This window comes from Ischnura elegans, chromosome 8 (assembly GCF_921293095.1).
Source record: "Ischnura elegans chromosome 8, ioIscEleg1.1, whole genome shotgun sequence".
Lineage (NCBI taxonomy): Eukaryota > Metazoa > Arthropoda > Insecta > Odonata > Coenagrionidae > Ischnura > Ischnura elegans.
Window position 1 is genome coordinate 32,448,197 of NC_060253.1, and position 110,714 is coordinate 32,558,910.

Sequence of the window (110,714 nt, forward strand, 5' to 3'; positions counted from 1 at the left end):
GCATGTTCCTATAGTTACGCCACTGGTGGGTTGATAATTGAAAAAATTCGCTATGACTTAACATGGATCTCTACTCCACTAGTCTTCTTTTTTTAAGTTATTTTCTTTGTTCTTTGGAACAGCAAGCAATGAGAGATTATTTTCAGAGAGAGGGAGTGAGGAAAACGCGGGCTCCACTGAGATTTCCATTGATTTTCACAAGGCAAGCATTCACCAAAAAGTCAGTTTATCAATCAGTTTAGTCTGTTCTGAGGTTGTAATGAAGTTCTTTGATAAAAATTTACCGTGATATTTAGAGAAACTTTGTAGATATAAAAAATCTGACGCTCTTTATTGTTTGATGGGACATAGAATTGCTGAAAATAACAGTAAATCATTAGTAAAAATGAAGAAAAGTAATGATTTGATGAGTTAGCGGTTCACACAGATTGCGCCACTTCAGTGGACTCAGTGATGAAAATCGTCACAGAATTCATCACCAGCTTACATTTGAGAACACATACGAGACGGTAATTATGGCTTTGCTGATTTTTTAGTGACATAAATCGTAATATATAAGTCTCATCGTATCCAAGGGTATTATGATCATTTCGTAATACAATTGGAAACAACATGGCGCTTCATTGTTATTCTCGATGACACTCATGTGCTTTCGACCTATCTTTTTGTTTTCGACCAGGCCAGTGAAGACCGCTGGCCGCTGGCGCGACTGGCGCCATCCATTTTGACGCATGCGCGCAGGTAAATTGTGTGGAGTCGTTTGGCAGTCATGACCCACATGAAAACAGTGTTTACAAACAAAATTTCTGGTTAAATATTGTAAATAAAGCGAAAAAAGTTTCGATTTAAAGTTAGTCATGTCGGAATATTCGTGAAGATAGTGCAAAGGACCCCACAATCATGAAATTCAAGCCACTTTTAAAGTGACGCTAGTAGAACATTGGTATTGGAACCCAGTATGAAGGAAATGGTAGGAGGCTGTTGTGTTTGTTCGGATGAAAGAGGATGGACAGAGAACCCTTTAGTGTATTGTGATGGTGCAGGCTGTACAGTCGCTGTTCATCAAGGTGAGTTGAAAGGGGTTCAAGAGCTATCGTTGTCAGCACACGTTTGCTGTGTGGATTCCAAGGACCGCGAGTGTGATTTTTGTGATTTAAATGGTTTTATGTGATATTTTTTCTGCATAGTGCTACAATTTTTGTCAAAACACTATCCTCAATGTTATTTATATTCGTCGAATGAGTTTAGTGTTGTGATTAATGGATTAATGAGGAGTTTTTTTACAGCTTGCTATGGCATAGTCACCGTTCCCACAGGACCGTGGTACTGCCGAAAGTGTGAGTCTCAGGAGAGGGCAGCACGAGTGGTGAGTTTGTGATAGTTTTTCTAGCATTTAACGTGGTTTAATTAATAATTGGATGTAGTCATTTTAAGGGACTTGGCACATTTTTGCTATTTCCATGTGTTATTGTATTTTACATGCATATTTTCCATTTCGTTATTCACCAAATTTGGACCCCCTCTGAGAATGGTCATTACAGGCACTAGATATCTGTTTCTTGTTAATTGTTTGAGTGGTTTCACTGTGTACATGGGTTATCAGTTGGATTTTAACACAGAAAGTCCTGTTATCTGAGATATTTCTGCATTTTTGTGTGCTCTCTACTTCAAATGTCAACTTTTCTGTCGTACTTATAAGTCGTGAAAATGCATGTAAGCTCATCCCTTTAGACTCTTTGCTACTACATTTTCTGATACCCCTTAAAATTATTTTTGTGGTAGTGGTAGTTATCATATTTTTTGTTTTGTATGTTTTACTGATTTGGTAGTATCTTTTACAACCACTCCACGGTGAACTTATTCATTCATATGAGTTTTATTTGTTGTATTGTGAACCAATATTTATTTCTATCTGCCTAAGATGATAATTGAGTCGCTTAAATGATATTCTTGTTCCCATTCGTGAATATTCTTTTAAGCCAAGTATGAATATTTAGTTTTTTATGAATTTGCATTGAAAATGATGTTGCTGTTTATTGAAGAACTTAGTGTCAATTATTTCTTGTGGGAGTTGTTGTGTGACTTGAAGTAGCTAATGCATTTTTTCTCTTTCCTCTTGTTTCCCTTTTGCCCTTATGAACGATTGCCCAGCAGCGATGTGAGCTTTGTCCAAGTAAGGACGGAGCCCTCAAGCGCACTGACAATAGTGGTTGGGCTCATGTAGTTTGTGCTTTATATATACCAGAAGTTCGATTTGGAAATGTTACTACAATGGAACCTATTCTTCTGCAGCATGTCCCCAACGAGAGATTCAACAAGGTATGAATAAACTATTTAGTGTACTCAATTCAGTCATTACATATTGTTGTTGAGCCTTAGTAAGAGTGGGCTTGTCTGTATGCATTTGCGACCAGTGCATACCAATTTAACTGTTCAAAATGGAAGCTGTAGAAGGTTTGCAAGTTCAAGCAAAAGAATAAGTTTCAGCAATCCGTGCTGATGGTGGTGTATGGATTGGCATTTAGTATTAAAGCTCTTCAGATTGTTTCTTCTTTGCAACTCTGCTTTAAAGTTGTGGATCAGTAGCATTAAATTTTTATCTTTTAGTACTTGCATATTCCATCTCGATATAAATTTGATACATATGAGGACCAGTGGAACAGCTTTCTTGATGTTTAAACATCCTAGTCTCTGGAAACCAGTTTTCCAAAATAAATCCATGTATAATTTGTTTTGGTGTATGAAATAATAAGAATGTAATTATTGGTTCATTTGCACCCTTTGTTACTAGCCTTTCTCCTAATACTTCAAAACAGAAATATATAACGTGCTGCTTCAAAACTCATATTCATCAACGTAATTTATAAGTGTCATATTCCTCTGCATTCTCAGGAATATACTATCAAGGCTATTCTGTATCTTGAGGGTGTAATATTATGCCGCCGCTATTTCCCTTTTTCAAATAGCATCAATTTTGATTCTGCATTTAGTGCTGATTTTTGATGGTGTATTAATAGTCAGCGTGAAAATTGTTCTGTGGCCAATGATCCAAGTCAAGTAATTCAGAAAGTTATTTGTAAATATGTAATTATTAGATATAATAATAACTAAAATAAATTTTACAATTCTTTTATCCTTACAAAGAGGGCATAGTAAGATACAAATTGACGATTGAAAACAGTTCCGTGCATTGCAAGCGACAAAAATCAAACTCATACTTTTATATACAAACGCAAACACATATGATCAATCTTATCGAACATAAAGATATATATAAAACGGCGAATAAGAGTTAAGGGTACACAATGGAAAGGTTTGTTATCAAACATTGACTAAGGCATTAATTTCACTGCGGCATTTATGCTTAAATATGAATGCGTGCACATGCAATTATTAATTGCATATGGGAAAAATTATAGCAACAAAGTAAGGCCGTTTTAGATGTCGCAGATGCAGACTGCAATTATGGTCAACTGTATGAATGACCATTGGTACTTCGCCCTTGGCAAGTTTGAAAGAATTGAAGGGTATACGGGAAGAGCCGACCATCAAAAATGCTGGGAAGAGTTAGCCAGTATTCTTGCCCTCCACGAACCTCCTAAAAATTTGGAACAGTGGGAAAAGGTTCAATCCCTAATCCATCTGTTGAATTTGATGATTTATATTCGATGTAATTGATCTAATGTAATAGTATTTAGGCAAGGAAGGACCTTCATGGGAAGGCAAGGTAGAAGAATGCTCGTATATGTGCTGATAGGGTGACCACGAGGAATGAAGAAGTCAGAATCGTGTATAACTATGAAAAAAGTGATAAATGTTCTCCGATTGTAATTATAATCTGATTTATATGTTTTCAGACAATCTTATATTACCTAATTGGGTGTGTGTTTTTAAGCCACTTTGACTTCTCTTTGGCAATGCTAGGTCTAGTTGTTGGTACAAGTATCTCCATATTTCCTTAGTTGCTCGAAAAAATCTAATAAAATCTTCTTCTCTGACTTCAAAGGCATTTGAGCCTTCCCAAGCAGAGCAATTGCTTTTCTCTGAAGTTAATTTGCGCACGCTGTTTAACCATAGTAATGGAAGGGTGATATTTTTCGATTTCTATGTCTCCTTCGATTCTCCACCTTGAGTGCGATGACCCGTGCGTTAAAATATGCCTCAGTATGGGGTCCAATCCGAATGCCTGCCAAAAGCTGGCATTATTTTCGATGCTAAAGCGACCCCAAATTCATCTTGTGGGCCACTATTTGAGATAGGGAATCGGGGGGGAGGGGAGGGGCAAAACATTGCATCCAAATAGCATCTTCATTATAATTGTGCAGCTGCTATCTTTTACAGAATATCCCCGTATGAATGTGTAGCCTTTCACACATGTTAATTGTTTAACTGAAATTATTTAGGTTTAGATCTCTATGTCAAGGCAAATTTTTCGGCACTACCAGCACCTTGTCTTCTCTATTTTTTGGGTTACACCCTTTCCAGCTTTGTTGTTGACTACAGGTTTGCTGGTGATCCTCCTGGCATCTTCAGGTTGAAGGTGCTTTTCCGCACTTTCATCTGTCTTTTATTTCTCTAGTCCTTCCTTACTGACTTCGTTGTATAACGACCCTCTGATTTGTAGCCTCTCAAGTGGTCCCTTCCATGATTGTTGGAGAGGATTCTCCTCCTGTTGTTTTGTGTTTTATTATTCGGTTTGTTTTGTTTTGAATTTTAGCAATCTCGATAGCTTCTTGTATCAACCTCAACCTTGGGTAAAAGCATAAAATTTCGTGGCTGGGTGCACTCCAAGCACACTCAACAATCATGGAGAGGTTGAACTGATTTTTCTCACATGGGGAGTGTCACAATACTGGCTCTCAGTTTTCAATCAAACTTAGGAGCGCTGTAGTCCAATGGGAGCTGTCTACAAATCACCCTCCGTATGAGGTTATATAGCCAATAGTTTAAACAAAAAATGCAACTAAACATTTACTGGTCTTTTATATTCCCCTTAGAAATGTGTTCTTATCAACTAGAAGCGGTAGCTCTGTGGTTACGGCATTCAACTCCTACCCAGATGTCGTAGGTTCGATTCATGGATGCTGCACTATGTTCATAATTTGTTTCTACCTTTCATTTTGCAAGAGCCTACTGTTCATTATTTCCTTGATTTTCGATGAAAATTTTATTTTTCTTACAAAAGTAATGTAAATGAAACTAATAAAATTTTCATTGAAAATCATTCTGCATGGAAATCTTATTCTGTAATGTGGAAGCATCAGATGTTTTTCCATTTTTTTTACACGGAAGCCTAGTTTCATTTACGTTACTTTCGTAAAAAAATATTTTAGTAAAACAGCCATTAATCATGATGACCACAGTCTTGATGATGAAAGGTATTATGGTGTATACTTCGGACTTGTTGTCATCATGATTAATGGCTGTTTACTGAGCTGTGTGTTGTCTGTCTTCTGCTTTAGCCTGTTTCTGCAAAAGTTTGTCTCCTTATTCATTGCGTTGTAAGGTTTCTTTTAAATGTTTCTTCTCTGCAGTTAAGGACTCTCTGTCTGAGATGTTGTTGGCCCTGTGAACGAAAGTCACTACTGGTGAAGCTCTCTGAGCAGGGTTGTGCATGAGCCGGCATTGAAATATCGATTTTTTAAATCTATTGAGACAAACTGTTGCAGAAATGGGTGGAAGTGAAAGAAAGACAACACACGGCCATGGCTTGATTGCTGCCACTACGCCACCATCATCTTTTGTGTTCCTTCATAATTCTTGAGACATTTTTTTGGTTGTTCTTCCTTTTCATTTCTTATGGAAGGAATATTTTTCAAGAAAAGGTTTTCGTAATCATGATTTTTTTATCATAAACTATTAATATTAATGTCATACCTACTGGATATTTTTGGTATTTACTGAATAACTTTTTGTCTAGAATTTCATATCAGCACCTTCAATTCACTACCATGTTAGCACTGTTGAATTACTTTGACAAGTTATTAAAAAGAAGATAGGTGCAGTGAAGACCACCTCTAACTTGCCCCACTAAACCATGGTTTCAGATATACCATGAACTCAGTTGTCCTGAATCATGATTTTGATCAGTAACTTTTGGTGAAATCCATCCTTATGCATGCCGATTGATTGCACAACTTCAAGCTACTGGTTGGTGACATAATCATAAAATTTTAAGTATATTTAGCCTCTTGTCCCCTGATGTTCCTAAAAATTATTATTCCATTCATTATTTTCATCGTGATGATCACTCATGAGAAATTTAAATCCGCATGTGTCGTAATGGCACTACTTGAAGCAAGCATAATGCTGTGTAAGCTATCATCGAGGTCACGGTTATGCATTTGGTAGGTTTGTGTACATTATTTAATATGCGAGTAAGCAAACAGTGACAATGTAGGCCAGCATTTTTTTACAATGAAACTTTCAACTCACTAGAAATCGGTCATCATATCTTTTGAACTGGAGCTGAAAATCAGAAAAGTGAGATATATACAGTAGAACTTGTTTAGTACGTTTTTGAAGGAACCACAAAAAATGAACGTGGTATCCAGGAAAACGTGCTTACTAGGGAATTAAATAATAGAAATGGTGGTTATTAAAATCTGTAGAAAAGTCATAACTACAATTACTGTCTAAAGTTCTTGTAGGACCGCCTTCCTGAACTCTTTTCACATTCAAAATCAAGAAAATTAGCACTAAACTGCCAAAGAAAACCATGTGAACGAAAATCACAATATTTTCATAGATTTCCCAGAGACAATTACATAAAAACGTCATCATTCTCCCCGTGATTTGTTGTATATGTTTTAAGAAGACAAGTTTAGCTAGGTCATTTCTTCTTTCTCAGAGATTACTCATGGAAAATGATGATAACCCTGAGTGTATCAATTGGTTGTAAAAAAAAATCATAAAAATTGTCTTACATTTTCTTTACCATTAATCCCGGCAACAGCCGTACACATTCGTGCTCAGAATGAACCCATATTGATTGATATATTGATATGACGATTAATAAGACGTTTAGAGATTATTATAAGTGGATTTTTATATTCTACATTTGAAATTCTCTTTAAAAAATTTATCAATGTAGTCTTTCTATTTCTTGCACCTAGATCGAGTATTTTTCCGTTAAGTTTCGTGTGGTAATCCAAAGCATTGTCTGCTCCCGCAAAACTTGTCAAGTAATGACGTGCATACTCTTGGCATTGAGAAATGCATTTGAATGCATCACGGTCATAGAAAGATGGATGAGGGATGAATGTAAGAAGGTCAATGGTTGATAATAATTAGGTAACTAATGAATTCGTGAGTTTACACACTTGGAAAATACTAGGAAACGACTTGTAGGTTACTTCGTGGCAAATAATTGAGTGTATTACCCAGGAAAGCGCCACTATTTCAAGCGTTCTAACCAAATAGTTTTACCTGTATTTCGCTTGGATGGTACTGGGACTGGGAGAAATCGTCGTGCTAAGGAGGAACGTACTAACCAAGTTCCACTGTATATGTACCCTCAGTGTAGACCCAGTCAGGAATTTCCAAGTTCTCACCACCATGGCTAGGCAAGTACCTCTATATTTCTGTCTGATTCAGGGATGATTTTTATGTTCATGGTAAAAGAGATGAGTGGAGCTTCAAATGTATTTGATGAAGAACTGATTGTGATTGATTTGGTGACCAGGGTGCTTGACCATTTAGGAACTCCTGTGTGCAAACAAGAATAATGAGGAAATAGTTGCTGCAGTTCAGAGCTGCAGAACTGTGGTATCATGGGAAGGTGAGAGCAAGAATAAATATTTTTAGGTGGCCCGAGCCCTCTCAAAAATTCGTTACGGGTGTGAGGAAAAAATGTGTCAGGCTTGTCGATTTTCCCTGGAAGAACTGTCTTGAGAAACAGTGGTTGTAGTCATCCTTATCTTCTGCATTTGCAATTAAAATAACCTATTTTGCACGGAAACAGTAACAACTGTTAGGGCAAAAGTAAATATCAGATTATTTTGATAACTCCTGTTGAAAGAGATTGGGTACGATAGTTTAAACCATAAAATAAAATTGTTATATTGTATTGCCCTGATAAATTTGTGGTAGAATTGAACTTATGAGGTTTTTTTTCCGTTTCTTGGGAAGAGGATTACAGATAATCCAGGTACCTCCATTCCAGAGACCTGTGTTATGATCGGGGTTTTCTGTGTTTTTATGATCATGTAAATCGGAAATTATAAATTTATGTGATATTATATTTTTTTAAATAATTTTTTCATTTCAAAGCGAGCCTATGATGTTCAACGTCGATCGATCGGTCTCCATGATTCCACAGAATTGAAACTTATTATATGATGCTGCGTGGACAGTAAAGTATATACTACAGATGATAGAACCATAATTAGTGGTCTTGAGCACAGTGCACGAAGAGAATATGAGTGTAGCACAATGCTTATGACATACGTCTTTCTATTTAATTGGCTTTGTACACGTGAAGCCATAATATTTCCCCTGTGGTACTTTTCCACTATACTGCTTAAGGCCGTATCACACTAGCGACTGCGACCGCCGCTGCGACCGCGACTGCGGCTGCGGCTGCGACTACACCCCATCACACATTGCGGCCGACGCCACGATCGCGCATGCGCACGTATGAACGTTTCTGCTTGTGGCTTGTTTGTTTACGAAAGCCCAACGAATAGATAGAGAGTAGCAATTGTTGAAAATGTTCCTAAAATATGTTAAAACGTACTTCATTTTCATTCACCTGTGTACTCGGGTGCAATATCCAATATACTGGGCTTCCATCTTCACTTTAAAAATCCGAAATTATCTCAGCGTTATCTTATAACCTTCTTGAACTTCCCTCGCTACGGTAACCAAAACAAACAAACATGTCTGCCGCAAGCGCGCGAGATTGAAATGGAGCTCTCTGATTGGCTGCGACTGCGACTCACAAGGAACATTAACGGAGTGTAACGCCCACTTTTGCTTCAAACTTTGCACATTTGTAGATTAATGCAAAAAAATGAAATGTGTGAAATTTTCCGTGCCCTCGTGACCTGTGAGTCGAGATATCAGCGATCAAAGATGCCCGATTCGTCAATTCGCCGCCCGTCAGGGGGAAGGCATGCCGGCAATTGGCCCACTCCTCGCGGGGCTCGACCCAGCCGCCCGGTGAGCGGCCAGCGATGCGATGCGAGCTATATTTCGTCTACGGCGGAGTCTCACGCCCCGGCGAATCGCTCTTTTGTTTTCTGTTAGTCTTTCTGTATTTCCGATTTTACCTAATACTTATGGAGCATCGGATTGATGGGAAAATTGCTCTGCATTTAGTTATAATATATAGCAACACTTTGAAACGCGGAAACTTCGGAATGATACTATAACCCGGAGTAATTCGCGATAAGAATTTATGCTTCATCTTTCTGCCCGTAAATGCGCAAAGGAAACGAGATAGGGGGCATGTTTCTTTCAAACTTTTAAGAGGAAACCCAAAATAAGCAACACATGAAATACGTCAACAGCCTAGGCCTCTCGGAGACGAGACGGGAAAAACCCCATCCGTATGAATGGACGGGGTTCCTTGCCCTTTGGTGGGAGGTCGGCAAATCTATTGCATGGGGAATGGACCACCAAAACTCACCTAATTGACTGATACGTTCAGACTAATGACTATGCATTCCGGTGCACCGAGCTCCTCATGGAATATCCTCGGGACGGTCAAGGCCCTAGAGAGTTCCAATGGCCGTAACGTGAGAGGATTATAGATTTACGAATTTTTTTGATTGTTCAGTTCAGTTCAAACATGTTTATTTCTATACTGTTAATTTTCACAAAGATATATACATAGTAATAATTCATTCATAAATACATATAATTACATATTCATACATAAATTCATTACGTATTGCTGGGGAAAGAACCTGCCCGAAATACTCTTCCATCAAAATGTTTTTGGTTAACAATCCTGAAGTTGATGCAACGCAATGAACATTGGCGGCTTGAAAAATGTCCGCGCGTGCGGGGAATTTGCCATCCTTCTCTTGCAAGCAGATAAGTAGAGTGGAGAGGAGCTCACCATCCATTGAAATAGTCGGTTGAATAGTGTAAGAATGAGTGGTTGCATGTAAACTATGGGCCACTGATTCCACCACTTTCACCCCTCGAAATTCCAGAGTGCGCCCGGAATGCATTTCCTTTTTAAAACCACTCTGGTCAGTATTTAAAACTTGCACACTACCATTTGCAATATTACTAATTAAATCCTTAACCCTCCGTCACGAACTCTCTGGCCTTTTCTGAAACACTCTGTTGTTCCAAGGAATGCTTCTTGGAAACAACTCGCGTAACCTTGCGAGAAACAATGTTGTTATGCTTCTTCCACTTCCAAAGCCACGGAGGAGTGCATTTAAAGTTTGTGATTGGGGTATCCAGTTGACTATTTTCCTCAATTGCCCACCTCCGCAAATCTCGGTCATTTATATTATTCTCTTTGGCGGTCTTGAAGCGGGTGAGAAGAGCTTCCCGGATAGATTTATACTTTTCATTTAAGGCTCCGCTTTCTATTATCTGCCTCTCATATCGATGAAGTTGAGTTCGGCTAGTTACGAAGCGGAAGTTGTGCCGAACTGTCTCTAGTCGCAAGTTGCCCTTTTTCCCTGACTTCCAAAAGTCAACTGCCATTTTTTTTGGAGCATTGATGGTTCTGATCTCGGTTTCTTCATAGGGGAAACATCATATGATGTTGAAGAAGAAGGAGACGTTGGAGAAATATCCTCATCCCTCTCCGAATCACTGCTACTTTCTTCAAACCCCTCCACAGTTTCCTCATTCCTCTCATTGTCATCGTCAAATACAAGATCATCTTCGACCTCCCAATCGTATTCACCATCTTCTGCACAGGATTTCAATATCGCTGCAACACATATATCATAACATATTTTTACTACACAATATAATTATAAATAAATTAGAGAAGCAAGTAACTGACTGTTAGCATAATAATTTCATCGTTTAATTATCATAAAACACTTACCTGTGAGCTTTTCCGCCAGATCAATTTCTTCCACAGTGGTCTCCGAAAAAGAGAGAGTATCCAAAAATTTACTTCTCATCAACCTCAAAACGTTCAATGGGTTTCCACCTCAGCCATTATAATTACCCGAACGATGTTGAAAGCTATATTATACTATTAAAAACAGCAATCAGATCGTTTTTGCTCAATCCACAATACAAGAGCAGAGAGAGTGCTGGAGATAACCGTATGCTTCTGAACAAACCAAAAGATGAAGTAGAACTGACAAAATTCCAATTCCTCGCTGTTTTCCATCTCTACTGGTGTTTATATTTTGTTCGAGGAGACGGGAAATGTTTGGGTTATTTTATGACAGTACCTGAAATGGTCGAGGATGCAGCCGTTTCCAGAAGCGAAAAATCTACGAATCTACGTACGCCCTTTAGAAATACAATAGATTTGCCGACCTCCCACCAAAGGGCAAGGAACCCCGTCCATTCATACGGATGGGGTTTTTCCCGTCTCGTCTCCGAGAGGCCTAGGCTGTTGACGTATTTCATGTGTTGCTTATTTTGGGTTTCCTCTTAAAAGTTTGAAAGAAACATGCCCCCTATCTCGTTTCCTTTGCGCATTTACGGGCAGAAAGATGAAGCATAAATTCTTATCGCGAATTACTCCGGGTTATAGTATCATTCCGAAGTTTCCGCGTTTCAAAGTGCTGCTATACATTATAACTAAATGCAGAGCAATTTTCCCATCAATCCGATGCTCCATAAGTATTAGGTAAAATCGGAAATACAGAAAGACTAACAGAAAACAAAAGAGCGATTCGCCGGGGCGTGAGACTCCGCCGTAGACGAAATATAGCTCGCATCGCATCGCTGGCCGCTCACCGGGCGGCTGGGTCGAGCCCGGCGAGGAGTGGGCCAATTGCCGGCATGCCTTCCCCCTGACGGGCGGCGAATTGACGAATCGGGCATCTTTGATCGCTGATATCTCGACTCACAGGTCACGAGGGCACGGGAAATTTCACACATTTCATTTTTTTGCATTAATCTACAAATGTGCAAAGTTTGAAGCAAAAGTGGGCGTTACACTCCGTTAATGTTCCTTGTCAGAAGAATAGCCGGTCGGCTATTCTTCGGAGTCGCAGTCGCAGCGTCGACTGCCTCGCTCTGATTGGTCGACGGGCCAGTCGCAGTCGCGGTCGCAGCCGCAGCGCTGGCCGCAGTCGCTAGTGTGATACGGCCTTTAGGTGTTCTGTTATTCAAAAATCAAATCCTCGATGGATAAAGAGTTCTTTTAATGTCTTGAGGACGAAAAGTCCTCTGCAGCTACCGGCATCCTTATCTTAGGCCACTTGGTGTGAAAATTCTTTTGCAGAAAGAACCTTTCGTTTAGAGTGCAGTGACATTTTTTGTCATCAAGGATTTTTTGTCATCTCTTGCTTGGAATAATGCTTTTTTATGATTTTCATGCTTTAAGTAGTTCAAATTGAGTGCAATAAAAAATTGTTATGCATGTTATGGCGGTAAATCATATGTTGCAACTTTTTTATTTTTCAAAAACAGTAGGTTTTCATTGTTAAATTATATATTTAAAAATTAGCAATAAATGTTATTCAACTCATTCATAAAGAAGAGAAAAGTCTCATTTTTACTGAAATACACACTGATATAAATATATTTTTGATGCTAATGTTTAAAAAATTGTACAAATTTAGTAAAAATGGCTGGATTTTTCAGTAGGGCTTTAAAATTAGCAGCCGGCACTCAAAGTGTTGAAGCAAATGTAGTGGTGCACTCTTCTGAATGATTCCGTAAACATGGGTCCATTCACATTGGCATTAATTTGCTCACCAGTAACCATTGGGCGATTAACTGTACTGTTGAATAGCAACCGATGCATTTGTTCCCAGGGCACATCCATCTCAGAATTATTTTTTGCAGACGTCTACATTGATGATATTCATTTGCTTCAAGACACGTTTTACGTGCTTCTTGTACCTTCGACCTGAAGATGGTAGCAGGATGGCTCCCGAAACTGTTGTTATCCAAAAACAACCAACTGAGGAACCCGAAAATCAGCACTGACCCTGCTTCTTGTATTGATAGTCGAATCTTTCAGATAAACTTACAGTAAATCCGATGAGGTCACTAAATTTACTTCCATAGGTTGTGCCGGTTTTACAACGCCTATGTCAAGCATGCATAGACCATGGCTTATATGCCCCATCATCATCATTTCCCCTGTGTCTTGGTCTTCATGTTTGACTCTTTTATCATCTTGTCTCGTGCAAAAACCTTTTCGTGCAGCTGCTTTCACTGAGAATAAGTGAGCGCTTGCTTCAGGGGCATAAAGAACGTCTTTTAATTCCGCATTTTTCCAAGTCTTGTTCAAATGCATTTGAATTTAAACTTCCATTTCCGTGAGCCAGCATGACTTCACCTCGTTTTCCTAGTGAAACCATTTTAGGAACAGCGAATTTTGTATATGATACAAAATATTGCTTATTCGGAGTAACATGATTGACGTAGCACCACTGCCGCAATTCCAGCTGTCAGCTTCAGCATAGCCATTAATTGAGGTGCAAAGGAATGCAGCATTCTTTTCACATAAGTTTTTTCCAGTACTTCCATCGGTCCGTTTCATCGGACACCCCGCTGCCCAATGACCTATGTGTTTGCACCTATTACATCGAAATTTTTCCTTTGCATGATCATTAATTTTCTTCGATTTCTCACTATTAACACTTGTTGACTTTTCTTCTTTGGGTTGTTGTGTGCAAAAAATGCAGCGGATTCAAGTGTAATTTGGTCTTGAAGTTCAACCGTACACAATTTCTCAATCAATAAGTTCAGATTTTGATTTCGCATTGGTATTGTCCCACACGAGTCTTTGAAATTGTCGTATTCTTTTCCTAGCGTGGATGAAATTCGACTGTTCAACATTCTTTAAGCCAACACATTTTCTTTGTGTTTCTGCAATTCATTACATATTCAAATCCATGAAAAGTTTCTGTAGCTTTGCAACATGTGTGGTATGTCCTCTTTTTCATGATGTTGAACACGAAAATTAGCTTCAAGCAACATATTTAGCTGTTGTGTAAGGCTTCTATCAGCTCAAATCTTGTGTGCAACTTTTCCCAAATTTCATTTGCGTGGGTGCATGTCAAAACAAGCTCTGCAAATGATTTTCCCAGTGTACCAGCTTACAAACTTGCCGCCTTTGCATCATCTTTCAACCACAGATGACCTGTCGTCTTTTCTTCTACCGTCGTTGTTTCCACAAATGCAACACGCGTGTGTGTACCAAAGACGATATATTCTAGTGCATATGCTCTCAATATCATCGAAATGTGTCATTTCCACTTAGCCCAGTCTTCAGGTCCTTCAAGTTTATTCACTTGAATTTTGTAGTCACTACTACTGCCGGACATGTTGTAACTTACTATATGCTTCCACACATAATTCTCGTTGGAATTATGAATAGACTGATAAATTAGCTATTCACTTGCGATCTGGGACCATAACCTGTTGAACTCTTCTTAAATGAAAGAAAAACAGTTGCTCAGCACTCAAGAACATCTGTATTTCATATCAGTTACTACAACAATTGCAAACACACTTATTTACAGTTTTGTTTTTAGAGTATTAGATGCTGATGGCATATTCATAATTTTCCCTTTAAGATCAAGTATTTTAATTGGTAATAATTTAATTTGACTTCTTCCAATCCAGTGTATAAAATTAATCCTGATCCGCCCATTTCTGAACTTGTTTCTCAATGAGTCAATTGAGCTTCCTTAGTACTGTGATATGCATCCTTTGCTTCATTAACAAATGGCACCATAGTGTGAAAACAAAGCGTCTGTGAAAGGTAATGCATAACTAAGCCTCCAAAAGTGTGTCTGTCCTGAATTTTCAATTACTGAAATTTATTCCATGGAAAATCAGAATTATTCTGCTTCTGTAGTCTTATCAAAGATTTAGGATTGCACCTCTATCTCTAATTAGTTCATGAAAGAACCATTTGTATCAAATCTGGGACCATAACCTCATGAGCACCATGTTGCATTTAATCTGAGTTTCAATTTTATAATATTTATGCATAAAAGCTATTTACTTGGTATTCCTGAATGTACCTATCTTTTTTATTTGACGCTCCCAGAACTGCTACATCTGTGAAGAGCAAGGGAAAGGCAGTCGTGCAACGGTTGGTGCTTGTATGCAGTGCAACAGGTCTGGCTGCCGACAACAGTTCCACGTAACCTGTGCCCAGGCTCTTGGGCTGCTCTGCGAGGAGGCTGGAAACTATCTGGACAACGTCAAGTACTGTGGCTACTGCCAGCACCACTATTCGAAGCTGGTGAGGGGGAGCGGGGTGGGAGCAGCGCCCGGCAGGGGGGGCGGGAGAGCCAAAGGGGTATGACTATGCCGGCCATGCCTAGTGTGCCTAGTACCCTTACCCTTAGCCCCTCGTACACCCTCATTGCTTTGTACCCAGTTGTCCAAATCCTTGATTCAGTTGATATTATTTGCAATCATGTTAATTAGTTCAGGATGTGAGTTTAAATATCTTTTACGTGTTAGGAGAAATATATTTTAGCGAGATATTTGATTTTTAGATGGTAGGTTAAGTGTGAAGTAGGGTTTATTCTGAAGAGGTGAGTCAGGGAAATTAGAATGAGCTAATTCACCATTTTTTCATGGCCATCAATTATGATTGAGTTTGGAAGGTGGAGAGACGTACAGCAAACTCCCAATTATCCCGGCTAATGATGGGAAGAGGCGGCTTGAATAATCGGAAAACGCGAGTAATCCAAACTTTCACTTTAATTTCTTTTAATTTTCATGATTTACACAAATCAAACAATCTATTATTATTTACTCAGATTGTCTGTTATAATAGATTGCTTTCCGTAATCATTAAGAGCTTTCTTTTCCCAACCACGATATTTTTGTGGTGAAATAAGATTGTACTCAAATTCCTACTGCTCCGTATAATAGGTTTCCAAAAACTATGCACCCGTAGAAGTAAGAAAAGTGGTTTGCACAAATGCTTCGAAACCACTGCGCGACGTCAGAAACTACAGTGTCAGGCACCAAGCTGAGTAGTCTCATCTCACATAAGCTGCCGGTGATGCAACTGCTGCAGGATGTGGAGGCTGTTGAATGATTGCGCACCGTAATGCTTGGAAAGAAGGAGCATGGAACTCCCCTGAAGGCAATGGGCAATCAATCACGCCATCATGCAGCAGTGGTTATAGGAAACCAGGACTTATGGCAACTTGTCTACGCAGGAAAGTGCCTGGCTATGACTCATGCTATCTCTACTTCCACTTCCCCTGCTCTCTTGACTTCTTCTATTCCCTTCCTCTCCAGAGTAACATTGAATAGTAACGGTGTAAACATGCCAAGTGCGACATAATCTCCGGTTTTGATGGGTCGTTTTCAACCGTATGCGAGGCCATGGCAAAAGGTTGTGCATTTGCGATATGAAAAACAGTTACCATTTAACTTGGATAAAACATATCTCTTAATTTGCGATTGCTTAACCATTGAAGAATCTTCTAAAATTAATCAAGAGTTTTTTCCTCCGCTAGTGATCATCATCTGCAATGCTTGAGCAGAAGTCTTAAGTTAACTTGAAATATTCCTAGTGAGTAAGTTATTAAAATAATTCCATTATACGAAGGCTATTCTAGTGGAAATAATATTCGCGGCATAGCCTTGCATTAAAAAGCAAATATCCTGGTGCTTTTGCATCTGATTTTATTATTTTATAAAGATCGTGGAAAACGTCAAAGGATCATGAACTCATGTACAGATAATCCAGTACACAGATAAACTGCAGCCGGATAATTGGGAGTCTGCTGTATATATACAGTAGAATCCTGATTTAAGGTTTTTCAGTGGGGACAAAATTTAAAACCTTAAATGCGGAAAAACACTAAATGAGGACCTGCCATTTTTTTCTGTTTTTAGAGTCTGTAATGATTGGAATGGCTTTTTATGAATAAAAAATATTATTTTAAGTAACTAAAAGGTGCTGCATGCAGCAACAAAATTCAGTGATGAAATGTTCTTTGCCCAATTAAGGTTGGAAAATACTTTTCAGGAATCAGCTAAAAAAAATGGGTAGTAAAAATAAGTAATGAGAGGATGACAATTGTTTTAATGAAATATTTTAAGAAAATTATAATATTCATAAACTTAAAAGCATTCCCACACGGAATATTATTATGGAAATTAGTGATTCCATTTTACGCATTTTTCAGTTGCCTCGAAGAAAATTTAAAAATTTTTCTGTAAAAGTGACATGTAGGTGACTATAGCATTTCTAATATAATAAAAAAGGTGTAAGTAGGTACTCGAAAAATCGTCATTGCATCAATAAAGATGAGTGAAATGAAGGGACAACAGAAGATCGCTAATCCCGAATTCTAAACTACCGAATATCTAGGAAAAGGGAGGTTTTCTGGAATTTTGCCAATTTAACGTTTTCTGTTGCCTCGGCGAAACGAGCGATTTATGAGCCTCCTGTGCGCACATTTTGGATTTCGAGGTCATCCAAAAAAGGAGAATCTTTTTTCTAGTATGCTTACAAGTTGATGGTGATTCAACTCGATGATAACACCAGATTCGTTGTCAAATATCCGCGGCCTTATGCAGGTCGAATGGAGCCGGGAGAAGTTGCTTACGCGGCGCGCTGATCACCTTGACTCCGACTCGCCTTGTTTCTCGGCAGCTTTTAATAAAATTTGGTTGGACCTTGAATAACGATTAGCTAAACTCTGTTAAGTGAAAAGGTTTCATCTTCAATAGAACTGGATTTCATCTGAAAAATTGTCAGTGCCTCTGGAGTTTGGCAATTTTGTCTGAGTTATGATGTCGCAGTCAACCACCAAGGGATTCCTGCTGGATTTTCGTATTTTTCCGCGCTCATCTATTCTACCGTGAGTATGCGGTGATTTTTTTTTCTAGCATGAGCGATTTATTTAGAGTAATGGACCGTGATAGTTCGTCAAAACTCCGATTGTCATTCTCTTTTGACATAAAATAGCACCAGATAAATATCTTTGAATCGACAGCTATATCAACCAGCCGCATGTCGGTATATGGGCTCCGGGATATCTAAATTACGATGTAAAATGATGTTGTTCCGTTAGAAAAGAATGCTTTCACTCACGATCATGACAGGGGAAACCCTTCCTCGGTTCTTTTGCTGTTCCTCCGTGGAAACTGACCTTGGAATGGATTATAAAAAGAATCTTCTAGTGAACTGCGCAAATGATATTGGGCCTCTTTTGAAAAGAGAAAGTAGCCGACTGGAAAAATATTGGGCTAACAATGGACTACCCGTAGAGAGTAGAGTTGAAAGGGGCATAAGCCGTCAATTGAAAACATTACGAGGAAACCATCATTGTAGCGGCCCTCAGAGGATAACTCGTGTCATCAGTCGTCACGTATCATCGAAGTTCAAGAAGTGAAGGATAAGGTAGTTAGAGGTTATCAAGGGAAGAAGGGAAGCTCCATTAGATCGGATCTGATACAAAAAGTGTCTGGCGTTTGGATCTGAAGGGGAGCGAAACATTACGAGAAGACAAATCACCCAGCTTGCGAGTTGAGGGTCCCAGCGCTGCATTCGCGGAAAAAAGCAGTTGAAGAAGCGTTCCCCGGTAGATTCTATTGACTCTTGGTAAACTTTCATGAGACTCTTCTTGTTGATGAGCAGAAATTCGAAGATTTGGATAATCATTTGCATGAGCCGTCATGAGAAAACGTTAAATCGGGCAAAATGAATGAATCGGGACTCCAAAAAATAAACGCTAAATGCGGAAAAACGTTAAATGCGAAGACCTTAAATCCGGATCAGACTGTATATACTTTTTTTACCCAAGCCTACTTCTCGAGCTGTATGCAGTGAAAAATCAATGAACCCTTTCTCTAATTAGTTGGTGATTTCACAAGCTCATTTCAAGTGAATGGTCAATTCACAGCAATCTACTCCTCAGCTTTGAGCAAGGGCCTCATGTGTTGTTGTTTTTTCTCTTGTTGGCAATTCCTTCCCAATTAATTGTTCTCATCAAACGAGTTGATGGCTGAGGCATTTGTTTAGGCTAAATCTGATAAAACTATTAATTAATCATTGGGAGGAGTATGGTAAAACTTCCAAAAATGAGACGGGACCAGGAAAATGGTGGCTTTGTTGTTAGGGAGTTTGGTATACATATATGTTTTGTGTGTTGCATTGTCACAGGATGAGAAAAATACTTCAAATTGATTTCAGACATGAGTCACAAACATGGCAGCTTAAGTGGACTGATGATTGGACGATTTTTAAAGGGATGAGAAATTTACTGACTGCAGTAATAAATAGAGCATGTCCATAACAACAGCACTCGTGTGACTGATTGATGGACTTATGCTGATGGATACAAATTCCGGACCACTTCCAGAAAAGCTGGAAAGCAGAAATATTGCATGGAAGCGGGAGACCAGTTATGATTTGGAGGAAAAATCTATGAACCCAGAACTCTGCACTCCCCCAAAACACAATTCAAAATGACATGAATTCTGGTAATTTCATGCACACCTCCAGTCGATGCCTTCCATCACCTATACTACTGATTATATCTTTAACTTAATTAATTATTCAGATAGTTGTAAGATTGATGCTTTGTGTAATGGGCTTTGTATTTCTGTTAATTGGGATTTAATCATTTCTGTAAAAGGGGAGAAGCAAGTAATCAAATTCACAGATTTAGAAGTCCACTTAAATACTGCCAACTGAATGTGCTTCCTGAGGAAATAAGTATTAACTACCCTGGTGTTCATTCTCTCCTCCTCCTCACAAATATTAATAATGTGTTCATTCTGGCATTTTGTTCAATTCTCTGGTTGATGGCCTCGAGGTTTAAAAGTATAAATTTGATTGGGCGTCGGCCTTTTCTTAGCATTAGGTTGCTTAAGAGTACAAAATGTATTCTTTGACCATGCCGGCCGGCATCTTCAAATTGTGCACCCAGCCCCTAAATTATGATTTTTGTAGGATAAAAAATGAATAAATGCCTCATATAACGCCCTTTTTGCCATATAATTTGTCAATTATTTATACAGTAGAAGTCCGTTATAATGGGTTGGCCCTATAATGTGGGTAGGTCTATTGCTAGTGATTTTTTTGTGTTTGTAGATCCATGGGTTAAAGCATAGGAAAGTTATCCATGTATAACGAGTGCTATTAATTGTGTTACCACCATAAAAAGTTAATTTTCCTGCAAAAAGAAAAAAAGTAATCCAGAATGCATAACTCTCAGGATCAACTCTCTCTAAACTTCAACAGTGAAGTGCCTGACAGAATTGCTTTAAGCTCATTTCAGGAGCATTTCACCAAGGAAAGGCAACTTGGAGGAAGTAAATGAAACTTTGCCATCTCCCCTGCAGGTTATTGATATCATCTTTGTGCCTTATTTCAAAGCCTTGGGACCACCACAAAGGTAGATGCAGATGAAAAACAGTATTACACCTGAGCATTCAGTACCCTGTAGTGCCGTTGCTTACAGAAGTGAAAATGGCATTCTGAGTAGGTAGATTGGTAGAGTTAGCGGAGACAGAAATACAGCTGTAAATGTGTTGGAACGACCTCACTAAATTTCATAATGGACAAATGGAGACATTCCTAAGATGAAGCAAAAAGAATTCAATCCAGTCTGGTATTGTTTTCTGGCAGTGATAATCCACATAGCATTTTAAAAAGAATTAGTTCAAACACATCGTACCTCAGAAATCATGTAAGCTGGTTACCATGTCGTGTTATATTATGGTAAACATGCGTATCAATAACCTTGTCACCACCTTGGTGTTTCTCAGCTGGTGCTCTTCTTCTGTGATCTCACATCACCTCAGACGGTGTGGACTGCCCCAGTGCAATTCCAGGTCAATCTTGCACTCAGCCTCGTGCCATATACCCTCGCGAAATAATTCTGTTTGTCTCACAGACTGCCCAAAATATGCTCCATACCTGTTGATTGCAAGCAGTAAGCCATTCAGTGATGTTTTGAAACATTGATGGTGCCGTAAGTGTCTTCAGTGATACTTTTATTGGTGGTGACGGTTTTTTTGGTGGAATAAAAGACGCTCACTTAATTCACGTGTTGTATTTGTCATTACCACCTACGAAAATGTCTTAATGTCAGGAGTGTGTCATGTCCACAATCTTCCATAAATTTTGCATTGAGTACAAGTTTTGGAATTCCACACACAGAAGCCATTATAAGTGGAAAGTTGATGCTTGGTTATATTATGTCCAACAGGTGACTCATCCTTTGCGGCCAAAAGGGGACTAGCAAATCGAGTAGTCTGCCACCTTCTATGGATGAATGGAGTGGGGAAGGATACTAACATAAAATTCTTACTGTTAGAATCTATTTATTCATGGGATAACATGTGTTGCTGGAAGAATGTAGGATAAAAGGAAAATGAGGAGATAAGTGATTAGGAAGAGGCAATAATCCACCAGGGCTAACGGGAGCCTGGGTATTCTTGTATGCGAGATGGTCTGACATTTGGCACATTCAGGGAAATCGCTACCATAATATTAGCTATGGAATTGCAATTGGTGTGCGGTCACTCTGAAGCAACTCATTAGGAGGTTTCAATCATTTCTTGGAGTGGTCTTTTCAGCCGCTGCTTGCCTGAGCACTTGTTGCTGATTGTGTGGAGTTCAAATATTTGTTTAAGGAGGCCACTGGTGTATTGTAAAATCATTGAAAAGGTACACCACAAAGTTAAAGAACTTTCCTCATTCAGGTAGGCTGATAGTATGCTATTAGCGGTCCCCTTGAAATCGACTGCACTTCAGATGCTAAGCTTGAGTACAAACTTCTAGTGTATCAGGAAAGTCAGTGTATGTGGTTTTTTTTGGAGATTGGTGTTATGGTATAAAATATCTTTCCTTGTTTATGATATAACCACATCACACACAAGGATCATGCAAGTACAGTGGAACTTGGTTAGTACGTTCCTCCTTAGTACGTTTTCCTCCTTAGTACGACGATTTCTCTCGGTCCCGGTACCAACGGAACAAAATACAGGTAAAAGTATTTGGTTAGTACGTTTGAAAAAATTGCGCTTTCCTGGTTAGTACGCTCAATTGCTAGCCGTGACGCAACCCGCAATTCGTTCTCCAGTATTTTCTTAAGGGTCGTAAAGCTCCGAATTCATGATTTAATTTACTATAACTAGCTATTAAAATTCTTGCATTCATTCCACATATCTTTCTTCGACCGTGATTTATCCAAATGCATTTCTCAATTGTTATGACGCGATGAATTATAAAATATGGCCATTTATCAGGAATGTCTGACTATGCAAAACTGCAGCCAATGAGAAGCCCCAATTTTCCCCACCCCGAGCTCCTCACCTTCTGTTGCCTCTGGAGTGCCCACTGCGCACAAATTTCACGAGTGGGCAATTATTGCTATTACACGAGTTATCATGATGAAGAAATGAGTCTTATCCAATTCCCACTTTATCTAAAGCAGTACTGCACGACGTCAATGCTACGTAGTACGTGCGTATTTGACTACTGCTGCGGGAGCAGACGATGCTCTGGATCTCCACGCGAAGCTTAGCTTAAAAATACTCGATCTCGGCACGAAAGCAGACGACATTAAACGAATTTTAAAAGTAAATTTCAACTGTATAATATAAAATCTTCTTGTAATTACGTCGTAATCTAATAATCTTGCGTGTTATTATTCGATATATCGATCGCTATAACAATCGATATGGCTTTATTCCGGAAGCGCGAATGTGTACGGCTGTTGCCGTAATTTAAGGTTAATATAATTTTGACCAATTTTTATGATGTTTAAAAACAACCCGTTGACATACTCAGGGTTGTTTTTATATTCTCCGAGTATGCTGTGACAAAAATGAAGTGACTTAGCTATACTTGTCCTTTTTCTATAAATACATATAGGATAAATCACGGGAGAAAGACGCCGTTTTCATGTAACTGTCTTCGGGAAATCTATGAAACATTGTGATTTTTACTCACATGGTATTGTTTTTCATTGTAGCGCCCATTTTATTAATTTTAAAGGTGAAAAGAGTTCAGGAAGGCGATCCTACGAGAACTACTGATAGTAATTGTAATTATGACGACTTTTCCACAGATTGCAATTACCCCGACTGCTATTTATTACTTTCCTCGTTAGCACGTTTTCCTGGTTAGTACGTTCATTTTTTGTGGTCCCTTCAGAAACGTACTAAACAGGTTCCACTGTACTTAACATTTTTTTAGCTAAAGTAGTGGAGTCACAAATGGCCTGTGAGAGATTTTTCAAGTTCAGCTCCAGAGAGCAGTAAAACGCAGAAGAAAAAGAAAAACATTTCAGTAATCATATAGTAGCAGTGATGAAAAATTGCCTGGCTATCAACACCTTACTCAACTGTTATGGCACTGAACAAATCTGACGTGTTTAGATCTAATCTTGCTGTTGCTTCCAGTTAATATTGTTTCAAAGATGGACAACTTTCATCCTCCTTAGAGAACTGATTTGGAACTTCTAAATCAGTTTCCTCCCATAATCCCCTGGGGCACCTATCCAACACCCTACCTAGCATGTGCCGTGCCCTGGATTGCATGATTGCAAACTGCCTGCTGCCAAGTACGCTTGCTAATGATCAGAGATATTAGTCAGTCATTTATGTTTCCCAGATCACTCATCTGCAATCCTGTATGTGTGTGTCGTTCAGTTTGCTTTGTGTTTTTAGTTTACGCTGCTAAGGTTCTCCTGTCTAATATGATCTTTCTGGCCAGTGTTTTATTGACATTAGGTGCCTTAATAAAATGGCTCATAGATATGGCTTGGCAAGCAATGTACAATGATTGGTACAATTTTATCGATTGGTTGTGTGATGTTGTCACGTTAAAAATGAGTCACTTTTATTTGCAGGGTATGCTGTGCTGATGTTAGCAATCAGGTATGGAAGTTCTTGAAGGTTTTCTCCCACCTGATTGCTGATGTAAGTGCACTCAACCCATCAAATACACATGACTCATTTGTAACATAATGTATTCACACAACCACTGGATTTGAATCAAACTTATTACTCGTAGCCTATCCCTTGGCTGGTTAACACCAATTCCCCTCCCCATTTATGATTTCTTAAAACAATCCAGAAACTGTTTTCAGAGATATTTTTTCCTGTAACTTTGGATTCCCTGTCTATGGACATGCTCACATTTGCCAATTAATAGCTGCACTTAGTTATTCTTCTGGTAAAAGGCAGCCCTGTTCCCCCAACAATACGAAGAGAACAAATTCAATGAATCACTTTTCTATTAATCTCATTATGTGTGAGAATTTTTTTAGTCATTATTTAAATAAATGTACCATGGGCATTTTTCTAAGGATTTGGTATTTGTAAAAAGCACTCTTAAAATTGACGCAAAAATTGTGTGTGAAAATAGCCCTGTCAGTTTTTACTTGTTAACCGTATGCTTTTAATGCGATATTTCGAGTTGATTTTAACTTTTCATTGCTTAAAGTATTAAAAATGGTATTTTTCATGTTTCCATCTGTCATTTTGAGTGATAATTGTAGCTAAAGCAATTTCAAACTTCATCCTTTCTTGGCCAAGGAGAAAAACATTGAAAATCAGTTAGATATGAGAGCCTGTGTGGCATTGTTTTATGTTTAGAAAGTGTGCATTCACCACATTTGAATTTATCACGATTTTTTTCAGCTTAATTTTGGTTTGATATGCCAAAGGAGTGTTTTTGCTTAAACAAGCTTTGCTTTAAAAAAATTTTGGAATGGCTCTCTGTTGGAAGGTTAAACTGTGTGAAACAAACATTGGCACTATGCATTCTAAATTATTGGAATATTTCAGTGCTTCGTGCTTTGTTCATTTTAGTCATTAAATAATGACCACTATGTCTAATGTTATTGTTAAATGCTTGCTAATAACCATTAACAAATGCTCATTTTGATAACTTCTTATGATCAGTGTAGTTCAATTTTAAATTTTTTAAAATCATTCTGCCATTCTTATTAATTACACCCATGTCTCGTATAGCGCAAGGGATGCGTTCCTTGGGGTCTTTGCGTTATACGAATTTGCGTTATACGAGAGCGTTTTAACATAGGGAAGATAGGGATGCGTTCCTGGTAGCATAGGTCTTGGGTATTGAATTTCCTCTAAAACATCTATTTTCCCATAAAAAGCCTTAGAAAACATTATTTCTATAAATATTTATAGTTTAAAACATCTTTAAAGATAGTACTCACGCATTCAAAGACTTTTATTCACGTTAAAAAAAATTCTTACGTGCTTTCGAAATTCCATCCTGTCGTGCGGGTGGGCTAACATCTGCTATCTCAGGGGATCGTATTGCGTTGCCGGCAGTTGTCGATTTTTCAAACTAGTCTAAAAACAACTATTATGTCACCCAGGCCCTTTTGTCGCTCATCGAAATGACAGGAAAATGCTACTTCAAATGCAATTTCATAGCTAGCGGAGTTTATGAATAATAAATCATTTTAATTTGAAGTCTTCCGAGTCATTAGCAGCTTTGTGAAACAGTCTTTAAATGCCTTGAAACCTGACCCAGGTTTTCCTTCCCTGAAAATGAATGAACGAGATTGCATTCTTTTCCAAAACAATATTGTCTCGTCAACACTAAAAACTGGTAGAGGGGGAAAGGAGCCACTTTCAATCACAGCTTGGAGTTCATCAGAAAATGTTGCGGTGACTGCGCTATCAACACTTGCAGATTCACCTGATATCGCCGCACTGAAAATACCTGCTTGCCGTTTAAATTCTGGAACCAACCGGAGCTTTCACTAAATGCCTCGGAGCGATTACCACTCTCGTCTTTTTGTACTGATTCACTATGAACTTTCCGTATGTGTAGACCGCTTGGTTGAAGTTGGTGCGGCTGAGGTCACTGATATTTTAGCTTCGTCTTTATTCAGGATAAGACATCGTGAGTTTAAACTTCCGCGCAATATCGCTTTGACGCTCTCCATTTTCAAAGCAATTGACCTCTCTCAAGTCCTCTTCTAGGTTTATGGTTTTTCTTGATAAATTCTTGATTTTTCTACACGCATTCCTATTTTTTGCCATATTCTCTTGGTTTTTACTCTGTATGGCTCTATCTAAATCACCTTCTTCTGCTGAACTGTATTCCTGAGACGCAGAAGGCCTATGACTGCGGGGAGGGAACGAAGCCATTGTGTTTGAGACTCTATAGCGGACCCTTTTATGTGTTGATGCTATTCATGCGCAACTCGGCCATCGCTCCATTTCTCCCCCGTGAATACCGATGACCTTGAAGGCTTTAGCGTAGAACCTCTACCTGGAAGTCAATCGCCCGGTAACCTACGACGGCAAAAATACGTCTCATACCGTATTGCTGAAAAAAAACTCATTTCCACTAGTCCCACGCTTAATTAACAATCTAAATAATTTATTATCATTCTTATAAGGATACGAGATTCGGTAGGCCGGATATCTGGACCCAATGACGAGTAATACTTTTGGCAATTGCACAGCAATGAATTTCGATTAATATATAAACAAAAAAGAAGATTTGAGGCAAGAAACAATATTAATATGCGTAAATTGATAGAAATTTCGTGTGTACTTAGCGCAAGTTCACGTTTTATCACGAGAGCGTTTAAGATTTTTGATTAGGCTACACTGCGTTGCAATGTTTCCCCGAGGAACGAATTTGCGCTATATCGAAATTGCGCTAATCGAAATTGCGCTATACGAGACATGGGTGTAGTATGATGCATATATGAATAATTCCTGGGCATAAGTATTTTCTTTCAGTTTTAGTGGTACTCGATGTAAGTTGCAAATTTTTGTGAAAGTGCTTCAAGTGGACTTTAAAAAATACTATAATTTATCCCATTGTATTTTTAAGATAAATATCTTTTTATATCATTTTTCATTTCTATTCATGGGACTTATTTTGGTCGAATAACTTTTTAATCTTGTAAGTGGGATGATCAGTATGCTGTAACTTTTCAATCTATGTATGGATTTGTGTTTATCATATTTTGTCACGCTTGCGTTGAACATTGAATATTTTTATAAACCTGCTTAACTATTTCATGTTTTACTTAACTCTTTTTTATCCTGAAGAAGTTAACACTTTTACAGCTTGACATTTGTTTATACAATGTGTTTTATTTGCCCAGAAAATTGGACAGAGTTAAAAATTTTCGTGTGGCATTTAAAATTAATAATTTATAAAGTAGGGGGTTATATCTGGCTAAAGCATTAATCTAAGGAGGTATTCTTAATGAAAATCAATGACCTTAGCCCTATTGGAGATAGGTTGACGACTTAAATTTACAGATGAAGGTGATACTCCATACTTAATGGAAATACTGAATGTTAAAGATGTTAAAAGAAACAACTTTTCACTATCTACACAGCTATGAGTACCCCAAACATAATTAGCGACTATGTATCATTTTCAGGGTTGGCTCCCCCATTGAAAATCATGCTTAGTAGTTGAAATGAATTTGGCTATTTATAAAGCTGTGTGGAAAATAAAAAGTGGGTTCTTTTATTAGGTTGATGATTTTATTTGGTTTAAACTCATGCTAAGCAAGTTCACACTTATCCACAACTCCTCATCCTTTTGCATGGGCATCACATGATTAATTGTTCTTCACACGTAGGTGTGTGAGCCCTTCTTCAACAAAATATAATCCCTGACGTGTAAATTGAACCAGAACTCCTATGAATTCTCCAACTCATATAAAGTGGGTGACAACTTTCTTGTTTTCTTATTTTAAACTTACAAGTGAATGGCTGTGTTGGAAAGATTGGTTTTTTCATTGTAACTTAAATTTCCTTTCTACCTACCTTTCTACAATTCTTTCAGTTACACACAGTTTTGAGTCGGGGTGAATTTGGCATGTTGGCTTGCCAATTTCTTATCCGCAAGTGTGTTGTTGTTCTTCCGAGGGCGCATGCATTCGAGTATTTTGTATAGGACTCATAGGGGAGGGAGAGGTTACTTACCTTTATTGAAAGTTGGCTAGGGGGAGGTGGGATCGTAAAATTGCTTTCATAAGACACAGGAAGATCTAATCTTTATCAAAGAAAGGAGGAATTGTCAATTGGGCGGTGAATTGTACAGTGTACAAATGCCTAGATAGTATTTAGGGTTCACTCACTCCATAAATTTACCCAAAGTTTAAAATCAGATAGGGTAGATCTCACCCCAGCCTAAGCCACTATCATGTGAATTTTCGCACATTCAAGGTAATGGGGGCAGTTCATTTCCCTGAGCCATCTGGGACTTGGGAGACACTTGGGAATGGCTTGGTTTGGGGATGTTCAAAGGCTTCACCAGGGATTTGAATCCCAGACCCTTTGATTGGCAGCGAAGCACTCTACCCACTTGCTCCCCTTATATAGAGTTAAATGTAAAATAGCTATATATTAATGAATTCTACTAACATCATTTTTTAGTACTTATATGAAGTTGTAATAAAAACACTTCAGAATAATATACAATAGTTTTCGTAGTATTTATCAAATATTTAAAATGTAAAAATCTAAGGTAAGAAAGTGGAGGGGTTTGGCAAAGGCTTATTTTGTGCTTACCAGGAATGGGGCAGAGGGATCTATTATATTTTTTTAAAATTCATGCTAATTTTTGCATTAGTTCAAAGTTGACCAAATCCTGCTAATGTTCACATTAATTTCAATGAGTTCCACAGCATGGAAAGCCACCATTATAGTATGGGCATTGGAATCTTACATTAATAGTTCCCTTTGGTTAATTTGTTGCTATTTTTTTATAGAGCAGTGGCGGAAACAGAAAAAAACAGGTGCAGGAGGAGCGCAAAAAATATCTTGAAATATCTTTACTTTAATCGTAATAAAAAAATAATCAAATCACGTACAAAGTTAAAGAAAGTTATATTTAAAATGATTAACAATTATAAAAGACAATGTCATCCTGTGACATAAAAAAGTCAAAATTGTGGTTCTGAAATGTTCAGCAATGAGGGCCTCTCAAGGGGGGGCCTGTACCCTGTATCTGCCACTGCTATAGAGTGGCATTTATTCTCCAAGGTTCTGCAGCCAAGACAGGATAATTCACCAGGAGGCTATCACAAACCTTTCTTCTGGTCGTGGTTTGCTGTGGAAGGATTTTTCCTCAACTAAGCCATATTGTTTTTTGTGTTGTTTTTACCCACTTATCATTCCAATTAATGTAAGAGCTGGAGTATTAGCAGGAAACAGAAACAATGCCATGGCGAGAGATAGGAAAAAGAGAAATGCTTTCTCTTACCATTAATTGCCAGGAAGAAGAATTAGTGTCTAATTATAATACCCATGAGAAGTGTGGAAACCTAGTGGGTGGAGTGCATATCGGTTAATGGAGGTGTTCTGGGGTCAAATTCAGGGGATTCCTGGAAGCCTTTAGACACCCCAAATCAAAATTCTCTAAGTGTTGTCGCCCAAGGAAAGGAACTGCTACTCCTATCATGAATGTTTGCATTCACACATCGGTGGCGTAGTCTGCAGTGAGTCTACCTTCACATATCCTAACCAACTCTTGGTTCAATCAGTGTTGGTGGCAATACTCTCAGAATGCATCCTGAAATTTTTTTTTCCAAAATCTTTGATGATGTGGTTTGTCCTGAAAGATATTGAAGGACATTCTAATAGTCTTTTTTGCATATAGGAGCACAGATGACACATTCATTGAAAATTTCCTTGTATAACAATTGTATCTGCTCACGGAAAGGTGTCTTTGAGCCTCTGCCAGTCAAATTTAGTTTTGCTGCAGCTATCCTTTGGCATTCTCTTTTCAATTGAATCTACAATTCCTGATTTATCTTAATTTTAATTTTCTTTGGTTCTTGATCTTCATGTATTCCATCCTTGGTCTTCCATTGCAGTTCTATTATTAATCTAGTCTGTTTTTTGGGGTGTAAATACTTCCTTTGATGGAGTTTTCTTTGGCTTGCCACAAGACTATACATTATTTGGCTCCTTATGCTTGTGTGGCTGATTCCGCCACCATCTTCAGGGCATGAACTCAAGCCAGTGGAAAATAGAATCTTATTTTTCATGGTTATTCAATCTGTTTCTATTGAGGGAATGAACCACATAATTAGAGCATGCTATGTTTTTGTATAATTTCAATTGCTGTCAATGAAAAAAGTTGTTTGGTGCTCAGTGGTTAACATGGCTTGGTCGTTTCAGAAGAAAGGAGGCAATGTGAAGACCATCCCACCCTACAAACCCATTCCCCCAGAGAATGCCTCCCCTGAATCATCCCCTGAGAAATCATTCAATCCCTCAACTCATCACCCACCCTCCCAACAGCATCATTTGCCCCCTTCATCATCGTCATCCTCCACTTCATCATCCTCATCATCTCATCACCACACTTCCATCGACTCCGGGAGACCGCCCAAGAGGAAGGGAAGCAAGGGATCGTCGTCAACTGCTTACGCCACCCCTAGTGGAAGCAGCAGCAGCACGGCTCCAGCCGTCCCACCCTCGAGCACAGCCAGCACCACGCCTCTGAGTTCTGGAGTGAGGTCAGGTGCTTCCAAGACGCCTGGTTCCCATCCAGCGAGCGCAGCAGGGTCGACAGAAACATCACCTACTGGAGAGAGCGGAGGGGACTCGAAGGCTGCGGCTGTGACGTCATCCAGTGGAACTCCCACTTCATCTCGTGATAACCCCCCGGCCAAGTTCACCACATCCAATTTCACGGAGACGGTGGTGACACAGAGCGAGAGCATATTTGGGGCTGTGGCGGCAGCTGCGGCTGCCATCGGGACGACCCCACCTCCCGCGGCGACTGAATCGCAGGCAGGGAGGGGGAAGAAGAGGAGGGGAGGGGGAGCTCATACACCCACAATCCCCTCTGACTCCGAGCCCTCATCCTCTTCCACAATGTCTGGAATCACGGCTGGAGCGACACCTGCCGAACCAGTCGCCGCTGAAGGTGGTAGTGCCGTGGCGGCAGTCGTGTCTGAGGAAGCAGAGAGGAAATATGCTAAAATGGACAGTGGTCCTGCCGTGGTTGAGCAGAGTAGCTCGACAGTGGCGAGCAGTGCGAGTCCGCATGTTGGAGTGATTGCTGGCCCTGCACCTGAAGTTGCCTATTCGAGTGGAACTCCGGCAGCTGTTGTGTCGACCCCACCATCTGTTGCTCAATCTTCCCGTGCACCCCCGACAGTTGTGGTGGCCTCATCTGGTTCTGCATCTGCACTCTCCCCATCTGCACTGCCAGCATCTGCTGTTGGCGCATCAAGTGAAGAGAGGAACGGGCCCTCGACTGACCCTGGAAAGAAATCGAGGTTCGTCTTGGGTGTATATTGTATCCATGAAATTACTGTTTCTAATTAAGTCATTCTGGTGGCTAATATTAATGCTAGATTCGGTTATATGCATTGTATTTGTGATGATGTGTTGCCAATCAACTGAGTTCTGGAAATTTCCCCTTGAGTTCCAAGTGAATTTCATTTCAATAGCTTTTGCCAAATGCTGCATTTCTCATTAAAGTTTTTTTATATTTTTTGTTCTTGAAAATCTCAAAAATGAGTTTGGCATTGTTGCCAATCTCATTTTTGAGATTTTCAAGAACAAGATTTCAATTTATACTCTTTACTTCAATTAATTATTTTATATGTATCGCTTTCTTTATGTCATACTACTGGCATTATTGGTTTGCACTTCATGTTCATTTATTATGCTATATATTGCCAGCATCTTTTCCTTCCAAATTTTTTAAGACATGTCATTATTGCCTCCTTTTTTAACAACACTTGTAACTGTATCATACTAATAATCTCAAATTTAATTAACTCCAGGGTGCCGTCTGCTGAGAAACACTTGGACAAGGGGAGGACTAAGACAAAGAGGTCTGGGGGTAGCAGTGGGAATGGCAGTGGCAGTAAAAGGGGTAAGAGCAGTGGGATTGCACCTTCGGCCTCAAATGGTGGCGATACAACTCACACTGTTGGTGCTCGGCCGATCAGTGAGCTGCCAAAGATGTCTCCTCCCGGCAGCCCAGCCTCAGAGTCCCAGAACTCAATGTCAGCTCTCAATTCGTTGGCTTCAGCGACCACGGCTGCACTTGGCCAAGCCGCTGGCCTGCAGACGAGTGGCCAAATTGGCAAGAAGGGGAAGAAGAAAAAGGAGGAGAAGGATATTAAGCTGTGAGTCCATGTAACTGAAACTGTGTTCCATATTATATACAACAAAATATTTTCTTGGTCCCTAGAATTTCGTTATAAAGAGGGTTGAATGTTTGTTTAACGGGAAAAAACATCTTTGAAGGGGTACCTATGATCTTTAAAGATATTTTAAAATATAAATGTTTGTACTTATAAATAAGGTTTTCTAAGGTTAATAATAGGAATATATATATGGGCTATAGGAAATTCGATACCCAACACCTATGCTACTAAGGACGCATCCCTATCTTCCCCATGTTATAATGAATAACCCATATTCGATTAGTGCAAAGACTGATGGAATGCATCCCTTGCGCTGAGCGAAGCATGGGTGTATTTGATTAGATTGTAGAAGACCATTTCTTGCATTAGTTTGGTTTTTATTTCTCATAAAAACAGGTTTTCATTGTCTTATCTCTCCCTTCCCCAGGTTCCAGAATGGTGTGTCTGCACCTCATATGCTTGGAAACCAGTTGAATCCATCTTCCACAATGGCACAAAGAATGTCAGACACACTTTCAGCAGAGTTGGAAGCTCATAGCATCTTTAATGATACAAATCTCCCACAATTAGTTGGTCCTCAGCTTCACAGTAGAGTTATAGCTTCCGTGAGTGTTGAATTCATTTTGTGTTTGATGTCTTACTGGCTCAGTAGTTGCCAAGTGAGAGTTACATTGTATGCATGTTTCTCTTGTTCAGGGATTGGGGTGTGTTCCTAAAATGCTTTTGGTTATGTTTGTGCTGCTTGTCGTGAAAATATGCCATGTATAATTTGTGCTTTTATAACACGTAACCTCAAATACCCTATTAACAAATTCAGCTTCCTGTCATTTAATTCCATGCCAATTTTTTAAAATCTCTCTTAGCAAATTAGACTAGGTATGCTGGTCATTTTTCTGTTCGGCTACTTAGTTTGAACTTAATATCTTCAGGAGAGTGCATATGATAGAGTTGCACTGTTGAAGCAATTGTTTTCAATTATTATTCTTCTACCATAAAATATTTTCTCTAAATTTTAGCCTTTCCATGAAACTTGCCACGAAGGTACTAACATGAAATTAGTCCTAATTACAGTGCTGCCAGGGGCTAGATCATTTGGTTGTTAAAAAAATATCAATCAGTGAAGGCCATATATGACAGTTGGTTAAAGAGGGGTGAGGTATCAAGAGGGGCCAGTTGCAAATCAAATATTGTGGCTTTTGTTTACATATGGTGATCGGACAACTTGTATAAGTTTTTATTTATTTATTGAGAATGCAAGAAAATTTTGTCAATATTATGTTGATACCAGCATAAAATTGGAGAAATCAAAATTGCATACTTCTGCTACCTTTACACGACTGTTTTCACATTCCAATTAACACCTTTTACAGATGCGAGCCTTTGAAATGGGATTTCAATTCTCTTCAATGATGATTTTTTCAGTATATCTACATTTTTTGCACTTCTCTTAACATTTGTATTTCTAGGTGTAGCATGAATATCCTCTGCATTTGGATTTTCTTCTTTTTATTTTCGTTAGTACTACTGCACACACTTTAGATGGAATGGATATCATCATAAGTACTCTCACAGATTTATAATACATCTTCATTGATTTTTTTTCGACATTATCCAAATTGGAATATGCACAAACTATATTTTTATGCCTACTTAGGAACATTGTTCAACCAGTACGACAAACCACACATGTATTTGAAGAAAATGGAAGTAGGGCTTTGTAGCAGCGATTTTAGTTTAAATAAAACAGGTGCTGTATAGCTATGTAATGCATTCTTCATAACCTATAAAATTTCTGTGACTTTGTAATTCTAAATCAATTTTGAACTACATTGGGTGAGGGACAATACATTCTACAGTAAATAACCTCTCATCGGAATACATAAGTTTTGACAGCAGCTACAGCCTCAGATGATTTCCATTATTTGAGGATGATAACTGTGAACTTACTGGATGAGCATTATGCATTTTAGTTTGTCATCTATGTAGCTTGCCACTCATTCACACTTCAATTTAGGAATTCCCCTTTTTTGTCCTAGGAGTTCACTTTTTGGCATATGATATCTACTTTTTATTGATAAAGTCAACTTTGATGGGTCTTTTGGAATCGTTTTTGAAAATTTAAGAGGTAGAGGGCCCGGGTAGAGAAATATTTACCCCTAGAGTCATCATTTCTGTGAGGCCCATGAATACTTTTTCTCGCTATTTGTAACAATTTATCCTTGTAGAAATTGATTAGCCCTTTGGAGTTACTGGTACTTTTTCTCCTCTTATTTTAAAAATTTTACCGAGAATAAGAATTATGTATATAAATTGTTCATTTCTCTTGCTCGACATAAGTTTAAAATTCAAAGTATTAAATTTAAATGAATTTAGTGAATGAGAATTGAGTTTAATTAAGTCATTGGGCACTGTTATAATTAAAATTAATTTCTTCAGTTGCACACCATGAGCACCAAACATATGAAGCACCTAAGTGGAGCCCCAAAAATGAAGAGGTGGACTATATTTGGAAAAATATATATTTGTCTTTAAATTATGATGTGGTTTGTCTAAATGGGTTCATTATTGGCATGGTCTTCTTCTTGAGCCTTGATAGTTTACTCCCAATTCAACCATCAGTTAGGGTGAGTACCTAATCAACAGAATGAGCTGCAATTAAATAAGGAAATTTCGGTTGAATATAGCCAGTTTTTTTTTTACTCTCACTGACTCTGACAGATCATTGTCTACGATTAAATGATTGAGGATGAAGAGTTGTAGTTAAATTAAATGCCCTTATATTGTTTGGCAATGGGAGAAGGATCAGATGGAAGAAGGCATGGGAGGGCATATTTTTCTTGGTATCCTACGAGGGGCACTCCAAAACTAATACACACAAATTTACTGACACCACAATTGATGATCTTGGCACTTCCAATTAATAGAGTGCATGGAAGTATCTTTCCCACTTCCAGACAAATTTATTTGGACGCAATGCGGATGGTTATAGCAGTGGTTCTGTAGGTTGGCGGATGCACTTTATGTCTGTCAAAAACGAAATGCTGTAATTGAGTTCCTTTGTTGTCAGAATGAGACAGTCAGAAACATTCACGAAAGGTTCAAGAGGGTGTATGGAGATGTTGATGTCGATGGTAGTACAGTTAGTCAGTGGGCACAACGATTATTTAGGGAGAACGGGCACTGCAATATTGAAGATTGGGGCACAGCAGTAGGCCCCATGCTGCACGAACACCTCTCATTGTTCAGTGTGCCTAGTCAGAGTTTTACCGAACAGGAATACACGCCTCAGTCCCAAAGTGGCGTGAGGCTATGGAAAAGGCCAGAAATTATGTGGAAAAGTGACATGGTTTTCGTAAATGCGAAGTGCCTAGAATAAAGGTTGTGGTGTACTAACTTTGGGTGCATTAGTTGTGGAGTGATCCTCATATTCATTACACAAACAAAGGTAATCTATGAAAATTTCCACTTCATTTAATATCCATGGTTTCAACTGATTTATCTACTCTAAGTCAGTCGCATCACCTTTTGGAGCGCTATTTGTCACGCAGGGTTTCACAGATACCGTTTTGGAATGGTTAAACAAAATGCATGAAAGTAGAAATAACTGTTTCAACCACAATAAATCATTCATTGAATACTTAATTTCTTGAATGGACAGCAAATTTATGCATAATAATGATGGAGATATTTTTATTAATAAAAGACTGAATACCACTTATTTTGATGTTTCTTACAGTTTTTCTTTCAGCAAAATTATATCAACATATTTAATTTGGACAGTTAATCCAAAAATACTATTCACGGTTTCACTGCTTGGATTTTGCCAATTAGCTAAACAATAATAATGACTACAAGGGGAATATGTAATTGATTTTGGAGACATTTTATATTGATAGAGCAGTCAATTGAACTTGAACCAAAATACAGTAAAACCCCTTATTTACACTTTTCTAGGGACCCAAGAAAAAAAGTGTAAATTGCGGGAAAATGCAAATCGTGGGAAATAGAGAATTTTCACTTTTATTCATATACTGGCTTTGGAAATGTTAATTTTTTAATTGTTCACTAAGCATTATTCCATAACACTGTTTCCCTCTGAAGCACAGTGTTTTTGCTGGCAGCAAAAATTAAAAAATAATCCTGTTTTGTCTGCACTGAAAACATCTTTTGGGCTGTAACCTTCCAGAACTCTAATATATTCAGATTCTTTCCACTGAGTTGCTGTCTCTACGTTAACATCTTTGCTTTCACCACTCACCATCTTATATACAAGACTGTACCTATTTTTGAATCTGTCCAACCAACCATTATAGATACCGTGGAATCTTCGATTCCCAATCTTGTGGGGAAATACTTTTTCTCAAGGGCCTTTTGGCCTGTTTACATGATACAGTAACACGTACGAGTTAATTTCTGCTTGCATGAATGATTTTTGTGGACCGGAACGGGACATGTATGAATGTAGACAGAGGCAGATCCAGGATTTTTTCTGGGAGGGGCACTAGAGGGCCTGACAGGCAAAAGATCTTGTCTTAATTGAGATTAAAAACAAGATATAACAATGACTTTACAAAATTCTCTTTATTTTTACATCAAAGTTATTCTAATTGAATTAAATGATTGAGCCTCCTTGAGTAATTCACAAAACAAAGCGAACATAATGATGACCATCAGGGGCGGATCCAGGATTTCTTTCTGGGGGGCACAAGCAATGCCGTATCCAGGATTTTGATCTGGAGTGGGGGGGGGGGCACAATGATACCACGTTATACAATTCGAACGCAATGATAACCGGACCGTATTAAAAATCTAGCATATTTTTAAGTGTCTGGGGGGGCACGTGCCCCCCCTCCCCCATAGATCCTCCTATGATAACCATATTCAAATTTTGTCTCTTTTTTTAAGCATCTGGGGGGGCACATCCCCTTCCCCTAAATCCGACTATGAATGCATGAACCAAATTTGAACAAGTTCTATTTTCTGTTCGTGCATATACGCACAAGTTGGGTGAATACACGGTGCATTTTCGTGTTCATAATTTATACATTAACTTAATGTACTATGTAAACAGGCCTTTAGATGACACGATTTGCTGGGACATTTGATGATCTTGCACCTAAAAACTACTCTTTTAGAATTCGTTCTATTTATTCTTACCTGGAATTCTTCACATGTATTCTCTTTTTTGATAAATGTCCGCACTGGTTTGCATATTTTACAATGGCATCGCGATTTTTCACCACGGTATTGAATGTTGAGACAGGGAATCCGAACGGATTGCCAGTCCCAACATTCGAGTCGCCAGCGTTTGAATCGATGCGGGTTCCGGTGTGGGAATCAACTTTCTCTATAATTTTCATTTTCTCGTCAATTAAAAATGTCCGTTTTTCACCTAGAATTTCCATTTTCAAGCCGGATCAATTCTATTTCCCGTATGAGTTGAGGGTAACTCGAGTTGCCGATCGGCAACACACGAGTATCTGACCTACTCCTCGGCGATCAAGTGCGTAGTACAAACTGTCATGGGACTTCATAATTTTTTAAATTTACAATAGTTTGCGATACACTGCTATTTGAATGGGATAATTCAAGTTTAAATAAGTTTTTTAAGTATTTAATTAACCCATAATTGCTACGCAACTGTTGAATGAAGTCAGCGCAAATGATCCCAGTTGTCGGTCAAGTTATATAGTTCCGGCATTTATCACGTCTGGTTCCCTTGCAAACTCTCGTATCAAATTATCGACTACATGATTATTGTCAACATTCCTTCAGGAGTTCTTGCATTATAATTAATACATAGCTCGATTGCTCAATACACCTACTTTCATATCGTGAATCTTTTCGCCGCTGACAGAAAACGAGATGACGTAGTTCAACTTTCCGACGTTAGTGGCGTTCTGTCCCGCCACATTCAAATTCTTCCCGAAAATAGTTCTCATTACGTATTTCTCTCTTAGATTTTTAAATACAAATGCGCGAAAGGAAGCCAAAAGACAGTTTTAAGGGCTGATATGCGCGATTAATTGTTTTACTACGCAAAAAATTTTTTTTAGCCGGCACGTCGTGATGCACATGGCGGGAAAACGAAAAAAACACGGCGTAAATACAGGGTTCTATTTACATTGGAGAGATAGGAAATATGATGGGACCCAGAAAAAAACTTGCAATTTGCGGGAAAACGTAATTTCCGATAACGCAAATACGGGGTTTTACTGTATCTCCAATCAGATAGGAAAGTTATTTTTCAATGCAACCACAAAATTGTTATGTGTATTTTTACAGTTAATGTCATGCGTCTACATCAAAGTAATCAGCCACCATAAACATATGTATCAGAGGGGAAAACGGTTTACTATATGCCAAAGTTCACTCAAATAATGTGAGAACCATAGTGAATTCTTAGCAATAATATTTTTATTCAGGTGTAAAATTGATTGCAATAAAATATTTGTAGCAATAAGATACATATCCAAAATTTAATGCTTTAAATAGTTGTTAGTTTAAATTAAAATCATATTTAAAAACTTTGCAATGAATATCACGAAGCTATTAGCATGTAACATATTGTAACTCAAGTTGTCACATGGCATCTACTAGACCCCAAAAACAAGAAAATGTCAAAATTTATTCCATAAATGTGACAAAACATATAATCATATTGGTGAATATTTCAGAATCGTAAAATAATAAGTTACAAGGAATATGAGTTTCCTAACTATGAAAATACAACGTGGGAAATGAAAAAAAAATGGCCTGTAGCCTGGTAGGCACCATGTGACCAATGAAAACGAGGGTTAACGAAACTTTTTTGAACAGGGTTGTGCTTAAAAATATATTTCCTAATAGCTAAAAATCTGTTGAAATCATGGTCATTATATAATAAACATAGTGTAGATCAGCGAAGTTTATCTTTTATTTTGTCATCATGGATTACCTCAAAGGGAAGTGAAATTTTATGTTTTAAACTTTATATTTTTCCATGTGTTATAATTTTAAGAGGATCCATACCTCCTTCTCAACTCATGATTTTTTGTTGATGGATTACTCACATGAAACATGTGCTCTCATTTGAAATTTTCAGGTGGAACAGAGTAGAGCCTGTTAAACTTCCATTTCAAGTATTAAATGATTACATGTGAGGAAATGATTGGTTTAAGGCAAAATTATCAAATTTGAGGTACATGCTAATGTTGACTGTAGTCCATATTATACACCATGAAAGTTTCAATGTGATAGCCTGGGTTTTTAAGTAAGTAATCTATCATTAAAAAACAGTGAAGTAAGAGGTAAGTATCCCTACCATGATACTAGGGTGTAATTGGTTGTCATTTGTCAATTGAAATAATGTAATACTTGTGATGTGTGAAAATGGTTTCTTGTGCAAATATTGAAGGCTCGTGCAAACAATTCGAGCAGTGGGAATCCCAACGCCACAACTCCGCCGTCGCAGCAGGGATCCACAGGTGGCACGAGCACTCCACAGAGCCTTGATCAGCTGTTGGAACGGCAATGGGAACAAGGGAGCCAATTCCTAATGGAACAAGCTCAACATTTCGATAGTGAGCACTCTTAGACTTGTTTGACCTGTTACCCATTTCTATTACATATGTCTTCTTTTGACTTGATACGTAGAATATCTTATGAACATTCATGTGATGTATTGCTGTTAGAAAACCTAGCTAATAGCATTTTGATCAGTATTTCATTTTTTTAGTTTTTTTCTTGTTCAGACTCTTATTGGAAATAGTTCTTAAGTTTAATTTTCGAGTGCCTCTGTGCAAAGTAGACTTGCATATTGAGTATCAAAGTTAATTGAGGTATTTGGATTTCATACATTTGATAATGATACTAATATTTTTTCTAATTTTAGTTCTTGACGGTTTTTCTTAGTCAATTTATGACCCACCTTCGTGGTAAATGAAGAAGGATTTGGTAAATGTTCATATTCTTAGGCTTGAAAGGTCTATGATAGGGAATTGTTAATGAATCTTATATTGTTTGCCGTGGATAATTAAGGTGTATTTCTGTCTGCAGTAAAACTTCCATGCAATGAATTTTTTGGGAGCGAAAAAGTCATGACTTTTAGGTAGGGGGTTTCACTGTATGATGCGGTGTGCGGGTTGCATCGTTGCAGGGGCATCCAAGTATTCCGAATGTGATATGACAGCTGTGGAAGAAAAAAGTGTTTCTCTTGGTTGAGTTTTACTGATAGTTATTCAAGTTCTATGCTTGTCGCACTTATAGTTATGTCTCTTGCGGTACTCTGTTAGCAATGCAACTTCCCCCTCCTCCATTCATTCCGCAGAGGCTTGAGCCACTGGTGGATGAAGAGGGGGTGGGCAAGAGTTGTCGTCCCCCTGTAATGTTTGGGAAAATTGAAAAGATATTCCTCTAGGGTGATTCTTTAATGAAAGTTTTTATTTCACCAGCTTTATTAGACAATGTTTAAAAATTTATTGTTGAATATTGATAAGTCACTTGTTTATGCTTACCAGACCTCATACTACCATTATTGCTGAGAGATTTTGCATACCATGAAGGCACAACAGAAAGTAAAGCTCAGATCTGAGCAGTTAAGGTGCAGTACCTTCCTCTTCAGTTTTACTCCATGCTGAAGATTACCAGTCAATATCTATTGTCAAAATGACATGTAAACGCCAAATATTACGTTTTTTTACAAAAATTGGTATAGAGGTGTAATATGTCCCATTTTGGGCTGTAGCGCAGACTTGTAGTACCAACTTTTCGTAGTGAGAGATGTTAATTATGCGAGTTTTTTTCATGCATTGTGCACTGGAGGAGTTTGGGATTGAGGCAATGACTTTGATTTGGGGACGTTTCCCTAAAATATTGTAATGCGTTATGTGGGTTCATTGTATAGAGGTTTTACTGTGTATACATTTTGATGTAATGATTTTTAACTAGACATGGATCAAAGGCCTTTTCTTTTTCAAGTTTGAATTTTGAGCTTGAATACAAAATATAGCTTTGAATATCGGACTTTAATGTCAAATAATTAAATGACTCATCACATCTCAAAACTCTGGATAACAATATTTTCACATTTTTCTTACTGTTAAATTAATAATAATTTAATTAATAAAAAATAATCATTTCATATCTTATGACCATCTGTTCAGAGATAATGATGTGGTGGATGGGGTAAGACTACTAGATTGCAGGTTCAACTGAAATGAACTGAAAGAATTCCCTTCATAATGTTTAATTAATTTTCAGTATCTGTGTACACTAAGATGAGTTTGTATAATTCAAGCTTGTTTGATCATTTGAAAAAATCTTGGTGTAATTATTAAAAATTTCATCTGTCGCTGAATAACATTGACAAAACCTGTAATTATAATTATAGCAAAAATTTCAATGAGGCAGTATTAGAGGCGACATTTTAATTTCTTCCTCAGTCATCAAGTATCACAAATACATCATTGACTGTGGTATTTGAGTGTTTGACTGTACGAGTTGCCAATCTCTAACTTTTAGTAACTTTTAAATATTTTTAGTACTATTACTATTCATGATTCAGTCATATCCTGTGTGTGTGTGTGTCGTCTTAGTATTAGGTTGACATTGGATTCTTCTCATCCCCAAATGTACCCTCCCCTCCCCCCACAACAGTCGTTGGCTCTGAAGGCATTTTGACTTCCGAGTTCCCTTATCGTTTTCCAGTCGCCTCTTTGCTCACGTGTCTGCATCAGCTGAGAGCGGAAAACATTCGCCTCGAGGACCACGTGAGCGGCCTGAAGCAGAGGCGTGATCATCTGTTGGCAGTGAATGCTCGTCTGGCCATTCCCCTCCCTCCCATTCACCCGAATCATCACCAGCAGCAACAGGGAACGCCACCAGCATCCTCTCAAGGCCAGCAACAGATGCAGATGCATCACCAAGGGCACCACCAGCAACATCACCATCACCACCACCAAATGCACCCAAACAACGTCAACCCACAAGGTCAGTCTAGGATATCAGGGTTCAAAGTGGGGTCGTCATGGGAATACATTATTTAAGGTGTTTACTGCCCACTCTTACTTGAAATTTTGATCAGAATTTAGTACAGTAAGTCCTCAACGTACGATCAAGATGTGTTCTGAAACCTTGTTTGTACGTTGAATTTGTCCATAAGTTGGAAAACCTAAGCATCACGACGAAAAGTGTAGTTATCCTGGATAATGCAACACTGCATTACAATTTTGCGTTAACACATTCAATGCAGGCCCCTATTTTTCATTAAAGTCGTCAAAATTGGCCGTAAAAATAAGAAAGAAAAACTGATGGAGGTTTCTGCACCATTACTTCTGTTCAAATACTGCTTTTTACAAACAGTGCACACTGTTTGACAGATGAAAGCTTGCTGAAGACCATACACATGATCGGAAGACTCAGAAGTGGATGTTAGTCACGTGTGGAGGCGGAGAAAGGGCTCCTGGCCCGACTGGCAGAGTACATCAATTGACGTGCTCCGCACTGAATGTGTTAACTTACGATGGTGACAAACTGATCTTGTCAAGTGTGCGACGCGGCTGAGTACAAAAAATTCTGCTGCCGTGGTAAGGAACGATGCACAAAATGCTGAAAAGTTCCTAACTCAACATAGGTTTAAGGAATACTTTGTTTAAACTGTGCCCAAAAAGCAAGTTTTGCTATGCCACGTGTTGCATCACCCATCCTCAAAGTTGCCAAATTTAAAATTTGTGCACGCTTCAATTTTTTGAATGTTCATATCTCTGAAAGTTAGTAAGTCAAATGTTCGTAGGTAGAGGACTTACTATATTTTATAAATATATATATATATATATAAAGATGTGGAATTTCACTTAGAATGTCTCTTTTCAATTACATACCATATTAATATCTGGGTGAATGCAAATAGGTAATGGTTGCCATATGGCCATGTTGCTGGAATGATAAAATTTCTTTTTAGTGAACAACTTGCACTCGGCATCTGGTGCGGCAGCAGTGTCTGATCGCGTGGGGGGGGATCGTCGTATTATGGGGGGTCAGGTGCCCATGGAGAATGGTCTTCCTCCGGTGGAGCAGCAGTCGTCATCAGGTCACCACGTGTCCTTGCATGACCCCTCACCGCACCATCAGAGCCACTCCCATCGAGGGCAAGGTGTCGTCGTGGTCGGAGGTCAACAACCACAATCCCACATGGCTCCTACAGGCCACAGGTTTGTGTGCTGTTATTGCTAATGTGTTCACATTGGTTAGTAATGATTTTTATTTATTTTGAATAGTTTTTCTCCCCAGTCAACATTTCCATTTTAGCAAATTTCTCTTCAGTGACATGGATACAGGTCGCTTTTTTGCTTAAGGCCAGTGAGATGTTTTTGATAAGTGTAATGTACAGTGTAACTTTGTATTACATGTGATGTGTGTTGCAGGTGGTATAAATTACATGCCTTGGCCCCCATTTGGCTGACTTAAGTGGGCTATTTTGATATTGCTTAATGCTGCCTGAATAATGCAATCAGCGTATCATATTTTCGAGGTCGCTTCAAGTATCTCTGAAAAAAAAAATTTCGATTCCATCATTACCAAACGTGGAAAGTATTAAAGGCAAATTTTACTCTGTGTGATTAGATACAATTTTCATAAATGTTACTTTACATTGGTTTTAAAGGCATGAAAAGTATTGTATGGACTTAGAGTGATTTGAATCGGCTTATCGGAATCAATTTTTAAGTTTTAGTTCATAAATCAGAGAAGAGTCACACTATGTGCCTATCATATTTTGCCTTAAAATTTTCCACGGTTGAAATTCCGTTGCATAACCCCTACGAGAGGTTTTAAACAATATGGTTCATGAGGAGTACAAGCATCGTTGAATGATGGCGCATGCGAAGAGAGGATCAGTGCTCTTTCCTCACTCAATTTAAAGGGACGCTGCATTCAATGAAGCATTAATTTAAAATTTGTGATCCAGATCCAGAGCAAATTTGGATCTGAAGTATCCGGTGAAGGGCAATATCCATGGATATTTGGATCCGAGATATCCATTCCCACCGTCCCTGATGTAAAGTATTGACAACTGATATGGATAAAAAAAAAACAGAATAGTTGCATTGTGTTCACACAACGGTGGGAAAAAATGGTTTATAACTCCTAGGTGTGCCTTGGTAATCACATATCTCCTTTTCTTATTTAACGGCTGGTGTCCTAACGTCCCCTCTCCCCTGCCACATGCCTTTAGAGGAGACTCGTAAGGTTGTATTTGAATATAGTTCCTGTGTGAGTAGAATATGTGTGTTAATGAAATTTGGTGTTGCAGGTCTCACGGCCCTGTCTCTGGTGGCTACCAAGGGCCTCAGCAGCCGCAGCAGCAACAACATTCGCCACATGGTTTGCCCACAAGCGCATCTCCCTCAATGGGGGGTGGAGTGTCGTCATCATCGTCTTCCCTTGGCAGAGGGCCACCAATGCAGCAGCAGCATTCGTCCCAAGATTCCTCACTCCTCCGTTCTGTTGACCACAGAAGACCAGTGTAAGTGATTCCCACCTCTCTTAGTTCATCATTTTGTAGAGATTGTTCTTCTCTTTGAGCTTTTAAATTGATTTAGTATTGGCTTGCTTAACCATTAATTTTTACCCCTACTTGACCTTGGCTGGTTTTCTGATTCCTTCTTCATACATTGACCATCGTAATGTTCAAGTAATTATTTCCTGGTACAGAAATATCATTGAATATAAGTCTAAAATGGATTTTACTTTGTTTTGAAGGACTTGTTATCAAAATAACCACTTCAGTCACAGTCCATGCCTACACAATTTGTCTCAGTTGCCCTTTTTGTCAGAAATTCACTGGTATTCAGTCGCTTGGTGGCTGGTCGCCATGCAGTGAGAGAGTGGCCCTTCTTTGCAGTAGTTCACTATATAGAACTCTGAGGGTGCTCAAAAACTTGGAAAATGGAGGGAAATGAAATGTAGCAGAATTGGATGGGGAAAAGACACAGAAATGTTTGGAATCTCAGAATCTTTTTCAAAATGTAGAAATAGTGTCCTTCCTACATTCTCCTTGCCCAATATGACAAATAAGAGATGTATATCGGTATATTAGCCTGCTCTGCCATAGTTTCTCTTGAATGAAGACTGAATTGATGCGATAAATAATCATATCTGCAGTGGAGCACTTATGTATCCAACTGGCACTCCCTCTACTAAGTTTGCTACATCAAAGAATTACTTTAAACGCCAGATTACTGGGTGTTTGCCAGATTACCCATAGGTAGAGGCAAGAATTTGTGGTGAATAAAACTCTCGAATTTCGTCATTAAAAATGACCCAGTCATTTCCCATTTCAGGATAAAAAATGGGAAATGGCTCTAAATTTCGGTGTTTAAAATATATTGATTCATCCAAGATTTCTCAGCCGCCATTTGGTGATACCTTGCATTACTATATTTATGGCTGTTCTGGAGAAAATTTATTTGCATTTTAATGTATTTACAACAGTTAATAATAATATAATTATTTTACTCTTGGAATGTACATGCATGGTTTTGTCTATAACATACAGAAAGGGTTACATAGGTATAACGTAGACATAGGGTTACAATGATTGAGGTACATACACAAAAATACAGTATTTATTTATTCATCTGAAAAATTAGCAGTACAATTAATCTCCAAATGTCAAAGATAACATAAGTTCAACATTTTCTGGTGTCAAAGTTGTTCTACGGTCACTTACAATATTTGTATATGCTGAAACTCTGCTGCTCCACGTTCACTGTCCACATTAGATACTGGTACCGACAGTGATTTAACACTTGCATGTACAAACTCAGCATGATCATTTTTTAAGTTGAGTAATTCTGACATGAGGTCAAATTCAGATCCATTAGAGAATGCTTTCGTGAGTGCACTTTTAACAGCAGCATGACCCTCAAGAACCACTTGTGAAGATAGAGCTGCCATTAATGGTAGATGCTTTGAGGCCCTGATAATATCATTATTTGTAGTGGATCTCATGAACCTTTCATCAAAAAGTTGGCCAATAGAATGAAGAAATCCCTTGGCAGTATCTCCATGCTGTAACTGTGAAAGCTTGATTTTTGCTTTCGTAGCTGCATTAGTTAATGCTGCTGTCAGCACAGGCGCAAGTTTTTTTGGGAGATTTTTTATTAGACCAGATGTGTCATTCCCAAAACTACCATCACTTACAATTTTTAGACTATTTCCTATGTCTACTAATTGGCTTTGTAGTTTGTATGAATAAGGATATGCACCCTCAAGGCATTCTAGCAACTTCACAATCGGTTGACAATGTTCAACAACAAATGCTGCTTGGCACTGTATAATAGCAACCTCTTCTTCGGTCAGGCTACTTACCTATGTAAAGCACTTCCTCCCTCCCCCACCAATGAGAAAAATTCTCGGATATCAGAGAGATACTCATTAACATAAATGGCAGCCTTGTGCCAAGAATTCCAGCGAGTAGCTACAGGAGATGGAAAAAGCTTAGCTTTCTTTTCACCCTCTGAATACTTCTGCTGTAAGAAAGCAAGGTATGCATGTTTTCTTTTTCTAGTATTCAGAAATGCACTTTTCACCTGCAGTATACACTCATTTAACTCTTTTAAATTAATCTGAAAAATATTACTCACTAAATTAAGTTTGTGTGCCCAGCATTGTATGTGCACCAGGGACTCACCAAACAGGACTTTCAGGCTGTCAACACACTTTTTCATATATGCAGCAGAATCAGTAACGATACAAGAAACATTTGTGAAAGATATTTCCAACTTATTAACAACATCCATTATTGCCCGACCACATTCAGTAGCATTAGCATTGGATAAAATCTTTGCCCCCCCGACATACAATTTGGAGCTGTCACTACATTCTAGGATTTTAATAAAACTAGAAAAACACACTGCCCTTTTCTATCTGTCGTTTCATCGCAGAGAATTGAAATTTGTTGGTCTTTTACTTTATGTCTCATAAATGCCTCCTCTTCTTCCCGGACTTTAGGGATGTAAGTCTTCCGCATCATATCAGCTGAAGGCAAATCTCCAGCACCTGAAAAAATACGAAATATTAAATGCAACACAAAATTTCCATGTTATCTGGCCCAGCCCAGTAGTATCTTTTGAATAGAGAAACGCCATATAGTCAGAGTTACAGATAGTATACATAATTTTAAGTATAGCAAGGTTAAGTTTAGAAGTTAAAGCAAGCCATATCCAAAGGTTGTATGGAAAAAGATCAGTATAACTAGCTAAAAAATGTAGAGAAAAATTAAACAGTTGCTCACCTGGGATGTATTCACTCATCCACGATCGCAGACTGAGGTTATCTAGTTTTTCTATTGGAATATTGGCTTCCAAAAATGCTTTACAGGTGGCCATGATGAAATGATTTTTTTCTACTCTTGCCATTTTAGAACTTTGGTAGGTTTCTTGGAGTGAAGCTTGCCGTTTCACTGATTGATCCTTCTCCTTTGCTTCTTCTTTGAATTTCTTATGTCCTGCACCCTCACAGTGCTTAGAACAGGTATCTTTACGTGCCCATTCAATTCGGCAGTTGCAGCATTTGCACATTAATATTTTCTTCTGTTTATCAAAAACATAGAAACCTTCACTACGAAACTGATTTTCGCGGTCAAACACAGTTACTGCTTTCGGCATTTTCCTTAGGTCAATTTACGCAATGTAGGGATGTCTCAAGCCGAGTTCACATGGGAGTGGAATATACGGAACAGACAGCCAGTGGAAAAGCATCTAGCCAATCACAATCCATTCCTTCTATTCCACTCCCGGCTTCCGCGGGGACTACGATGTAATGAACAGACTACAATGTAATCACTAATGTGACATTCGTGCCGGGACAAAGTTAGAAATCGCGCTGCGACAACGAGAAAAAAACAAACGAATATCGCTTGGCGACTGCTTGAAATTTTGGTGCTCAGACGCTCAGAGTAACTCAGACGTTGAGACGTGCAACTCGGAAATTACAGCGGTAATTTTCGTTAATTACCGCTGCCCCTGAAAATTATGGCAATTTTTGACCACTACCTCAATTGAAAATTACGGAATTTACCTATCTATACTCGGACGAATAAAGATGAGAATACAAGACGGATTATGATAAACATAACTTACTTGATGGTTTGATTCACAATTAAAGGTCTCTAAGATGTGTAAAATCGTTGGATTTGTACATGTAGAACGCGTCCTATGATTAGTATTGTACGGGTATTTGAATGAATTCAATTGGAAATTTTCCGTCGGCGCTTAAAATGATAGATTTTAATAGTCGGAAGTAGTAATATTTCCTGCAGAAATGAGAAAATAAGTGGGAGCAAGAACAAAACTTATCACGGAATATTTCATTCGGTGGAGATAGTTTCGCGGTCTCGGGGTCTCACTCTTAATAAGTGCGGAAGTTTGTCGAAAATAATGGGGTTCGATACAAAGATGTTTCCCTCTGTTACATGCTTGAATTTTGGCCGGCGATGAGGATTTTACGATGAAAAGACGTTCTAAAGGTAGAGGTTTTGCTACATAAGCAACATTTTTGCAAAATATCCAGTAAAAATCGCATTATTTTCGCTTAGGATAATAAATTTCGCGTTATCCCAAATAATCTTGATATTTCGCGTCATTCCGCGAAAAAATCGTTTCGCGAAAAATTCGTGCCTTTACCCATAGGTTTTATTATGTGTGGATATTGTACAGAATTTAATTTCATATGTTCTCACCAAACGAGTGAAATGTTGATGATACATGTGGAAAACTTTCTTCTAGAAGACGTTCACCATCACTTTGCCTATTGGTAGTGTATGAGGTAAAATGTGGAGCAGGTTAAATTATTAGCTGTTCGTTGGTGCCTGTTTACCAAACTTAATTTCTATCTATGCAGTGTTGCAAGTGGTGGTTCTTCCCAAATGGGTCAATATCCAGCGTATCAAGTGGTCTCCCCTCCTGCCATCTCGTCCTCTTCCTCATCTTCATCTTCATCCATGGGCGGAGGAAATCCTCACCAGCAAGTTGTTCAGCAACAGATGCCTGTGGCCACCCAGGTGCCAGTGGTCACTACTCAGCAGGTAAGACCTCAGTCAGTTTCATTCATTCGAGAGGCAGTTGTGACAGAGATTCATTGATATCCAACACATTATTAAAGGCTTCATACCGGTCAGGAAGTCATGCAAACATCAGGTAAAAACTCCGAAAGCGTAGCAAAGGGATAAAAATTGTGGTTGAGCACTCAAGAGTGGAGCTGTGTTCAACTAGCAGGGTTGCAATTTTGTTGCCCTCCCTGGCTGGGTGCAATGGGGTTGTGCCGACTTGACCTTATTTCTGCTGCTACTTATGTTGCTTGACTTTATTTCACAACTTGCCTTGAATTTTTTCCATATAATCCCTACAATCGACTGTTTTGCCATTGATATATAGTTTCAATCTGGGGAAAGTTTTAAAATTCGGCCAGGAAATGAGGCAAAAGTCTGCGATATTGGAGACCAGTCATAAACCATGCACTAGAATGAAACTAGAGATGGGTCGGTTCCAGTACTCTGTTCTCGGTACCAGGGGCGCAGCTAGAAATTAAGGCTAGGGGGGCTTTCAGGCGCAACTAATACTGGGGGGCTTGGAGTATTGCATACCCGCCAGGGTAAGCGGGAGGTGCGGAGGCCCTCCGCCGGAAAAATATTAAGATAAACGGTTCAAAATGGTGATTATTACGGCCTTCAGAGGGATATTTTATTAATCCTGACACTATTCTATAAGCAATATTAATCCAAATAAGTAAAATAGATTTAACTTATAAAATTTTATGAGCTCTCGGGGGGTTTTTTATCCCCAAAAACCCCCCCCTCGCTGCGCCACTGCTCAGTAAGACTACTAGTTCTTGGCCTGTTGAACTGGTATTGAGAACCGATCGCATAAAGTCGGTTCTTTGGAACCGTCTCGGAATGGTGGCGATGATTTGAATTTGGCACCCAAAGCCAAAATGGTCTGTTGCGTATACAAGGCAATGGAAAAAATATTTAAAAACTCATGTATTACTTTCCAATTGCATGGTTCATCAATTTGCTGGTCTCGCCAGCATTGTTACATTTTCATAGCCGCGGCCTTTTTAAAACGAACTGACTTTTCACTTGCTGCTGTCCATGACATGGCAGCATTCTTTCAACTTACCATAGGTCTATGTGGATGTCTTCAAACTAGTCGAATTGTGCTGTTGATGGCATGGCACCCATTTCAATCCAATCCAGCGATGCGCTGCCTACGGCATGAAATACGCACAATGCTACATTGAGGCCGCTTTCAGACAAAACGACTTTTTGGCAGCCGCCGTTCAGGTGAAATTCAGGCGGCTTTCAGTCGAGACAACTCTCTGCAACGCCGTGAGCCATGTCATGAACAGCGGGCAGTGGAAAATTGTTTCGTCTGAAAGTGATCTTATGATTTCATCATGTACATATACAGTAATTCTTCAACATATGATCAAGATATGTTCCGAAAGCTTGTTTGTAAGTTGATTAATCTATGCAAGGCATCGAAAAGTGTTGTTATTCTGCAGAATGCAACACTGCATTACAATTTTGCGTTAACTCACGGCCGCTCAGTTTATCCTTGGCGTCGCTGTACTTGTGACAGTAAAGCATGCAAATAAGTTTTCAATTAAAGTAACAATTTAATCTACATCGCAGAATACAGAATATATTTTGAACTGACTCACAAGTTACAATAAATTACCAGATGATGTCGATGGAAGTTGGGGAAGTTTCACAATTGATCCTGATGCTATGCAGTATGTAAACTTTGCTCTAAGCGTCTTTTGCGTGGCCCTTCAAAATCAACATTGACCACAACTTTTTCCGTGAACACCTGCTCAGGCAATATTTCTGCCAAAAAAGAATACTTTAGACCAAGATAGGGTAAAAATGTTGAATTTTTAAAATCCAAATTTGAAGAAAGAACCAGTGGCTGCCTGATGTAATGTGATTTATTGGTCGATCATGCATTTTTTAACGGCATGTTAACTTTTTTACTTGGCAAATGAAATTATGGACACGATCTTAAATTTTTTTAACAAAGCTTTCCTGCTAATTTACATCTTTAGTGAAATTATTTTCATTCACTTCTTGTTGTTTTTCATTAAACGTTGCTATTAATTCAGATGATACGAGTTCATCCATCGAACCGAGTATTGAGAACCGGGAACTGATGGGGGAGAACCGGACCGGTACCGAGAACTGAAAAAATTTAAGAACCGACTCATCCTTAAATGAAACACATATATTTGCTTAATAGACACTTTGCATATGATGAAAATACATAGCATGTCTATGAGGTATGTTAATAAGGATCAGAACGTGTTTGATTATAATTCAGAGAGATGTTCCTTTATGGTGTGAAAAACACTTGTGCTTAGTATGCTGAGATAGGCTTTTTGAAAACAGTGTTTCAACACTTTTTATGGAAGCAGGCGTGTTATTAGGCAGGCAGGTTGGAGGAGTAGAAGTCTTTTTTCTCTGCATCAATTCATACAATTTTCAAGCCTTGATGATGCTAAAAATACAATTGCAAAGCATAGTAAAGAGAATTGTTTATTATAAAAACTACAAGTAGATGATGACCTATCTCCAATGAAGTCAAGGCAATTATTAATTTATAATTGTATTACAAATCCTTTTTCAGTGGCTAGTTTTAATTATTATTGTGTTATCTTGCATTGTATCTTTCGCAATGCTTCTTGCAGATGGTTATGAGGAGAGAATCAGATGGACACCATCAAATGACTGCTTCAAAGCCAAGCTGAAGTTCAAATTGGTGACATTCCTGTGTGAAAGCATCCCATTTGCCATTTTATAGCAATCCTATGTTGAGAGAGAGAGACAGTCCAGTGAAGAAGGTTTTTTTAGGGTGCTAGTTAGTGGTGTGAGAGGTCCCAAGTGAAGAAAGTACAAAGGAATTGAATTGTGTGTTTCCTCTCCTCCTCCTATTGTGTTCATTATTGTGGTGGCCCTGTGTCGGGAGGTATTTTTTAAGCATCATTTCATCATCATTCATCCTCATAGTTCAGAAGGAATCGGCTACTTGAATGCTCAGTGCATTTATTTCCTTTTTAGCATACATCATGTCAACGTGTTTCACCTTAATCATGGAGAAAGTCACTCGATTAACAGTGGGGTGGTAAGGTGGATAAAAGTGTTGTGTGAATACATTTTTGAAAAAGATGTAATTCAGTTTTAATTATGGCTTTGTACCCGTATTGAATATAAATTGCATGAACCATTGCTCGGTAAATATTGTGTTCAGGCATAGTGGCTGATACAAGGCCTATGTTATCTGTTGATAACATATATGCTATTCATGAATGTCTTCCTTACCATGATTATTATGTGCTCTTTCCAGGAATTTTTAATTTATGTTTTTTTTTTTTTAGTTACGGACCTCAGGTAAAATTTAGACCCCTTTTAATTCTGTTGCATATCATCAGACACTGATGTTTTTGGTAGATGTAGTTTTTCTGTTTCAGACACCAAGTTAATTTGTCATGCCCATTGCTCTCTTTGGGCAGTCCAAGTGAAGCATAGAAATTCGTGAAATTTATTTATTGAATTCATCCTCTGATTTTTATTCATTGAAGACATTTTTCAGTGGCGTGTTCATTTGTACATCATGCCTCTTGGGATAATCTGTCGCAGGATATATATGTGGTATTAAATTATAGCTACTGTGTCTGTTGGGAGTTGAATGCTTGCAAGTGAATACAATTTTGCAACCTATGCTCAGGGATTTTTTAAAACCATGTTGCCACTCTGTTGCATGTGGCCATAGCCCTATTGTTAGTGGAGGTTATGGGGCTGAGCTTAAGACTCGACGTACATATATGTATCCAGGGCAGCAATCTCTGCCTTTGCAGTGCATGATCCATGAGCAATATTTGGTCCATTATTGTGAGCGTGTTCTGTGTGCTTGTTTTAGCGTGTGTTTTGGGACAAATATTCAAAAAGTACAAAGAAGCATATTCACATCGTGGAGTAATTGGAATTGTGTATGGTATGATATAACTAGTGTGGGTAAGTTTTACAATACGCTGAGAAGTATCGTGAAGAGGTAATGAAATTTTTTAAGGTTCTTGTCTGGTGCATGGTAAGAATGGACTGGGAGTTGGGCACTCTGAAAATAAGTCAATTATAATCCTTGCTCCCTCCTCCATACTACTCTTGCATAATTTATTTTAAACAATGAATTCGACTGTGGTTTTTTCCTAGTTGGAATGGCATTCCTTTACCCACGCACTAGTTGTTCATGATTTCTCACCATGACGTTCATCTCTCTCCTGTTTGTTTGGAGCTCATATATATCATGTGAGGATGTGTGACCTGTGGACCTTTGATTCCTCCCTTATATTTTGTCAATATTCTGTACATTTCTTTATCTTAATGTATAAAATGTGTATTGTTGAAACTTCTTGTCATAAACTCATAGTAGCCTCTAATGAATATGTTAGAACTTTGTTTATTTTTGATCCTGTGGCTTTTATCAAAGCATTATTTGTTTCTCCTGCAGTTGTTATATTTTTATTCATTCGGGTAAAATATTTATTGGTTGTCATTAATTTTCCTATGCTGAAAATTATCAAAATTAAACTTAAATGGCCAAAAAGGCTAAAAATGAAACTTTATGTTCAAAGTTATGAAATGAGATCTCTAAAAACATCTCTGTTTTTGCAGATATTGGTGGGTTTTAAAATCGCATGTGAACAATTGTGATATTTTGTTTTGAAATTTCAATACCAGCTTTCTTTTCAAGTTAATAAACTGCTTATTGTGAAGAATTCTTTCTAAAAATTCATTGCATATCTACAATTGTGCAGTTGATCTTTAAAAATTTATGTACCAAGAGCATTGTCTTATAAATAAAATAAGTGGCCCTTTTTAACTAAGCTATCGAAGCAATGGCACAGAGAATAATTTGATCCACCTGGAACCCTGAGAAACATTCTTCCTTAATTCAGAGGATAAGTAAAGTCTTTTTGCTCCTTTCAAATGTTTCCCTGAACTCAAATTTATTTTTTGAAGGTGACATTATTTACAATGTGAGTGTCTTCAATTTGGCTGTTTGAAAAACCGTGCTATATTTATTAGAGTTGATTCAGAGGGCATTGGGAATTCAAGGTTAGTAAGCTTTTCACGTTTAAAAATTTCCTGACTTTTGCTGGTTTCAATAAAAATTTCAGAAATTTTAATGGCTTTTCACGGGTGCGTTTTTGCCACTTCACTCCAAGTACCCACATCACGAGGTAAGTTTGAATTCAGTTGTTATAGTTTTGAGACCAGTAGGTAGTAAGGTGATTTTCATCATAAAACAATGTCTTTCTTTCGAGTTTCTACTCCGCAACCCTTAACAACGCGATACAACCATTTTTGTGACCCTGATACAAACAGAAATTCAATTGTGGCAGTGAGGATTGCATCAAAGCATTATTTCCCATTTTTTGAGTTCACTTTCTGCATTTTTCCTAATGTAGGCCCTCCATATTATAATAATGTCTGCCATAAACATTTATACTATTCACAGGCAATACAAAAATCAATGCGGACATTTTATTATGAATATGTATCAAAAATTGTATGTGTAGGAAATAATGCAAAAATGTACTTCATAGCAATCCATTAAAAAATGTGGCCTAAACTATTTTGATATGTAATTCTTAATTTCCTCTTTTAAGTAATCTGTTAGTTACTTAAAAGTTATCTGTTAGTTAATAAGTATATCCTGGAAAAGAATCCAAGTGGTTAACAAACACTAAAGTATGAAGTGAATTTTGGCATCAAGGATGTCAATTGGCATAAGAAATGAAAAATATTATGATTGATATCATAAGATCATTGATACAAAAGAAATGTTGATGTAATTTTATATCTTGGTAATGAGCAGTGGTGATCCGTAACTCTACCATAAAAAAATGTACTTTCTCAGTAGGTGCAAAAAGTGGTGAGAGACCCAATGCTTTTGTCTCCATGTTTACCTTGTTGGCCCAATTACGGTGTGATATTTTTCTCCAAAAATTGCATTGTTGGGAAGTCACATTCTTGCAATATTTGAGTATTTGCAACACAAATAATGTGTGTGTAATTTGTAAATTCACTTTGTTTTGACATGCCTACTTGTAATACATAATTACCAATCTCAATACATACGATTTGTTTGCCCATAATGTCCTAGGTCGCAATATTCTAAATAAAATGGGCAATAACATTAATGCTTATACTAAAGTGTACATATGCACCAAAGAAAATCATGAAGGAAATGTAAAAGCAGTTCACGGAAAAATTGCCAAAGCTGGAAATACTTTCTGGACAGACTTACGAACGAGGATTGTAAGATGTAGGTTAAAATGGCTAGATTATTTACATATACGTATGAAAGTGGTCGCATACTGGGTATTGTCACAAACAATAATTATGTATAGTTTTATTTCACATACCACATATATGCATTAATGATGGTTTTACAAGAGAAAAAAGTGCTCACCAAGAGCCAACCTTCATTATGAATGGTCATTTCCAATTTGTGATTGTTTAGTAAAAAAGTTTACATGGACAATCGAGTTTCTAATACAACTAAGCAGACCTTTTGAAATTAGTTACCTTCCAGTGATAGCCTTCTAAGAATTGAAGCTAGTCCAGCAATGTCTTTCTTGGGAATACCAGTCCGGGAAGAGACATATGTGAGTACTCCTTCAGCTAAGTCATTTTGATGCTCATAGAGCATGACAGCTGCACATGCTATAACTGCGGCTGCTAAGTAAAGGTTATCACATTCCACTCCTAAAAATTTTAACCTGTATGGAGATAGTTGAATATAGTCCAGTTAATGGAGATCAAGAAGGAATAAGATAGAAATGTAGAACATACTAATATCTAGTTCTTAGTCCATGTAGGTCATTCAAACATATTTTCAACCGTCTTACAGTGGATATTTTTTCATGTTATCTAAAATCGGGATAGATTAAAATTTGGGACTGTATTTTCCTCAGTGAAAGAGTTTAAGTAATTAATTGAGCGGTTCATTTTGAAGCCAATATTGTCTATATTTCTTTGTAACTATAGCATAAATTTATCAAGTTAATGACTTGATCAACAACTCAATTGCTGGAATGGCTGGCTGGCTATTTCTATCCCGCTGTCTGTTGCTGGGCTCATTTCATGGGAAACGGAAACATGCTGTTTGTTGCAGAAAATGCAACCTGAGAGATGAGTGGAGTCAACTAGAATGTGATCTCACAATAGCAATCTACTTGAGATAAATAACTCTCCAGAAAAGTAATTAACACTTTTAATTAATTACTTGCATTTACTTGAAGTAATTATGATGAGCTCCAAATATTTCTTGGACAGTCATTGTTTATTACCTTTGACTTCCAGTTGGTCCTCTCTCTCCTGTGGCCATGTAAAATAAATTTGAGTATAACTCGTGATGTAGTAAGAAGGCAATATCCAATATTTGCAAACCCAATTCATGGATTGGCTCAAGCACTTCAATATGATATGTCTCACTCTTCAAAGCTGAGTAGTCTTTCATGAGAATGGTTAATAGGGTTTCAAAATGAACCAGAGGTGGAGATAGAGGAATCTAAAATTAGATTAAAAAATTATAGAATCACTGAAAAAAAGTTTGCACGCATCCCTTTTTCAAATCAATGGTAAGTTTTATTTTAATCAATGACTTCTTAAATATAAAGCCATTTTAATTATAATTTTGAAAAAGATTCTGAAAACAACACCAAAGGAATCACAAGTTCAACTGTACAAAATTATTTTAAAAACCTTAATATCTCGGAAATATAAGAATTACCTTGAAGTCTAATGTCTGAAACACTCTCATTTCTGAGGCAATTATACTCGTAATGGTGAATGAATGTCCAGCATCTGTTAGAAATTGTCGAATTTTCTTCGGACTCAGAACCTGTAAGTATTGACATTAAAGAAAGTATATCAAAAGGCCTTTGCACATCTCACAGTTTTAATGCCAATAGTTTGTGGTCCATAGGCTTAAACTCAAATGTTCACCAACCATACCATGATATTATAAAAGTCTTAATAGAGATTTATTTATTCATTGCACAAAATACATGTACAGTTGAGGACCTCAAATCCGAAAAGCTTGGGACTAAACAGTTTCTGGATTTATGGTTTTTCTGGATTTTGGTCTTCATGGTATATCATTATGTTAACTAATCAATTTATAAATGCCTTCAGGCTCTTTTGCTCGATATGTGAGAACCCTACGTGTCCCTATCTAGGTCGTTAGTGTATGTTCATAGTGTGTGCTAACTCCCTACTCGTCCCAGAACAAGGCTCTGAGAGTGGTGCCACGAGGCGGCTAGTCGAAACACTATGCAGAGGAATTTTCAAACGTTCTGGACTTCTGGTTCTCCTGGTTTCTGGAGTCCGGATTTGAGGTCCTCAACTGAATTGCACATTCGCACGGGCAACTAACCATTACTTATTAAGAAATGATGTGTATACAACACAACATTCACATTTTAAAAGGCTACATACAGATCCTCAGATATTATTATATTTCCATTATCGAAGAGTATTATTCAATACTACAAAAGCACCAACCCCTCTTCTTCACTGACCTTCAGGCTACGAGATCTTCTTTCAATGGCTTCTCATAACAATACTTTCTCTGTAAGTGGCCACTCATACCTAATTAGGTCATCTACCTGAACAACAGCTCCTCCCAGTTATATTCCCGGCTTCTTATAAGAATACTTACTTGTGTGGCCACTACAAGAATAGACAGATTGTGTGAGTAATGGGGAAGTTCCAAGAAGAATAGGAGAGAAGACTTTTGAAAATCTTAGGAAAAAGATGAGACAACTCCTTAGGCCACATCATGAGAGAATATTGTATGATGAAAAAAACACAGAATTGAACAGTCGTATATGATAAACGAATAAAACCTCATTGAATGAACAGAAGGGGTTGCAATGAGGTTTAATAGGGAATGCTGAAACGAATGCCTTTACTTAGGTCAAAAGATTCCAATGGGTTCACCCATTAATCAATACATGGTCACTGGCAATTAAGGGCCTTCCAGGTAATTGAAGTAAGAATCCAGTTTCCACTGAAAAAATCTACCACCACCATAATTCAAACCTTGGTTGAGACCAAGAATTGGGTACATGCATCACCAATCCTTAATAATATTTCAATTTTAGTCTTTCATAAAAAAATGAATTCTCATATAAATTCGTTGCCAAACTAAATGATACTCAATATTGTCATATGTAAGCTATCCTAAATGTATTTTAAATAACTAGATCAGTTGTATGCTGGTTAAATGTTTGACAGATTTAATTATTTAAAACTTTATTTAGGTTCAGGCATATGCTTCAAACAAACAAATGTAATATAATATTACCTGGTAATGAGAAGCAAACTTTGATGACAACTGCATGCATGACAGCAACCTTAACAGGGTTTGATTCTGTACTCTAGAAATAACTTTGGACCACATTTTATAATTCTGCTTGGCTCCTGGTTTTTTGAACACATTCTCATGAAGGGTCGTGAAATGACGCGTCATAAACCTAAGGCAAAATGTGGACATAAATGAGCAAAAATGAAAGAAATATTCTACCACAGCCAGACTTATGATGAATTAATTTTAAGTAAAACATACCGGTCAAAAATTTCTACGGTAAGATACCGCACTTCAGGAGGCTGCTCAAGCTTGTCACTAATGAGAAATGTTAACTGAATGACAGACTGAGGAATTGCAAGAAATGGTAATGTACTTTTCCATAACCTGTCTGAAGTTGGCGATTTACTTAGAATTTTCAGATGAATTAGCCAATCGTCGAGTATATTTCCTAAAATACAAGATAATCATGCTGTATTCGTTGATTTCCAATGAAATAGTTGCAAGGAAGTGCCATGCTTACTTAAGCATCTTGAATCCCAGTTTCTGAAAACTCTGGTAAAAGTCGGCTCCTCTGGAGACGCGAATATTTTATCTTGCTCCATATTTTTTCCATGGAACTAGTGCTCACAGAAAAAAGTGAAATGAACATGAAATGCTGTCGAGTAGCAAACCTTGCACTCCTCATTTAGGACAGCCCAATTCAAAACTTTGGCGCCTTCCACGTTTACTTTTGTTTCCCTAGTTTCTCAAATTGTCACAAGAGGGCAATAGCAGCGAAACAATGGAATTAAGAATAGACCACGGAAGAATGGACGTAATGAGTTGGGGTGGTAAGGCGGTTAGGGATAGTGTTATTGGGCGATCGCTTAATAAATAAAACTTATAATAAGTTCGCTGCCGAGGATGACATTTTGTGAATCATATTATCAGTGAGAAAAATGATAGTCGTTACGTTGTTTCATTCAGTTGTGTTAAATGTTGAATGAACTTGTTTCAACTCTCGAAGATTAGTAAGCCCCTATTTTTGGACTTATCCTTCTGAAGGCGGTCTCAGGACCAAGTTTTTAAATTGATTGAATAATAGTCATATACATACCGTCCAGAATGTCTTCAGTTTCTAGGAATAACATTTTCCGTATGAAATATTGGACGTTTCTGAAACAGAAACCGGCAGATCTGAAAAATACTACCTGTCTTCTTCGGAGGAATGTATCGAATATGCCATCTACCAGGACCAGTGTTAACCTAGATTCGGTAAGTGATGACAGTAAATATGTATGAATTATGTCCTTCAAAGTCGTCTCATTTTCTATTTCTATCCTTAGGTCATGTCCGTAACTAGAAGATTCATGCACAGGACTCAAGTTCAATGTGCCGCGGGAGCTGGTGCTGGAAAAGGCAAAGGGCCCGTTACGTGGAAAAGTTTCACTATTACAGCTGTTGTTGGTGGAAGTCTCCTAGCATATATGCTCTATTTAAGAAAAGAGAAAGAATTAGGTAAGGCAATTTTTTTATGATGTGTAATCCCATGAGATATCAATTACAGCACGAATTGAACAGCTGTAGTAGAAACTTGATTGTTTTACAGCTATCGAAAAGGAGAGAAAAAGAATGCTTGGAAAAGCCAAAATCGGTGGGCGATTTGACTTAGTGAGCCATAATGGTAAGCCCACCAAAAGCGAAGATTTTTTGGGCCAGTGGGTTCTAATGTACTTCGGTTTTACTCATTGCCCAGATGTGTGTCCTGATGAGCTTGAAAAAATGGCTGAAGCCGTGGAAATCCTCAGTAAGTGTCTCTCGTGTTTTTTATCTCACAAGGTGTGACATATACCCTGATATTGTGTATATTATGACTTACTATTCATGGTAACACCAAATTCTATGTAGTCTGTAAAAGCTTAAGAACTCTCACTTCTTTCCTCATGGACTTGCCTTGCAAATGCATTGTTGATAATAATAATAATGTCGTCTTTATTTCACGAGTGAATTTAGGTTTAGATATGTAGTCCTTTCTTACTATTAACTTGTTTGACAATCACAGACATACATGCCCTAGATGGTGACCCAGGCAGGATTCGAACCCGCAATCTCGAGGATAGAAGCCGGGGACTTTACCCCAGCGCCACCGAGGCCGGCAAAAATGATCCTTGATATATTTATTAATGAACACACTCATATTTACCTCCTGTGACAATGTCTCGTCATTTGGGGATATTTTAGTTCCATTAGTTTCCATTGCTATTCGCTTTTTTCTGGGAAATAACCTGTAATTTTCGTTCAATGAATATATTGACGATGTTTTTCGGTTGTGCCCCACACACTAATTGGGTTTGTTGCCCTGATATTGTGATGATGAGGATGATTAAATAGGTCAGCAAACACAGTAAGGGCATAGGGTGCCCCCGAAAAACATCAATAGCTTAATGACCCATGATTGCTTCCATGAAGTATTTGACCTATTTTGAATATGTGATTTGTTTATTTTTTCAGGCAAGAAAGAATCTGGATTCACCGGCACTATTCAACCATTATTCATAACAGTTGACCCTGTTAGAGACACAGTTGATGTTGTTGGAAAATATGTTAAAGAGTTTTCTTCTAAGATAATAGGTTTGACAGGATCCATAGAGGACGTTGAGAGGGCTTGCAAGGCATATAGGGTTTATTTCAGTGCAGGAACCCACGATGATGATGACGATTACATTGTAAGTTTTGATGTATCCCTTCCAATTGTAGTTGTCTAAGATAAATTTATTCCTTAAAATATATATTAGTATTACTTACAATACTATTATTATGAAGAATGAGTTTAGCTCAAGGCCTTAAAATTTGTTTGCTCTTGATGAAAATTTCTGATATAACTTTGGGTGTTATTTTCAGTGAAGAATTTATATGTATGTCCTGGCATCTTATTTTTCATTATGATGCAACATTAGTGCTTTAAGCTGTGAATTAGGCAAGGCTTTATTCTCCCACACCGATAATTTGACAGTTATTTTAGGCGAGGATGCTCTGGAATATTTTGTCTTTGCTAATGGATACCACTTGCCTTCTTCACAACTGAAGAGTTCATCAATTGAGCATCACCGACCGGCGGAGCACATCAATTGACGTGCTCTGCCGGTCGGACGGGGGCGCCTTTCTCCGCCTCCGTATGTGACTAATATCCACTTCCGAGTTTTCCAATCATGTGCATGGCCTTCAGCAAGCTTCCTTCTTTTGACCCGTGTGCGCCGTTTGAAAATAGCTGTATTTGAATGGAAGTTATGGCACGAAAACCACTCTCTATTTTTATTTCTTATTTTATCAGCCAATTCTAACGACGTTCAAGAAAATCGGGCCCGCATTGAATGTGTTAATGAGTAACTGATTTTGGTGGATCAGAGCAGAATGCATGCGAATACAGGAACCATATTTTAACAAGTTCTATATTTTGTTCGTGGATTTGTACGACTTGGGTGGTAACCCAGCATTTTGAACTTCATTCTCGCATTCATGTATTTAGACATTAACTTTTGCATATCAATGTAATGTGTAATGTGGCCTTAAATTAAAAAAAAGAAATTTTCAGAGTATTTCAAGCGGAATATTGACAACAAATTCTAGTGTCTCGAAAGTCTGATTTGAAAGTTTCAGCTAGGTATTTTCTCAGATGCTATTTTTTTATAATTGAGTAACAGGCAAATATAAACAAAAGGCTACATAGTAGACCCTTAAAATTTCAAGACAATGACATAAGTTTTAAGGAAGTTATCTGCCACCAAAAAAGTTAAAATATGACTGTTGAAGAGGGAGGTTGCATCCAAATAGAATGTACTCTCGCTAATACGAACAACGTTATTACGAAGTTCTCGTTATTACGAAGGAAAGCGTTGATCCTGCCAAAAATGCGTATCCTAGCTATAGGAAAAGAAACATTATTACGAAATTTTCGTTTTTACGAAATCACGAACCTCAGTCCCAGTCCCGGTGGTTACAAAATGAACTTTACGATGTTCCACGCATACGCACTGGCATTTAGGTGGATATTCACTACGCTAAGTTTTAATAATCGCGCCACGCCTAAGCTCTCCTCGTGTACTGTGACCAAGAGCGTTAGTTATGGTTTTTCTTTCACCATGCACGCAATGTCATATAATAAGCTTCATTCCTGGGGATTCGTGGTGACCGACTCATTGCAGCACGTAAATTTGATATACAGTTAGTCCTCTTCATACGCACATTCGATTTACGAACTTTCAGAGATACCAGCATTCAAAAATTTCAAATTTCGTATTTGGCACCTTTTGATTTGGCCGTTGCTACACGGTGCGGCGTAGAAGAACTCGAACTCTATGCATAATCCTAACAAGGTATCATTGAATCCGGTGTGAAGTTAGGAATTGTTCAGCGTTTCGCCCGTCCGTCCTTGCTGCAGAGAGCAATTTTATTGGCTCCGGCTGCATTACACGGCCAGATAGATCAGGTCGTCACAATCGTGAGTTAGCGCACAATTGTGATGCAGTGTTGCATTCCTTAGGATAACCGTACTCCTCAATACCTTGCATGGCCGGCGAGAGTTGTCCGATAACGACACAATAGGTGAGGCGGATAGCCTTACGCCAGCACGGTTTACAGCCAATCGCTGTTCCCCAAACACACCTCACACCATCGCCTACTCATACAACAATGTCAAATGCATAGAGAGCACCAAAATAAGCCTGATTCACTAAAACATGCACTTTCTTCGAATTACCAAAACAAGTGATTCTTCCTCTGGGCCCTTCACGCTCGTCGTCCCTTCCGGCTCTTTTCTTCTCGGAGCCCTTTGTAGGTGTTTCCCTTTCTTACCTGGCAACGCTGCCCCGAACTAGACCATTCTGCCTGTAATCGGACAGCTCTCGGCGGCCGGACCGTAGGTTTATCAACTTAGGAACAAGGTATTGGAAGCTATCTAGTTCGTATATTGGACTTTATGTATTCGAGAAGATATAGACCCTTGATTACTTCATGCCGCATTATTCTGTTGAGAAATTGAAACGAATTTTCCAGTTTACTTATATTTCCTCGTGACTTAATCGCGTTTATCATGTACGGTTTTTTTCGACGATTCCTAAAAGAAACGTTCATAATAACTTCGTTCTTACGAATCTCCGGTTTTTCGGTCCCGTGAACTTCGTATTAACGAGTCTACTGTGCATACTATAAAACTCATTTCCAACCCCTGTATGACTGACTGATTCATACAAATGTTTGGGGTGAACAAGTTGAGATACAACAAAAAGTCATAAAAGCGGCCTGCTATAAAACCATCTGGAACATTTGGAAAAATTGTTGAAACACTAATTTTTGTGTATTACCTATTGCCAATTGTCTCTATGCTTCTACTTTTTGGGGGTCAAAAAAATTGATTAGTCAAAAATGTCATTTTTCGAATCTAGAGCACATAATACGCTGAGAAACCAATTTTCAAACCGATTGGAGCACTTTTTGGCCAAATTGTGCAATATCACTATTTTGTGCATTTTTTCTGGACAATGGAAGGAGATGCAGTGTTGCATCGTAGTGTTATAATGGAGGGAGATATGGTGTTGCATCATAGGGTTCATCAAAAATTTTAAGAACTAGCCGAGTGATCAGGGAAGGCCTGTGGCCTTTTCTAGGGGTTTGGAAGGTTAAATCCCCCCAAAAAGTATAAGTGAGTTCTCGTAAACCTTTCATACCTTTTGTCAGCTATAGCTGTGACAGGGAAGGGAAGTGACCGCTGAGGTAGCAATTGTTGGATGCATTCAGGCCCGGCCTGAGACCCAGCTTAGCGAGACCTTAGGACAATTCCTCGGCAATGAAGCCCGACTTACTTATGATCTTCCTCACTTCAGGAATCCATGTGAAGTGGTTGTATTGTCAATGGTTTTTGTAATGATACATTTTGTTGCATACTACAATTTTTTTTGTTATTTGAAACGAATTCTTCATTTTTTTTCTGCTCGTGAGCAATTTTTAAACTAAACTTTAGTGTTAAAAATAAGGAACTTCTGGACTTAAAGTCTTAGTACCTTGTTTTCAATAAGGATTTAAGGTTAATAACGGACCTTTAACAGTGCAGATTGTTTGGGATATGTTTTTCTTTTCTCTTGGAGATTCCAAAAAGTTATAAAATTCATTAAGAAAATGCAATTACTTTGCATGTCAAAAATAACTCTTCTCCAGAAGTTAATTACGGCTTTAATCGTTGGTGTTCTAAAGCTATTGGTGAACATGCTGATGTGATAATATTGTTTACCAATTGCAGACATGAAAATTTCAATGACTTTAAAAGGAGGAAAATGACATTATCAAAAACATTTTTGCATTTCTCAACACATTCACTGCCAATTTGCATGACCTTTCTAGTTTGATACAGGCAGGGTTCCCACTCAACCGTGAAAACCTAAAAACCGTGAATAAGCCGTGAATTTCGTCTACTGTGAAAAAACCTGGAAATAGCCGTGAATTTCATCATAAAACCTTCAAATCTCTCAAACTTATAGAAAAAGAACTACAATTGACAGATCAAAAGAAAAAACGATGTTTCAATCATGTTTCAAGGCCGAGCCACATACAGACACTGTCCACCCATTTATCTGCACACGTATATTCGAAGTGCAATAATTGGTCCTTGTGCAATAGCACTTTCATTGCTACGTGTGAATTCACGGTGCCTGCCGCGGTTGATAAATTTTTAGTTAACGTGCGGGCGGTGATTGTTACGTCATCAATATTTCTGCCTAAAATGGCTTATCAACAGACCGTGAATTTGACGATATTTAGACTGTGAAAACCGGGAAAAAACCGTGAATTTTATACTTTAGCTAGAGTGGGAACCCTGACAGGGAGCTCTAGTTAACTTCATTAAGCTGCTCTAATCATAACTACAGCAGAAGCTTGTTTTAGTATGTTTTATAGTGATTCGTGATTTAGTGAGTATGTTTGATAGTTATAATCGTGTTATAATAAGCAATCTGCAGTGTAATATGTAAAAAATAATATGTATGTAGTGAGGCCTTGCCAATGTATTATGTATATGGTATATCACTTCAGAGGAGTGTATAACAAGTTAATGTGAATTCTGCTCCATTCTTCTGGGCATTTGGTTAACTTGAAAGTAAATGGGGCTCTCCCATTTTATTGATAATAGGAGAGATAACTCAGAAAGCAGGTGTGCGATGTTTATTCCGCCAGCCACTAAACATCTAAGCATCACAAATACAATACACGAAATTGCACAGATTAAATATCTTGGCCTAACTCTGCTGAGTGACTATCTGACTCTAGGGTACGGAATCCTTATGAAAGATCCGCAACATTAAGGTTATGTCAGCTTTGTGCAGGGAGAAGGCTCACATGCACTATGCATGCCAGATTCCCAGTCATCAGTTGGGGACAGTGTTGAGAACCAGCCGAGGCCACATCCTGGACTTGGCACTACTCCAGAGCTGGCTAGAGATCTCACCATGCCCTCATGTAATTTATGGCAGTAGTATTAGTCAACTACTGGGTATAATGTGATACATGCCATGTCTATGTTATGAATAGTGAGTGTATTCCTTAGTATCCATGGCTTGTCTAAGTCATCGCACTGACTCCAAACCTGCTCGTTGACGTGACTACAACAGCTTCATAGTATTCAAATCAGGCCGTGATGCTCACTAAATCTTTTCATCACTTGGTAATCAATGTTGTTTTCCACTCCTTATTTCTTGAAGCAAAATTCCTGGTCGTCAATCACTAATTAATGGTGTATAAATCTACGGTGTTAACACAGTGCCATCTCAGGCACGAAAAATGTCGAGTGGTTAGGTGATTATTTCATTGAATACCTGTAGCCTTCCATGGCATATCTTTCATGATGCCGGTGTTTTGTTGTTCTTTTTATTACTTCCCAATGCTGTGGGTGGAAGGATGATTAGCATCGAGCTAATAAGACGACAGCAGAGAGTGACAGCATGGATAAAGGGTGGAGTTAAGTTGGATTTGTGCTGGATTTGCGTGTGTTTAATTAGTCAGAAAATGGAAAAGAATATGGTCAACAGCTGTCCATACTAGGTATATCCTCACCTCCATTGATTGAGTTGTTTTTTTCTGTCCCTTCTGCTCCTATGTGAATTCAGCTTATATCATTAACGAAACAAAATACATACATATAATCACAGCAGCATCATATCTTGGAAATAATGTTTTTGGACCCGTGAACAAAATTCAATATAAAGCACGAGTGCAAAAGTGATGTCTTCATATATTAATTTCACTAGAGTATCTTGCATCTCTATATCTCACCACCTAAACTTTCTCCTTTATCTGCCATTGAAGATACTGCAAAATGTGTAAATGTGGTCGTAAATAAGTGATACAGGTAGAACATCCTTTGTCCATTTTTTGATAAGCACTTTATGGATTATCTGCCTATGCTTCCCCCTCTTTCCACCCCATTCTTTTTCTCTGAAGGATACTACACCCTTATCATCATGTTTTTTCCCACAAACAGAAATTTTTTTCTTGCTCAAAATTTTAACGTATACTTGTTTATCTTGTTTGATATTTCACTAATAGTGTATATTGTATATTTTTTGAATTGCAAACGTTTATTTACCGTTTTTTAATGTTTGCATTGATGCTATCGAGGGGTTAGGTGGAAGAGGGGACTTATTAGTCTCAATCTCACCAGGATAAAGACATCTCGTTCTTGTTCGGTTGTGGCCAGTTGATGTAAAGAACGTTATAAGTCAAATTATTTGAGGTGTCGCTGAATGAAATACAGAACTCATTCTCTCTTCTAGTTATTTCTTTCATCATCTTCAAGTTGTTTCTTTTATGCGCTGTTTGTTCTCACTAATTTGTTTTCAGGTATTTCAACCTTTCATTATTCTTTTTCAGGTGGATCACACAATTATTATCTACCTCATAAATCCTGATGGAGAGTTTGTAGATTATTATGGACAAAACAGAAATGCACAAGATATTTCAAACAGTGTTATGGTTCATGCTGCCAAGTACGATCGTGACCATTCTTCTTTCTTCGGAAGCGTATTATCATGAGTCTTAGGAATGCTTTCAGTCTTGTAATTGAAGTTTTTTTTAACGTGTTTGAAGTTTTGTTGTGCTGATGGATATGAGAGCAGGTGTGAAAAGGAAGGTATTTGCTTTTAGATTTAGGTTTTATTGCATTTTTTTAAAACGTTAGTTATTTACCATCATATAGCATTCTTACATGCAAAAAGTTGATGCATTTATAGTTTGTGGAGTGGTAAGTTGGCTTTAATTTGAACAGTACTTAAAGCTGTTTAGTCTATTTTGTAATATGCTAATAAAATATATTAGCTAAGGCCATTGATTGGTGTCAAGGGGTTATTCATGCATTTGGAATGTAGCTTCGTGACTGTTGGTGTCATGGTTATTGCTATATGTCCAGGCTTGATAATGCTCTAAGAGTTTGTGCCTTTTGAAGTCACATTTGTTAAAAAATATTATTTGGGTTTTATGTTGGAAATCTAACTCTAAGAGATTAGTACAACTAATGACATGAGACTGAATGAACTATGAAAAATTGTGTTGCAAACTACCATGTCAAAAAGTATCAATGCAAATGAGTTATGTACAAGTGTATTGGAAAAAGAAAAATTATGGTGTATTGTAATTTCCAGTGCTTTCTTATTTTAGTATGCTTGTTCTTTCATGTGATTTGTGGCTGCTAATTTAAAAAAAAGAATTATACGTATAGGTATCCCAATGACTGGTACAATTATTTGTGTCTTTTATGATAATACCTACTTTTTCCTTTGTTTAAATCCTCATCATCTCAATAGAATAATGCCATTGATAGGTAAATATGATAAAATTTTTGCTTCTATGACATTTTTTTCACCTCCACTTCCTTGATTTTTCTTCATTCACTAACCTGTTTGATCATCTGCGGTGTCTTATGGTGCATATTGTTGCATATTACTTCTTGGAGAATTTCTCCATTTTGAGTTCTTATTCCTCATGTTTGTATCATAAAAATAATATTCTAATTATTTTGTAGCCCTGTTAAAAAGTATTTACATAGTGTGAACTTGTACTTTTAGTATAGCTTTATTTTTATTTACATACTTAAGTTATGCTGAAAATTTACCGTATAAGCGTGTGTAAGAGGCACACCTTTTCTCCCAGAAATTGCAGCCAAAAATGGGGGTGCGCCTCTTACACAAACTTCTTATCTTCCCCCTCCCCTTCACCGGTCGCAAGTCCAAGGGGAACTGAGTAGCCTTGGTTTTCAGCATGAGTCTGTCATCTGACATCCTTGGTCAAAAACAAGCGGCAGGGAGGGGAGTTTCTCCCTTAGTGACGTATTTTTAAAATGCTCCTGTTTGATTTTCTTGCAGCCCCCCCCCCCCCCCCTTGTCACGTCGGTACCCCAGAGGTGAACATGGAAAAGATCGCGCGGAGTTTTTCCCTCCGGAGGGCGCGCTAAATTTACTGTCTCGAGTATCCTGCGGCATTTATACTGCAAATAGTAATCGCTTATCAAACGTAGGGAAATGCGTGATTTTGAAGGACGTACGTGGTTAATAGTCAACATCTGTCTTGCCGAGCAATTTCCATTACACTGAGGACCTGATTTTTCAAAAATCATCTTCAGACGCTAATATGAGGATTTTTGCAACTGAAAATGATATTGGTGTCAAAACCTGCGGTCTAAAAAATTCGAACGAGAGTGTTCATTGTTGGACTAAATGGTGGATAGAAGAAATCGGAAATGCTTTTAAGTGAAGAGCGCCAAGGGGAAGGAGCGCGTTCCCTCCCCTCCGTATTTCAGGCTACGAGTATATGAGCGAAGGAGCAAGAGAAGAACACGTCCGATCTTGCATGTGACGTCGTTGCCTTCAAAGAGAAGGGGCGAAGGCGCAGCAATATGTTATATACGCAGTTTGCGTTACCTGAAGTTTCCAGTCCGTCTCGTCTTGTTTGAATGCGCTTATGCTACGCTTCTTTCTTCCGAAATTGTGCTGTTTGGACTATGTTGAATATTAGTAGCCTTGTTTTAATTCTAAATCTTTGTGTCAATCAATTAGAGCTTAAAAAACTTAGATGCTGTCAGATATACGTCGCGTTAGGTGTCATTCTTTTTAGAACCTCGTGCGTGCCATACAATTGCTGAAAGATATCGAGATATCTTCAAGCTCAGTAGGTGACTCACCTAGCATTCGGCCTCCAGAAACCGGGGGAATTGAACCTGGTAGACCGAAAAAGGTCAGTTAGTGAGATGGGGTAGGGATGAAACACGTTTCCATTGTTCCCCTGTAACTTGATATTTTTCCTATTTTCCTGTGGGGTCTCGGAAAGGAAAAAAAACGGCAGAGGCATTGGCTGATGGAGGGCCGAGTGTGGTTCCGTTAAATCTACGACATCGTTATTATCCTACGGTGCTGAGATTACCCTAATTGTGGTCCATTCTCTTGGGAAGGTTCATACTATGTGCCTGTCGTGTTTTGCCTTAAAATTTTCCACGGCTGCAATTCTATTTCAATACCCCTGCGAGAGCTTTTAAACAAAACTGCTCGTGAGTAGGACTAGCATCGTAGAGCAACGGCGTGTGCAAAGAGAGGATCGGAACTCTTTCTACTCCCTCTTACGCCGCTACTACCGCCGCAGTTATCAAAATTTCCTCTTTCAATTCGTATTGAAAGAGGAAATTTCGATAGCTGTCGAAATTCCAGGCATACGTCTGCAGCACCGCACAATAGGATAAAAAAATGCCGCAAAATTTTTTTTCTTTACAGCTTCGATGCTCAAAATAGAGGTGCGCCTCTTACACACGCTTATACGGTATTTTTCATGGAGAAGACTTGACAACTGGGAAGTGAAATAGGGGTAGGCGTATCTCTGGATAAGTTTTACCTTTTATAGTGCGACACATCAGTTTCCACAGTTAAAAAGAAGGGGTTAAGGCTAAAAATAATATTACTCTAGTATTTTATTTCAAATCATCTCCAATAATCCTAATTTTAACATCCTATTTTTTATGATAGACATTTTATATCACAATCATAACACATAGGAGTTACATACGTTGTGAAGGCGTAAACATAAGATAATGATAGTGATCTAAATACAGTACACTCCTGATTATCCGGGCTAATGATGGGGAGAGATGGCACAAATAATCGGAAAACACGGATAACCCAATCTTTCTCTTAACAGTGTTGTAATGTTCATAATTTACGTAAAACAAACAATTAAAGATTGCAGAAAATTTTGAGCGAGAGTGAAAATCATGCATGGATAATCCACAACACGGATATACCGCAGCCGGATAATTGGTAGTCTGCTGTATTGTTCTCTAGATACTACTTGAAATTTTGTTGTAACTTCACACAGGCTAAAGGCCAAATCATATGTAGCACGTGAAAACATATCTAATGGGAATCGTACGAAACTGCCTGCAGTCTCAGGCTTGCTTCATAACCATAATTATACATCATTATCCTTTTCATCATACATATCAATCTATCTACGTAGTGTTATAGAAAGAATAACAGGCTCATCCAGTTGGTTACTCATTTGTCTGATTTAAATTTTGTCTTATGTTTTACATTATTGCCTATGTTTGCGTTGTGCTGACACTTTTAGAACATCAAATAGTTCAACATTATATGAGCAACAGAGACTAGAAAGCGCTCATATTTTTTGTCATTAATAATTTAAATTACTAAGTAAGGGAAATTGGGTATAAAAATGGAGCAATTGCAATACCAAATACTGTATCTTAGTAACATCGCTCTAATAGCCAGAGTATAAGACATCATATCAATCAGCACTCATCAGCTGAAGTCAATTAGTAGCACTTTTCCAGCAAAATTTAGGTGCTGGATCCCAATAGTATCCTTCTATACCTCATAATCTTTCTCTATCCATGCCTAACCAGAAATTCATCTTTAATTATCCCTGGTGCACGCGAGTTCGATCCCCACCATCCTTCTAGTGGATAGTGACTCCATATCATGGATGTGTATTCTTGTTTCATGCAGGGATGGATTGAGATCATTATTTTGGGGGAGGGAGAGGCTTCATTACCTTCCCTGGTGCTTTAGTGTTATGCAGTACCTCTAGGCAAAAATGCATCAGGTCTGATATGTGTAGATAAATGGCTTATACATATCCATCAATAATTTTTAAACATTGTTCATTAAGCTGGTGAAATGAAACCATTCCTTGGGGAGAGACCTTAAAAGTTAAAATCTTTTAAAATTCCAATAAAATAACACTGGGAGCAGCCACTTCCCTGTCCCCCAACCTCCTCACTCCGCCACTGGTAGTACAGGTTACTATCGAGGGATTTTTGGATTGCCTACTTGTGCAGATGGTTTATAATTGTTTACCATCGGATCTGCCATATTTTATTGGCGGAAAGTTGTAGTTCTCAATGTTTCATAGGAAGGATGTATCTTTTTTATCTATATTTTTTCAATGTGGAATGACACTATGGGTGTATCTATTTCATATACATATTGTGAGGTGCAGCTTGTGAAATGTAAAGTGAAAAACTTTTTGGCAAATGCATGATCATAATTTGCTACAAAATTAGTTTGGCTTGATCCTGGCCAAAATCTCATATTTATTACTGATTTGTATTCTTTTTATTTTTATTTGTGAGATTATATTTTGAGGCATGGCTAGGTGGTTTTTTGAAAAAAGTTCTTTATACGTTGAAGGGAAGCTAATTCATTTTGTGATGGAAATAAATTATTCTAAGCTCTTGTGACATTGCAGCTTGTGGGCTTTGGAGCCTTATCCTGTAAAGATTGCTTATTTTGGCCGCTGTACTTTCTAAAAGAATAAAAGGACAGTCCATGTATCCTAGGAATTGTTTCCCTATAAATAATTACCCTAGAGTGCGTATGAAAGTACAGATTTTTTTTCCTCTAATCGTTTAGCCTAAAATACTTGATGTAATGTTTTTTTATCATAGGATTCGAAGAAACATCTTCAAGTAGTGTTCTATGATTCTGAGGAAAGCAATAAATGGTCTTCCAATTGAGACATTGAATAGTCATTTCACTCTTTGCAAAATTTTCTATCGACTTCCGTTGTCTTCTTGTAGGAACTATTTACAAGGTGGATGAACTTGCAGGCCTCTGCTTTAAGTACACCAGTTTATTACCATTTTAAGTACCATGCAGCATGAGAAAAGGTCTGAATAAGAGGAGAAAATTGTCGGGATAATATATTACCCATAGCAGGATGCTGAAGCATTGAGGAGTCAGGGGAAAAGTCATGAACGGAGGCTTCCTGTGGTGTCGCAGCAACAAGACTGAGGTCAGCACTACAGCACCACCCTATCATTGTGACCTAGAATCAAAGTAGTGGAGCCATACTTTAGAATGGGCCCTGTTCTATGGCAAGGTATAAAATCCACCCTATCGGCCACGCCATTTAACTCTTTTGCGCTGAACCTCAGGTGAAGCCGATGGGCATTTTCATACACACAAGACCTAACTTCAGGTAAAGCTGTTGTGGATTTTTCAATGTAAACGACTGGACATTGGCACTAGCTGATGCGAGGGAAGGGAAGTGACCGCTGAGGTAGCAATTGTTGGATGCATTCAGATTAGCGAGACTGTAGGGCCACTCCTCTGCAACTAAGTCCGACCCCCCCACTCATTCATTAGCATCCTCACCTCAGGAATTCGTTGCAAAGTGGTTATATTGTCAATGGTTTTTACAATGATATATTTTCTTGCCTATACACTTTGTTAATACTTTGAAATGAATTCTTCGTTTTGCTCTGAAGCAATTTTTAAATGAAATTTTAGCGTTAAAAATAAGGAACTTCTGGGCTTACAGTCTTAGGACCTTGTGTTCACTAACTTAGTAGTAATTAACGCTAGAAATCTACTTAAAACTCCACAGTGCTTAAAAAATGTTAGTAATTCTTTTAGAAGAGTAAATTATTGAAAATCAAATGCAGTATTTGGTTTCAGAAAAAACACTGGTTACATAATAAGTTGACCATGGATTCATACTAAGATAAGGTTAGAGGGTCAAGTCCAGTGGCCAGGGTAAGGGACAGGTACCCAGTTGAGTTGGGTCCCAAATTGGAGGGATGAAAACACCAGGGTAACTCCAGCTCGGAAAGTGCTCCGTACAGAGAGATTTCAAATATTCTTTTGCTACTCGAAGCACGGAAAATGTTTTCCTATTGTAGGCGCTGACAGGAAAGGGTTCAAGAGGGAGTTTTTATAATCCTCCGTCTTATTGCTTCCTCCAGTCAGCATCCCTTGATGGATGTATCAGGTAGATCCAGTGAATACCTTTTGTTAGATGAATTAGGTCTTCAGCAAGATTTTATAAGTTCCCGTATTGTTTTCCCTCAAGTGGTATCTCACTTATCTCTATTGTCTGCCATAAAAATGCAGCTGTCCTTCAAGAGTGTACTTCTTAACCCCAGTATGTATTTAAAAATGTGAAAAATCCCAGGCCTTTATCTTAATCTAAAATAATCTTAAACAAAGAAAAAATTAAAACCCATGCACAGAACTCAAAGCTTAGCAGATGGACTAACTTGGAGAGCCTTTCCTGAGCTCCTGCACACTCATATCTAATTATGTAGATAGTGTAATAAAACCTTAAAATGTTTCATACATTTTCCAACTTCCATGGTGATCATGATTAAAATGTTGCAGTACCTAATGCATACAAGATAAATATGCATGCATTTAAGAGTATATTTATAAATAATCAGAGCGGTATCTTTTTAGATAGATAGCGGTATCAGGACCATGAATTATTATTTTCATGAATGTCGAGGAAAACAGCAAATCTGGAAAAAATCTGTTTTAAAAGTGAAATAGAGATATTTTCCCAAATTTCCCTTAAATATTGGTATATCATTGATTTTCGAACATTCAGTGCTTTGATGATAGCCATTTTGACACCTCCATTATTTTTTCATTAGCACAATGAACTTAAAACCTTGGATAAATCAGGCCTCTTACATTTAGTCATCCCTAGATAATTACCAAGGGCATCCACTTCCTACCATGCATCCATCCGTGCACAAGGACCTACAGTCTGGCCACCGAGAGTTGTCTGATGACATTTAGAAGGGTCTAAATCGGGGTGGGGGGTAAGGTTGCCAGGTAAGAAAGGGAAACGCCTGGAAGGCACAACGAGCGTGAAGGACCCAAAGGTAGAATTCCCTGCTTTGGTGATTTGCAGAAAGGGCTTGTTTTGGTGGCTCAGGATTGTTTCAGTACTTCATATGAATGTGACAACATCGTATGACTAGGTGAGGGTTTGAGGTGTGTTTAGGGGACACCGATTGGCTGTAAACCATGCTGGCACAGGGTTCTCCGCCCCTCCTTTTGAACTTCCATCAGACAACTCTCGCCGGCTGGGCTGTATAGCAGTGGCAACTCAAAGGCTGTAAAGTTGTGTAAATTGATTGCACCCTGATTGGAAGGGATTGTTGATCCTGTACAACGTGCGTAACCTGGTCCAGCCCATGAAGGGAGAACTAGGCTACTGGGGGGCAAGGAAGGTAATGAAAGGGGAGAGGCTAGGCCTATTTGTTCAATAGACTGCCAACCTGGCTAAGTTGTTAAATTCTCGGTGCAGTTGTGCAGAGTTTGTAATATGCCAATATCTTATATATTGTCCATGGTTTGAGTGCCCACAATGTTTTCCTGTCTCTCCATTCTTCTTTGTCCTCTATGGCACGGTTCATATGATTTTAGTCAGCACACTAAATATTTTCTGCAGTTACATTCGCTATCTTTCGATTTAGTGGTGTAATTTTGCTGTCTTTAACCAGTGCATCGTATTTTACATTCAAAATTGTAAAAATCTGAAGATATGTATTCAATCCGGTCATGTTGGACCATCTCTACAAAGAGCATGGAAGAGAAATGAGCGATGAATTATCTCGAACGACCCACAACTGGACTCAAGACATGGGCACGTATCATGAAATTTAAGTAAATGGGCAATTTAAGAGAAAATACAATCCTGACACATAAGTGAAGTTGGAGTGGTTTTCTGGATGCTAAGTAAGGAATAAGTTGTAGTTTTCCATTCATGCTCCTCTAATCTGAGAATATACCCAGAATATGACGAAGGAGTTTTTATTCAAAATGTTGGCATCATTACTAAACATCACCTCGTGCAAAGCCCAAGAAATGATTTTGCAACTTAGGATACATCCACACTAATGCTAAGCTGAACAAAGGGCAAAGTAAACTTGTGATCTACAAAATCCAGTGTGCCAGACGAAGATAATAGGATTGAGAGGACCTTCAAAGATTGCCTAAAAGGAGGACGTTCACGCAGATGGCTGGATAGATAATCATCACAACAGGTGGTGGGATCACCACGTGCTCTGGCTGAAATGGACATGTTCACTGCCGCTTCGGTCATAATGACCGAAGAATGAATCACATTTTTGGCCTCTCATAGCATGCTGTTGGTCACAGCTACTTCAGTGCCACACATATGACGTGATTGACAATGTGCGCATAGCCAAATGCACGCATAAACTCAAATGGAAAGCTTCCAAGTATTAAAGCGAAAGGAAAAAGGAAAAATACTATGGTGCAATGTGTGAATTCGTCTAGAAATCCGCGTTAGGGTGCATATTAATGGGTGTGAGCTAAGTATAATTGTGCATGAGGATAGGAATTAAGTATTGCTTTTTTTTGAGGGCAACAACAACAATACCCAAGTACTTGAGACTTAAATCAGGGATTTAGTGAAACGAAAGTAAAGAGGATACATGGATGATTTCCTGATGGCTTAGAAGATAGGAAAGTGTTCTACCAAGACAGACAAAAATGTATTCAACATACCCTATTGTTCCTGAAAAAAAATCATATTAACCATATGTGGGCCAATATTAGTAGACCAATAGCCTCTCCTGTTTGGTTCTGGTGTTACTAATGATATTACCAATATCACCTTGTATGAGTGTTATCAGTCAGGACTCCTCAACATCATCTTTCATTCTTATTTTCACCTTTATACAAGTAAATATTAGAATACTCATTGGAATCACTGCTAATTGAATATTTTAGCAAAATCCTGCAGCCATTCTTTGTGAGGTATAAAATTGAGCTCTCCTCCAAATCTGCTTTGTTGGTATCTTTAGGGCACATGACATATCTCGGAAGCTCTTCAGCCCAAAGCCCAAGTTGCTTGCAGATGCTCACAATTGGTTTTTCTCTGTGAAAAAAAATCAAGGTTACTTTGAAAATACGTATGTAATATAATCAGCAAATTAGTATACAAATCTCTTGAACCTTTTTCACTCCATTGGAATCCCCTTTCACCTCTGATTTAACGTATACTTCACCAGTGGCAGTTCTATGAACTTGCTAAAAGGGGGGCTACTGGGCAATAGGGCAGTTTCCTTCATCAAAAAAAACGAAAGGCATTGATTGCGATTCATTACCCACCATTAGTGTATTCATAATATACAAATTATTTGGTTTTAGAAATCCTAGTTTAGACGAGTGGCAATGGTCAACTTTAACTGCATTTGAAAAAGGCTAGATTGGCGCCCATGCGATGCCACTCCACGTGACGTCACAGGGACCTAGTTTCTATACGAGTAGATAGGAGTTATACATCGTCTGAGATTACCAATGCATGCATGAGGCACAGAGCTCAGGGAAACGTCTCGTAATAATTACCTATTAAAACTGCTCATGGTCGGAAAGTTTCCTTCGCTTGATAAGGTATTAATAATCCTTATTTAAGGCAAGCGCTACCTGGTAGCAGGGTACTCTGCTACCTGCTAGCATCCTGCGTCGTATCAGTGCTCAAGCCTTGCCTCAAGGTCACCTCACCGGGTGGCAGCGGGAACCAGAAATACATCACACGGACTTTTCCCATCGTTCCTACTTAGCCGTCGTGTTTTCGTGCACTTGAAAATTTTCACTTTTCGTTTAATCGCGAAAATTAGATATCATCATTCGAAAATCTAAAAGTGTGAAGTCTGTACTATAGGAGTGATAATCTTTCGATTTAGGCAATAAAAAAATAATAGGAAACCACCCTATTTCTAGAGTAGGAGATACCCCCCAAGGAGCGTCCTGAAAAATATTGAGTTTGCTTTGGTGTATTGTAATTGTAATTCTGCATTAACCAAACCATAAAAATTGCCTAGCCTAACCTTCAGCCGATCAAAAACATCATAAACATTTTAGACAAGGATATACTGAAAGGCTATTGGAAACGTGCTCAGAGGATGGAAAACATTCTTAAATTTGCAAGTTAAAGCTACTGTTGCACTCTTGATAGTTTGAGAATTAATATTTCTCATGTGTCATTCTTATTTCTCATGAGTTGATTTCATCACTTCTAGCTTCAGAACGTCTTTTACCAACTTTTGCGTGTACAAAATAGTCAGTTACCAATTGTCACGGTTACAAGATATCGTGGTTACGAACTGCTTACGTAGAATAAAAATTTAGAATTTACAACAACCCATCTTCCAAAGAATGCCGAAAAACAAACCTCAAAAATAACCTAAGTGCTTAAATTTTGTCCATGGGCTGTTTGGAATTTAATCAACAAACAAACATGTAAATATTTCATTATGCATATGGAAAATGCACCGGAGGATCATGAAAAAAATGCAGTCATCTGGCCACCTTCTTTCATGATCCCTTGGTTGCTGGTAGGGACTCTTTAATGTTCAACAGACTTGTTAGCAATTTGTTTTTCCACCCCCTGATGTGGTGCACTCTCACCCCTTTGGCCCTAACTTGCAGTTACTGGGGGAAATGAGGCCCTCCCATTTGCATATACCTCTGCAAGGATGCCTCTACTGTAGACATTGATATATTTTGGTCAGTGCTGTTTTTCGGGTTCCTCAGCCGCGTTGGTTGTTTTTGGATGACAACAGTTTCGGGAGTCATCCTACTCCCGTCTTCAGGTCAAAGGTCATCCAAAAACAACCAACGCGGCCGAGGAACCCGAAAATCAGCACTGACCATGAGCAACGCCGCGGAAACCTACGCCAGAATTGATATAGGTATTTTGAACTACAAATTTAATGATGAAAATATTTTACTTACCTATTGAGAGTATAAAAATGAGCGGCTGGTACATTGCCTGTTTGTAGAATATCTTTTGCCAAGTTGACAGCAAAATAAATTCCAAAGTTAATGATAGATTTTTCATTGTCCTTGATGCGTAACAAGCAATTTGTAATTTCCTCGGGTATTTCTAGGCGACAGAGATTAGCTATTCGAATAAATGATGAATAGCTCAAAATCGGTAGTATGCCAGGAATAACTGGTACATTTATGCCTATTGTTTTGCAGTCTTTATAAAATTTCATGAAAATCTTTGCAGAGTAAAATATCTGGGATATGACAAAGTCTGCACCAGCATCCACCTAAAAATAAAGAGAAAGCTTCCTTGAGCCTTAAGAAATTTATAAAAATTAATAGTGATGAAAACTGCTATTTTACAAGATGTTATGGTATGACTTGCAGGAATGCACGTGCCCCATGTACGGGAAAAGTGGAATCCTTTCACAAGTTTATAAAAATAAAATCATAAAAATTACCAGTTTCCAGAAAGAGCGAAGTAAATATAATTATTTTTCAGTGATTTACATGTACTCATATTTTACATTGGATTTAAAGTTTTTAGTAAGCCTAGAAAATTTTCTTAAGTTACCGTATATGTCTGAATATAGTCCCCCTTTTTTTCCAAAAATGCCCGTGATAAAAGTAAAGGGGGGGACTATATTCAAACCTATTTTTTGAAATTTTTCCCGAAACTCAAGCCTCAAAATTAGGGGAGGGACTATATTCGGAGGAATATTGTAGTTAAAATTGATGTATGCTGTTCAGGGGTCGCATTTACTCCACCTTATCTTAGTTAAAACTTTTTTTCCCATTTAAATTGATCCATAAATTTTGGCTCTTAGGCTGCTTAAAGAGAAGAGAGTGGAGAAGAACAAACTAACTTGCATAGCATTTGTTGATTTAGATAAGGATGTCCAAAGAAATCCCATTTATAAATCAGTTCATAAGGCCAGCTGCAAAAGTGTACGCAATCTTTTGGCAAAGATCATATAAATCACATTTACTGCTGAATCTATATCACATAGTGAAAGATGCCACCAAAACAGTGCTTGCCTTTTCCTTGAGGAATCTCAGGTCGTGATAGTATGATGGTGCTTCATAGTGTCCAGAGGGATACCCTGCCACACCAATGGTGAAGATGTCTCCAAACTTTTCTCGAATAAAATGCACAAGATCAACAGCATGCTGAAATCCATTCTCTGGACACTGCCATCCAGGAGTTCTATCTATTATAAAACAAAAGAGAGATTAAAAATTGAAGCATATCCATTAAATTAGATTACAATTACGTTGGGGTAGCTGCATTACCTGCACAGATAGCGCAAAGTAAGAGAGTTATTCGTTTCTTACGGTTTCCTTTTGGAAAGAATTGATAAGCAGCTTATCGTAAGCTAAGGGGCTTATATAAGGCAAGGATTAGATTTTAGGGAAGAATAGGTAAGGAATGCCATCAAATATCCTCAGATAATGTAAGTCACTTTTGTTGGAGTGCCAAAGGCAGCAACAGCGTACTACATATGTTACAGCGCTCAGCCCGAAATGAATTTAAAGCCTACCAGTGAAATTCAGCGAGTCTTTATAACAGCTGAACAACTGATAACAGATTTTCCTGTTAATAGAAAAAATTTAACAACTGCAAGCGACTGGCTGGTGAAGATGCAAAGCATAATACATGTACTTTTTCCTTGTGGCGGGAAGAAAAAAAAAATTAGTACAAGGGAGCACCAAACGCGTGACCCACAGATCAGCAGCTCTGGATACTAACCACTACACTGTGGCACCTATTAAAGAAGAATGGCGTAGGTACCACTTTAAAATGCAATTACAGTAAAACCTCTTTACATCATAATGGATGGGGACCAAAATTTGGGCAATTTGATGTATGGAGATTCACTATAGAGAGGTTTTAGTGATATGCTCAATTTTTTCATATCCTTTGGAAACGAAAGGCACTACTGTCTTTTAAACAATTGTATTTGTGCGTCTAACTAAATATGCATGCATTAGTGAACTTATATTTACTATTTAATGATAACCGAAAGCAAGCGCTATCGCGTGATTATTTCCATGATTCAAGAGAAAACAATGTGATCTCTCTTAATTCAACTCTTTTAACTTAAAATGATTAGGATAGTTGGATATCTATTTTCTTATTTACTGTTAGGTATGCTCTCATATGGAACAAAATGGCCATAAATAATGGTAAACGTGAAAATTACGGCATTTTAAAGGTGTAAAAGAAAAAAAAGGAAGACACGTATGTGTACATATATTTCTGAAAATGTCATTCCCTGTATGTAATTGCAGCTGCATTAATGGTCTATAGTTGTCTCGGTACAATTTGCGGAGGTAGTTTGGCTGTCTCGGGGGTGTTTCCTTGGTATGATAAGTGGAGGTTTTAGGAGATAACGAGGTTCACCACATAGAGGTTTGCCTATAAATTTACATGTAAATATGACGGGACCATAAGGGTAGTATGAAGTATGATGATATAAAGAGGTTCACTACATACAGGTTTTACTGTATATAGAATAACTTAGCTGCTGCGTGCATGAAACAAACTGAAATTATTCAAGGCCCACACAATCTAACATTTATGAATTTTAATTTATGGTCTTACAACCCGATGAATACCATATGTATATATAATAGAGATTCCTTCCAGCATTTTTATATTCTACACCACTATACATGTAAAATTATATTTCTTTCTTAAAACCGTGGTTTCGCCATAATTTGATAAATGTGAATGATTTTCAAATTATGGCCGTATGATGTTATATCTACTCATAATATAGAAGCACCAAGAATGGAAAAATTATTCTTATACATAAATCCCTAAATGAATATGTACTCTGAAATGATAGAATAAAAACAACATTACGGGACTGTGAAAACAAACTGTTCAATGAAATGAATCGGTTAAAAAATGAACAGTTCGCTATAAATCCTTGGTCACTATTTACCTGCATTGCAACTCATTGGCACATTTGGACCATTATGTTCAAGTAGAGGTATTTTGAATTCCAGCATAATCACTTACTGTAGCAAGTGAATGGCGATTAAAACCGATTCTAAAAAAATCCCTACTACTCCTCACATTATTTTTGAAGGGGGGCGAAATGTTGTTCGCTAACACTAGAAAAAAGTCCAGAACCAGCCCTACCCATATCATGATGTCATTGTGCTAAAAGAGTCAGATGTAAATATGTTTCGAATACATTGAAATATCATTATGATGGCAAAATAGTAGTTAGTGTCATGTCTACTCCTATCAATAGCAACTGAAAATTTTGTAAAGAAGTTAATTTTCAGATTATTAGTTTTGTTAATGAAAATGCAGTTATGCCATTTGAAAAAGAAATGTATCTACATAGAAATATTGTTTCATGTACCCTTATATGACTTTAAAATTCGATCCTGAAGGAAGCTCAAATACGTATTTGTAAGGTATGTACGTAACGTAATATTTGTATGTACGTAAATATTTGAATTATCTAATTCTGATAAAATAATTTTATTGAATAAATGAACCCTGACTAATTCTGACAGCATTATGCTGTTTTTTTTACCTCCTCGTAGGGCGAGGATTGTCCGGACACCATTGAGTTGTGCCTGCCGGAGTATGGACATCACCTGGTCTTTAGTGAGCTCATTTGCAGCCAGGTGAAGCATCGTGTGGAAGTTGAATGATGTGGCCATAGAAGCAGCCAATCTGACAGATGGTGTCTTGCTGTCCGGGACGGTTCCAGCAGAGTGCCAAGTGACAGAGCAAAACAGTGGTCCTCCATCTTGAATAGATTCCAATCTAAATAATAAAATTAATCAACAGCGTGTATAGTAACATTTAGGTCACGAATTTTGCTAAAGATCTTTTCCATGTGTTTATGTCAACAAGATAGAAACGAAAAAAAATAGGTACACCCCAAACAGTGTACTGAATTGAATACCAATCTGTTGCCTCTATTGCATGGAACATTTAAGATGGAAATTACATGTGCACCCACTCAGAAAAAAACTCTTAGATTAATATTGATACAATCTGAACACATCAACTAGTCAAAACTGATACAATATTGCGATTAGATTGCCAAAACAAACAGATTATTGCGGCCATGTTGACAAATACCTTATTCAAACTTGCCTTAAAGTTGAATTCATTTTGACATTAGGTTACAAAATAGTTGCAAATATCTCGCCATAAGAAATACTGATCAATGCAGCCTTGCAATTATATTGATAATTCTTGCAACTACCTAGATGCCACTAGTCAATTCTTGCTTTCACCTACAGTCCGTCCACCGAGAGTTGTCTGATGACAGGCAAAGGGGTATAGTTCAGGGAAGGGGACAAGGTTGCCAGGTAAGAAAGGGAAACACCCACGTCACATCACATGTAAACAAAGTGCTTTCGTGAAGAAAGGAGCCGGAAGGGACGGCGAGTGTGAAGGACCCAATGGAAGAATCCCTTGTTTTAGTGATAGAAGAAAAGGTTCAGGTTTGTTTCGGAGCTTCATATGCATGTGGCAACATTGTATGACTAGGCGAGGGTGTGAGGTACATTTGGGGGACTGTGATTGGCTGCAAACCATGCTGGCACAGGGTTTTCCTCACCTCCTTTTGCACTGTCATCAGACAACTCTCGCTGGCTGAACCGTAGATACATCTTTTATTTACCATGAAACATCTTCCATCCACTGTACATTCACTTGAAAACAGTGCATCTGCCTTGATGCATTCTATACTCTAATAGTTTAGGTCCGTAATGCTGACAACGCCGTACAAAAAAACATCATCATGATGCCATTAAAAAAAATCATTTTGCCGTAAAAAAACAACATTCTGAAAACTGCTTAATGGTGCACTGCTATGGAAAACATTCACTGACCAAAACTGGCCAAGCTAATTTACAAGGTGATGTTTTAATGGTATTCAATGATTTCACCATTAGCAGTGATATCAAATTTTAATTCAATTATAATTAATTATTACAATTCAAATTTAATATAATAATTGTTTTGACATTATTTTTCTTCATTTAATTGTTTCCAAAATTTAATACTAAAAATGATACTTCAATGATTTCAATATTTATCACCAAAGGGATATTGCAAAAGGCATAAGGCAAAAGTGATATCAGTGACATAGAATTGATATCTCATAAGACTTAAAAAATGACATATGATGCTGGTGGTTGGGAATGTACCAAAATATTCTATAAATGGCGTCTACCTCACTGCTATTAATCACTTTAAAACCGCTGAACTGAATTATAAAAAAACTTTGGTTTTATAATAACCAACATATCTAGTTCCCCTGTACTCCATAAAATGAAATCCCTGGGATATCCTCTAGTGTGCCCTTTTATTGTACAAAAAATAGCCCACTAAGAACATTTTTCTCTGTATTAGATACACATAGGTACTAAACGGATTAAAAAAATTCCCAACAAATGAGTGTTGATAAATGCTTTAGTTCAAACTTTAATTTCTTTTGGTATATTATTCTTTGGTCCAGTAGCCACGTCAGACATCTAACACATTTATGGGTATGAATGTTTAACAGTAAGCTTATGCAAAGTAGTTCATCACCTTTAAAACACTATATAAGATAAAATAATTTGTTTTCAACCAGAATACTTTTTCCAGCTCACTACTGACCAGATCACAACAGGCATGGCATGACATTTGTAGGAGGCGACTGACCGCTGAGATCCTTCGTGCAATGAGGGAAGGGTATGCAAGGAAGGTTGGAGAGAAACCCAGCATCAGCATTAGCCTGCTCTTAACGAAAGGCACCAAGGGCACCACAGTTTAACATCCCATTTGACGGATGAAGTGTTGCACTTGGTACGTCCTCCACACAGCATTCAAGCAGGGAAGCGGCTATCTCTGAAAATTCTCTGCCATCGCCAGGATTCGAACTCAAGCCTATGGGGTGGGAAACCCACACACTAGCCACCACAATAATCCAATCCCCTCCACGACAGGCTTTTGATGACTTTGTTTATGTGGCAAGGTAATAATGTAGTTACAAACGAATTTATTAACTTTTTACAAGACTAGGTATATACTTTTTCATTGGGTGTAGATGAATGAATGGTGCAATATGAATTTTATGGGATTTCACATGGAAATCTTATTCTCCCTCACTTTTTGCTAACAAGGAGACATCGCCAAAGTGATATTCGGGATCTGCATGAGGATGTTAATAACAAACTATATATGTAAGGTAGAAAAAGTGTGTCGGCTTTCTTCCACGTAGGTCCGGGTTCGAGAGATATTCGCTTGTAAAGACTTCGCGCAACATGATATCCCCTGAGTGATTGCTACCTCTTAACTACGGCCGTGTTTATCTCTCTTCTAATTTTTGAAATCACTGTTACATTTTATCCCCATTCGTTTTTTTTAGTTACTTTGCGATTTAAAAAAATTTAATATCAATTTATGGATTTTGAATTGTGCCTTACCACGGCGATTACTCAAGGGATGTCATGTTGCGCGAAGTCTTTACAAGCGAATATCTCTCGAACCCGGGCCTATGTGGAAGAAAGCCGTGACCTTTTTTCTGCCTCACCTATGTACTTTCAGAAAATAACATCCGCATTCAGATCCTGAGCATCACTTTGGCGACGTCTCCTTGTAAGCGGTGGATATAAAGGACCTTGGTTAAAAGCACATGAGGTCAAGGTGTTAGAGGAAAGGAAAGATGAGCAATAGCAAAAATAATCTTCCCCATTCAGCAGTTTTCTAAGTTTTAAATAAAACACCGCAAATCGCTGCCCACTTTTCAAGATGTGGTGATGTCAGTAAAATTTTAGTGAATTTAGTATTTCAAGAAGAACCTTGCATCATGGGAAAGAATCGCTACCTACACTGTAACAACAACTAAATGCAGCCCATGCATGAGGCAGATGAGTAGCAGAGAAGCGGCGATGTGCAATGATTAGTTGGTGACTACACCAACTTATCTACAAAAGGGCGATTAGTTAAGGTGATTAATTTTTTGTCCAAAATAGCTTGAGACATAGACAATGATTCAAAGAAAGGAAAAATATGCACATCTCTTTTTTTAAAGGTCTTACTAAAATTAACAACAAAAGAGAACTGGTGAACGACAGGGAGCAGATGAATTCTTTTCCCTCGTATCAGGCTCTGGAAATCAAGAACGAGATATGCATGATTAATTACAGATACATATCTTTCTTAAATTTTCCATTGATCTCTGTCACATAGAAACCTACACATGCATATTTTGATATATCAAACAGTTATCCATTCAATCCTGATTTTCAGAGCATACATTTCTTATCTATGGTAAACTACATGGCTCTCGAGCTCTCAAAAGTCTTTTGATCAGATTTCCTTCCCATGCATTGCCAGTGTATCGTATCAATTGAAAAATTAAACGACTTATAGTTTCATGGGTGTACCAGAATCAAAACTGGGTTGGGGGGGGGGGGGGGGACAAAGCATAGCCGTGGTCGTTCTAGTTGTAAATTTTTTGCACAGAAAAGGCTTATGAAACCAAAATTTGAAGGAAATTATGATAGCAATTCATTAGTTTTTATAACTATTTGCTTGAAAAAATAATGATTTTTATTTTAGTTCCATGTTTTATACTAATAACATTTTTCTTCATAAGGAAAATTAGTGCATAACTTTTGTTTTGAACTAAATTTATTTTTGCTTCTAGGGGGGGGGGCATCCCCCCCATCTCCCGCTGAGTACGCCCATGATTTTTTCTAGACAAAGAAGGAATTCATTTCCAACAGAACAACATAACCTTAATATTTACGTATATTTAAACAGGGTATCGTTTTACTATCTCATAATTTTTGGTAATGGGCTACAAGATTCGCTAATTATTTATAGCCATTCGTTGAGTTGATGACTGTCTAAACGATGTGTACAGTACAATTAACGTTATATAATACTGCCTGCTTATAGACACGTTTAATTAATCTTACCTTTCTAGAAGACGTATCTCTCCAAAATGATTTCTTGGAGGTAAAAATTCCAGCGAGAAGAAAATATCCTTCGATCTAATTCTCGAGGCTATATCTCGAGCTAGAGACTGATTCTTGAAGCCGGTGAAATCTTTACGTGTTGTAAACAAACACTCGTCACATTCCTCTGTTGATAAACTTTGCTTTTCATCGAAAACAGCCAGGGGTGTCTGTTTCATCATTTTCACGGGACTGTCTGTAAAATCACCCGATATCAGCCAAATGAATCAGTTCTGTTCTCCGAAATATGTTCTGGCGGTTTAAATCCGAAGGTCGCCTTATCGTTCAAGTTCACCGAACGGCATAGCCAAGGCCACCGGGGCCGAGGGGTCCAGACGGCTTCAAGGATGAGTGTACATTGTTGCCAGGTCTATGTTATTGTTGTTGCCCAGGAAAGAAAAACTGATTTCCAACAGTTTTGAACCTCATTTGAATCTGATCTGAATCCTAAAAATCTGATTTGACTCTGTCTTGACACTGATTTCCACTGGTTTCCAGCGGACAGGAAATGGAAGGAAGTGATTTGAATCTCATTTCCATTGTAACTGGTTTCCAGCCGTCTTCCACATGGACTGTATTGACACTGAATTGAATGTCATTTGAAACTCTTTTCCTTATTAATTGGCTTGAAAGTGTTTTCCACAAGTGCTTTCCGACAGAGTTGAATTGTAGAATGAATTTGAAATTCTCTTGAAATGAGTGTCTTATAAAAACCTATCTCACACAGGCTTTACGACTGCGTTGATTGGAAAATTACTTCTTCAGAGGTGTCAATGAGTATACGAAGTTCAAAGTCATGGTCAGAAATAAAATAATGACGTTGAGGAAATATGTACCTTGCCGTCTTGCAAAAATTCACGGGTGATGAAAAAATTTTACTGTACATCATCCACATTTTGTATCGTGCATCATTTCACCTGCTGGAACTCACCGGGCATGCAATTTAAGTGGCTAATACGGCTTAAGCACGTTTAAACCTCACTTTGCGACTTCGCCTTTTAAAAAAATATAGCGGGCATAGTGCTGCCACCTAACTACAAAAGATAGCAAACCAAAGTAGCAACGCCGATACGCCGATTCCGTTCTGAATGTTTACGAATGGTTTATGTGCTTGTGGTTCTGTTTTGTGCTTAAGTATTAGGGCGTGGAGAAAAAATAATCATATCAGTACATATTATTTAACCAGTGCTAAATTCCCGCAGCGTTGAATCAAGCCATTCGTGCATCTCTTCAGTCTTCAAGCGACAGTGGAAGCCTGATGTGATTTCGATCTTTTGTGTTTTCGTTGAATAATTTATCTTGTGCCAACAGATTTTGAGCGATTGCTAATATTTTTGTATGCAATATGTATAATATGTACTTGCGTTACGTCACCGAAGAGAACCTACCAGGATTTTCAGAGTATTGTGTATATTGCTGGTTTGTTTGTACTAAGTGAAACGACCGTGTTCATGTATTTAAACATTAATGGCAAGTTTCTGTAGTGTAACATACAGATATCGTTGGCTTAATGCTGAACCAGAATTATTTTCATAGGTCACGTAAAGAAGTCTTTCTTTCGTAGAGGCATCTGAAATATTTTCTAGTGTTGTGATTCTTCTGTTAATCACGGAAAAATTTGTGCTCTTCGATAATTCAAGATTGTGGAATCTGATGTAAGTTGTTGTTGTTCTGGTGCAGTGACTGTTCTGTTACTCTTGGCAAAACTTTTGCCTTTCGATGACTTTTCAAGAACTGATAAACAATTATAAAAAGCACAACTAGTTTGTCTAACTCTCCTTCAAATGAGATTTCATCTGTAAATTCTGTGTTTCCCTAAATTATTTCTAACGCATGAAATTGAGATTTTAAGTGTATTCTGCCTCAGAAGTTTACCAAATTAGATGACTATGTATTTTCAATTGAATATGTACTTCCAATAGGGTTTGTGCATACTTAATAAATACGTTAATAGAGCCTGTGTTATTTTGTTGTGGTGGGAGACTTACATGAAGTTCATTTTGCTAGGCTGTATTTTGTAAACTTTTTTCAGCTGAGTCTACATCCAGATTGATGATAGAGATTTAGTATGTGAAGTTAGAAACGTTGGTTGAGTGCAGCTCTGCGAAACTTGGAATTGGCGGAAATAATTATTTCCGCCTCGGGTATCAGCAGTTAACTCATGTATCCGAAGTTAACTTATGCATCAGCAGGTCATAGGAGGTGAGAATCGAGTCGCAAACAAGATTCAGATAGGTATGGAGGTGGAAACCAGATTCGAAATAGCTTAAACGGGGAAACCGGATTCAAATCTGTTGAACAGTGGAAACCAGAGTCATACCACATTCATGGAAATGAGTAGGAAAACAGCCGCCATGTTGGACCTTCACAACTGATTTCCCACTGTCTTCCTACTGATTTCCAGCTGTTTCAAATTTCAAAACAGATTCAATGGAGAAGGAAATCAGTGCGTCAAACCTGTTGGAAATCAGTGTCAAATCTGATGGAAATCAGTTTTTCCTTGCTGGGTGTCTATGCGGCGTGCGTCTACGAGATCTCTGTAGAACCATCTAATTGTAAGTTATACGATGTCATAAACCATAAATGGCCTTGCTGAATGCAGCAGGGCCTGCAGCTGAAGATTAGTATACATTTTCGCCCGGGATAAGAGCTTATGAGGACTCGGAAACGGCTTTACGATGCATTTTGACGTCTTTATCGCGAACTTTGGAATCACACCATAGTCGCACAGAGAGCTTTTCGCGGGTTGAAAGAGTGTGAGCATAAATATTTTATAAACTCTTATATAATAATATAAACTCTGTGAGTGTGAGCAACGGAAGGCCATCATTACCGGCCAGTGGGCGTTCGAGGAGGGACGTGCTGTGGAGAGGAAACAGACGGGGAATGCAGTCATTGAAATACTCGCTGTCATGCATTCGCTTTCCCCTTTTCTGTTTGCCCAGGAGCTCAAATAGGATTTGCTAACCCGTTTATCAAATCAGTCTCTCTTGCTTGTTGACATTTAGTCGTGTCTATATTATTCAGCATTCACTTCGTCTCGATAACTCGCGTGTTCGACGGGCGACGTGAGTGCGACTCCTCCCTCAGTCCATGTATTTCCCTCTAACCTCTCAAGTGATTAACAACTCAACCGCAAACTCATATTTTCTATCGTATCTGGATACAGTAATTCAAGTTCAAGAGTAAATTTTAACCACTGTAAATGAAATAATTTTTATCATATTATTTTTAAGCTGCGAAATTCTCTGAGAACATGGAATTAAATACCATTCATTTCATGCGGAGATTGCAAATGAAAATCTATATTTAGTGCAGTTTCAAATGCGATAGGTACTGTCAAAACCCCTTCAAGAGATCGAACAAACAGCGCTAAATTGTATCTGACAATGAAACAAGCATAAAATATAGCATTATTCTAATTATTTGCTATTTAAAACGCTTATCTGATCTGTAAAAAAATTAAACTTTCTCACTTGCCTAACATATATCAAATTTCTTATACTTTTTTTTGCAGATTACATGTTATGTAATTTACTTGACGGAGCCATCAACTATTGCCGTCCTCCTTACTTGTTTTTTTCGCATATAAATGAATGATTATTATTTTTGATTTGCTGATGGGAATGATAGGACTTTATAATTCCACAAGAAGCCTGCAAAAGTCATCTATACGCACTACACCACAAGCCGCCTCAATGAGCGTGGGGCGGTGTGTTGGGACATATTTACGACATTCTTTATCATAATTACTTTACAATAGGGTAGTTTACTTCATCAAAGAAAACGAAATGCATTGATTGCGATTCCCTACCCACAATTAGTGTATTCATAATATACAAATTATTTGGTTTTAGAAATCCCAGTTTAGACGAATAGCAACGGTCAATTTTAACCTCATTTGAAAAAGGCCAGATTGGCGCCAATGCGATTCCACTCCACGTGACGTCACAGGGACCTTGTTTCAGGAGTTTTATATTGTCTGAGATTACTAATGCATGCATGAGGCACAGAGCTCGGGGAAACATCTCTTAATAATCACACATTAAAAATACCTAAGTTCGGAAAGTTTCCTTCGTTTGATAGGGGAATAATAATACTTATTTAAGGCAAGCGCTACCTGGTAGCAGGGTACTCTGCTACCTGCTAGCGGCCTGCGTCGTATCAGCGCTCAAGCCTCGCCCCAAGGTCACCTCACAAGGCGGCAGGGGGAACCAGAAATACGTCACACGGACTTTTCCCATCATTCCTACTTAGCCGTCGCGTTTTCGCGCGCTTGAAAATTTTAACTTTTATTTAATCGCGAAAAATAAATATGGTCATTTAAAAATCTAATAGCTTGAAATACGTACTCCAGGAGTAATAATCTTTCGATTTAGGCAATAAAAAATAATAGGAAACCACCCTATTACTTTACGGGGAAAAAATTGTGGCTGCTAGTTGAGAGATATTTGACTGCTTCAGATTAACCTAGTATTTATTTAAGGAGCAAGGTTATTGCCCCGCCCTCGGTTTTACCACCTGTAGCGAGGGGGATAAAACTAGCAGCTGGGAACCTCATCTAACACCTGTTGGTGACATTTACTTTACTGCGTTACTCAGGGGCGGATCCAGGGTTTCTTTTTGGGGGGGGGGGGCACAAGGATACCTCGTAATACTAAACGAACGCAATGATGATGGTACCGTATTAAAAATCTTGCATATTTTTTAAGGGTCTGGGGGGGGCACGTGCCCCCGTCCCCCCCTCCTGGATCCGCCTATGGCGTTACTGTAGTACTGCGATGTGGAAGGCTAGGGGAAGCCACCACATTAATATCCCGTGGAGTCGTAGCTACTCCAACTTTAAATAATCAGACATGATGGAATTCTCTAGGGTAAAAAATTCCGGAGGTAAACATGTCCCCCATTCGGATCTCCGGGCGGGGACTACCCGAGAGGGTTAATTGGTCAAATGTGATAAAGTTATGAGGATAGGTACTTGGAACGTGAGATCACTTAGGACCTGCGGTAAGCTAAAAAACATTGAGGTGGTAATGCAGAGGTTGAATCTCGATGTACTAGGAATCAGCGAAATGAAGTGGCCTGAGGAGGGAGACTTTTGGAGTGGAAGCTATAAGATTACACACACAGGATCTCTAAACGGTAACGTTGGGGTTGGGATAATGCTCAAAAAGAGCGCCGGAATGCGTGTGAAAAGCTTCCTACAGTACAATGTAAGGATAGTTATGGCAAAGTTAAAGGATAGAAAAAGGGGCGAGACAAAGGTGTGCACTTTCTCTCATAATTATTAATGTTTACATTAAGAGACCCATCAATGAAATCAAAGCGAAGGCTTTGGGTGTCAATATCCACGCAGAAAAAATAGTACCTATGCTGCGATTTGGCGACGACATAGCACTCATACCCGAGGCAGAGAAGGATTTGAGGAAGACACTACTGTGGAATGGACAATGGCCAGATATCAGCTGAAAATCAACAAAAAGAAGATTAAGATATTAATATGCAGCAAAAGAGAGGAGGCTAAGACAAACGTTATCCTAGGGAAGCGTAAGATTGAAGAAGTGAAAGAGTTTTCGTACCTGGAAAGCCGAATTACCAATGATGGACGAGGTAAGAAAGAAATAATCAGTAGATTAGCGAAGGCGAAGAGAGCTTTCTACAAAAAGAAGAATCTTATTACAGCTGAGAATATAAGCGCAGAACTAAGGAAACAATTCATCAGATGCTACATATGGAGCACGTTTCTCTGTGGAAGCAAGGCTTACACGTTGACTGCAGCAGAGAAGTCAAGAGTGGAAGCATTTGAAATGTGCTGCTACCGAAGAATGATAAAATAAAATAGATCGACCGCGTAAGTAACGAGGAATTGCTAAGAAGAGTGGGAGAAAAGATGTCTTTTAAAAACCTCAAAGACAAGACTTGGCTTTAGTTGGCCACGTTCTGAGACATGATGGCCTGATGTCGTCAATCGTAGATGGATAGGTGGAAGGGAAGGATGGCAAGGGACGGCCCCGAAAGAGTGACATAGAACAGGTTATAAAGGGAATAAAAGAGAAGAAATACGTCGCTATGAAAAGGCTGGCGGATTGGAGAGAGGAGGGATGGCAAGTGAAACGAAAATACGAGGCATGGGTTTAGTTTCGTTCCCGCACGAAATTAAAAACACCAAGGAGTTTAGTTTCGACTAGGGACGAAATTTTACTCCCGGGAACGAAACTAAATTAATTGAAACTCCGCTGCTCATAGTTTAGTTTAGGTCCCAGAAGTTGAGTGGAGGAGGGAATGAGGGAATATTTTTAATAGAGGGAATATTAAAATAAAATGTAATTACACTTTTTCACATTTATTTTGACGCGTCGTACGCTTTGAAATGATTTTGGAAAAGTGCTACAATATTTTATTTTAGCATTATGAAAACAATTTTAGCTAGGTAATAGGTCTGATGCGAGTTTTGAAATCATTAGAACTGGAAAAATTAATTACTGGGGTGATTTGACTAATTAATTTTTAAGAACTTCGATATTTGTAGAGGAGACGATACCCTGAGAGCACACGAAAAATTGTAGACGTATAAATTTGGGATATTTCTAGTCTACGCGATGTACTACTGCCAATTAGGATATTTCGAGTCTACTATAGTTTCAAGAAAATTCGCAGCGGATTCATGGTCTTCGTTCTGCCCAAAACTCAAGCCCTTACGGTAGTCTACCAAGTGCATCTTTCCTTGCTTGCGGGAATCACCCTTTTCCTCCTCCACCTTCTCTTATCTTGGGCCATGGCTTCGCCAATTCATGCCTCGTATCGCTTCGAAGGCGCAAGTACATTCGGCAATATAATGACGCAGATATTGATAACGCGGTGATATCGCTAACTGAGGGCCTTCTGTCCAAGCCAAAGCTGGAACGAGGGGAAATTGCTTTCAAAATATTAAGCTACCTAGCGAGCAATAAGGAAGCCCGAAGGAAAGTGATAGTGTAGACTCGTGAAAACCAAAAAGAGGGGACGAAGACAACCTATTCGTCCTATATTGAAGAATAATAGCCAAAAGATGGCAACCCTCGAGGAATAAGTGGATGGTAGGAACGGAAAAAGAAGATCTCGAATGGAACAAGTAAAGAAGGATGTGAAAGAGAAGAAATATTTAAGTGTATGTTTACGATTAGTTGATCGGAGAATAGGGTGGTTTCATATTATTTTTTTGTTATCTAAATCGAAAAATTATTACTCCTGGAGTACGAATATCACTCTTTTAGATTTTTAAATGGCGATATCTATTTTTTGTGATTTAATGAAAAGTGAAAATTTTCAAGCGCGCGAAAACGCGACTGCTAAGGATGAATGCTGGGAAAATCCCTTGTGACGTCATTCTGGTTCCCGCTGTCGCAAAGTGAGGTGACCTTGGGGCGAGGATGTGTGGGCCGCTGAGATACAGGCTGCTTGCAGGTAGCAGAGTACCCTGCTAGCAGGTAGCGCTTGGCTTAAATAAGGATTATTAATACCCTATCAAACGAAGGAAACTTTTCGACCATAGGCAGTTTTAATAGGTGATTATTAAGACCCGTTTCCCTGAGCTCTGTGCCTCATGCATGCATTGGTAATCTCAGACGATTTAAAACTCCTATCTACTCGTATAGAAACTAGATCCCTATAACGTCACGTGGAGTGGCATCGCATGGGCGCCAATCTGGCCTTTTTCAAATGAGGTTAAAATTGACCATTGACATTCGCCTATCCTGGGATTTCTAAAACCAAATAATTTGTATATTATGAATACTATAATGTTGGGTAACGAATCGCAATCAATGCCTTTCGTTTTCTTTGATGAAGGAAACTACCCTATTGAGTGGAAAGCTCCGTCAAACCAATCGTAGGATTGTTGGCCAGTGATGAGGACGAGAGAAAACATATTTATTTGCTAAAAATTTCGAGGGTTTTATTCAGTATTGTAAAAAAAAACTTTTAGAATATATCCTTCTTGTATCGTAGGCTTGTAAAAAAAATTTGTTTGGTTATTCAAGAGACGCGCCGTGAACTGGACTCCTCAGCAATGAACTCTTTAACGTGCTTCAACAGGTGCATCGGCCTCACATAAGTCGATCGTTTCAATCAGTTATCCTGGAAAATTTTATTTAATTTATTCAATAGATTTATTTATTTAAAATTGCATTAAAGTTTATTAACTAAGCAAAACTCTTCCTGTGAAGCATAAAATTTTAATAATGTCACGCTTTATACGTTACTAAATTAACAAAACAACTGAAATGGTAGTATGTATAGGGTTTCATACACGATTTTTAATGCATATGTGACATTCAAAATGGATTTTAGACGGAATAACATTCTTCCTAATCACCAATCGGGAGAACTTGAGATTGAAATAAACGAATATGGGAGAATGGTATATTAAATTTGATAAAATAGTGGATACCAGGAGAATTTTAGGAATAAGAGGGCGGGAGAAAATGTAGTTTACTATTGTTGATTCTCGACAAAGACGAACTCGTTTTTTCATCAGCATCTTCGATTTCCGGTACCCCTGGAAAGAATTTCGCCGGCACACCTACTCGCAGTGTTGGAAGCATAACCGCCAGGATACTTTTTGCAATGCCGCAATGCTATTCCATCGTTCATGAGAGCGCCTATGATAAGTGCCGTGCAATATAAGACCTCAGAAAAATATGTGCTCTAGACACATATGAATTATTGTATTATATGAATATACTATTAATAAATTTCCCACCTTTAGAGTTTTTTTGGTTGAATTTTAAGTTATAGCAGTAACACATTATGGTTCGTTCACGTAAATTTGCGTGTTTCCACATCCAGCGGTCGTAGTCCGGTCACGTATTGTTAGGTTTTTTTAATTTGTAATTAGTGACTATACTCCGCGAAATTATTTTGGACTATTTGCACAAAGCTATTGTTCTTGAAAAAAATATAAACATAAAAAATATATGCTTATAATAAAAATGTGTATTTAAAATCAGGATTAGTTCTCGAGTTGTGTGAGTTTAATTATATATTTGTACCTTCCCCGCAAATATCCTATAGATTGCCGACCTCAAAAGGCTTGGGCGCCGGTAAAGGGCGTCTGACCAAGAAGTGTTAAAATGGCACCAAAATGGCCCTTCTGGCGAGTGAGGAAGCAGTCAATTTTCAAATTATTATTAAGATATTCTATTGATTAAGGTAGGTTTTCATGGATCGTTTCGTCCGGACGTCACCAATCCTTGCGGATGAGCACCCAGGGTGGGTTCTTAGATGGTACAACACACGAGGGCCGGGAGCCTAGTAGTTCAACTTTTACCCTCAGTCATCCTCGGGAGGGGTGTTGATAGGAAGGAAGCGCCTCGCCGCCACGATGGGTAGCCTGCCGACTTCACCGCGGTGAGGATAGGGATGGAAGAAATGGGACAGGAAATCCAATACTGTCATTAGGGCGACGTGGGCTACTACTAGCGAGACCATGACTTGATGTTTCTAAAGAAATGGAAAAATATTCTGTAAATAAAAATATTCTACATATTTTTCCGTAGATCGTCTCCTCTCCCATCATGAACTTTCTTTTCAGTTCACGGTAAAGCCTATTCCCATTCATTCTATCAATGAATCCTATTCTCGTCCTCCCCCTTTTTACTTGAATATTGTTCATCTTCCCAGGATTGTTGCTGTTGTCGAGCAGAATAGTAGCCGAGCGGAAATATTTTTTGTGGGGACTACTATTGCAATGCTCTCACTTACCGTTAAAATGAGTGCATGTGTCTCGAATAGGAATCTATACGTTCAAGAAATTATTGGTATTCAAGACAGGAAATTTTTAAGTTCACGCGGATGAAAACTAAATACTGCTAACATTCTAAAAATAATCCACGTGAGAACCTAGCCAAGGAGCACTTGTACTCTGACCCTCCACGTTTTTTATATAGTCACATTTCATAACGCCTGCCAATAACCAACGATGAATTTAACTTTCAGCAATATCCAAACGATGTTTATAGAGGATCTATTCACCTCATGAAGTCACTCTCCTGTGAGTATTTTCTATGTCTTTACCTCTCTCTTATCAAAGGTTTCTTCGTCAAATTTTGTTTCAACCTTTTGCAGTTATTTTATAAAACAAAAAAGTAATAAAAAGGAAATTGATTTAAAAAATATAAATGTTGCTAATTCTAGTATATCAGCAAATAATAATGTAGGTATTAAATAAGGCAAAAAAGGACAAAATAAAAAAGAAAAATAAATAATAAACAAATGATAAAAAAATTATTTCAACTAATGGAAAAAATAAATATATTATTTGCTATCTTGAATTTTAATTGTATAGAGTACTATCAAATACCACCGGCGCGGTGGATTTTAAGAGATGGTATACCGATCCGGTGGAATTGTCAACAAACTGTCAGTATATGCAATCCGCTCAACATTGAGGCTTCCTGTTGAGCAAATTTCGGACTACGCGCCTGCGTCTCAATATAGTATCTCCTGCATAACTACACAACCATGCACCTTTCGCTGACCTCCGTCGGCGTCAGTCACCCGGCATCAGTCGCATAAGGTTAATGCCAGCCATTTGTAGGGCAATGATGCTTCCTGTGACAGACCCTAAATCAAGCTGAGTGTAGTCATTTGCATAAGTAATGCTGAAAAAAACTTGACGTGTTAGAAGAAAACTAACTACAGTTTTGAAATCAGCAAGCCTAACCTAACCTAAAACAGCTCAAAAATTGAAGTAAACAGAAATTAAGTTAAAAATTGTACCCCAGTGCCATAATTAAAATGATGTCAATCCAAAAGCCGTAATTTTGGTCAAAATGTCTCCCTTCTAGCAAAATTTTACGTAGCTTGATAGGGGTAAAAATTGACAAATACCACCATAGATTTTATTTCATTTAGAAAAAATAGTAATTTGGGCTTGAAAAGGCTAGGTGCCGAAACACTTTCAATTCCCAAGTTTTCGTCTCCCCAGTTATATGTTTGTCCTGGCCTTCTCTATTTTCTGATCACCAATACCTCATTTCCCTTTTTATTGATGTGAAGCTGATATATAGCCATTGTTCTTTCCATTCTCTTGTCGGTCCTAGGGTTTTCTTCTATTTCATTGATATTATTTATGATACCAAGCAAATTTCTGGAGTTACCTGTGTGTTATTCCCAGACAGGTTATCTTCTACCTTGAGAGCGCCTTAGGAATCGACTTGAGTTGCAATTTTACCACAATATTTCTCGAAAGCTAAGTGAATTAGCAAGTGAAAATTGAAGAAAAAGTTGATAATTTCAATGCGAAATTGCATGTCATTATGTTTGGGAAATAATTATGAATGGTATAGCTAATACTTTTATTAGTATCATTACGTCCACCAGTGTAACATCTATTGGTTTACTCTTACATCTTACAGGTTTACATCTTACAGCTTATAAGCTATAGTAACCTGAGGTTTTTTAGATCGCTACACATATTAAGTTTAAACCTTTTTCCAAAACAATACGATAAAGTTGCTAAGTTTCAGTGTCTTTATATTCTCATTTGAAAACATTGAGAATGTGACTTTAATAAAAAAGTTTTGAGACTTTTAAGATCTTAATTTTCATAAATTTAAAAACGTTGAAGCCTCTCAGGCCGCAAGTATCCGGTTAGCCTAAAAACATTAGGGGTCAACGTGGAAACATCACATTTCAGCAAATAAATAAAACTCAATTATTCGTGTCGGAATTGAATTTATGCAAACAAGGATTTTGGTGGCTATTGTGAGGAATACATTCAACTGTTAAATTTTGTTCCTTCTCTCCTGGTTCTCCGTCTAAAATTCATTCCTCTGGCCGTTGCGTTTCCTCTTCTACGAAGGTACAAAGGTGACTCCTTCGTTCACTTTTATGCAGGTGGTATCTTGTATCCAATCCGCGCTTGAATAAAAAATCAATGAATCAGCTGCTGAGATTCGCATAGAGCAAAGGAAAATGAGCCAGGTAAAAAAAATGTACTAAATAATAATTTTTGCAGAAGCCAAAAGGCGTGAAAGATAGATGCCCCACTAAAATCTATACATTTTTACGATTTTTTCTAATTTATACGTCATGCAAGCATTTCATTGTTAATTGACTACAAAACCTTTGAATTTTCCAATTTTCAGATTATAACTCAAATGAATGGTCATCTCAATTTTCGGGTGTATCATGCACGTTTTGAAGCTAATTATGTTTTTAATAGAGTAATTCTACATATGAGATTTTCACATTTCTCGGGGGTAACTTATGGGTATCACAAAGTGAGATCATTGAAGTGAACTATTTTTAAGTGAAATTAGATTAAGCACCGTCACTTTCACTCACAAAAATATTCTGCCATTTTGTAGGGTTTTAAGAAATAGAGTTTCATCAGAGATATATGACTTTCAAGTGGTGGTGAAAAATGGCAGTGCAAGCGATTAGAGTTAACTGATAATACCCGCGAAATACTTAACCCCACAACATACTAAGACTTCTTACGAGACCATCATTCGCAAGGCAAATACAAATAGATATATAGGCATCAGAAAAATATCTCTTATGTTGGCTTATATTTCATGAATTAAAAAATAAATCGTCTGCGTCAAACATTTGTTGTTTTTACCCGGCGAAAATTCTCTATTTTCAAAAGGCTGCAGGCACATCTAATACGGTTATAATGAAGCATTTCCATGTCCAAGAGAACAATAGGGTAGTTTCCTTCATCAAAGAAAACGAAAGGCATTGATTGCGATTCGTTACCCAACATTATAGTATTCATAATATACAAATTATTTGGTTTTAGAAATCCCAGTTTAGATGAATGTCAATGGCCAATTTTAACCTCATTTGAAAAAGGCCAGATTGGCGCCCATGCGATGCCACTCCACGTGACGTTATAGGGATCTATTTTCTATACGAGTAGATAGGAGTTTTACATCGTCTGAGATTACCAATGCATGCATGAGACACAGAGCTTAGGGAAACATCTCTCAATAATCACCTATTAAAATTGCCTACGGTCGGAAAGTTTCCTTCGTTTGTTAGAGCATTAATAATCCTTATTTAAGCCAAGCGCTACCGGCTAGCAGGGTACTCTACGCTACCGCTAGGCTTGGCAACAAGCAGCCTGCATCGTAGCGGCGTTCATAGCCTAGCAGCAAGGTGGCCTCACACAGCAGTAGCCATACGTCACACGGGATTTTCCCAGCATTCATACTTAGCCGTCGCGTTTTCGCGCGCTTGAAAATTTTCACTTTTCATTTAATCGTGAAAAATAGATATCGTCATTATAAATCTAAAAGCGTGAAATACGTACTCCAGGAGTAATAATCATTCTATTTAAGCAATTAAAAAATAGGGAACCACCCTATTCATATCGTCAGTACTTTACCAGAGAATTCCAACGATGAAAATACATTGGTAATCAGCGTTGTAGTGAGTGACTGATTTCATTCAACGCTTAAGCATCCACAATAATTACTAATAAATAGTTTAGCTGTCATTTCTTGTAAACAGTACTAACAAGGTCGATCCTCATGAAAAAATTAATTATTCTTTAATTCAGTGGAGTTCCCTTCCGCCGAGAGCATGTTTTGAAGGCAAAGAAGTTATAACCAGGAAATTAACGCACGTACACGGGAGTATAGAAACATTTGGTAACACTTTCGGGATAGTTTTTTTTACTGAACTACTAGAATTATACGTATATACAGGGCCGGCTCAAGGCAAAATTCTTACCCGGGCAAACTGCTGTTGTGTCGCCCCCAACCCAAAATTCTCTTTTTCGGGCTATTTCGGGGGTTTGCTACGGAATAAACGGGGAATCTCTCTTAATAATCACATATTAAAATTGCTCTAATCGAACGGGGGTTCTGGGGAACCTACCACGGGAAATTTTTTTTTTAACTTTAAAATGTTGAGTTTTGAGTCTTTGCAAAAGTATGTATACCAGTAAGGTACTATAGGTCAGCGGCCAACGCAAAACGCTTTCTCAGCACATTCAGTGTCGTTCGTGCAACTTATATACATACGGAGTGTTTTTGCGTTAGCTTCAACTTTTAAAGTTTATAAAAAGGAATTTACACCAGAAAGTTGTGTACAAAATATGAAATTAATAAAATCGGAAAACATTTTTTTTTTGCTGTTTGGGCGTTAGGTCAACTCCCTAGCTACGTCGCCCCGGGCATTCGCCTGGGTTGCCCGGCCCGTAAGCCGGCCCTGTATGTATAGCTGGTGGCTGTAAAGACTCCGCCCTTTCTTCTGAAACTTATATTACTATTTGAGTATTCTACCCATCATGCTAGGTTTCCATAGAGTACTTTCCTAGAGAAGAATTTTGGGAGTCTCCCTTTCTATAAAGCACTTCCCTCTTCAATTCACAATAAGGCCTACCCTATTTTATTCTATCTAAATATCCTATTATTTTTCTTCCTCTCCCTCGTTTACCTAACACTCTAGAAACGTAGAAAATGTTCTAATTTTCACTTAATGATCTTGCGCATGTAGGTTCATTCGCGAATTGTTCAGTTATACAGGGTGAATGATCATGCGCGTGATCATGCTGAATGATCATGCGAATGAATTCGTTCGATCTGTATAGCGGCCTTAACACTGTTTTCAACATCCTCTCCCTGTTAAGCACTCCCTCCATCCATACCTTTCGTCGCCTCCATATCTATTCTAGAATCTTTCTCACCTCGCTCACCATCTCTAGCACTTCGTCATTCCTCTTCCGCTCAGTCCACTTCGACTTCTCCATCCTCCTCCACGCCTCATTTCGAACGCCTCTTGTCTCTTCTCGTCCTCCTTCCTCAACGTCCACGTTTCCGCACTGTAAAGCACTACACTCGCTTTACTAGTCTTTTCTGCAAACTCTTACATAAAAATCTTCTCATCAGCTCTTTTTTATCCATGAGCGCCTTCTTAGTTAAAGTAATTCTCTGCCCGATGTCCTCACTATACTGTATCCCTTTTCCTCGAAAGTTCGCCCAAATAGTTTAATTGCTCCACCTGCCCAAATTTGTGACCGCCTAATTTTATCTTGGGCCTCAAATTCCTTTTAGATCGCGGTGCCTTACAAAACCGCATAACTTCAGTCTGCTAGTGATTAAACATCATGCGCGTATACATCGCATTGTTTGTCTAACGCATATGCCAGTGCCTCCAACCCATTCGCCGACTGGCAAATAAGCGCCAGATCATGGGCGTACCCAGCGAGGGGCAGGAGGGGGTAGCTGCCCCCCCCCCCCCCTTAGAAGCAGAAATCGCAAACGTCTTTAGGGAAAATAATATTTATTCAAGCAAATAATTTTAAAAACTAATAAAGAGTTGTTACAGTTTCCTTAAAATGTTGATTTCATTCACCTTTTCCATACTTAAATCTTACCAACAACTTAAACAACCATGGCTTGCCCCCCACCCCAAGTTTTGATCCTGGGTACGCCCTTACGCCATATTTCATTAGCGCCAGATCATCCGCGAACCTCAGTGATTTTAAACATTTGTCCCCCTACATAATACCTCCTTCTAACTCCCTGTCTCCTATCTATCTCCTTAGCATAAAAATCATTTTCAGAGCTGCAAGTGAGTACGTAGTTAATTCGCTCGGTCATGAATAATCTGATAGTTTCCTCCCACTCGTATGAGAGGAATGAACGGAATGAATACAGGGAAAAGGCAATAAAGGGAAGGGGGCCACAATTATTAATGTAAAATTGCTATAGTGAGAAGATTATAGTCAGCCTTACATCACGCGTAATAATGTCAATATATTTGAACAACCTTTATTTTAAAATTGAAGTTTTGAGCCGTGAATAGGTGAAATTGCTTTATGTTAAACAAAAAAATTGTAAATTTCGCATATGGCTTTAGTAATTTGAAGTAATCTATATTTGATGCACTGAATAGTAGAGGCCTTCACGTTGTAGAAATCCATCTTACTGATTTGTGAATGAAATCTATATTTTTTGGCACTTACCTAGCCTATAACTCGAGGACAACCCTTTCCCTGACAACCAATCCCCTGTGAAAAATACTTCATTATTTTTTCATTTTGTAATTATCTGGCCTCAATTACTGTTTGTACGGCATATAAAAGGGCGCTATAAAATTTATCACACAAATCAAAAGTAATCCTTGTAAAGTTAAAGGCAAATTTGTGTAATGCGACTAATATGCGGCATGATGATACCGGGTGATGATGGGGTTCTGCGAGAATTTTTTGAATAACTATTTGCGACAGTCACCGTATTCTGCTGCAGGCTTCGTAGGGCGTCCCTCGCTGGTTGAGCGAAAACTACCAGGGGCCGATTTATCGGCCCGAATTATTTCACTTATTTTCGTGATTGTGGCCTTTTTAACGGCTGTAATTTATGTAAACCCCCATAATCTATCTATGGTTATATGATGTAAATATATCTTAAGAATTGGGAAAAAAATCTAGTCGTATTAAATAAAATTAACTAGCAGAAAATTTTAAAAATCTGAAATGTTGCTAATTCCGGAAAATAGCCTTGGCAGTCTTCGTACATCCCACCTGAAATGGGCTGGCAGAACAGTGAGAACAAAAGTTGCAGTGCAACGAAGAAAATGCATAAAGAAATTCGGAATTGGATGAAATGTTATTAAAATTAAAAAAAAAACGGGGCTGTCGTGGGACTGGCCGACAGAAGTGAAAACTGAAATAATTATTATCCATTTATTTTTTTATAGATTTAATATTATTAAAGAACTAATTTTTCCAGTAATACTCATTTTTCAACAAAGATTGAAATTATTTTTTTCAGCAAACTGTTTATTATTAAATATATATTAAAAATACGATGTTTATGAATAGAAAGTAACATCATTTATATATTAAAATATAATATGTTTTTATTTCTTTTATTTAATATGCTTTAAACCCATAATTGTTCACTACGCACATAAAAGAAACGGCCTTAAATTGTACTGACCTGTATTTTTATGGCGTGTACACTCTTCTGCACGTTCATGCACGAGCTCTTTATATTTAATGAACTTATACAATATACACTATAGATTTTTATTTTCAATTTTAATATTTTTAAAACAAAAAGACTTTAACAGTCCATATATTAACAAAGTGTATATATTACTCTCTATTAACAGTCTACAAAATAATACGCACTGTATAGAAAAAGTGCATATGTACAGTATAGAACTAGAAGCAGACAGATGCCAGTATTCAGTATGTAAAAGTATAGCGGTGACGCAACCTATACCATTGTATACACTATACACACTATACATATGTATATCTCGCTGTAGCGATCGCGGTGTCGGGTCGGCGACGCTCACGCGAATTCTACGCTTTTTCCCCATCCCGCAAAAGAGCTTAACGACGCTAAAGAAGTTTTCACTTCAAAACATTCCAAAAAACGTGATTTCCATTCATAGGGTGTAGTTTGTGTCATCCACTCGGAGGCTGCGCGCTAGGCTTAGATTGATTGAAAAATTGAGAATGGATATCTATAAGAGCGACACGGTGAACGTAATATTAGAGCCCCACTACATTTTCAGGTCCGACAGAAGTGATAAATTAAGAGAGATTTTTTGCAGAACGTATAGATGGGAATGGATATGGGAATTCGTTTTTCCCCCGAACCATTAAGGACTTTAATAATTGCTAGTCGTAATTTCCTTTCCTTTTTTATTTGTGAACGGCTGGTGTCCCAACACCCCCTGCCACACGCCTTTTAGGCGGCTTGTGGGGTATTATGAAATGTAGATATAGAAGCTGAATTATATTTTGAGTTCCCTTTTCGCAATTGGCTCCCAATTAAGTCGCGGAAAGCAACTGCTTTCTTTTTGAAGCACGTTTGAAACCGCTATCTTAATGTCGTGACCTTCCTCCAAAGTTGTGTGCTCGGCCACGGGAGAGCGATACTAGTCTTTCTTCCGACGGGCACGTTCGCGTTCTTTTTAATCTGCATTCCATGGATATTTTGTTTGGCTGCATCTGCAGAATGTTTCGTAAACACTTCCGTACATTGTGGAAGGTAATGGATCTTTCTCTTCTCGTCGACGGTCTCACGCTCTGGAAGTGCCTGGTTTTGAAGCTAGATACCTAGCTATTGAAGTACCTGTGAGTTACGATAACCTCGATCCTCACGTGGGGGACACATATAAGGAATATTTGCGGCATAGCCCTGAAGTAATTAGGATTCGTCTAGCTTATTGTGGGAAGATTTTCGGATGAGAAAGTAAAAGGAAGGTTCTATTTCGCACTCGTCCGACCGCACCTTGAATATGCAGCGAGCGTATGGGATCCGGTGCAGAAAGACTTAATCCGCGAACTGAATAAAATACAGAGGAAGGCTGCACGGTTCGTCAAAAACTGCTACGGGCGTACAGACAGCGTTACCCACATGTTAAGCGAATTAGGCTGGGAGCCGCTGGAGACTCGGAGGCTGCGCGCTAGGCTTAGATTGATTGAAAAATTGAGAATGAGAGCGACACGGAGAAAATAATATTAGAGCCACACTATATTTCCAGGTCCGAGAGAAGCGATAAATTAAGAGAGATATTTTGCCGAACGGATAGATATGGGAATTGGTTTTTTCCCCGAACCATAAAGGACTCTAATAAACGCTAGTCCCAACTTCGTTTGAGCACTTCATTTTTTATCTGTAAACGGCTGGTGTCCTAATACCCCCTTACACACGCCTTTTAGGCGGCTTACGGGGTATTATGTAGGTGTAGATTCTGCACCTGCAATTCAAGGCAGAATAATCCCTCTAAATTCGCTTCGATTTCGTATGGTGAGAAATTTTAGTCTCCACTCCAAAGAGGGGAGAGTGAAACATTTTTGTGTGGCACATTGCTGATGAGAAAGTTCATGATTTATAATTTGAAGTTAAATTGTCTGTACACAATAATTTAACAATATAGATATGGATGTAGTAGACGTGTGGTGTCAAACCCAAGCCTGTTCTAAGTAATATCGAAATATATTCAATCTCAAAATTTTTTTGATCAAGGAAGAAATGTCACATTACAAATTGTAACTAACCATGTTAAATGTTTATATAATATAGCATGGTATATTGTAAAAAGGACGCATGCATTTTTTGTCTGTTCACAAACTGGCATAAATGGAATGGTCCTTATTTGTGTACGTAAATATATGTCCAGAAAATTTCAGTTGTTTTACCATAACAACAGCAAGATCCCATGTATTTATTTACAGAAGGCAGTCTCGATACAGGTGCTTGTTACTTTGAGGCTGCTTAAAGTTGCGAATTAGTTTTACTTAAATAATGTTAACAGGCATGGAGTAAATATGCAATATTATTACTATTATTATTTTATCTTCATTACGATTAGAGCTCAATTTTCAGATTTCAAAGTCGATGTACGCCGCAAATATTACCTCCGGATATTGCTCCGCCATCGAATTCTATAGTAGGCGTTGGGGCCTTTCCGAAAGGAAAGAATCTCTAGTGGTCGCGGCCCTCACGACCACCAGAAGCCTTGCAACGCCCTAAAGTGATATATAGGCTTCAAAAACGAATTTCTATAAAATTTTGGTTCTGTATCCATAAGGGGATAAGCTGAACGACCAACGGAAATATAGTTTGAAAGTTCCAATTTCCAGGAAAACATTGAATAACCACTAAATAAAGCGTACAAGCTTGTTGGTAACTTACGTCACATTTTCCACGTTGAACAGCTCCGCGCATTTATTTGAGGTGATAACGATAGTGACGTCAGTCATGACTGCCGTGGCACATCAAAGGGTTGTGGAACTGTTGCGTGATTTTATCTTCACAAAGGCATATATTTACATACACACCCGACATGGAAGAGCGGAAATATAGTTTGAAAGTTCCAATTTCCAGGAAAACATTGAATAACCACTAAATAAAGCGTACAAGCTTGTTGGTAACTTACGTCACATTTTCCACGTTGAACAGCTCCGCGCATTTATTTGAGGTGATAACGATAGTGACGTCAGTCATGACTGCCGTGGCACATCAAAGGGTTGTGGAACTGTTGCGTGATTTTATCTTCACAAAGGCATATATTTACATACACACCCGACATGGAAGAGCCCGATGTGAGATTGCGCACAAGGTCGCTAAACCATAATTTCCTATTGGTGTCCTCGGAAATATTCTACGCGCTGCAAATCAGGAGGCACTAAATATAACGTCTATACTCCGATAAATATAAAAAATGGGATACATCAACCAGCAATGATGGGTAAAATCAATTTAAATTAAAATGAAAATGCAAATTGGTCTGCAAAATCTCATTTCAGAAAACATTCAAATTTCGGAAGAAATTTGGATTTTCAATATAATAATCAAAAGTTAAATATTTCATAATTTTTACTTAAATTGAAGAGAAAAATTATGATGTATCGCACAATGTAATGCTAAATATGCTGTTTAGTGTTAAATATTCAAATAAATTGACATTCTTCTTTAATTGCATTTTGGGCCCCCTTGACAACGTCCCAGGGTAACCACCTGATCAAAGGCCATATCCGGTTATATACGACGGATATATACAAGGATATATCTTCGACCCTGATGAAAGGGAGAAATGGCAGAGGAAAGTCTCGGATCAAATACACAGAGACGGTGATGAAGGGTGTAAATCAGAAGTATTATGTAGGAATTAAAAGCTTCGTTGATAGGAGAGTTAGGTAAGTGGCGATCTGTGGCAATCCAATCTCGGATTGATGGCTGTTGATGGTAATGACACCTAGATTCGTGAAATACTGTGAGCATTAGCTAAGTTTCGCTATCACAACGATTACTTACATGCAAAACTTACTGAAAGTGCTAAAGGGGTAGATAAGGAGTGAATGATTTGCTGGATAGCGTGCAGTGGCAGATCTGCATGCCACTAAGTCTCCGCGGAAAATGGAGAACCCCCAAAACTATGACCTCAATCCGCTCCTGATAGTGCGGATATATTTAAATTGAGCAGTGCTTGGAATATTTTTACATCAGCTAAGTATCAAAGTAAGAAGTATATTATATCGGATTTAAAAAAAATTAATTCTATGAAACAAATTTACCGCAGGCATTGCTAATTTTTGGATTGTTGTTTGTCAAGTTTCCTCATTACAGCTGGGGGATTATCCCCAACTGTAGACATAATTCTTATCTGCTGAGTAAACGCGCGGGTAAATAAGTCGTTGAGATGTCGTGATACGTTTCCAGTCGTTCGCTTGGACTTCAAGACAACGGTTAATGTGACGACTCTTAAGACACTATAATAATGCAGCCAGTCAATGAGGATAAGGTAAGATCTTTAGTTACTTAATTAATTAATATCTTGTTACTAAATGCTGTACTTCTAAATACATATCGTTAGAATTTTTTAAGAATAAAATATCAACATCAACAAAAGTTATCATGAAATTTTACCACTTGATTTTAAATTAATTATAATAATTAATAATGCCTCCGACTCGGGAATTTCAGTAGACGACTTTAGGTGGAGAATAACATCCGGATTTTTTTTCAAACGCATAGAGAAGAAAACATGAAACAGGAAAATTTCAGAAAATCATCTTGAGTGTTCATGCATTCGCGTTTGTAAGATTGTAAAGTACATGAGGGTTTCTAAATATTTAAGCCAAGTTCGGGTTATCGTTCCATTGTTTAACTATAATACCAGCAAATGATATCGCCGAACAGATGTGTACATAGGCAGATCTAGGGGGGGGGGGGCACGTGCCCCAGACCCTCAAAAAATATGCAAGATTTTTAATACGGTCCCATTACCATTGCGTTCGTTTTGTACTATGGGGTATCCTCGTGCCCCACCCAGAACAAAATGCTGGATACGGCCTAGCTTGTGCCCCCCCAGAAAGAAATCCTGGATCCGCCCCTGGATGTGTAGCTCAGAGTTAAGCATTGCCCACGCTCAGCTTCATTCACCCAGCGCGTTCCAAGGAAATTTGAAGATTATACGTTTCAACATTTTCCTCAAAGGTCAAATTGTGATACAATCAAGCAGGTAGCGCGGGAGTGGTCTCGGCGCTTCACACCCCCAACCCACGAATTTTTTCTCTTGTGTAGACTGCCCGGAATAAATCCCTTACGAGACAACGTGCTCTGGGGCACTGAACTTCTGACATTCTCCATTAAAAGTTGTGGATTGAGAGCAGCGTCTCAGATCCGAAATTTGCTTAAAATCGGACAATATTAACCACTGCCGCTTGAGCCCTAAAGTTTAAAAGATTTCCACAATCAGGTGGATTTCGGAAGCAATATCCTTTCTTATGGAGACCAAACCATAAAAACTATGGTTGTTTCGGTAAAAACCAACGATGACCATTCATTTCAGCACTGCGTAAACGAAATGTATAGCTTATTTAATGCAATTTATGATTATCCGATGCGTGGGAGCAGAAAAAAAACTACCAGATGTGGTAACTGCTGGATATTCCCTAGAACCCCCCTAAGAAAATTTCTGGCTACGTACCTGGATTCAATATAACACCGGCCATCTATAAATAAAAGTCACGATAAATTGTGCGATGGTGCGACTGAAAATAGTATTTTTCCGTCGTACTTCGATTTTCCGACCGTTCTATCGAATTCATGAATCTAATAGACTAGGAGAGTGGCCAAATAATGGATGGTATTCGGAAGAAAAAAGCCAATAACTGAGAAAAAATAAGGCTTTGAGGGAAGGTGAAGGAAGGAATTAGGGAGAGAAACCCGGAGTCGACGTAAAAATACTATCAACGCAGGCGACGCCAAGGAGGACACAGCTCACGTTCCATTCGATAGGAACAGCGGTACAGTTGACGAGCATTTGAGACAACGCCCAAGTAAGGGAGGAAATTTCTCTGAAAATCTCCGCCTCCACTGGGACATAAACCTGCCCCCTGAGATATAGAAGCAAACACTACAACCACCACGCCAACGAAGGATTGGGCACTTTCCCGGGGAATAGACTGTCAGCTTAACACCAGAAAATGATGGGCGTCGAAACATAGCTATGCATTCTTGTTCTTTAACGGTGGCATTCCCGAGAGCTTTTTATGCGCATGAATTCGTAATAAATAATTTCAATTAAAAAAACAAGTCCTCTGCGGTGAAAACAAAAAAAAACAGGATTTAAAGACATGGATGACATCATCAACGATGTCAGCCAATAGTGTATCACGAGGAGAGCCTCAAGAATATTTTGAAGTTTCCAACCATCTTTTGCTTAAAAACATTTTGATTCAAGTACAGAATGTTTGGTTAACTGTAGTCAACAAAAACTGACGAGAAGTACAGAATTGCTATATATTTCAAACGTTCTGTTGACACGAATGAAGAAATTTCCATTATGCACTAGTATGCTCTACCAGTGGTAGATTTAGAGAGGGGGAGCGGCAGCCCCCCTTAATTTCTGGAAAATTTTAATAATGGTAATTATTAAAGGTGCCTCTCCAAAGTTTTTATTTCGCTAACTCAACAGACAGTGTTTAAAAATAATTGATGAAATCTAAAAGCCTCTTATCAACGCAAATCAGACCTCAGACGAATTATCTCTGCGGAAAATTGCATAGCATCCAGTAAGTGGTGAACCCAAGCCACCCAATGGAGAGATGAGATATAGTCTTTCTGCTTTGGGAAGACTTCCATTCCAATACTGATGAAGTCGCCGCTAACTTGGGGTGGAGATTCTCGTAAATGCACAGTATGATGTAGCCTTATATTGATAAACACAATTAAATAATATAATTTATTAGTTGCTATCATGATTTCCGGGTTTCCACCTCCTTATTACATGTCTGATGGCGACAGTAACGCCGGCATCTTCCGGTCAGATATGGAGTTTTATGACCACGAACTTTTTTTTGGCCTTGATAGGACCTGTAAACAAACGTTTTTTCACAACTTCGGCGTATATGTACAGGCTCATTTCGCATCAGTCTACAATTTTGACCTGAAGACGAGAGCAGGTTTGCTGGCGAAACTGTCGTC

At 38.2% G+C, this 110,714-nt stretch overlaps 4 protein-coding genes across 11 annotated transcripts; 2 read left to right on the forward strand and 2 right to left on the reverse strand.

Annotated features, from left to right (window-relative positions):
* Positions 1-722: 722 nt before the first annotated feature.
* On the forward strand, positions 723-54,062 carry LOC124163298 (protein AF-10-like). 7 transcript variants are annotated; one of them, XM_046540103.1, is made up of 13 exons: positions 723-1,067; positions 1,287-1,366; positions 2,152-2,319; positions 15,173-15,427; positions 30,262-31,370; positions 31,884-32,231; positions 32,680-32,857; positions 39,649-39,814; positions 41,889-42,221; positions 43,192-43,441; positions 44,542-44,754; positions 49,134-49,317; positions 51,978-54,062. In XM_046540103.1, the coding sequence occupies exons 1-13, from the start codon at positions 959-961 to the stop codon at positions 52,035-52,037; spliced, it is 3,453 nt and encodes a 1,150-aa protein (XP_046396059.1). In that variant the 5' UTR covers positions 723-958; the 3' UTR covers positions 52,038-54,062. The 7 variants fall into 7 exon arrangements, with proteins under 7 accessions (XP_046396059.1, XP_046396060.1, XP_046396061.1 ...); XM_046540104.1 differs by having other exon boundaries at positions 2,155-2,319; XM_046540105.1 differs by having other exon boundaries at positions 724-1,067; positions 41,940-42,221.
* LOC124163300 (cyclin N-terminal domain-containing protein 1-like) lies at positions 51,681-72,980 on the reverse strand. 2 transcript variants are annotated; one of them, XM_046540112.1, is made up of 7 exons: positions 59,187-59,395; positions 58,925-59,114; positions 58,664-58,832; positions 57,086-57,196; positions 56,643-56,863; positions 55,879-56,072; positions 51,681-51,787 (listed from the first exon to the last, which is right to left on the reverse strand). In XM_046540112.1, exons 1-7 carry the CDS (start codon positions 59,266-59,268, stop codon positions 51,756-51,758), a joined length of 999 nt encoding a protein of 332 aa, XP_046396068.1. In that variant the 5' UTR covers positions 59,269-59,395; the 3' UTR covers positions 51,681-51,755. The 2 variants fall into 2 exon arrangements, with proteins under 2 accessions (XP_046396068.1, XP_046396069.1); XM_046540113.1 differs by lacking the exons at positions 58,925-59,114; positions 59,187-59,395 and adding an exon at positions 72,895-72,980.
* LOC124163301 (protein SCO1 homolog, mitochondrial) lies at positions 59,493-68,411 on the forward strand. The gene is made up of 5 exons (XM_046540114.1): positions 59,493-59,920; positions 59,992-60,163; positions 60,255-60,452; positions 61,157-61,371; positions 67,559-68,411. The coding sequence occupies exons 1-5, from the start codon at positions 59,771-59,773 to the stop codon at positions 67,718-67,720; spliced, it is 897 nt and encodes a 298-aa protein (XP_046396070.1). The 5' UTR covers positions 59,493-59,770; the 3' UTR covers positions 67,721-68,411.
* LOC124163299 (methylenetetrahydrofolate reductase) lies at positions 70,445-87,114 on the reverse strand. Its single transcript, XM_046540111.1, has 5 exons — positions 86,728-87,114; positions 82,332-82,567; positions 79,813-79,985; positions 78,739-79,061; positions 70,445-76,879 (listed from the first exon to the last, which is right to left on the reverse strand). Exons 1-5 carry the CDS (start codon positions 86,946-86,948, stop codon positions 76,651-76,653), a joined length of 1,182 nt encoding a protein of 393 aa, XP_046396067.1. The 5' UTR covers positions 86,949-87,114; the 3' UTR covers positions 70,445-76,650.
* Between the last annotated feature and the right edge of the window lie 23,600 nt (positions 87,115-110,714).

What these genes read in the sequence shown, in the direction of transcription:
- LOC124163298 (XM_046540103.1), top strand. Translation starts at nt 959, where the DNA reads ATGAAGGAAATGGTAGGAGGCTGTTGTGTTTGTTCGGATGAAAGAGGA. An exon ending in GGGGCGGGAGAGCCAAAGGG is followed by an intron (nt 15,428 to 30,261) that starts GTATGACTATGC and finishes TGGTCGTTTCAG; the next exon opens with AAGAAAGGAGGCAATGTGAA. An exon ending in GTTGACCACAGAAGACCAGT is followed by an intron (nt 44,755 to 49,133) that starts GTAAGTGATTCC and finishes CTATCTATGCAG; the next exon opens with TGTTGCAAGTGGTGGTTCTT.
- LOC124163300 (XM_046540112.1), bottom strand. Translation starts at nt 59,268, where the DNA reads ATGGAGCAAGATAAAATATTCGCGTCTCCAGAGGAGCCGACTTTTACC. An exon ending in CTGGGATTCAAGATGCTTAA is followed by an intron (nt 59,115 to 59,186) that starts GTAAGCATGGCA and finishes CTTGTATTTTAG; the next exon opens with GAAATATACTCGACGATTGG. An exon ending in AGTTTGCTTCTCATTACCAG is followed by an intron (nt 57,197 to 58,663) that starts GTAATATTATAT and finishes CAATACTTACAG; the next exon opens with GTTCTGAGTCCGAAGAAAAT.
- LOC124163301 (XM_046540114.1), top strand. Translation starts at nt 59,771, where the DNA reads ATGTCTTCAGTTTCTAGGAATAACATTTTCCGTATGAAATATTGGACG. An exon ending in AAGAAAAGAGAAAGAATTAG is followed by an intron (nt 60,164 to 60,254) that starts GTAAGGCAATTT and finishes ATTGTTTTACAG; the next exon opens with CTATCGAAAAGGAGAGAAAA. An exon ending in ATGATGATGACGATTACATT is followed by an intron (nt 61,372 to 67,558) that starts GTAAGTTTTGAT and finishes ATTCTTTTTCAG; the next exon opens with GTGGATCACACAATTATTAT.
- LOC124163299 (XM_046540111.1), bottom strand. Translation starts at nt 86,948, where the DNA reads ATGATGAAACAGACACCCCTGGCTGTTTTCGATGAAAAGCAAAGTTTA. An exon ending in AATCCTCGCCCTACGAGGAG is followed by an intron (nt 79,986 to 82,331) that starts GTAAAAAAAACA and finishes GTTTTATAATAG; the next exon opens with ATAGAACTCCTGGATGGCAG. An exon ending in CATTTTTATACTCTCAATAG is followed by an intron (nt 76,880 to 78,738) that starts GTAAGTAAAATA and finishes TTTTTTTCACAG; the next exon opens with AGAAAAACCAATTGTGAGCA.